The sequence below is a fragment of the Lissotriton vulgaris genome, chromosome 9 (assembly GCF_964263255.1).
Source record: "Lissotriton vulgaris chromosome 9, aLisVul1.2, whole genome shotgun sequence".
Taxonomy (NCBI): Eukaryota; Metazoa; Chordata; class Amphibia; order Caudata; family Salamandridae; genus Lissotriton; species Lissotriton vulgaris.
Window position 1 is genome coordinate 984515498 of NC_141697.1, and position 144179 is coordinate 984659676.

Sequence of the window (144179 nt, forward strand, 5' to 3'; positions counted from 1 at the left end):
AAGTGGGCAAAGACTGAAGGCTTGGTGCCACAAAAGAAGTATGTGGAATTTTAAGAACTGAAAAAGTTTTTTAAATGAAATGTGTTTTATGTGCTTTATGGTTTGTGAAAACCAAATAAAGTTATTTTTGACTGACTGACTGACTGACTGACTGACTGACTGACTGAATCCCCTTTGAGGTCCTTTTTTTTTAACACTCTGTGACCTTAATCCTCTCCTGTAATCTTTCGAATCACCTCTGACTTCGCTTTCCAACTGTATATCTTTGAACACGTTGGGTCCTCGTCCTACTCCAGTATCGCTTTGAAAAACGTCTGGCCCTACTTCACTTCAATGTCCATTTGAACGCACTCTAGCCTCGCTTCACTCCTGTAGCCCTTTGAACAACATGAGGCATCTCTTCCCATCAGTATGTATATGATGTCCTTTGGCCTCACTTCACTCCTACAACACTGTATATCGCCCTCTGGCCTTACTTCACTCCTATATCCCTTTAAGCATTCCATGAGCTCATTTCCCTTCTTGACTCCTTGGAACACCTGCAGAACTCACCTTCCTCAGTATCACTTTGAGCTCCCTTTATCTCTCTGCCGTCTGTATTTATACACCTCTTGGGATTGTTCCAAGCCCATATCTCATGTCTGTTCTCCATTCGTACAGTAGAGATAACAAGAACACCATCTGCATCGTCTAGGTTGACTCCTGTCCAGGAAAGTAGTCTTTAATCATCCAGTCACTTCTAACTACAGGGAGTGCCCCTTCACCCTCTCTAACCGAGAGGAGTATATATAAGGGGCAGCCTCTCCCATCAGTCCTCAGCACGCCAAATCAAGGATGAAGCCTGCTCAGCTCACTGTGCTCCTGCTGCCCTTTTTCCTGGCCTTGGCCTCTGCCCAGTGCCCCAACCCAGCTGATATTAAGGATGCTGAAGGGGAGAAGGTCTGCGCCCGCATGTTCGATATCAGCAGCCCTTACTATGACAAGTGCTGCGGAGGCCACTCCCTGGACGCCCGTCCTGGTGATGACATGCCCTACATGCCAGAGCTCTGGAACAAACGCCCTTCTTCCCTGGTGGTAGCACCGCGCTGCGAGCTCACCGTCTGGGACAGGAAGGCCAAGGAGGGCAACATGCGCCGCTTCAACAGCGGCATTCAATACCGTCTGCAGGATGTTAAGAATGGTCTCATCGGGACCTGGGACAACGCAATCTCATCCTACTACTGCAAGTGCAACTAGAGGCAGAACATGGGGGATGTACCACGTGCAGAAACTGTTGAGGACCACAGTGAAAAAAGACAACACAAGCAGCTGCAACACCTGCAATCACCACAAAGAACATCAGGTACACACAAATTCTAAATCTACAAAAAAGATTACATTTACCCGCAGCTGCACTGCAGGGAACAGTGACTGCACTGAACTAAGCTCCAGGACTATTGAATAAGTACATACCAGAACCCAACAGAACAGCGGGTGACCCAAAATGCAAGAACAGCAGAGGGCAGAAGGTCATTGAGAGGAATTGCAGAAAAATGGAAGAACTGCTTAACTAAGGCATGCAGGAATATGAGCCTAGAGAAATCTCAGCTCTTATAGTAATCACAATAAACAGATGGCGCATCAAGAAAAACCTTCTAAGGACAAAGACTAGCTTAAATTCAGGAGAGGTGATGTAGTAACAGAGATGAAACCAAGGAAAAGAAAGTTCCAATAAGCAAGAACCTCAAACAAATCTCCACAAGGAAGTCCTTCCTGCTAAGCCTCCATACTACCTCTGGCACAATATTGTCCAGAGGATCCAGAGAACATCTTCCATATAAGTCAATGCCAACACCATCCAGGCCGGAAGAGGGGTGTCCATGCTGCTGTGCCTTCATAACATCATGAGTCATCCATCTTGCCCAGAGGATGCAGAGCCCCTCTTTGCATGCCTTTAGTAAATGTCTAGAGTCTTGGGAGAGAAAAGACAGGCATGTCACAAATCTTATTTATGAAATCAGTAGCTACCCAAGTGTGAGCACTGTGTGTCATTCTCTGTGTCTCTGTGTCCTTTAGGTCTGGCTTGATGTCTATCTCTTTGTCCTGGATCTACATTCATCTGCCGTGGATCTCTGTTTGTCCATTCTGGCTCTCTACGAATATATCCTTGTTCTGTATCAGTCTTTCCTGGCTCTGTGTTGCCCGTCTAGCCTCAGGTGGCAGTCAGAAAGGAAGCAAATCACTTATGTCCCCTGTAATGTTCTGCAATAAATCGCAAGTTGTCATGGCCTACTGCTCAGTGTCATGTATTTTAACTTTGAATGGAATTGGTGACAGAGGAAGATAACTTAGAAGGCAATTGAAAGGTTTGTGCCCGTGGACAGTGCTGTGGGGTGTGGGGGGCAATCCCTGGATAAGAAGACCAGCAGTGGATCAAATCGGAGACAGGGACAAGGCAAGGGCACGTCTATAGCTGGAAACAGGAGTGCAATTATTAAAGGTAAGACTTAGGGCCAGATGTATCAAGATACCGTTTTGCGAATCCTAAATAGCGATTTTTTGCGAATCGCTATTTAGAATTCGCAAAAATGGTATGTATGTACAAAATCGCAATTTTTTTGCGATTCCTTATTATTTTTTATTTGCGAATTCGCATTTTGCGAATTCGCAAATAAAGAATAATTTCCAATGCATTCCTATGGGCCAGGAGGCCCATAGGAATGATAGGGGCACATGCATCAACCTATTTAGGAAGTGCAAACGGTGCGAATCGGTAAATTCGGCCGTTTGCACTTCCTAAATACGTTTTTGGGATGCATTATGCATTTTTGTGAAAATCGCTATTTTTAGCGATTTCCAAAAATGCAATTGCTTTTAAGGAATCGCAATTTTGCGATTCCTTAAAAGCAATGCATCATTGTTTTGAAATTTGCGAATTTCAAAATAGGGAGTGCAAATTACCACGAGGTTGAACCTCGTGGTAATTTGCGAAAATGTTTAAATATGCACAAAAATGCATTTTTTAAAGTGTAATGTTACAGACACACATGTCCTTAGGACATGTGTGTGTGAAACATGCACTTAAAAATACATTACAGGGGTGCAGTGGGGGGTCCTTTGGACCCCCCCCTGCACTCATGTAATGCATGAACAAATTGCGATTCTAAAAAAGAAAATTGCAATTTGTTAAAGCCTTCCCATTGATCCCTATGGGCCTTTTGGCCCATAGGAATCAATGGGAATAGCGATTTTGCACTTTGGAAATCGCATAATATTTGCGATTCGGTAAAAATTGCGATTTTTACCGAATCACAAATATTTTGGGAAAATATACATGCATCCCATTTTGCGAATTCCAAATTGCGATTCCCTATTTTTCGCAATTTGGAATACGCAAAAGGGCGGGATGATGCATGTGCCCCATAGTGCAATAATTCTCAAATTGCGAATTCGCAATTTGCTAATCGCAATTTGAGAATTATTTGAAGGGTGCAGGGGTGTCTCAAAGAGGGTTGAGAGGACGCCGACCGCTACTCTTTCACCGTAACTTTCTCGAACGGGGAGTAAGGACCATGCTCACCTAAGGGGGCTGGATTCCGTTTTTAGCATTCTTTCATCACTGGTATGAGAGGCAAAACTGCATGCAGGCACCCAAGCTTCAGTGTCTCTTGCAGTGGCATTTAAAGTATATTGCCCTGAAGAAATTGCCTGATAGAAACCAAGGCAATGAAACATGTCGGCTGTAAGTAGAGAGTGAATCGATAGGTAGTATTTACTCTCTTCTTTTTTAGTATATATGTGTTCACTGTTTTGCAACAGAGAAGGGAATGAAAGTAAAGTTTATGGTCCCAGTTGCACAGTGATTTATATGTTAAATGTTGTCAGTTTTGTCACATATAAGTTGTGTCCACTGCACCATTCACTGTCTTTTTATTTTTGAGGTTCGAGACACGTTTTTTGGTTTTAGCTTGATGGCACCAATGATGAGAACAGGGCCATCCTGGTGAGTACCAACCAGGGGTCCCATTGGTGGTGCGCCCGTGAGGTGCCATCTCGCTTTTTCACACATTTTTTGTCTGTGCTGTCCTGTTTGTTTCAATCAGAGAGGTTGTCGTTTTAAAGAGGCAATAGTTTGAATCATCTCAGGATTTCCTTAAGACTAAAGAAACCCCTTGGATCAGGCACGTTGGCCAGAGATGTTTTACAATGTTGCAATGGAATATTGCCATGAGAACTAGGACTGTTGTTGTTGATTAGCTTTCAGAGTGGAGGGCGTCCTAGTTCGGTTTGTCTTTCCCTCTAGACTCCCATTTTTTGTAGTGTCTCAAAGACACCCTGCTGCACCTCTCAAATCTACATGTGTGTGTGCATGTGGCACACATACATGCCCCATGGGCATGTATGAGTGTCACATGCCACCCTTACAAATGCCAATTAGGGCATTTTTAAAAGAAATCGCAAATTACCACCAACTACAAGTTGGTGGTAAATTGCGATTTCTTAATACAAATTCGCAAACCAAAAGTGTCATACATATCATTTAAGGAATCGCAAAATTTGCGATTCCTTAAATGCTATGGCAAAATAAAGAATCACAAATAATTGCGATTCCTTAAATTGCGATTTTTTGATACATATCAAAAATCGCAAATCAGCCGTTTGCGAGTCGCAAAGGCCGAAATTCTGCGAATTTCGGCCTTTGCGAGTCGCAAAAGCCTTGATACATCTGGCCCTAAGACTTTGGCTGGCAGTGAAGGGAAGGCAGAGTCAAAGAGTGGAATGGAAAAGGCCCTGGGGTCTTATGGAGAAGAGCTATTGGTTAGAGCAGCTGTACCTTCAAAAGGCCTCCTGGACTTAATATGCACAGGTAGTGCAAGCTACTGCATGCTACAATATTTAGTGGCACTTCTGGCAGAACTCTCTGGTCACTGACACCACAAGGAGACTTTTGTTGTGCTGAATATAGCGAGAGGCAGTCTGAATTCTTTTCTCATTTTGAAATTGTAGGGCAAGTATGAAGGCCTAGTTACTACCATTAAATCTGTAAACATCCTGGTGACACACACAAACACATAACATAATTTATTATTGTGATTATTATTATTACTATCATTACCATTGAATACATATATATATATATATATATATATATATATATATATATATATATATATATATATATATATATATATATATATATATATATATATTGTATTATGCATATTATAATAATTTGTTATCATTATTATTATTAACAATAATATTATTATTACCACTACTGCTGCTGTTGCTACTTCTACTACTACTATTGCTACTACTTCTACTAATACTAAAATTAGCAATAATAATAATGTATAGCATAAAGTACTTCGTGTCACACACTATGAGGCTAAAGAAAATCACTGAGGAGTTTTGTGACCATACAGAAGAATGAGGATGAAATTCTTTTATAAGGTCACAGAACTCCAATGTGATTTGTAATATCTTTTTAATGTACTGCAGAGGGTATTTTATTTCTTAAAATTAAGGTCACACTATCACCCGTCCCACACACCATTCAAAAACAGGGGCCGATTAAGTTTAGGTTCGGAAAGCCTCCGACATGCTGTCAGAGGCTTTCCGAGGCTCATTGCGGTTTCACATTCGACGGCCGCATTACAATGCAAGTGGGCAAAACTGAAACCAGCAGAGTCATTCCGGCTGGATTCCGACGGGCTCAAAGACACCCGTGGCCAGTCGGAGACTGGCGCGTAATTCCAATTTATGCCATTTCCGCCGTTGGGATTACAGTGTCGGTTTCCAACAGGCTTCAGTATTAGGCTTTCCGACAAGGATAGCCTTTTGAAAAGGGACATTGGGGGCCCTAGCAGGGCCCCCTTCACCCTGCGGTGGGTAGAGGGGGAATCTATGGTGCCCCCTTTTGAATCCCTGCACCATGTGGCAACACTATGAGTTGCCTGCCGCACGGTGCAGGGATTCACACAAACTCCAATTTCTCTGTGGGAGCTTGTGCTACGGATGGTTTACGGCTGCAGCACATGCTCCCATAGGGAAATGGGAGTTTATGACCACTCCTCGTATGGTCACATTGTAATTAAGTATGCAGAACTGCCGACCATTGGTTGGGTGGTTCCAAAACTGTTACAGTCTGCCCGACATAGTAATAAGGCCCTTAGCTTCTTCCTCTTTCAGATTAAAGAGATAGGATGCTTCAAACATATAAACAAAAATGTAATCTGTGTTACAAAATGAAACACAACAAAAAGCACCTAGAAATCTGTTTTAAAACGATATTACAACTGGTTTAATGTCAGTTTGAAACATGCTGTAGCTGAGAATGTGTAGATGATATCTAATTTCTTGTGATCACTGTTTATTTTAGAAAAACAGATCAGAATAAGGAAATTACAGAAGTTATTCTCATTGTTTAAACTGCAGCTGTAATTATGCTATAATAGATGGGACCCTGCTATGCTTGGATAAAAGCCTGTCCCTTATATCCTTATTAGAGGCAACTTGCGATGTGTCTAGTTGCCTGTAGAAATAACCTAGCTGTTCAACTGTAGTTGCTCATTTTAGACAAGTTCACAATTCTAGCTGCCAGGTCGAGTAGCCAGTATGAGAGGCAGGTCATGGAGCACAATTAAAGCTGCAGATTTTGTTTTTTTAAATGAATTGCATTAAGCTGATTCAAGTGCCTTTTTTGCAACAAATATCAAACTGCTTTACCTTAACCTTTTTTTCCTTTTAATTTCTGAGGTTTTTTCGACCTTGAAGTAACATCTTATTACCCTACTTAACTATAATGTCACGTTTACCTTTGATTTGGCATTAGGCAGACACGTCCTGTGCCCAATCCCACATGGGGCAGCCAACTCCATCCATGTACAGCCAGCCAGTGAGAGCACTCATCACAACACATAGTGGTATAAATAATGCAGGTCTGCTGACTTTCTCAAGGGGATATCACATCAGTATATAGAAATTTGCTTTGTTAAAAGGTGATCACATGAATATACAAGGCAAACCTGTTGGCTTTGTCAAGGGGTCACCACATCATTATAGAATGGAAAACCTATTGGCTTTGTTCAGGGGTGACCACATCAATATAGAAGGAGAGTGTATTGGCTTTTATCAAGGGGTGACCACATCTATATATACAGGCAAACCTATTGGCTTTGTCAATGGGTGACCACGTCAAAACACACAAAACAAGCCAATTGGCTTTGTCAAAGGATGATCATATAAACATACAATGAAACCCCACTGACTTTGACAAGGGGGCGTCACATATGAAGGCAAGCCTATTGGCTTTGTCAGTGGGTGAGCACATACATATACGAAACAAACCTATTGGCTTTGTCAACCAGATAAACCGCCCTAATAGAGAAGTTTTTTTTACATTCTTGGGGCCACCTAACACAGCCATAGCACACGGGCAGGGCGGGTTGTTATTGAGGTTTTGTGGGGGCTACATTGCACATGTGCCCTGGGTCCTGGGGCCACATAAAACAGCCATAGCACACGGGCAGGACGGGGTTCTTATTAAGGTTGTGGGGGCTACGTTGCACATGTGCCCTGTTACAGGTTTTTCAGGTCTCGTCTGATTTCAGCCCTAGCTTCTGTGGCCTGCCTGAGCATAGGACCACTCCTCCCCCGTGGTGTGTCACACCCTCACTGACTGACTACATTTGGGCGCTGCAGGCTGAAGCCTGTGCTTCCCTAGTGTGTCAATCAGCAAAAATGTGCCTTTCCCAACTCGTCAAAGATCCAATTCATACCCTGAACTTGCATTTCTGGTGTGACTGTTTCCTCTGTAACTGACTCGGATTTCGAAGTTCGAAGGTATTTTTATCCATGGTTTTAATTCCTAATCATGAATGTATCTCTCGATCAGTTTTTAAATATTACTGCATTTTATTTTTTGTATTGGTTTTTATTAACTATACAATAAAAGAATTTACTTACTTTACTTACTTAAAACTCGTCACAGCGTGGGGTGGAGCAGCAAGACTCACCGGCCCAGTAAACTCTGACTAACCTGCAATAAACAGAGCTCTTTTGACAGACTGATATATGTAGCACTACAGAAATGAGTGGTCTACAAAACATCTTCATGCAATGAATCATGCCAGACGCATGTGGCGGCCTGTATCCACCTATACATCTCATAAATAGAGAGAAGCCAATGATTGCAATATTTCCTACTGTAGACAAAATGCTATTTTTCATGCTTTTCTGTGTTAATTTCTTTTTGCTGTTAACTTCGGTATCAGTATATACTGATTTGTAAAAAAAATAAAAAATAAAAAATGGTGTTCAATAAATGATCACGGGTCAATGTTTTCAGAATCTTTCAGAGAAGTTTGCTGTTATTACTGTTTGCTTTCTGCGGTGACGTTTTATAAGGATTAGAAACTTACTACTCGCATAAGGTAATTTCAAAATCTTAAGCGGAAAACCATGAGTGGGAAGGAAAGTGAGAATGTTAGATAGAAGGTGGAGCAAATTGAGAGAAGAGGCAGCAAGAGGAAGGCTGGGACAATGGTGGGGATAAAACAGGACAAGGAGAATAAGGGAGGAATACGGTGAGATGTAGAAAAAATGACACATATAGGGAAGGGAGACTCAGAAAAACAAGCTGGGAGTGGAGAGAGTATATGGACTGCTGAATAAGTTACAGCTGGCACGGGATAACTTGAAATCTCTGAGGAAAGAGGATGGGATGGACGAGAAAGGACACAGATATTGAAAACATGAGGGATGGATGGGAAAGGCAACAGATTGGGCAAACAAATCTAAGGGAAGAGAAAGGAAAGATAGTAGGAGGGCAAAGAAGATGGAGGGACAGAAAATGAAATAGAATTACCTGTTTGTGGTAGGGGATGAGGAGGAATGGAGTAATGGCGGAAAGAAGAGAAGGCATTAAAAGGAAGGGCATAGAGGGTGCAAAGAGGGGATCGTGTTTCCAAATGTCGTCCACAGAAATATTGTCAAACAGAAACATTATAACCAGTATATCAACTGGGAAAATATACTTTAAGCAAGTATATATAGCTAAATATAAATTTACCACTCTTGATTTACATACCTTGAAACACCCACCCATGAAGCCTCATCGTGGCAGTTGCACTAATTGCACTCACTTGCATGGTTCACTCAAGATTTGGTCATACACCCCACTACTTTCAAACTTCACCAGCTGTCACTGCACAATGACACCCTGCGAACCTTAGCTGTGGAGCTGAAGCTCCAGCTCAGGAAATGCTTAGAAAGACAATCAATTATGGATTATGTTGTACACACCCCAGAAATCAAATGATGACTTTTAATAAATGGTTCATAGGGAGCTCCTGCCCATTCTGAAGCACCCACCATACGTTTGTAACACGTCGGTGGTGCCACTTCCTAGATTGGGACACCACAATGCAGGAATATGCAAATTAGCCCCCAAACGGCATTGCTGGGTGCTCCTGGCTGGGAGCAGTGAATAATAAATTAGCCCTCCCAGCCTATCAGAAGTCTTGACCTTGAGGACCCATCCCCAGGAGTTGTGTCATAAAGAAAGGGGCAGGGAACACATGGCCTTCTTCCCCAAGCCTTTTAGAGGCCCCAGGGACCCCGTCACTTGAGGCCAATAATATGATATAGAGAAGGGGGTGGTCCCCCATCCCCAAAAGTAAAAATATCCTGTGGACCCCATCCTCACATTTTCATAAAGGGGAGGGGGGCTTCTCCCTTCCAGAGCCATACCATGGCCCCGGGGACCGCATTCTCCGGTGCCAGATCAGGGACAGTGTCAAGGGGTCCCAACCCCCGGGACACCATCTTTTCCCCGCCCTAGAGTGCTGCAGGGAAAGTGTATTGTTCTCCCAACAGGCAGGAGCACAAAGCTGTTCCCGCCCGGTGTTTTCCCTTCCCGTACTCTCAAGAAGGGAAATTGCACAGAATTGCTCTCACCTTGTGGGAGCAAAAGAAAACTGCTCCTGTGGGGCGGGAGCAAGGTCAGCTCCTGCTGCACCCATGATAGGTGCAAGCAGGAGAGCTGCTGGGGCTGCTGGAGCCCTGGTTCTTGCCTGCAACCCCCAATGAGGGAAGTGCTGGGAGGTGCCCTTGGTGGGCATCCCACTTTTTAAAAAACAAGCCAACTCCAGCAGGAGCACTGCGCCCCCGAACAAAAATAAAACTGTGGGGTGCCCCAGGTGGGCACAAAGGAACATCCATACTAATAATAAAAAGAGACAGCCTAAACGTTTGAGGCGAGTAAACTCAAAAAGTACAGCACCAATCACAACACCCAATACAGCGTTGGAAAGGACAGTTGCAGCAGAAGGACATAGGCTATGCAGACGCCCACCATATACATTTAAAAGGTAAAAGAACCGTGCCAGCAAAGTAGCCCCTTGTGGGCGTGTATGCGTTGAGCTGTGGGCGTGTGCTTTGGGCGTGTGGTACGTTCCGCCCTTCATGCCATGTCTTTTATCGTGTGCTAATCCCACCCTGCTCCCTTTAAATACCCCTGCACCCCATAATCATAACCCACACTTACTCCTTAAAATACCACAACACCCTTAAACACTAACCCATCTTAACCCTATAAATATACCCTGTACCCCAAAACCCAAACCCATCCCTAAACCCTAAAAATACCCCTGTACCCCAAAACCCAAACCTAGTCCTGAACCCTAAAAATACCCCTGTACCCCAAAACCCAAACCTAGCCCTGAACCCTAAAATACCCTGTACCCCAAATCCCAAACCTAGCCCTGAACCCTAAAAATAACCCTGTACCCCAAAACCCAAACCTACCCCTGAACCCTAAAATACCCTGTACCCCAAATCCCAAACCTAGCCCTGAACCCTAAAAATACCCCTGTACCCCAAAACCCAAACCTAGCCCTGAACCCTTAAAATACCCCTGTACCCGAAAACCCAAACCTACAGCTGAATCCTAAAAATACTCCTATACCCCAAAACCCAAACCTAGCCCTGAACCCTAAAAATACCCTGTTACCCCCAAACACATACCTATCCCTAAACCCTAAAACTACCCCTGTACCCCATAACCCAAAACTATATCTGAACCCTTAAAATAACCAAACACCCCAAAACATATACCTCAGCACTCAAAAACATATACCCCTATACCCATACTTACCTTATCCAAACATTTAAAAAAACATGCTTTTACCATTCATGCATTTACAACAAATTTCGTTGTAAATGTATGCGTGGTAAAAGCATATAAAATGTAATGCCATGCGTTATAATGGCATTGCGGAGTCATGGTACTTTCGTAATGAAAGTATGCGGAGTGATGGCATGCGGAAAGAAAGTTGCAGAATAATGGGTGTTTACCCTCCCCCGGTAAGTACATTGGTGGCACGGCGGCCCACATCTCCAGCAACATACTCGTATTTTTTCACCACCGATTAGAAAAATGCACAGGTCTCTCTCATTGATGGCCAGCACCGACATACACATTTAGACACACCTCCCGCCACAAGTTCTAGAATTGCGAACTTTAGAGCTGGGGAGCTACGTTCGAATCTCGGCATAAGCTCAACATCCTGTGACTCCAGGCAATCGCTTTGTCTCCCCGTGCCTACCACAAATTAATGTGTTCTTCTGTAATGTAAATTGTGCTCATGCCATGTTGTCGAGTTCGCGCTATATAATATTGCAAGGAAAAATTAAGTAGGGAAACTCGAGTTCACACACTACTGAACGCGCACTCAAGTGCATCAGCAGTGCACTGTGAATCGGAGCGTTTCACAAGCCTGTCACAGATAAGAAATGCGATCAAAACGAAATCCTACAAAACAATATACTATTGGCCGGCAGCAATTCATACCCGGACAACGTCGGGACGGGCTGCTAGTCTGGATGTATGACATGACAACGCATACTGTTACCACGCATACCTTTACAACGCGGTATTTACAACGAATACCGTTACAACGCATAGCGCTTAGAGGTGCTGGATAGTGGTAAGTATAATTTTATATTCCAACTCCAGTCCCCGTGGACACTAGGGAAGGTGTTGGATATAAAATTATACTTATTCCCTATCCTAGAGCGCCCCCCCAGCGCAATGCGTTGTAATGGTATGCGTGGTAATGCCTGCGTTCTAATGGTAGTGCGTTGTAAAAATTCCGTTGTAAACGTTGCATACCGCTAGTCTTCCTATATATTTCTAAAAGGTGCCTGCTCCTGTGCACCCTCGCCATACACTACTAATTACCCCTCATATTAGATAACTCACAACATCTTCTATGATGTCATTGATAATATCACTGCAACATTTGCAATTAAATTATTAGTGAGAAAATGTGTTGCAGGGATTCTGCTCTGGAACAGAACAATGCTTGGTGCCATAGAACATCAGTATGTAGGGGACTGAGTCACCATACCATCCAGGCTCGGACTGGCCATAGGGGGCACCGGGCAATCCCCCGGTGCGCAGCACGGGTGGGTGCCGGTTTTGGGCCCCTGGGGGCTGATTTTGTGACAGGGTCGTTTTTGCAGCATAACAAAATCGGCCGAAAACCGGCCCTGGCAAAGAGCTCTGAGCACTCTACCAGGGCTGGTTTTGGTTCCCAGTACGGCCCGATACCACCTCAGTATCCATGAGCCCAAGTCCGACAACTTATAGTGCCTCATTTGAACTCCTAATCTTACCAGAGAAGCAAATGAATTGGCACCTCAGAACACAACACTCTTGACCCTCTCAGGAATCGCTTTAACAGGACACAGCATTTCGCTCTCCTGCTTGTACTCGTCCACAATATGATAACCAGGAGACAGGAAGGAAGTTTAGAATAGTTATTTAAACTAACAATTTTTCCATGGCCGTATAATTGTTCTTTTCTTAACCTCTCTCAGACGTCTCGGCCTGACTCAGAAGTTCTTGTTTCTGATTCTACAATCACTCTTTTCAGGCCTTCTTTTGACTTCTTTCTCAAATAGTTGCTGCTTTTGTTTTTTAATAAGGTACACACATCCGTGATGGTCTCATGTGGGCTATTGGAATTATGAAAGAGTGTTTGCAGAATAAGGGCACAAACTAGTTGTACCCTCATTATAACCGAGGCTTTAAACCCACTGTGTTTGCTGACCACATCAGGCCTCTTCAGCCCAAGGCTTCACAATGACAAAATGTACATCACAGGATAGGATTGCCCTGTGACTCCCTCTATACAGCTGTAGGGAATACATGTTGGCTAATATTGTTTACTAATATCTTAGCTGGTCAATGAACAAATCAATCTTGCAAAAATTATTGAAAGCCTCCAACCCTTTTGTGAGTTAATGCATGATAATGAATTTGCAGTTGCCCGCGTCCAGGCCTACGGCAAACACGCGGCTGCAGCTCTTATCTAGCCCTACAGCAATCATGCAGGGCAGCTTCCATCCGGGCTTACTGCAATCACACACTTGCAGTCATTGTCCGGGCCTTCAACAATCATGCGGTTGCAGCCCCAACTGGTTGGGTGATGAGCACAGTGTCTCGGTTCCTGCCAGGAACGAGGATGGGAGACTGGGTGAGTAGGGGGAACAAAGGAAACACAAACCTTCCCAAGTTTGCTGTTTTACAGTAAGCGCTCACTGGACATCTCATAGTCTCTTCTCCAGGACAGTCTCTCTTCTTGTAGTGCCAGGCAGACTCCTCCCCTCCCTCGGCAGGCAGGCTTCAAGGTGCTGCAGGGCAGATTCAAAGCTCTTCCACTAGAAAATACAGACTTCGGGTGATGTCCCTTCACTTCTGGGAGCCTGGCGGTCAGGCAGAGACCAGCCATGCTTGCTGCACAGAAGACCTTTCTGTACTATGTGGAGCGCTCTCTTCCTTGGTTACAAAGGACTTGGATATAGAACAAATAGGGTGGTTAGAGTCCAAATTTTACATATAGCCTCTACCTAACGGATGAGATTCGACTGTCTCAAACTTTTATATGTAACATAACCTCTTCCCGAGGGGTTTGAATACTGTCTCAAACTATAAAACCAGCTTGGGGAGGTTCTTCTCTCAGGTTCCCAAGGCTGCTCGCCCGAAACAGCCTTTGTATAGAGTGATGCTTCTTACAGCAAGTAGCACCAAGACAGTCACCATCTTGGAGTATAAACAACAAAGGTGCAAAGGGGAGTGAGGCTGTCATTAGTGCACTTGAAGGAGTAATCAAGGCAAGGCAAAAGGACAGGTCTCACCAAGAAACACCATTAACTCTCCAAACAGAGTCTGCAGTCTCACACCTTATGCCAACCAGCCACAAAAATGCAGTGCTCAAGAAGACTAATCAGCAACACCTTGCCGACAAAATGTCTCATGGGATTTCTAAAGGCAGCCCTGTGCTCATCGCCTTACTTCAGGGTATGGCTCTCTTCCCTCCAGCTGCAGGAATACAGGCAATTCACCACCACAGTCTGAGAGCGCCGTCCTCGGCTTCCATCTTGGGATCTAATCCAGGCCTGAGATCCAACCTGGTTCCCAATGCCCTTCATAACTAGGACTCACTCATACAGCAAACTTACCACAGCACGTTACATACACTCCGCATATACATGCACATGACACCCGTAATAGTGTCAACACAAGGGTATGGGAATATACATATTAGCAGAACCATTGGATAACATGGCTAAGAACTGCTCAGGGCAGGTGTTAGCTTTTGGAGATATTCGCGCTTGAATATCTCCAAAAGTTGGTAATAGGAGATAGCGATGTTAGCGACTGTTTTCAGTTGCTAACATCTTGGCACACCCACTTTGCATGTCATTAGTGATAAATATCACTGACATGCAAAGTGGGGCCCAAGATGGTCGCTATCTCCTACTAGCTGTCGCTAACTGGTGTTAGTGACAGCTAGGTAATAGGGAGATAATTTTATCTCCGCTTTCTTGGCTTTTAAAGCCAAAAAAGCGGAGATAAACCCCCTTGATAATATGCCCCAATGTTTTTAATTTATGTGATAAGGTAACTGGTGGTGAGTTTGGCACCAACCCTCCCCTCCTAGGTGCCTGTGGCTCTACTGGAAAGAAATGCTACTGTTTCCCGTCAATAATGAAAAACGCCCTGAAGTATCCCGCAGAGAGATGTGATATTAACACACAACCGTCTTGTTTTTGTGTGATCTTGTGCAATGAGTCTGGGAGTACCTGACACTGTATGTTAGGTGTGGCATCGAATGTACAATGATGTGGCAATTGCCAAGCGCTGTGTGAGGTGTATTTCATGTCTCTGTGTGTCTGTCAAGTGAGAAGAATAAAGTTTCAGTCTTTGCTCTTTCCTTTTAAATTATACATTGAATGACTATTTATTCTTGGAAACTATAAGCATGACTTGGCTCGTAGTTCCTGGAAACTAACTGGAGGGGAGACACATCCCTGTATCAAAAATCATCTAGAACAGTGGTCCTTAACATTTTGACTTCTGTGGACCGCCATTTAATCATCACTGGAACCCAAGGATCCCCACTAATCGTTTGTGGAAACCAGTAACCTCTAATGAGTTATTACTGGGAGCCGGGGACCCCAACCAAATTATTTTTGATCATTTCAACCAGAAGTCTATACAAATAGATACAAAAAACAGAAACCAGCATTCATCAAATACACAAATTATGAATTTTGTTTCTTAATTCATAAACTATTCTTTTAAAAATTACTAAATTTTAAAGGGAAGGTTGGAGCTTTTCTAAACTCAATCGAGGCCCCTGTCGTCCATACTATATTCTATTTGATGCACTTGCACAGCTCCCACAAATCAATCTGAGAATACTAACTTAATTTTTAGCCTCCAAATTCCATCACATTTACAGAATGCTTAAAATGTTTCAATTTAATATTTTGCTTATTTATTTATATAAATTTAAATATTATTGACCAATGTATAAATATACTGAGCAGTCGCTGACCCCCTGAGTAGGTTAAGATCCACTGATCTACAATATTTAAGCTAGTCCTGGTGGAGCATGATAAACAAGCATTGACAAAGCCAATAAAGCTGCCTAATCACAGAGTTATTGGCGCTGTCAATGTCTTTTAGCTATGTTGAATAGCAGCATGGCTGCTGTTCAGCATGGATGGAAGTCAAGCAAAAAAGTGCTATGACCCAGCCTGTGCTGACTTATAAACTCACATATTTGAAAGAGCTTTCATGCGCAAAAATGACTAAAAAGATTTTGGTGAACTAAAATATTTGGGGAAAAGCACGTGTTTTGATTGGGGAATCCATGATTTATTCAGATTTTCTGGTTGCACTTCATACAACACAGCTAGGAAATAAGTATGTATTTGTCTTTCCTTATGTTAAAGCTTTGTTTTTACCTGTTTCTTCATTTTGCTGTATTTTTTTTTTAATACAGCAAACTTGACCGAAGGCCAAGCACTTTACATGAGCACTAGTTGTATTACTCAAGCTCTGTTTATAGGCATGGGGAGATGAACCTCACACAGCTGATCCTTGGCCTGCCAATTCCCTGGCTTGTGTCCAGCCCCCAACAGCACACCTGTTTTTGCCTGCTTGAGCTGTAGTGTGCTCTGTTGCGATTTATCTACCAGAAGCTGGGAATTATGTTTAAATGAGTGGGGGGTGGTGGGTGAAGTGGGACAGAGAAAATTAAACAAATGGCAAAAAAGAGAATATGTGGGTGGCATCTCGCTTGATAAACAACATGCCTTGTAAAGCGCCATTTAAAAGCCTTGGGCCTCAGCGAAACATTTGCATTTGTTAATTTCAGAATGTCATTTTCTATTTCAGTTTATTTTTTTAAATAATGAAACACTATAAGCAAATTACAAAATGGGGCAGGAGGTGAATAAATAAAGCTGATCTGCTTTTAATAATGAAACTCCATAAAGCCGATCTGCAAAGGAAAAGAAGCAGCAGGGTTTGGGGTGGGTGGGAGGAGACAGAGCGAGTGAAAACACAAGCACTCATGGGGATCCCTAAAAGACAAGGAAACAAGTCGCTCCTAAAACAGGAACAGTGAATGGACACGTACCTGGTCCACGCACTGGGGGAGGGCCAAACAGAGATAGAGGCATGAGGCATGCATGCCATGGACAAATGGGAATACTAGAGCAACATTGGTGCGAACAAATGGTAATCATATGGGTGGGCTGAAGCCCACTGAATTGTAAACAACATGTCTCTGCGAGACAGCACATGCGCTGTCTCGCCAAGACCTAAAAACTGAGTACCTGGCAGTGTGTGTCCCATTGTTGTTGGTTCTGGGGCACATAGCCAGGTGGGTGCCTGATGTGCCCATCACACAACCAGGGTGTAATGAAGGAACACCAAGTGACATGGAAATTTACACATACAAACAGCGTCAGGAAGAAAACTGTCTGCGGTAAATTGTAGCTGGCGAGCCAGTATGCCATCTGAGCATAATCCAGCAATACCCAAATGCATTTCAGGCCAGGCTTCACAGGGTCTGTATCATGAGAAACGCCAATCAACTCTACACCACTTCGGTCAACCCCACTCCACTGTAAGCCACACCACCATTCGCTATTTCACTCATGTAACTCTACTGTACACCACTCCACTATGCCACTCCATTTCACTCTACTCCACTGCACAACAACTTACTCCACTCCACTTTTAAACACTGTACCACACAACCCTCTACCATGCACTGTGTCCTAGGAAATAATGGGATTTGCGAGGTCATATGTGCTGCTATCAAAACTATGATTTCACATGGTATAAGGAATGTAATACACAAGGGTATAACCAGTGCATAGAAAAGGTGTGAGTTGCAGTTAATGTAGTGTGGCGAGTGAGGTGACAAAACTGTGTATGGAGGTGCATGACATAGTAATTTGATAGTGTTGAGTAATGTATAAATATAAGGTATACGTATAAGTTTAGACTTTATTAACTGTGTAGTTTAATTTTGATTTGTATATAAAGAATACATAAAGTTATAGTTAAGTAAAGGTGGTGGTAAATAATAAATCTACGGTATAACTATAACTTTAGAATTTCTAATGTTTGTGTTGTTTAAGTTTTGTTTATATAGAAAAATTATGTTTTCCTAACTATAACAAAGGTTTAACCTTTGGTCTTATCATTGAATATATACATTGTACAGTCATGTACAGGCAACAATTACTACGATTAACCATGCGGTAAACACTCTAGCTAAGTGTGACTTTGCATAGTAAAGGTATTGTGCATGCTTTACCTACCAATAAACATTTGGGAGCAAGCCATACTGCCTCTAATACAAGGAAAAGGATGAGCAAACTTGGGCCTGTATGACTTATGGGGGGGCGGTCCTGGTTTGCGCAATGGTGCACCTTTTTAACAGGTGGGAAAGGTGAAAACTTTACCTACCAGTAAACCTTTGGGCGCAAGCCATACTGGCTCTAATACAAGGTAAAGGATGAGTAAACTTGGGCCTGTATTACTTATGGGGTGCGGTCCTTGTTTGTGCAATGGTGCACCTTTTTAACAGATGAATAAGGTGCAAACAGGGATAGTGCACCTTAATATGATGATTAGTTTTCCCTCAGGGCAGCCGCAAACTAACGCTGCTTTGGGTGCAGTGCAGCCAGTAAAATACAGAGCAATTACTTCATCTTTCTTCGTGCAGGAGGCAACCCGCCAGCAATTTAAAGAGGGGTTATAGCTCACCATACATGCAAGAGCACAGAGTGACTGCTTCCGTGTACTAGGGGACTTCTGGGGTATCGATCGAACCTCCTTTCCCCTTCCAAAAGGCTGCCCTTAGGGGGATGCTCTGAGAGTGCAACACGTTTGTGGCACTGTAATAAGGTTCTTCATAAGAATGAATCCAAGAAGGCAAGAATAAATATGAATAAGCTAAAATTTAATTCAAGAGTAAATAACCCACGACTAGTAACTTGAGAGTACAGGCTCAGAATGAGAATAACATCACATCATACAATTCTTAGAACATCAGATAGAACATAACCAAGACATTCCTTAAAGCATCCTAGTAATTAATTAAACAGTACAATACATGCATACTACACATCCTTCCCCTTATAAAAGAAAAGAAAAGAACAAAGAAGAAAGAAATAAAAGAACAGGTAAAAAATAGAATTATTCTGAAACACAGAAAAGACTAGTTCAAGATGTAGTCATGAAATCTAACAGGAACAGTTATAACCCTACGACCAACACCCACACCATCCCCCTTGCCATCAGCATTTAAAACAGGAGTGACACATTTCTTGTTGAATCACCACCAGTCAACAAAGAAGTAGAATCAGAAGAAATACTCACTGGAGTATTAATAGGAACACGTGAAGCCATAGAAGTTTCACCAACACCAAACCAAACAGAATCCAAATTATCTGAGAAACCTGGATCCTGTTTGTTGGAACTTGTTCATCAGTAACCTTAATGAGGGCATTCTTGCTCCACCAACCTCTTTCATGCAAAAGAGCTGCTGCACAAGAAACCTTTACAACTTTAACGGGAGCAGAAAATTTGGACTGACCTTTAGTAATTTTAACAGGTTTTTTGATAATAACCCAATCACCTGCATATAAAGATTTTTCTGCAACATGCATACGTTTGTCATAGTTATTTTTGTAACACTCCTGCTTCATTTTAACACGAACACGTACTTTAGATAAATCAACATTGACTTGAGAATTTTTCATCAGCCAAGAGGGATTCAGTTTAGAAATTGGATTACGGCCACGAAGTAAAACAAAAGGAGAAACCCAAGTAGTACTGTGTGGCGTACAATTATAGTTCCAAATTTTCTTACAAAGAAATTCAGAAATATCCAATCTGTTTGCACAAGCAGTTTGCACCGCCTCCTTCAACAAACGGTTTGCTCTTTCAACCAAACCATTTGATGATGGACTATACAGGGGAACCAAAGTATGCTTGACATCTGAGTTGTTTAAAAACACATTCAATTCCTTTGAAACAAAATGTGAACCGTTGTCAGTTACAATTTCATGAGGTGTACCGTCAATGAACCATTCTACAGGTATTAACGGCGAATTGGACAACTTCCAATGTTTGTCTGAGCACAAACATTGTGGACAGTGATTGACAAACAATTTGACCTGATTGTCAATGCCAGGCCACCAATAAGTTGATTTGATTTTATAAACAGTGCCAGTGATGCCCGGGTACCCTTCATGTGCTAAGGAGATAATAGATTGTCTAATTCCGCAAGGTGGAACAAATTTGTCCTGTCTAAATAAAATGTCACCAGAAACAGACAACTCAGATGCAACCAGTGCATAATGTTTTTCCTCCATGGACATACTCCTGTCCATAGGCCAACCCTTAACTAAAAATCTCTTAACATTCTGCAAACAATGCTTGCTCCATGTCCTGTAACCAATCCTGTTTAGTGATTTTAAAATCTTGAAGAGCATCATCTATGGAAAAAACACAATCAAGATCAGAACTGACCGACCCATGTATTGGTAGAGGAATGCGTGATAAACAATCTGCAAGGATGTTCTTACCACCCGGCAGATACTTAATTTCAAAATTGAACTCTTGGAGCCTAGCCAGTAACCTAACTAAACGAGAGGAAATAATGTCCTGTGCAATCAAAGACTCAAGGTGTTTCCTCAAATCTTGTTTAACTGACAGAGGAACTGGGCGAACTTTCTGAATGACAGGGCAAACTTTCTCCTTTAATTTTATAGTATGTTCAAAGTCTTTTACCAAACCAATCCTCTCATCAAAAACTGCTTTGTATTTTTCCAAAATATTGCACAAAATAGGATCATTGCAATTATCTAGAAAAGCAAAAATAGGTAACTCGCCTAAAACAACAGGTTCCGGATGACCTGGTTTTAACATAATCCCAAGACTAGCCTGATCCTGCCAACCCAAAATATCTCTACCATTAAGCGCCACATAGATCTTGGTGTGAATTATTCTCCCTTTAAAATGAATATCATCTGGAAAATAACCACGCATAGTTATATCAAACCCACCAAAGGCTTTAGGGTTCACATCAGTTGGAAATAATTTTGTATTTTCCCAAGAATTATGAAAAGTATGTTCATCTAAGATGGTAATTGGTGAACCCGAATCTGCAATAACCTGTACACTTTGCACACCTATTAATATTTTACAAATTGGACCTTTGATATTCAAACCACTCAAAGCATTAATTTGAATATAAGATAAAGAAGAAACATTCAAAGCATCACAAATTTCTTCTTCAGAATACACCATATTAACTTTTGTTTTATCCTTAGGTAAACGGCACAATGCGAAGAAATGACCAATGCGTTTACAATTAGAGCACCTTTTACCTTGTGCTGGACAGTTAGGGTTGTTCCCCACATGAAATTTTGAACCGCACCTGTAACAAAATACATTAGATTTCTGTTCAGACACTTTTTTTTCACTTGAACGGTTGGAAACAACATTAACTGTACAATTATCATTGGCTGCCTGCGAAACATTACAAACAGCTGACAAAGAAGCATTCTGTTCAGCTAAAATTTTTGATGAAACAACCGAACATTCGATGCTTTTGGCAATCACCATAACTTCATCCAAAGTCGGATTTTTGCAAGTTAAAATTCGCTCTTGAATTTTTTTGTTAAAACAGTTGAAAACCAATTGATCTCGCAGAGCAGTTTCAAGATAAGTACCAAAATCGCACTTTGAGGCAAGAACACGCAACGTTGCTAAATAATCCTCTATGGACTCTTCTTGTGATCGTTTCCTCTTAAAGAAAACATGACGTTCAACCATGACTGAAGGTTCATCTTTATATTGTTTACCTAGTCGAGCTAATGCCTCTGTATATACATTCCATGTGTCATCATCCACTGGACTCTGAACAACAGCAAGATTATCAAACAACTGTTGTCCTGCATCTCCTAAATGATTAAAAAGAATAGCCCTTTTCCTTGAAGGAGAGTAATCTAAAGCATCTATTGCCTCCAAATAATTCGTAAAAACACGTAACCACTTTTGCCTGGGTGTTGGAGGCTTGCCAGGAGCAGTTAAAAATGATGGAGGTGCAACAATTCCACTGTTACTGTTACTTGAAGAAGCCATGTGGAACAAACTATAAAAAAAAAAAAATTTTTTTTAGGTCTTACTTGTAAAATGTTGCCAAATATCAACAAATGAACAGGCACCAAAATCCGCTCCAAACGATCGTTTTCGTTGCCGTTTAAAGTGGTAATCGCCTAGTACGTTTAATTGATTGCAATGTAACTCAATGAGCGATTTCTCACTTGCACAAAATGGCCGCTGGCGTGATTAGCGTGATGACGCTACACGCATTCCAACACTCCGATGTGTTTCCGTCAATAAAGGAAATGACAATATACGCTCCTGCGTGTTGCTGTCGGAGATATGACGTTCTTTGTTCTCTGTGCCTCAGATCGCCAAGAGAACACGAGCCGCAGAATGTCGCGAGTCAAGAACACAGCACCGTGTTTAAACGAAAGCAAATAAGTAAGTAAGGAATAGTCAGTTGAAGATGATCCGATCTCCAAATCGGAAAAGAAATTAAAAATAAAACTCACAGTTCCGATTTCTTTCAAGCTCCATAGCGATGAGAAAGTGCTGAATGCAGATTTCTTGATTTCTCTTTTCAAACACAGTTCTTCGAGAAATCCTTAAATTCCTACTGTCGGTGGGTTTCAGAATGAAGAATTCTCCAAAAAAAACGTCGCCAATAAATGTAATAAGGTTCTTCATAAGAATGAATCCAAGAAGGCAAGAATAAATATGAATAAGTTAAAATTTAATCCAAGAGTAAATAAACCACGACTAGTAACTTGAGAGTACAGGCTCAGAATGAGAATAACATCACATCATACAATTCTTAGAACATCAGATAGAACATAACCAAGACATTCCTTAAAGCAACCTAGTAATTACTTAAACAGTACAATACATGCATACTACAGGCACACTCTCAGAGCACCTCCTGGGGTCATGTTTACGTCCCAATGGAAATAAGGGAACACCCTCTAAAGATAACGCTGGCTATACATGTGCGCCAGTGCTATCATTTTTGCAGAGGGACTGCACAAGCACCTGGGGGGTCATAGCACCCTGGGGTGCAAAAAGTGGGCACAAACATCTGTTTCACCCGCAGGATATTATTTGTAATTCATCCCTCTTGTGGGTTGCAAAGGTATGTTTAAAAGCATGTTCTGCCTTAATAGCAAAGCTTTTCATCAAAAACCTGAGAGTCAAAGACTGTTTTTACAAAAGATTATCCATTTGTGCATAGCTGGCCACAGTCCCTTGTGGAAAAGTTGTTATACATAGCTATAGACAAATTGCATGTTAAATGAAGGTTTATAATGAGTTTATGTTTGGATGCAGTACCTCTGTCAAGTTTGTGAGGAATTGCTTATTCTTCAAATAAATACAATGTGGGATGTATCACTTACACATTTTGACACACAGCATTTGAAGCATGAGTCTTAAGTTGCATGCCATTGTTCTCATCTCAACAAGGTGTGTAGTGTGAAAAACAGCGGATGGTTGTCCAATGCACCTTTCAGAAGATAGCTTATCATCGATTAATGCATGCATATCAACCTTTCTACTGTAAATTCTAAGTCTTGTGACTTGTTTGGTGGGTATCACAATTAAGGTGAATTACTAATAGTTTTGGCATTGATGGACAAACTTTATAAAGTGTGTAAACCCATAAAAATCATTCAAAGCTGTTTTTCTGAGACAAGTGAATATAAGTAAAAATAGTTCAATCTACTGAATGTGGGTGAGTTGACACAAATGAAATCTCTATTGCACAATAATAACAATAATGTAAATAATCTGCTAGTTAATTTTAATGGACTGTTCTGATTTTTAACTTGTTCAATTACTCTAGCCCGCAAAGCATGTAGCACACAGACACAATCGCTGGATGATGTCTTCAATATCATTTGAGATTTCATCAGTACATTTCTTCACCAACCCACCCTGCTCACAGGTCCTGTGCCCAACATTGCCACAGGCACCTAATCACAATCTACGCACAGCCTTCTGCCATGCATAGTGGGGGGCTGGCTGAAGGATGACTGCTCACAGCTATCATCAATAATGTCTTTTCAGATGTTATCAGTGATACTCGCACAAACTATAGTTAGTTCAGTAATATTTAACTGATGAATTTTGGTGTTTTCTTTTTTTTTGTAAAGTTTATTTTTTTCACCTTTCAAGACCTAACTGTAACGTCACTTTAACCTGTGTCTTTTTCAGTAACTTTCTGGGGTGGTTTTAATGCAGGGTAAGATCTAATTGCCAAACCTCACTATAACGTCACTTTGGCTTTTATTTTTTTCCAGTATATACATGCATAAAAACATGGCTCATGTAGTCAGTAAAAGGTGATACACTGACTTTTGTTATTATACAATTCCCAAACTGCTTTCCCGCTAGCAGAAGTCCAAGATTTCCTGAAATTTACACTGATGCAATGATATAGGTTCACAAAGTTTCAACAGGTCATCACTACAAGCATGCAGCATAAATCTTTGTTTTTCTGAAATGGTAGCAATTTAACATATATACATTTTTAATTTAAACATTTTAGGTTTTGTTGCCTAAAATACTTATGATCAATTTACCTAGTGTATTTATATGTTTTATATAGTGCTAGTTAGACCTGAAGGTATCAAAACGCTTTACATAAAAAGAAGAAATAGCATAGCATAGCTTAACATAGGATACATAAAATAGCAAGCATAACTCAATAGAGAGCATAAATTAAAGGAGTGAATGATATATTAAATAGTTCAAACAATCAAATAACCAACTATTCCAAATGGTGGAGTCATGAGGAGAGTGAGCTATTGGAGCCTAGTTCAGTTGGCTTGTGTGGTAAAGTATTTGTTGAGGAGAAGGAGTTTCAGGTTCCTTTTGAATCAGGAGAAGGAGGGGTTGCATTAGAGGTCTCTGGGGAGTGTGTTCTATATCCTGGGTGCAATTCAAGAAAAAGAGCGAGTTTGGGTGGTTTTCAATTTTCAGTTTCGGAGGAATGAGAAGAAGTGAGTTGGAGCTCCTCAGAGTTCTGGACCTTCCTGCTTTCATGAGTTTGTTGTTTAGATAGTTGGGTGTATATGTGTGAAGGGCTTTGTGTGGGATGCAGGCAGTCTTGAAAATGCATCTTCCTTCAATGGGAAGCCAGTTGAGGAACTTGACTGCTGGCATGATGAATTCAAACCATTTAACACCGGTTATTCTAAGCAATGTAAAGAAGCAAAGCAAAATGCTTCTGCAACAGCAGTGATCAACATAAAAATAGTAAAATACTCTCTACTCCTTTTTTCTTGGGTTTACACTTTCCTGGAGTTGGTAAACATTTAGCCATATGTGTGGATCCTAGTCTTAAGCATGGGTTTGAAGACCTTAAGGATAATGATGCACTAGTTCGGGGTTTTCCAATTTTGGTCCTAGAGGGCCGGATGCATGTCTTATTTTTAAGATAACTACATTTATCGAAATGTGTATATGCTAAAAATTTACCATGGATCCGACCCTCCAGGACCGAAATTAGAGAACCCTAGTTGATGGTGGGGTCGATGGCATATTGTTGTTTCTTTTTGCAAAGTGAGTCATCTGAGACCAGGTCATGTCTTGCCTTTCTACTAACATAGCTTGTCCGTCAAATGCAGAGGGGTGTGTCCTTGGGTCATTTGATGGCTCTGGGTCTAAACTGACGGACTGAAGATCTTATAAGATGATGGTCCACTTCATAGGTGCTGGCATGTGTCTGCTCCTGTGTTGTTAGATGTGGTGCACTGAAATATTTTGGAACATCGGATTATGCTATTGCCTCCACAGTTTCTACTGTCTCCTGCATCCATTCACATGGGATAGGAATTACATCTCAAGGCATGATTTGTGCCTCTGCTTCAAACACATTTCAAACTGGAGTATACCTGTAGAGAGGACAGTGCACATAACTAATTTAGGGCCATATGAATCAAAAAAGAGTTTTGAGATTCTTAAATTGCAATTTTTAGCGAATTGCAATTAGAGAATTGCGAAAAATGCAATGTATGTTGGATTTGCTAAAAATGTTGCGAATCCTATATATTCCTTATTTGCGAATCGCAAATTGAGATTCACAAATAAGGAATAAATTCCCATTCATTCCTATGGGCTAGCATAGGAATTCTCTATTTTGCGATGGCCTTTTGGGATCCGTCTCAAAAGGCTTTTTCCAATTCGCAAACGGGCCGATTCTGTGAATCGGCCCGTTTGCAAATGGGAAAAAGGCTCGATACATATGCCCCATAGTTCTAGATGTGGTTTTACTAAGTTATTGAAACATTTGAGAGAGGCATGGATACTTTTGAAAGTACAGATTTTGGTATCTTGCGGTTTGTGGTATTTTTAGGGGGAGGGTGTCACTTGTTGTAGCTTGATGCCTGTTGTTGCCAAGGTTCCTTGTATGGTGGTAGTAAACATTCAGCGCCCTCAAGCTGTGAATCACATGCAAAAAAAGTTCATCATGTCGTTAAGACATCTTTGAATGGCCAGAGTCAATGTTAGGAAAAATCTTTATTAATAAAAATCATTGTTTACAAATTATTGCGCATTGTATGGCTATAATGTTGTATTTCATTTATATACGCAAAATAAAAGATGACCCTTCTTCAATCATACCCTGTGTGAATGCCTTCACAGATGGCATTTCTTATGCATCCAATTACAACACAAATACGTTTGGAATTCATAAATCTTATTACTGCGCATGCCGGAATAATACATTTGTTGCCTATCAACGTACTCCCGCAGTTTTCCCTAAGCAAATGTCAGCAGATTGTATGAGTCAATGTTTGCTAACAGAAAAGACCTATTCATACTGAGAGATGTAAATATATGTGCAGCTAGAACTACATTCTGCGTCTTACCAGTATTTTCAAGGAATTTTTCCACAGGTATATATTGACAGGTCTGACCGGCCGATGTTTACTTAGGGAAAACTGCGGGGATGTAGTTTTACTGTAAAATCATAATTCCAAGATTTGGGGGAACAGGAATTACCACATATATTTCAGTTTACTAAACCACACTAATTCAGGCCCTTACTATGCAGATCTTCCTTGCTACATTTTACAAAATTACATTTGTATACATACATATATTTTAGGTATTATGAGCACATACCACCAGTGTATGTAAGGCCCCAATATCAGCTCCAACAGCAATGTCATCTATCAAGAAAACATCTAGTATAGAAAAGGAACTTTCCTTCCCTGGAATTCATAAATACTTGGGTGGGTGTGCATCCTTCTGTGGTCAAGGGTTCATGTCTATCAAATAGAATGCCCTTTACATATCTTTTGAGGTCATCATGGCATCTTTCTCACATCTGCTTCTTCCCGTGGAGTAGATGATACAGCATTAATATATTCCTTTTTTTCTTCACAAATTTGTGTGCTCGTTTTTGGAGACATCTGTAACTTCAAATCGCTTGCGAGTCTGTCATGCTGTTTAATGACCTCACTAGAAAATACATTTAGCATCACTGAACCTATGCGTGCGTACCTTGCTGGGGTCCATGATATACCTTTTTTCCACTCTGTCAGATGTGGAGAAGAATATGTAACACAGATTGCTAGTGGATTCTGCAGGATCCTGTAGGCAGTGAAGCCTGTAACTAGGAGTTCTGAAAATGAAGTTCTCTTCTCAATAGACATTCAAAGGTTGTAAGAATGATTTTGAAGTATAGTTTAGTTTTTTTGCAATCTCTCATTCATCCTGGGGGTTACTCCTGCCTTTCTTGTGCTGAACAGACAAAATGGCGATTTGTGATTGAAACTTGCATGAGCAATCTATTGGATCTGGTAAACATTGAATGTTGATACTGAAGCACCCAATTAAAAAAAAATACTTGCTGTTTAACATATGCAATAGTAATCAGCTGTAGAAATGTACAGCACTCTATAAAATGCTATTCCACAGGGTGAGTAAAACACTCACAATAGCTCGGCTTTCACTGCGAGGAATTGCTATTTTTTGAGTTCTGTAAATGTCGATGTTTAAATGAAAAACTTGTAAACAGGGAAACGCGTTTTCAAGCGAGGTCTGTCGTCTACATTGTACAATAATTACTCAGTAGTAAGATGTTCTGCCTCTATTTCACAATGATGCAAGCTGGCCACATAGTTTGTTAATCACTGAGGAATCTAAGGCAATGTCATTTACAGACACTTTGACGATGATAGACTGAGGGTAACAAAATAAAATAAAAATACTTTTCCATAAATCAATGTAGCTCTTGTTCTTTCAGTATAGGAGATGCTTCTTGGCGTGCTCGCATGTTTTTTGGAAGGACCACAATTGTATCCAGAGCAAAGGATGGCAAAGGCATAACCAGAAAGATCATCTACTAGCTCTCAGGTTGGTAGAACCATACATGCTGAAAGTGCCTCAAAAATGACCGATGCACATGAACAAACATGGCCAGTAGCCATATTGGGACCTTTTGTCACAGAATCTACAATGAAACAGTTAAATAAGTGTATTGTTGGTCTTTGGAAATATTTTTATTGCATAGTACACAAAGCACATACAAGGTTCAAGGCAGGTTCTTTATAAATAGAGAGGCACAAACAGTCTTTAAGGTTCCATATTCTCTTCTACAAAGGCTTGGTCACTCTCTCAATTTCACAAAAACAGCTGTGTTTGTCAAGCGGGTGCGATGGAACCCCACCACAAAGAGGTCCTTACTCTTGTGCAGGAAATGGATGTGGCGCACCCCAGGGCCATATGCTTTGAAGACGTGGGAAACCTTGAAAGATAAAAGAAAACACAAAATGCGCAATAAGACATTGGATCAAAGAGGATGAGAAAAAAACAGATTTCTTTCAGGGCGCAAGGACTCAGATGAACATAGAGGTGTGGAGATTTGGAGAAGGACATTTTGCATCACAAGTTGAAGGGCAGTCAGTCAGCTATTGTTAAACAAAGGGAAAGTATGTAATACAAATGGCAAACAGAGTTAGTGAGACTGTGTTACAGGTTTGTGGAGTGTCAAGCACACCGACACAAGAAGTCTCTTCCTTAAGACTGTAAAAACTCAACTACTCCTTCCCGGTACTTCATTTTAGAAGACTGAGGAATGTACCATCTTATAATATGCGACGGGTACAGACGAACCGGAAGTTAAATCATTTCTGTCTTCATCAAACAAAAGTGATGGTGCACACTTAATGAATGAGCACCTTTTGCCCCGTGAGATACCATGTTGTGGATTACTCTTCATGTATTCAAACACACGTGGAAAGACACAATGGAACACTTGACAATCTTTGGTGAAGAGGCACGATTTAATTCTACACATTTTAAAGTTCTGTCTTCCATAGCTTGGCTTTCTATAGCTTTTAATACTAGTTGATAAACACAAATAGTAAAATAAACACATTTTTGTGCACACTAAAATACATAATCATAAGTGACTGTATACAGTGAGTCCATATGAAACTATCCTTATTTTAATTCTTCAAAACTTCGTTTTGATTGGAAATGCCTACAGTGAGTTACAAAGTTTAAATGCTTACTGACTGGCTTTATTTACAAATTATAAATATGCTCTTTTCAGCTAGGGATATGTTTTGGAAAGGATGCAAAACAGGTTGTTTACAATCATTCAAAGGCTGGACATGAGTGAAATCGCACAACTACTCGCCTTGCAGGATGACGTACAATGTGAACATCGACATCACGTATGCACACCAATAACAACTTGAACGATAGAATATAGCAAGATATGAAGCGGTTATGGTCTATTTTGTTAATATGAACCTGACTGGGGGCTTGGTTGGTTGAAACGTGGTGTGGTCTCAACTACATCACCGGACAGTATTAAGCTTTAGGTCTACCTTAACTGATTTTTGCTATAGAATAATTAAGTTATTTTAAAGCCTTTTGAAGACTGCTGCGATTCCAGGGAGTTTAACTCCCTATAATGCCCACCCTCTAGGCAGACATTAAGGCTTCGGTACCTGAACATGCTACAAAGAATTACCAAAAAGAGATGGGGTATGTTTTAAAATTATTCTGTAATCGGGATTTGAACAATGAATCCTATTCCAGCCCTGTTTTACACAATGAGCAGTGGAAGACACCATCAAGCAGAGACTGCCTTCTGTCTATATGCCTTTCCTTAAAAACAGGCACAGAGTGACAACCTTCCTATCTCGGTAATGCCATGTGATGGGCATAAACATTCACATCCTGCAGTCTGCTTTCAGTGATGAGGAAACCACTTGAGGAACCACTTGATGCTTACATTATTAAATGGTGGCATACTGATGGACACATTCCTTCCATACAGGTTACACAGTGCATTCAGGAAAAACTCTGTGGACCATAATTCCCTTCTGTCTCTTTTACACCATACTGTGGGGATCTCTTTGATGGTGTAAATGACCTCTCTGTATCTATTTTTCACTATTGAATGTGTAAGGGCTCAACCGCTGGCCCCTAAGTATCCCAGGATGCCTCCTTACATTCTTCCATCCTGTAGAGTCTCCGCTCATGCTGTCTTCTGGTGTTAGCGAGAACTCTTGAATCACTGTGCTCTTATCGGCTCCAAGGAGTTTCACGTGCAGCTCGTAGACAAACTGATGCAGTTTGCTGTCCTCGTACCTGGAGTTAAAAGGCAATTAAGAATGTGTTAGTGGGTCCCAAAATGCAGGAAATATGTGAACTTCTTATAATGTCTTCACTCAGTACCCTTCTCAAGCTCATCCCTCACCCTAAAAAGCAACCTTAGCCCTTTGGATTTATATGTGCATAATGAAACACTGAGCAAATCCCGGTGACAAATAGTAAATATTGTAAAGAAGTCACTGACAAGGTCAAAAATATTTATCATTAATGATGAAAAACAGTTCGTTCCCTTACTATTTCAGGCATAGGTCAGAATAAGGAATTTGTTGTCTACTTCTCTGATTGGAAGAAACATGCCATCACTAAACAGGGCAGTGCATGTCAAACCTCGTTTTGGAGGCCACAAGGGAGGTAGGGGATACTGGGCACCAACCGTGATGGCTACAGGCATTTGCCACTGGTGTGCACCTTACAATAGCTCTGTAAACCTGGCCAAGTACAGAACTTTCTGCACCGACTCTCTGGGTAGCAAGGGTGAGCAGTCACAGCCTTCTCAGGGAGGTAGTGTGGAGGGCAAGTGCTCAGAACTCCCCAAACAAATACAATAATGTAAGGTCCAGCCCAGTGTTCAAGGAAAAATACTTTGGACCACACTACAAGCCCAAATACTACACAAAGCTAAGACTAAGAGTTGTGGTCAGTTGCATCTAACAGGGAAGTGTTACTATCCCCCAGCTCCCTAGTGGCCATCCACTTCCAAGGATGGTCAAGAGCATGTTTCTACAGGTCCATGTGCAGTAGGCAGGGATTGGGAACAGGTGCAGATAACTCAAAGCAGTCTCACTCGTTATTGCAGCAACTGGGTTCAATGTGTTTTTTTTCAACCCTTGCTTAAAAAATCTTAAGCGGAGTCAAGCTCATGCTAATGCACATCATTCTCTGGCACGTGCCCTTGGTTGTGTTGCACTTCAGACTGCACAGAGGGCATGGCATGTGCACCCACGCTTGTGGAGCTAGTCCTTTCTTTGTTGAGGTCTGGGCGGCAGTACTGTTCAAGTCACCGTTCTCTGAGTGGATTCACTGGGCAGGACTGCACATTCACACCTCTCTTTAGCAGTGGTGGCCGTCCTCAGTGACTGCTGACCAGGGGTTCACCATAGCAGTTGCGGCCTCCCGGCAGAGTTCCTTTGTGATGATGTCTCTGTGGCAGTTGCGGTCTCCATGCTGATCCTGGCTTTCTTCTTCAGCAGTTGACCGACTTTCACTTTCATTTCTTCACCAACTGCGGTAGTAACAATATCTCAAGTCCACAGCAGACTGTCAGGCGAGACAGAAATCTCTGTTCTAGTACAATCATGTCAGTTCCCCCAGAAATGAGCAGAGACTGGTAGACCTCTTCACTAAGGGGACACTTCTGGCTTAAGACCTTCAGCGCGGCGCGAATTTTCGCGCTGTGCTGAAGGTTCTATTGAGCGGGCGAGGCCATGACGGAATGGTTCCGTCATAAGCACAGCGCAACCGGCGCTCATGGCGGAACCGCTCCATCATGAGCACCAAAGGGGTTAAACTCTTCACACTTCTCCTTCTTCCGGGTGCTCCACATGATGTGATCATGATGGGCTTCTCCTCCTGGACAGCCTTTTATCCTCCAAGCCCAGCCTTCATACCTTTCTTAGCAAGGCAGGTTTCTATGCTTTTTTACAGATCCCCAGATTTTACAGCAGACAGAGAAGGCTTCGGGTGAGTTCCCTCACCTCTGGGAGGCCAGCTGCCACCAGAAACAGAAGTTCTTTGAGTATTCTACAGAGAACTCCCTTCCTTGATCAAAATATTTGGACTGGAACAAAGTGGGATGGTTTGCATCCCACTTTTATACACATTTACCAGACGGGATATGGCTCAACTCTCTAAGGTCCCAAAGCCGTTTTAGGCGGGCTCTCTTTCAAATGTCAATTCAAGATGCTCTGCAGACACAGCCCTTATGCACTATGCAAAGGGATATTTTTCAAATCAGGTAGCAATGGGGCAGGCTCCAGGCAGGAGTACCCAAAACAGGGGCACAACCATGTGTGAGATCTCTCGCTAGCTGTCATCAGCCTTCCTGAAGCAGTAATCAGAGACAGACAAAAGTCCAAGTGCTACCTAGAATCCTTATCACCTTGATCCCACCCTTCAGCACTACCGTCGACCAAATGGCAGCACTCAGGATCGACTAACCAGCAATGCTTTGCTAACAACAACTTCATGGAGCTTCTAAAAGACACCCTGTTTCCATCCTTCTCATTTCAGTGTCTGTCACCACCATACGGCCACAGGAATGAAGGCAATCCACTTCCCCGGTCTAAGAAGCTATTTGCATCCCTCCACCTTGTGCCATGCTAAACCAGACCTTCCAACATGGCTCGCACTGGTCCCCAGTACTTAGATTCAGGCAGTTATCAAATATGTGTTACACTTGCATAGCACACACACACTTGATATGCACACAAACACACACACACATGTACACAGGATGTCAGTGCCAAGGTCTGGCCTTCACATGAGAGGGGTCAATAGACTGCACTCTCACTGAGACAGAAAACGGTCTAGCCAAAATATCAATTAAAAAATATGTTACTCTTCCACCAGCACTATTATGAGGGGTGGTTTTTGTGCCCCTCCAGGTCACTAAACGTCCTGGACCTCAAATTGATGAAAAATATAACAGACAGGATTCTCAGGCAGGAGTACATGTGTCATTAACATGTAGGGGAGATTCCCATCCCAACAGTGCACAATGAGTCCCTTTTCTATTTTCAAAACAGAAAAAGAAAGTGTTCAGCTGGAATGCAACCACCTGCCTGCTGAGAAGATGGAATGCCCATAGGTCTTCATATCAGACAACACTTCTAATTTACGTAGAAAAACAGAGTAAAGATATGATATTTGGATGGCACAGGATTAAGGGATGCAGGGCGCATGTGAGGGCATCACCCCAGTTAACAATACCAGTCATAAAGGGCATTCATCATTAAAAATTCGTCATGACATTCATCACTTAAGATGTGCATGCCACTCTCACATGGGACATGTCTTCCTAATCGTATATCTCATATCCAACCTCCTCAATATGACCATGATCACTCCTACCTCTAAACCGATCTTGGTTGACAACTTTTTACTCTTCCCCTTGACCATGTGATATTGATCTGACCTTGCCATGATCTAAGTCAAAGCCTGGCATTTACCATCAGTTAATTCTAACAGTGTGCACCCAGCATATTTCTATTCTGCAGTCTGAGCCATTCTGGAATCAGCAGTCCTTAAAAATATGCATGCACTGCCTTTGAAGAAGACATTACCAATCCAAGACGCAGATCTCCGGCTGAAGGGAATCCAGTAGGTCTTCCCAAAGGCCCTCAGATACCAGGTCGATCATTTGCTCCTTGATACACCAGCTGCAAGGAAGAAGGATAGAAGGACAGTTAACAGAGGTGCTGCTCAGAGACATGGACATGGGTGAGAGGCAAGCAGAGACAATCCTTGAAAGAGACCAAGGGACTTATTACATAAAGTGCCCTGGGGGTGCAAAGGGTGTTTGTGCCCACCTTGCGAGACGTGGGGCACTTTGGTAATACAGAAGGGGCTGCAGGCGCTTTTGCGGCTCCTTCTGTAATACCAATAGCACTGGTGCACATAAAGAATGTCCCATGCAAATGAGGGCATCCCTTTGCTTCTGCACCCGCGCCATATTACCGACGCTGGCGCAGAATTAAAGAAGCTCTCAGGAGGCGCCCAGACAGTTTTCCACTTTAAATGAGGCCTCCTGAGAGCAGCACTCTACAGGGGGTAAAGGGGATCCTATGGACCCCCTAGACATCCCCTTGCAGGCGGTTGACTGCACCTTCCTGCAAGGCGATCTCTATTCCCCTTTAAAAGTGCAGGCGGGTTTCCGCCTTTACAGTGAAACATGGAGCAGCTGTAAAGCAGCCGTTTGCATTTCATGAGAATGCGCTGCCCCCGGGGCAGCAGGAGTTTGCGGCCGTCCTGAGGGCAGCGCATTCCGTATAATGCAGTGCAGATCCCTTCATTACGCCCAGCGCACCCTTTTAAAGGTGCGCCTGGCGCAATGAAGGGAAATGCGCTGCATGTGTAATGCGGCCCCTGGAAGAGAACTAGGTTGTGGAACAGTTTCATAAATGTCAGGTGTGAGAGGGGTTGAACTGGAGAAAGTGCAGAGATGAGTGGAGTATGGTAAATGGAAGGAGGCCTTCCAAGACAGTGAAATCAGATGAGCTGAGCTGAGAGATGTATGCAGAGATGTACAGTGTGGGTAGGTTTGGATAAGTGCAGAGGAAGTTCACAAGAGGAGACTATAGGCAATCAGTTGAAGGTGCAAGAGGAGCTGACAAAGTCATAAAGATGGTAAATGGTATGGGTGAGAGGGTCAAATGCTAAAAGGGGTCAGCCAATGGGAGAGTTACTACTTACTCTTTTCGACAAACGTTCCAGCCTTGCATTTTGTGTAACCACTTAATGCATTCTGAAAGTGATACCTTTGTTCACTTCAATTTAATAATTTGACAACACACCTGAAAGCAGTGATTTTTAAAGGAAAAGACCAGGGGCGTAATACAGATGGTGCCCCGGGGGCACAAAGGGCATTTGCGCCCAATTTTTTACGCCCCGGGCACTTTGGTATTATAGAAGCGGATGCAAACACCTGTGCATCGCCTTCTATAATACCGATAGCGCTGGCGCACTTAAAGCACCAGCACTATTAACAGAGGGTGTTGACTCATTTGCATAGGGGCGGACCATATGCAAATGAGAGAATTCCTTTGACTCTGCGCCCGCGCCATATTACAGACGTGGGTGCAGAGTCAAAGAAGCCCTCAGGAGGCGCATTGACAGTGCACCATTTAAAAGGTGGTGCACTTTCAGTGCGCCTCCTGACAGCAGCCCTCAGCAGGGGAAAAGGGGGGTCCCATAACCCCCCCCCCCCCCCCCCCCACACATCCCCTTGCAGGCGGATGCTGTCACTGCTGCACCCGCCTGCGAGGGGATCTCAAATCCCCTTTAAAAGTGCAGGCGGGTGCCACCTGCACTGTGAAAACACGGAGTGGGTGCTCCGTGTTTTCACATGAATGCGCTGCCCTGCCCTCAGGGCAGCGCGAGGTCACGGCTGCCCTTGGGGGAGCACCTACACCATAATGGGGCGCATTATTACTGTTTGCGCCCGGCGCGCCTTTTGAAAGTGCAAATAATGATAATGTTAGATATGGCCCATTGGCACATGAGGTCCCCAATGATCTAAAAGGTGCAAGTTGGAAGAACGAGAACCTGAAAGGTCAACCATAGAAGGAGAGATGGGTCAGCTGGAGACAGAAGAGGTCATCTCTGCGAAATAGAGACATACGGCCGCCCGGTTAATTAAGGGAGGTGCCGAGAGACGCTGACTGAGGAAAGGGGATGTGTCTGTCTATGCAAATACGAAATGAATGAATGGATGCAGACTTTGTGGAGTACCATAATATATGCCAGGTGTTGTCCTGGCATGATTACTAATCAGCACTAGAGGAATCAACTGCGAATGAAACTATAAACATCCGCATTTAACAGTTTACAGAAAAAAAGATAGTTCTCCTGGAAAGGAAAAGAAGCGGCGTTAAAGTATAAAATGAGCCTTTGGGGTCTTTGGCAACACAAGCAATATAACAGAACATAAGAGATGGAGATTTGAAGCAACGTAGGGGGAAAAGTGGCGCTGCAGCATATTAGGCTTTTGTAAAGAGACATAGAAAATGTGCCACCTGGTGGTAAGCAATGGAACAAGCAAAGAGTGCTAATGGGGAAGGGGTGGGGGAGAGGAAGGAAAAAGAGAGGATTCTGGGGGTTTAAAAAAAATACAACCACTAAAGTTAATGACAAATGAAATGATCAAAGCAGCTGCAAACAATTTCTCGTTGAACTGCCCGTTGAATAAGTTGTTGTTTCATGCACCAAGGTACTTAAAATACTCAAAAACTCGAAAAGCTAAAATGTGATTATAAATTATTCATTGAGGGGAAGGGCACATTGAAAAACTGGCTAGGATGTAGGAACTGGAGTTGAAGATTTGAGTAGCACATGAGAAAAATCATGGAAAGAAGGCAGATTGTAATGGTGGTGAGACTTAAGTTGGTTTTGGACACATGCAGCATGGTCAAACCACTGTTTCAGGTAGAGTGGTTAATGATGCTGTATGCTATACAGAAATTGCCATATCTCCAGAGGAAGGACCTAGTAGGGTTTGAAATGAATTGCAGAAACTGTTATATATAAGCAATCTCAAGACTGAAAATAATAAAGATTGAATTTAAAAAAACATTCTACGAGTCAAATATTGAAATGAAGAAAAAGGAAAAGCTTTGAAAAGGAAAGAAAGATAGTCTAGGTATAGCAACATACAAACATTTAAAAAACGAATATTTCCGGAAAAAAATATTTTTCCTTTTGCTTTGCAAGATGGCACCCAAGCAATAAGACAAGTGCGAACAAACATGTTGTTTCAACAGTCCCTTTGACTCTAGGGACTGGAGGTTGGTTCGCCAAGAGGTATTTGACTTAACATCAAATGATTTTAAAATGTAGAATACAGACAGGTGTGAATTAAAAAGAAACAGTTAATTTTTGCATCTTTAGAGAATCAACTTCTGTCAGCAGGAGGTGGAGAGAAGAAAACAATGGAAGCGAGAGATGCACAGGGAGAGAATACCTGCGGCAAAAGGTAGATAGAGCAGTCTTGGCAGCAGGAGGGTCTGTGGGGAGGCACTGCCAGTTTGGGCTGCAGATGGGAAGACTGTACAGCAGAGGGCAAAGGTAGACCCCACCAGTCAGGGGTGAAGAGAGGGAGACCTTTGTAGAAGATCAAACAGCAGTTCAATGCTAGCTGGAGCAGCAGGGAGTAGACACTGCCATTGAAAGGAGTGCAGGTGTAGCCTATGGCAAGGACAGCAGATAGGGAGAAGCACTTGTAGGAGGCACAGAGGGGGAGACAATGCCAGTGAGAGAAGCAGGTGAGGCACTGATGCAGAACATACAGTTCAAGAACAATACCAATAGGAGGAGAAAAGAGGGAGGAAGTGCAAACGATAACCCGCACAGACCACAGGAGAGCAAAGAGGAAGGCACTGAGGCATGAGGCACAGGGAGGGAATACTGCTAGAGAGTGGTGCAGGGTGGGAACTGATACAAGAAATGCAGGCAGGGAACACTGCCAGCAGGAAGCTTAGAGAGGTGAGTCAGGATACCAGTTTCCCATGCAATCTGAAAGTTAGGGCAGGGGTATACACTAATTTGCATGCAGGCCAGCTTATGTTCCAGTCCTGGCAAAATGTACACATATTGTTGATGCAAATGTATGGTGAGCTGTCCAATCTTCATGTTCCAAACCTCTTCTCTGACTCTACCCTCCTCACATCATCCTACTTTCTGTAATCTTATCGCAACAAGTTGTACACACCACAGTGTCCCACCTCCACCACTTCACCCTGCAGATAAGCTTGCTACAGTGAAAATGCTCTCTGTAAAGCACTCGACTGCTCCTTCGAGCTAGGGCTGCGAGATGTCATATACATTGACCTGATGTGGTGAAAGCAGACAAAGTGATCGGTAGTACAGACAAAAAAGGTGAAAGGATGTTAGTGCTCCAAGTAAAATGATATTTCACTCTTGGGCCAGACACCATAAACACAAATAGGGCCCATTACCGAGCTTTTGGTGCTATTCTGCCTCTCCACTGATGGCTACTGACTCTCTCTTATGGAAATACTGAACATATTCGTTGACACTCTTAGCCACAGCAGTAGCTCAGTCTTCAGCTCATATTGGTGCAGCAGTGTGATTAGTTATGAAGTCATATTTTATATCCCTGAATGCATTAACCCCGTGTGCTCAGCAGTGGTAGCGGTGATCTTTGAAAGTGGTGGGTCTGATACTTGCCCCGGATTTGTAGCGAGCGCGCACAACTCCCTTTAGGGAAGTTCAGGGTTAGGGGTCCTCCATCCATGCTCCCCCAAAAAATTATCTGGTCAAATAGTATATTTAAAAGCACAATTTTCACATAAATTTGCTAAAACATAGGTTCTAGTCTGAAAAGGCACTCATTAAATATTCATGTGCTTTCATGGTGTGCCAATCCAACGAAACATAAGGTTATACGGGAGTAACCCAAATGTGCTATTTATGTCCTGATATGTCAAAAATGGCCTCAATTGTGCCCTGGCCAGCAAGATATCATAGATGCCCTCCACGTGCTATGTGTGGCCCCTTATGCCATAATCTACATTCAAATTTCCCCCATTGTGCCGTGGACGCCATCCAAATACCCTGATTGACCCTTATGTCAAAAATTACTTCTAGTGTATCAGGTCCAGCATTTTCTCACGTGTGATACTCATGCAAACATCTGAATTGTTTCCCATATGCGCCTCTATATCTCAAAAACTATTTCTGATGTGCAAGTTCCAGTATTTTGTCATGGTTGCCCATATAGGCCAAAAAATTACATACAATGTACCAGCGCTAGAACTTTTAAACTGATGTCATTGTTATACCTCAGGTGATCCTTATGTCTAAAACTAAACTGCAAATCTGCTCAGTCATGGGTTCTAGATTTCAGCCTCTAGCTTTTCACCCTATGTTTTCCTAAATTTGTGACAATTTGGGAAAGGATAGGACGACTGGCTGACTGGCAGGTAGCCCAGAGCACTGCATGGTTTAAGCTTAAAGTGCCAGGATCCACCTTTCCAAGTGATCCCACAGTCAGTAATGGGCAGATCTCTGAGGCCAGGTCTGGACCTTCACCAGCCTTAACCAATTTGTCTGATGGGAGGTGCAAGCACCTCTGTGTGCCTTTGCCAGCCATTAGACAGATGTCTCTGCCTGCCTTAGACTGACTGAACCTTCTTCTCAGAGAGATCAACAGTTTCTGTCACTTTAACAGTGAATAATAATCTATTATAGTTTATATTATAGCTCCACACCATCCAGAACACCGAGCCAGACTCGTCCTCGGAAACACACGACACAAACACATGACCCCGCACCTATGAGACCTCCACTGGCTCCACATCGAGAAGAGGGTAACATTCAAGCTATTCACCCACGCCTACAAAGCCCTCCACAACATTGGACCCAAATACCTCAACGAAAGAGTCTCCTTCCACGTACTCAAAAGGAACCTTTGCTTCGCTGACCTCACCCTGGCAGAGACCCAACGCATCCACAGAACCAAAGCAGGTGGAAAAGCCTTCTCCTACGTCACAGCAAAGACCTGGAATGAGCTCCCAGTCAACCTCCGACGCTCCCCCACTCTGCACACCTTCAGGAGGAGCCTCAAGACCTGGCTTTTCGACTAATCCGGAGCTGGGCCCCCCTCCCCCCAGCACCTTGAGACCCTCAAGGGTGAGTAGCGCACTTTATAAACCCCTGATTGATTGATTGATTGATATTCACTATTACGTTTCTGAAACATGGCCGAACAAAAGGAGGGCAGAGCCTGGACAGGTGTGTGGCTAGAGAGGCTAAATGGGGCATGTGCTCCATCTCTACTTGTTTCTAGCCCCACTTGGAGCACACCACCAAAGTAGTTAAATGTGCCACGAAGCATCACAGAAAAAAAACAACGCTGCACCTTGCAGAACACAAGTAATTTGTCTATCAACCTTTCACTGTAAAAGCAGTGTTTGAGGAAATACACAACCCTATAGTTGGCTTAATATGCTTAACCCCTTCACTGCGGGGCTGTTTCCCCCCCCCCGCTGTGCTGGGGGGTGTGGGCACGCACAGCTCGTCATGAGGTCATGAGGTCAGCTCGTCATGAGCCATGGCGCTCATGACGAGCTGAGCTCGTCATGACCACGCCCGTTCCAATGGAACGCTCAGCACAGCAGGGGAATTCGCGCCCGTTAAATGGAATGCTCGCATGCTGGGCTGTCATGAAGAGCTGAGCTCGTCATGAGCACCGGAGCGCCGTGGTTCATGACAAGCTGCCCTCGTCATGAGCACAGGAGGGGTTAAATAGGACTTTCTGCCATAGCAATGGTTATAGCACACATAAGAGGTCGAGATAAAAGTAAAATCAATATGAAAAATCTCACCACATATTTGTGAGAAAATGCCGGCCATAGATAGATCTGGTTAACATATGTTCAAATCATTTTTGTGGGCGAGCTGCTCCTAATCTTCTAAGCATCAGGGACTCCAGTTTTTGTAATGGAAATTAATTTACCAAATGCCAATAGTAGTGGAAGTGACATTGTGCACCCTGGGAGTTGATGCAACAGAATATAAACGGGGCTCTTAGAGTTTTTTCTCCTAGCCTTCCGAGACCTACAATGCCAATGTGCACCAAAGGTCAAGCAAATGGAAGCTGCTCCTACCCATGGCTAGCCCTATATCAGATGCATGTACTTCTCCACATCATGGTCTCCTTGTTCTTTCCAAATCTAGAGGGTTCTTTATGGCCTTCCAAAAACTATCTCCTGAAGTCTATTCCTTGCTGTTTAGTATTCCGTGGTAGAACTTTAATTCACTCTTCGACTTACCTGTAGTTTGGAAGATAACATACCACTACTCCAGGAGGGATTCGGCTCGTATCCACAGGGATGTGATCTGTGCTCACTTTCCAGCCGCTAAAGTCACCTAGGACCACAAGAAACTTTAGTGCACAGCAAAAATTAGGAAAATAGAATAGATAATACTGTATTAGATTTAGTTCAAGCTATCTTGGTCTTTTAAAGTTAAGTGGTGTGTGACAAATAGTTATTGGGTGTCCTCAGCTATACATATAATAATAAAAATAAGCATTTAGGGACTGCGCTGTGGGATTGGTTGGGGGTCTGCATCATGTGCACTGTCCCAAGGGGTTCCATGGCTGTCTGGACTGTGACCCAAAGAAAATAAGTGGGGCCTCCCATTGGCTAGTGTACTACATGGAATTGTTCAGTCTCTTTTTTGTCGTTAGTGCCCTATGTAGATTGTTCGGATCTCTGGGGCATGGTTTGTGCCCATCTTGCCTTTGTGCTGTGTCATCAGGAGAGTTACTGGCCCTGTAAGCAGTGGCTAACTTTTTGACAACATTGCTAGGTCTCTGTTCTGTGGCTTGTATAATGAGTTAGTGGGTAAGAATGGGGTCATGCCAATAAATAATTTACACATTTTTACACTGAATTCCTGTCCTTTGCTGTAGTTCAAAATCTTACCATATGATTCCAATGGCAACCTGGGGGTTGGAACATCGACTGGGCCTGGTGGGGGAGGCTGATTGGTTGATAACCCTAAAAATGGGAAAAGGAGTGAGAGAGAAAGTTAACGCTGTTGCCAATAAGAATCTGTGTAATCAAAAGGGTATGCAGTTCCTAATAGGAGAAGAAGCGGCCGGGGAAGCCTACAGCGTCAGATCGGGGAATCTGGTTCCTTAGGAGCAAGGGCCCTCACACACTCAAATGGGTGTAATGTTTCTTCATCGTGCAGATCGTCCTTGGGCCAGCGCTGCAATGCCCAATGGGCCCCGCAGGGGGTGAGCTATTTGCGCAAACTGGTTAGAAACAAATAAAGGTCTGGTGTACAAAGGAACATACAGTTAATAACACACTTACAAACATGCTCCCTTTTCCTAGACAACTCCTCCAACCAATCAACAATTCCTGTGATTAGTCTCAGCAGGCTCACCAGTTCAAAGTCCATTGCAGAGGGACAGTGGTATGCATTTTAAGTCCAGCCCTGTGGCACAAGCTGCGGCTACACGCCTTCCTCTGCCTCCATTCCCTCCACTCACTTTACTGGCTCTGGCGGTTTTCAGGTAGCATTGGGATCTTAAAGCAGTTCTGGCAAACGTGTCGGTTCCAGTTAGATATTCTATTAAATGAGTCAATCCCACTCCTGGACGATTTTTTACAGGTTAATTGTTGAAGTCAGTTCTGAGAATAAATTCCTGAAGCGTTCAAATATTTCACACTCACGCATGGGCCTGTCAGAAAAGTGTGCACTTCTGCCAAACTATCGATTAAAATAAGGGCAATCTGTTAGACCAGCGGATCCGGGGGACCCCTTGGGGTCTGCGATACCTACTCAGGGGCTCCATCAATGCTTAGAAAATTGAATAATATTAACAGATTAATAAAGTATACATAAATAAAGAAGCAAAATGTAAAATTTAAATGTTTAACACATTCTGTAAATGTGAAGGAATTTGAATTGGAGGCTAAAAATGAAGTTTGTGACCTTGGATAGATTTGCAGGAGCAGTGCACGTGCATCAAACAGAATATAGTATGCATGATTGGTGTCCGCAACTAAATTAAAAAAAGGTGCTAATCTTCCCATTAAAATTAAAACTTTTTTTTTAATTTGTTTGTGAATTTAATCAAATATTGCATTGGTTTAATATTTGTTAGATGAATGGTCGTTTTTGTATTGCTTTGCAATTCAAATCATCAAAATGGATTAGGCTGGGGGTCCTGGGATTCCAATAATGATTCAGTGGAGTCTCCAGATACCAGTAATAATTAAGTGGGGTTTCACAGAAGTCAAAAAGGTTAAGAACCACTGTTTAAGACCATCTGATGCGGAGCATAACCCTCTGTACCCCAGCCTATGGAGGAATTTTCCAGTGTCCTGCTTGGCCAAACGGGCCCTAGATTCTCAAATTAATTTCAAAAATCCCTCCTAGGCACATCCGGTTACCCCTCAGACTTGACAATCCAATGACGTCATAGCATAACTGACATAAAGATGTAAGCATTCATTATCATTTGCATATGCTGTGATCTGCCCATATATTGGCGAACATAGCCAATGAATTACAAGCCTCCCAAAGATTGTCAGATATGACAGGCTTTATACTATATATTCATATTTAAGCAAGTTAAGACATATAGCATGGTAAGCTGGAGTTCCCTACAAATATATTTTCTTAAACAAAAAATTTGCATTAACTAGGGTGCAAAGCTCTGTAACTTTATGTGCACTATCAAGCACGGCCAACTCCTCCTATGTTACCGGTGTGTCCACTATCACTTTTTGGGAAAACGATTACCGTTATCTGCAAAATCCTAGAGAGGTGGACAACTTCATGTGTTGGGTGCCCACCTATTGAATCTCCACAGCCATTTCATCAGAATAAAGCCATGCCCCCTATATTTTGGTTTTTGGAGAGGCTGAACTACCATCTCATTATTTACTAAAGCTTGACGACAGTCACTGCAGTTATTCTGACTGGTCAGCGCCAAGATGTACTTTAGTCTGCAATATGCACGTTAAATGTAAGCGTCCGCAATCCACAAGGGACCCAGGCCCCTTACCTGGTTCACGCTACACAAAATCCTAGATATTACTTAATGCATTGTAAGCTAATGCAGTATGGTATTTCCTTTATGGATGCCGTTCTCAGTAGCGATTCAATGGGACCTTCACAGAGGGAATATGATAACTCATCTGTTCATTACTCCACTGTCATACACAAGCAGATGCTGGCTTACAAATCTAAAGAAACACACATACTACATTTCTCACGCATGAAGAAAACTTTCACACATGTATGTCTCTTGAAGACACCCATGTATGCCCACACCCAAGCCATTGCTTAAACAACAAGAAACCACAACTATATTCGAACATCTGTCACGCATTACCTTCAACAAAGTCAGCTACTCAGCCAATAAAGCGAAAGCCTCATCTGGAACTGGAAATGGATTTTGCTTGCATGCGATCGATAAGGCCAAATGGGTTTCAGGGTTCTGGGAGTCAGTGGGGTGAAGGCCTGGCTGGGCCTTTGCCCTTTGGATTTGGTTTTCTCACCCTGGAGATATAGGGAGCAACCAATGGCTGAATACAGCTATACTGGCAATACAATAGTAAGGCTTACAAACTAAAGTGCCTCTTGTGCCACTGATGGGTTTAGGCACTCAATAAGTCATCATATATGTACTCTTTCACTCATTTTTGCACTCATGCATTTATTCACCCATCTATTGAGTCATTCTTGTATTCAACCTCTGGAACAGCCATAAAAGAATACACACAAACTCAACAACATATGCAAGATAAATTAGAAGATTACAAGTAGAAAAAACATGTTCCCGCCTAAACCCATCAGGCATATATGTGCAAAACTGAAGTTAAACATAGCAGTGGGTGTCTGTCTTGCAGTGGTACTGTACCTGGTGTATCATTGTTTTAAAGTTCCTGTATGCCAGCCACATTTAGAACCAGTGGGTTGGCCATCTTAGAATGGAAAAACAATTATATAATATGGAAGGAAGCCTCCCATTATGGTTGACTGGCTTAGACTGAGCAGCCATGCAAGATGCTGCGCACTGCAGTTGAAATGAGCAGCAAACTAGCAGCATGTTAGCTCTGTATGGGGCTCTATAGTATGCTCTTAAGATAAATATTAATTTATAAAAACAAAAATCAAAGTGATAAGACAAATATAAAAGGAAAAAAACTAAAAACTAAAGGAGTGGCCAAACAGCCAAGACACTGAAGCACACTCACTTCCAGGTGATAAGAAAATGTTGCCATTTACTGGACAAGAGTGAGTATGACTGATGTGGACTGAACCACTACACATTTAGTATGCCATCATGGATGGAAGTAGAGTATAAATTATGCTCCTCAGACAGACCAATGGAGGTAGAGGGCTCACCCAAAGGCTTTCTACGTTTCTATACAAATTCACTGGAGAAAAAAAAAATCAAAGGTCTAAGGGGTGTTATAGTTCGGAAATAGAATTTAAAAAAACGTTAGCAATTCATTGAAAAAACCAAAAGGTTACATAGAGGTTTTAGTTACACATTTCACTTGTACAAAACCAGTAAAATTCAGCAGTTCTAGTTACCTGAGCTAACTATAACTTACAACCCCACAATCCACTGCTTATGACAGACATATTACAACACTCATAACATGATCAGTAACATCTCAAATGACATCACTGAAGATATCATCCAGTGAGTGTGCATGATTTATAAAACGTTTATGAGTGCTAAACATATATACCAATGTCCTACCCATTTAAAATAGTATACTTTCCATAGTACTGAGTGAAACTATTTCTAACATATATTATGTGAATAGCTGTGTGACTGGGTGTATCAATGTGTAGGGGGTGTCTGATTGGGTGTGCGAGTGGCTGTTTGGGTGTTTAAGTAGGTATGTGAGTAGCTGTTTGGCTGAGTGTGTGACTATGTTGGTGAGTGAATGGGTGTGTCAGTGGCTATATGGGTGAGTGGCTAAATTCATGGGTGAGGGTATAAGTGACTGTGTGGGTGAACGGGTGGGTGTCTAAATGGCTATATCAATGAGTAACTGGGTGTAAGTAGCTTTATGGGTGAGTGAGTGGCTGTTTGAGTGGCTGTTTGGTAAGGGAGTTGGTGTATGAGTGGCTGTATTGTAAAGTAAGTGTCTGTTTGAATGGATGTATGGGTGAGTGAGCAGATGTGTCAGGGCTTTTAAGGATGTGTGAACGAGTATGTAAGTGGTTGGGTCGGTGTATGAGGGAGTGTGTGATTGCTATTATGGGTGAGTGAGTGGCTGTGTTGAGAGGCTGTATGTGGGTGTGTGAGTGGATGTATAGGTGAATAAGTGTGTCTGTGAATGGCTGTACAAGTAAGTGACTGGTTGTATAAGTAGCTTTATGGGTGATTTTGTGAGTGCCTGTAGGAGTGAGTGAGTGGGTGTCTGGTTCTATTGATGTAAGAGTGGTTGTGTGAGTACTTGTATCGGTTTGTGAATGGGTATGTGAGTGATTGTTTGGGTGTGTGAGTGGGTATAGGAAGTTGTATATGGGTGTGAATGTGTGAGTGCTTCTGTGGATGTTATCAGTGATGTCAGTAATGTCACTGACCATGTCATGAGTGATTTAAGAGGTGAGGTCATAAGCAGTGCATTGCCGGGCCACACGTTATAGTTAGCTCAGGTAACTATAACTGCTGTAGTTCACTGGTTTTGTACGAGTGAAATGTGAGCCTAACTATAACGTCTCCGTAACATTTGATTATTATAGTGAATTTCTAAGGTTTTTTAAATTCTATTTCCTATCTATAACCTGTAATCTTTGCAAATGAGTGTTTGAGTGCAACAGTGTCTCAGTGGACGTGTGACTGAGTGCGTGAGTGTCTGACTGAGTGTGTGATTGGCTGCATGAGTGTCTGACTGGGTGTGTGAGTAAGTGGGTGGGTGCATGAGTGGGTGTGTGAGTCAGAGTGGGTCTGTGAGTCAGTGTACAAGTCTCTGAGTAGGTCTGAGTGGGGACAAAGAGTACGAGTAAGTGTGCACATAAGTGTCTGATTGGGTCTGTGAGTAGGTGCATATATCTCAGTTTGTCTGTGAGTGGATTCATGAGTCTCTGAATAGGTCCGTGAGTGGCTGTGAGAGTGTCTGAGTTGTTCTGTGAGTGGGTGCATGAGTACCTGGGTGGGTTCTGTGTGTGGGTGGATGAGTACCTGGGTGGGTTCTGCTCGTTTCTGGCCTCTGTTTTGCCTCTTTCTGCTCACTTGCAACCTTTATTTTGTCTATTTCTAATCTCTATTTAACCTCATTCTGCTCATTGCTGGGCTTTAATTTACTTCTTTCTGCTCTTCTCTGACCTTTTTTCTCATTTCTCACCTTTATTTTGCCTATTTCTTGTGACCTCTACTTTGCCTCTTTCTTCTTATTTCTCACCTTTATGTAGTCTCTTTTTGCTTGTTTCTCACCTTTATCTTGACTCTTTCTGCTCATTGCTGACCTTTATTCTGCCTCTTTCTGACTTTTATTGTGCGACTTTCTGCTCTCTTCTGATCTTTATTTTCTAATATTTTATATGGGAAGGGTGGCCATGAGGCCCCCCTCACCGGGCTAATTTCGGCCCCATAGACCCCATTTCTAGGGGCCCGGCCATGTCACCTGGGGGCCCCTAGGGCACCAAGTGTACAATGGGACCGCGGGGTGTGGGGGTGGGTGGGGGATGGGGAGTCTCAAGGCCCCTGCGACCGCAGCCAGCTCCTCGCCTCATACAGGAGCCGGCACTGCTGTTGCAGACAGGGGGCTGCTGAAAGGCAAGTCCTTGTCTGTCAGAGCAATTTTTCATCTGTTTCCCTGCATGCATATTTGCGTGCAGGGAAACAGATGAAAATTCCACTTTCTGCAAGCCGGAGGAGTTCGACAGCTCTGGCTTGCAAAAAGCGGAGTTATGTTTGCTTTTGCTTGGTGAGAACTGTCAGCTCACACCAATTAAAAGCAAACAGCTACCTCCCGAGGGTGGTCACCTTGGAAGGTAGCAAGAGCTGCCCCTGGGGGATAGTGGTCTTCTAGGCCATTAATAGCTCCACGAGGAGCCCTTTGCCAGGAAAGGTGGCTGTCCCCAGGGTTCGCGGCAGACCCCCACATTAAATTTTTTCAGACCCAGGAAGGTGGCGGTCTCTGGGACTGCTGGGGGATCCATGCAGACCCCCGGCATTGATTTAAAGTTTTGCTCCGGGGAGGTGGTGGTCCCCGGGGCTGCAGGGGGGCCACGAGAGCCCCAGCATTCATTTAACTTTGTTTGCCCAAGGAAGTGGCAATCCCTGGGGCTTTCATAAGCAGTATGACCTCCTTTATGTATTTTCTCAAGTCGTCAGGACTTGGCCCACTTGCGGGTCCAACATTACAGGAGCGCAGGAGCGTGTGCTTTTTTTTCCCCAGCAAGAGCCGCGGATTCAGTGAGACTCCTGCTGAAAGATTTTTTTTTTCTCAACTGTGCCCCAGGCGGGGTCCCTGCTGAATATCCCCCCTCCACCTAGAGGCCTAAGGGGGAGGGTATTCCTACCCTGCCCCCTTCTCTTTGTTTATCTTTTTGGGGGGTGCAAACACTTCCTGGTTTGAAGTGTTGGTAGCCAAATAGACTTCAGCTCAGGGACTGTCGGATCCTTGGAGGATCCACGTCCCTATACATATAAATTTGGTTTTACCTTAACATTTCCAAAACTACTGCATGGATTTACGTTGGTTTACAAAATGGTCGCTTTCTGGATCAAAAGCTATTTTTCTGCCAAATTTGGTGTCATTCCGTTCAGCAGTTGGGGCTGTAGTCGTGTCTAAAATCTCTATTGGAACTAAGGTGGAGAAAACGTGTTTTGGGACAGCTCTCCCCTTTTTCTCAGCCTCTGCTTGACAGATCACCACAAAACTTTCAAGACAGCAGCTGGAGTGAGTTTCATACTAGTTTTGAAAGTTTCGCAAGATTTGTCAAACGATGCCAAAGTTATTGGCAAAACAAACAAGCATTGGAAATGCAATAGGGATTGCATTAGGAAAGTTTGAGCTATTGGTCTTATAAATGATTTTTTTTTATTTAGGTGTTATTTTTGTAAATTGCTAAATTAATAGCTTTGCCATTTACAATGCCAATAGTTATAACTTTCGCGACACCGATCGCATTTCTAATGCAATATGTGTTGCATTTACGTGACTTAGATGTATTGATATTACAAATAACAATGGCTTTTAATTTTTTAAAATAATTAATACTTAACTCCATGCGCGCTACCCGTTTTCCCGCTGTGCGCTGACTTTTTTAAAATCCTGCGGTTCATGACGAGCTCAGCTCGTCATGAGCGTACGACAGGCGTAACTCGTGACGAGTTGAGCTCGTCATGAGCGTCGAAGGGGTTAAATAAAAGTTATTGTAATTTATAATGGCAATAGCTTAAACTTTTGTAAATAACTTTTGTGAAGATTATGTTCAGTGCATAATATTGTGACGAAAATCCAAGAACAGAAGTGAAATAGTAACATCTTTTTGTGACATGCGTAATAAAGCTTGAAACATTGAGAGAACATATTTGAACCAGTCGTTGTTGAATGGTTGCACAGATTGATGGTGTGGTGGCGCGGAGTGATGTTGTGGTGGCGACGAGTGATGCTGTGGCGTTCAGTGCTGCTGTGGTAGCCCATAGTGATGTTGAGGTGCCCCTGAGTGATGCTGCTGAGTGATGCTGTTGTAATGCGATAGATAGAGTAAGGGCGATAGATAGAGGGAGAGCGATAAATAGATAGATAGATAGAGGGAGGGCGATAGATAGATCGATAGATAGATGGAGATAGATGGAGGTAGATAGATAGATAGATAGATAGAGAGAGTGAGGGCGATAGATAGAGTGAGTGCGATAGATAGATAGAGTGAGGGCAAGAGATAGATAGAGGGAGGGCAATAGATAGATAGAGGGAGGGCGATATAGACAGATAAGGTGAGGGCGATAGATAGACAGATAGAGTGAGGGCGATAGATAGATAGAGTGAGGGCGATCGATAGAGTGGGTGCAACTTTTCTGAACTTCGCTTGAACCCCACTAGTGTGTGACTGGAACGCAGGAAAGACCCTGTATTTAACTGGTGGAATAGAAACATGCGTCAGTATGCCTTACAGTGTGGTGACACCACTTCTATCCCACCTGCCCACCCCCTTATCTACTCTTTAAACCCATTGACTCAAGAGAAAGAAAGAAAGAGAGAAAGGGAAAGAAAGAAAGAAAGAAAGGGAAAGGGAAAGAAAGAGAAAGGAAAAAAGAGAGAAGGAAAGGAAAAAAGAGAGAAGGAAAGGGAAATAAAGAAAGAGAAAGAAAGAGAAAGAAATAAAAAGAAAGACATAGGGAAAGAGAAACTAAGAAAGAGAGAAAGAAAGAGAAAGAAGAGAGAAAGAAAGAGAGAAAGAAAGAAAGAAAGAGAGAAAGAGAGAAAGAAAGAGAGAAAGAAAGAAAGAAAGAAAGAAAGAAAGAAAGAAAGAGAAAGTAAGAAAGAGAGAAAGAAAGAAAGAAAGAGAGAAAGAAAGAGAAAGAAAGAAAGAGAGAAAGAAAGAAAGAAAGAAAGAAAAACAGAGAAAGGGAAAGACAGAAAGAAAGAAACAAATAGAAAGAAAGAAAAAGAAAGAAAGAGAGAAAAAGAAAGGAAGGAAGGAAGGAAATGGAAGGAAGAAAGAAAAAGGAAGGAAGAAAGGAAGAAAGAAAGAAAGACATTGGTGTGGTAACTAGTATGTGCTGAGTGACCGAGAACTTAGATGTCTGGTAAAACAGACACCCACGTGGGCAGCTGGGCCGACCTGGTTTCTGTACACAGAGCTCAGGGGAACAGCCTCAGCAGACTCCAGGTTTCACTGAGGGCATTTCAAAGTGCCAGACTGCATTTTAACTTGGGCTGACGTCATTTCAATTGAAAGGCAGACATTCGGGGAGGAGCTTGTCTCCTCGCTCTACAAATTACTAAGTGACTCTACCAACAAGTCGAAATAAGCAAAAGAAGACCTCAAACACACTTACATCCTAAACAAAAACACGAACACACACACCAATGGAGGTCACCACAGATACCTGAAAACAAACACTTTCTTTCGAAGAGAGACAAGTATACATATACGCATACACAAAAAGTTAGACCGGGATACATACTTATGAGCACAAGCTTGACCTAAAAAACCTGTAAATATGTTGTGTGTCTGCAGCATTGATGACGCTGTAAGTTCACAGTGCCTCTGCGCCACAAAATAAAATGTCTCCTGTACTTCTAAGACTGTTTTCATTTTGCGCCTGGTGCACATGAAAGAGCACACAAAAACACATCAATAAACTTTTGTACACAGCAGAGTTGAACAGTTTCTAATTGTGTACTTTGATCCAACTGAATACTGTTTTCTGAAAAGAGGCCTTGACGTTATGCAAAAGGGCTCCTGAAAAAGCATCTTTCACTAAAGTGCCCAAATTCTAAATCGGTCCCTCCGCTGCTCTAACCATGATCACCAGCCGGCACCGAGGCTTTAACTGCGTGCGTGAAGCACACTGTGTGATTCGTTTAACCTGTCATTCTTTCATGCACTTATTTATTTGTAGGTGTTTGTTAGTTGATTCACTAATGCATTCAAAACGCTTTCCTGTCAACAGCTTTGCGTGCACTGAAGCGCTTGAGTTGAGAGTCGTGCGCAATACAAGACCAGTGTTTTACAATCCTGGCTACCCCACTCGATCAAAGTGTGTGATCCCTGGTAAATCACCTCATGTCCTTGATTCTGTCAACAGCTTTGCGTGCACTGAAGCGCTTGAGTTGAGAGTCGTGCGGCTGTTGAACAGAGCATTTACCATCCCCCTCAGCATGAAAATAATTTAAAAATACATTAAAGCTGTTGCTGTTCTTAAAGTTAAAGCGGCGGCCATCAGTATGAAAATAATTAGAAACGAAGGGAAGAATAGGGAGAGTAAGGGGAGACGCACAAAATAATTTAAAAATACAATAAAGCTGTTGCTGTGCTTAAAGTTAAAGCAGCGGCCATCAGTATGAAAATAATTAGAAACGAAGGGAAGAATAGGGAGAGTAAGGGGAGACCCACAAAATAATTTAAAAATACATTAAAGCTGTTGCTGTGCTTAAAGTTAAAGCAGCGGCCATCAGTATGAAAATAATTAGATAGTAGGGGAGAGTAAGGGGAGACGCACGGGGAGCAGCAGCCCCTTTGATGTGCCGGCCGGCCGTGGGCAGTGAATAATTAGGGGAGGAGATATGCCAGAGCTCACGCTGGGGACAGCTTGTGGGAGGGAGGCTGGTGGCTTTGATGCTGTGCACAAGCTTTTTCGCGGGCACAGCATCAAATCGCCCCTTTGGGTAAGCTCTGGATAGGCCATAATATGTCTCGACATCTGCAATGCTTGCGCATTGGCAGAGGTCGAGCCCTAAAAACGCTCTTCCTATGGAAACTAGGTCCTAACTATAACTACCTACTGCAGACTTTGAGTAGGATATATATATATATATCTTTAATTGCAACAGCCTGGCAGACAGCTAAGCCTGTCAGGCCTTCCAAAGAGATTCTAGCAAGAAGTATTACAGTTCAAATCCTCTAACCTTAGGGTTTATCAACGTGCGTAACCAACACTAAAATTCTTCACTACAAAGTTTATCTGAGATTTCATGTATCAAAATACCTGACTGTCGGCTTAAACACAGTACAAAAACAATCCAATCATAAAGGCCTATTGGCTTTAGCATAGATGGTATAAAAAAACAAGGAGGGGAGAGAGAGATAAGAGTGGATTCCTTCTCCCAGGTAGTATAAATAAACAACAAGAATCCACCAAATGGGGTGAAGTGTTCCCTACAATGGTGGGGAGCACAAAGTGTTTTTAAAATACCCCTCACACACCAAAAGGACCCTTGGTGTCATGCTTCATCATTGGGGTCTTCGCACCCCTCTACGGGATGCGGCGTGCTACGACCTATGGCTACTCGGGAGCACTGATGATTTTACTATGCGTGGTGCATGTGGGGATTGGGTGTGAGTATGTAGTGAGGTAATGTGAGTATGTGAATGTTTTTAAAAATACCTGGCTCGTGGGGTAGGTCAGAATTAATTTAATGAGCCCCCAGGCTGGTACTAATAAAATGGGTGCAGGATGAGGTAATAGTGTGATACTAAGCACAGTACCTCTTTGGGTGCGTCAACATGTTTCGGAGATCAACTCCTTCTTCAGGACGGGGTGCACCACACCCCACCTTACTCACGTTTCTTTAAAAAAATAGTGTATAATACAGAAAAGTGAAAAGTAGTACTATAATGTTCCTACTGATTGAATAAAGTTACGCTAATATGCAAGTAACTTTTTGTTTTAGGCACAGTGCCCCATGAGCCTTCAAGAACGTTGGGGGACAGGCTAGCCCAATGGCTCGGATTACTGCAGTTGCAAAATCCTTGTGCCCCCGAACGCGGCTCCGCGGTGAATGATTCTACTTCTTACTGACCTTGTTATAACTTTTCATAATAAGCAGACCAGACCTATGGCATCTGGTATACCCTTTCTACGCACACCATTGAGATGTTATTTGTGCTGTGCCACCACAACCAAGCTAGTCCTACGTATTAGCTTTTCCATATGGCTACCATCAGGCACAGAGTCATAACATTAAAATGTATACAAATGACAGTTGACAAAGCAAAAAACAATCTCTTCTAAAATAGCCTAACAAAGATTCTCACAGTGCAAATATTCTACACCCACAGTTTTTCGGGGGGCGGGGGCCTTAACCAAAACCCTTGCCTACTACAGTAATGTGTGAGATTTCACATAACAAACCCTTCTCTGCAGACTATCATAAAGAGTAATACCAATCCACCATTAAATGGATTGATAGTAACATAAGCTTTTCACAAGAAGTACACTAGGACTATTGTATTTGTCGTAACGTTTCAAAATAAACACAAACCTACAGCCATGATCCTTGCCTTGCCACCATAACCAACTCTGTATGCTGTATACAGTATAAACTTTACAACAAGCCAACAATGCAATACAAGCACTTTTTTCAGGGGATGCGCACAACGAACGCCCAAGCACATTCTATACGCATAAGAACCAGCATGTGATTGGAGCCTAACCCCCCTCTCACAGGAGTACTCTGCTCACGTGCGTCTTTCGTTTTTAACAGATCATTTACATTTGTAAGAACCCTTTTAAGGGATAAAAAAGTGTGTTTCAATATCAAACAACTTTTTATGTTCACTCGCTTCTCTCCTACCAGTACTTTACAATCAGACTTCGCTCTCCCTGTCCTTGTTTGCACCACCCCTGCTGCCCTCCTTGGGCTTGCTGCCTCTTCGCGGGTCCCACTCCCGCCATTTACAAACATGCTCTGTAACAGCACTGTCCATTAAAGCATACAAAACGTGGCCAGGTAAGCGTGAGCCCAGCGCACTGTGTTGTTGGCCATTTACTGAATTCCAACTCATTTCCAGCTTTTCAAATTCCTTCCTTGTCTTGGTTAATTGTTGATTAGGCCTTCCCGCCTCTATAACCCCTGCCTGCGGGCAGGGCCGGACTGGGAACCAAAACCGGCCCTGGCAAAGTGCTCAGCCAGCCCCCCGCCCGAGGGGTTGGGGGTGCGGCCGAGCAGTTTACCAGGGCAGGTTTCGGCTGATTTTGTTACAGGGGCTGATTTTGCAGCTATGACACCCTGGCGGCCTACCGGGAAAATGCCCGGTGCTCGCTATGGCCAGTACAGCCCTGCCTGCGGGAAGGCAGTCCAGCCCCAAGGCTGCTCATCTACGGAGTAATCGCTCTCTGCTTGTAACTTTCCTCTTTTTTTTCTGAAACATAGTAAAGTGTAATTACAACACAGGCGAGACGTGCCTGCGCTCGCATGGGATCAGTATTGTCAAACAGAGGAGCAGATTAGAAATAGTGCTACCAGTATGTTATGAGCAGTGGCGGGTCCTCGAGGGAGTGCTTCGGAGGGGTGGGGTGGGGCCGGGCCGGCCAGCGTGGGTGGTAGTAAACTCCGGCATACGGCCGAACAGAGGTAAGTAGGTAAATAAATAAATAAATAAATAAAACAAATTACATTTCACGCGCTGCATTGCATCAATTCAGCGCACAAAATGTAATTTGTTTTATTTATTTATTTACTTACTTATCTCCGTTTGGCCTTATGCTGGAGTCTACTACCACCCACCCTGTCCCTCCCCTGCCCCGCCGCCCCGCAGCACTCCCTCGAGGAGCCGCCTCTGGATGAGTATAGTAGCCTGGCAGAGACATATGGGTATTTACAACCTATTCTTGACTTGTCAATGCTTGTACATGAAGAGTGTAAAAGCTTCGATATTGTGAATATTGCATCTCCACTCATACATCCCATTGAAAGACACACCAAATTGTTCCAACGGTCATCTAAAACTATGACAATTCTTAAGCAGCGCAGGTATTTTCAGATACATTTATTGCAATCAGGCTGTACTTGTATACTATCATTTTAGTGTTGCAACAGCACCGCAAAATTAGTTTAGAAACTAAAGGGGGAAGGGAGCACACTGTTTCACCTCCCAGCACAGTTCGCCCCTTTGCATCCTGGTAAATGCAGTTCAATTTAAATGCTTACTTGATATTTTGCAGAGTGTTTCACCAAAGTTGGTGCAGGTTAGTGCTGTCAATCTCTAGACACATGTGGTTCTGGATTTTATCCTTCATTAGTAGAGATCAAAAACGATTTTCTTCTGAAGTTTGCTGAGCAGGCTGCCACAATTCTTACAGGTCTCAGTACCCCTCCCATACCCCCACACACACACACGCCTTTAGCCCTTGGTGCCTGCCCCTCCCTCCTGCTTGCCCTGTGCCCAGCGACTACTACAGAATTTCTTCTGCTCTGGAATCTTGGCAAAAGCTGGAAACACGCAATGAGCATTAAAGGTAATTTTTAAAATGATCTTTTAGTAGTTAATGTTTCCAACGCCTGGAGACCTACAAGGAAGAAGTTGAAAGTTGACTAATTTTGTTTCTGTTTTTTACTGCCATGCATAATCCACAGGCTTCGCTAGACACACAGCTAGCTTTATGATGGGGAACATTATCATGTGTCGGAAATGTATGTTACTATTCAATGGTTGTTCATTGTCTTTAATCAGTCAAGACATTGGTTAAAACTTTGTTTATGAGTAACCTTTATTGACGAGTGCAGAACAGGGGATAACTACAGCAATACCATGTTTTGCTTGCTTCCCATGCAGCCTTAATCACGGATCTTGAATAAGGGATTACACTGTGCATTTCACGTCAGCCTGAGACTTGCTACCTATCACCTTTTTACACGAGTGCACCATGTTTAATAACACTGAGGGGCAGATTTTCTGTCAAGGTCCATATTTTACAGTTCACCAGTGGATTTGAGTTTGGAGGAAAACATATTAAAATCAATCAGCATTTTTATAGTGCACTAATCATGGGGGGCATATAAAAGTAAATACCACATCATAATTTACAACACAAAATATTATTTCACATAATTACTCTCCCATACCACCTAATTCCAGTACACTCAATACCACAGAGTTACTGTCCACATAATTCCACTGCACACTATGCCACGTAATTCCACTCCACAAATCCACTACATGCCACACAATTCCACAACAAAAACTTCTAATCCAACCCCCATAATTCCACTAAAGACCACATACATACACTCCATAACAGATAGCTAAAAGAAATTGCCATTTACAATGCCAATAGCTCTAACTCAAACAAACGAGAGACCTATTGTATTTCCAATGCTTGTTTTTGTTGCTCACATAAGATCGAGCAACAGTTGTGCAGCTCCACCAGACCTAAAAATTGCCTAACTCTATACCCCAGCGTTGTACGCACCATTTATTTTTTACTTTCAGCATGCTGCATGGATAAAAAAAATACATTTAAAAAGTCAATCGTTCTTGCATAACTGAGACATATTGGCTTTGCCCCCGTTTGTTTTTACATGGTTTCACCTATTTTTTTTGTCAAAATTAGATTTCATTCGTGGGGGGAAAATATCCCCACCGAAGTCTATGGGCTTTCTGCCCTCTTCCAGACTATTGAAGACAAGTTATGTGACAGAGACAAGCTCAGAGCGCCTGTGGCCCCTGGGTAAGATCCGTGGCACACAGCCTTGTGACGTGCTTTTGATGCACCCAAAGGCGGTTTGAAGAAGAGAAGCAAAATGTGCCTGGTGCTTTTTTGTAAATACAATTGTGAACGAATTTTAATAGCTGCGTTAGGCCACTTTTATAGGGGCCCTATGGATCGTCACCTGGGTACTTGTCTGGTCTACAAATTGCTTTCTCCTTTTGCATCAAAGGGCAATAAAAGCCTAGAATGAATGGTGGAAGTATTGTTGCATATCAGATATATTGTAACATTGTTCGCGACACCTCTAGTGTAATTGAGCGTGGTCCTTAAAGCCAGAGAAGGAGACTGAGCCCCAAAGTTCCTCGAATATTGTCCCCAGATGGTAATATCGCCTATAGATGTCTGTTATTTGCTGAAGAATACAGTCAATTGGAATCATATGGTTTATACACTTGAAGTTGGCCATCCTAGGAGACAGTAGTTGTCCATCTTTCTGTTTATTGATGTACATTCCAGCTGGAAAACCATTTGATTTCTTGGTGTGTTCACTTTTGCGTTCTCAGCTCTATGCACTGCTTTGCATTACTTTCAAGTGAATTTCGAGAGCAAATTATGTTTTGCACTCAAAACTAGTAAACTGGGGTAAAAGATTTTGCATCATACGAAAAGCAAGGGACACAAAAACGACTTTATGGGCCATGGATAGAGAGAGATTAATGCGGATTGGTAGGGGTATTAACTAAGAACACACCTTATTTTGTGAAATAACCAACATTTCTTTCATTCTCTTTTCAGAGAAGAACATTGTGTGTGCAAGTTTTTAGTCTGTGTCTGTAAAAATTCCTAGGGAAATCCGACAGGCACCCCACCATACCCGACTGAAAGCACCTGTACCGCACTATATATCACAACCTTCATTTATTAGTGGGTGCACTCCTCATCAGTGTATCTAAGGTATGGAGGCAGTTGCGAAGTTCTGACTTGTAAAGGACTTTGGAACCATCTATTTTTAGAATGATTTGTCTATGATATGCCTAGTTGTAACACATAAGGCTAAACTAGGTAGTTATCTATGTAGGGGATTAGGATGATGTTGAATAAGAAACAAGTTATAATGGAACCTTGAGGATTCCCACAATATTGAGTGTTGAGGGGCTGAGATGAAAGATAGTTGGAATAGCAAGTTCTTTCTGTCTTTGAGGTATGCGGCAATTCATTTTAGACTGCTTCCATGTATTCCGTTATCATTTTAGGTCACTCAGTGCCAGTTCCCTGAGTTGTGTGTGTGTGTGTGAGTGTGGGGGTGGGGGGGGGGGGGGGGGGTGGGGGGGTGCCGGGAGTGTTTGAATGCCACAGTGTCTGGAGCTACATTGGACCATTGGTTAGAGGTGGTCTACACGTGTATGATGGCGGCCTCTGATTTGGGGCTTCTAGAGAGTCCTAGTACAAGTGTATGGATCAGTCAACAGACACCGGACACCTTAATAAGTATAGGCTGTCGTATGTCGAGATGCCGACTCGACATACAGATACTTATCAAGGTGTCTGGTGTATTTCGACTGATCCATACACTTGCACTAGGACTCTCTAGCATCCCCAAATCGGAGGGCGCAATCATACATAGCAACGTACTAACAATGGTTAAACTACGCAGCCTAAGATGGCTCCCTGATGGTATACTAGACTGGTCACACAACAAACTATCATGCCATGATGAAGTCCACAGACAGGGGACAAAACGTGTTGGCTGTTTTTATACTACCTTTGTGAAAGAACACATGATGAACATTATCAATGGGATGGACTAATTTACTGAGAGGTTTGCAATTGATCAAATCACGGTTCATAAACCACCACTACGTGTCTTTTGCAGTCCCCTCCAGTATCTGAACCAGATCAGAGAGATTTCCCAGATGCTGAGTCAACCAGGGGCTTCTCCTCCATTGGAGCGGAGGAGGGTCGCCCCACTTAAATGCCCCCCAAAGCTCTAGAGATGAAAAATTAAATGTTAATTTATTAACATTTTTTTTTCATCCACCCATCCTGAACAGAGCATCAGGACAGGATGGGCCTGATGAGCGGCACGGTGTTTACTTGTTACAACGCATTTTTTACAACGCACTACTGTTACAACGCATCCATTACAACGCGGATACTGTTACAACTCATGTTTTTACAACGCATTTTTTTACAACGCAGGTACCTTTACAACGCATACCATTACAACGTAAGTATTGGTAAGTATATAGTTATATTTTAAATGTTATATGTTTGGGATTAAGGGGTATTTTTAGGGGTTAGGGTCAGTTTTGGGTTTTAGGGTAAAGGGGTATTTTTAGGGGTTAGGGTCAGTTTTGGGTTTTAGGGTAAAGGGGTATTTTTAGGGTTCAGGGTCAGTTTTGGGTTTTAGTGTAAAGGGGTATTTTTAGGGTTCAGGGTCAGTTTTGGGTTTTAGGGTAAAGGGGTATTTTTAGGGTTCAGGGTCAGTTTTGGGTTTTAGGGTAAAGGGGTATTTTTAGGGTTCAGGGTCAGTTTTGGGTTTTAGGGTAAAGGGGTATTTTTAGGGTTCAGGGTCAGTTTTGGGTTTTAGGGTAAAGGGGTATTTTTAGGGTTCAGGGTCAGTTTTGGGTTTTAGGGTAAAGGGGTATTTTTAGGGTTCAGGGTCAGTTTTGGGTTTTAGGGTAAAGGGGTATTTTTAGGGTTCAGGGTCAGTTTTGGGTTTTAGGGTAAAGGGGTATTTTTAGGGTTCAGGGTCAGTTTTGGGTTTTAGGGTAAAGGGGTATTTTTAGGGTTCAGGGTCAGTTTTGGGTTTTTGGGTAAAGGGGTATTTTTAGGGTTCAGGGTCAGTTTTGGGTTTTAGGGTAAAGGGGTATTTTTAGGGTTCAGGGTCAGTTTTGGGTTTTAGGGTAAAGGGGTATTTTTAGGGTTCAGGGTCAGTTTTGGGTTTTAGGGTAAAGGGGTATTTTTAGGGTTCAGGGTCAGTTTTGGGTTTTAGGGTAAAGGGGTATTTTTAGGGTTCAGGGTCAGTTTTGGGTTTTTGGGTAAAGGGGTATTTTTAGGGTTCAGGGTCAGTTTTGGGTTTTAGGGTAAAGGGGTATTTTTAGGGTTCAGGGTCAGTTTTGGGTTTTAGGGTAAAGGGGTATTTTTAGGGTTCAGGGTCAGTTTTAAGTTTTTGGGGTACAGGGTAAAAATAAATTAAATTTAATTTTAATTTAAATTATTTAATAGCAAATACATTAAATTAAATTACTTTGCATTATTTTTGGGGTTGAGGGTCAGTTTTGAGTTTTTGGGGTACAGGGGTACAGGGTAAAAATAAAGTAACATTAATTTAAATTTAAATTAATTTACGGAAATTAAATTATTTAAAATTACATTAAATTATACTTTTAAAATTAAGTTACTATTATATTATTCTTATTAATATATACTTACCAATACTTACGTTGTAATGGTCTGCGTTGTAAAGGTACCTGCGTTGTAAAAAAATGCGTTGTAAATACATGCGTTGTTACATGACCCGCGTTGTAAAAACCGCGTTGTAACAGTATGCGGAGTAAAAGTCCGCGTTGTAACATCATATATCCGAGCGGCACAGCAGCAGGGAGGAAGGTGGACTGTCTGGGCACTGTTTAAAGTACGCATGTCCCTTTGGCGGGCCATACATGCGCACTTTAAACCTCTCAACCCAGCGGTCTTAAGACAGCTGGGTTGAGAGTAAGTGCAGCCCTCCAGTTTGCTATGTAGCATCAAGCCGGCCACTACCTTCAATTTAGGGTGCTGCTCTCATGCTGTGAGCAGTGCCAGGATTGGTTAAAGGAGTTGCAGCATCCAGTTCCAAAGGTGAAAGAAGAGGTCCAGAGCAGTGGACATAGTGTTGGTAAGTGTTTTATTTTTTAACATTATTATTTACATGCGCACACCCCGACCATAGATGCCAGCCGCCTGCATATGCCAACAGGCATGTTTTACCAACAAAATCCAAGTGACGATGAGACCCAGCAGCCTCAGTCTCAAAAAAATCCAGGATAGAGGCTGAAATATCGCAATCCTAGCCCGAATATTCTGGCCCCGTTGTTCCTGAGGATAAGCCCGAAACTGCAATGTTTTCAGGACAGCTCCTATCTAATACATTATTTCTTCTCCATGCGAATATAACAAGATATGTTCGGAACACATGAGCACCTGGAGGGGCAGGACCCCCGACACATGAATTAGTACACATGGAATATTTGATGGGTAATGGCAGGCTTTTGACTAAATGGTTATATCGCGGGATTCGAACATGCGGTGCAGTATCACTACAGACACTCCCTGATAAATGGAATACTGACATAGGCCGGGAATTGACAAAGAATGGAGAAATTTACTGGAATACCCGAGGAAGGTATCGCGAAATCCGAAGTTTAAATTCATTCAGCTTAGGATTGTACATCGTGCTTTCTTGACCCCCCCACTGATTAAGTATGATGTTTCCAGACATAACAGACGTATGCCCCTGATGCCAGGACTCTAATGCAAACTTATTACATATGCTATGGGCTTGTCCACGGCTGACACATTACTGGGGAACAGTACACACAATATTAAATGGGGTTGCCCCAGGGAGGGGAGGGCAGTTGGTTGAGTACTACATATTAGGAATAACAGCTAGAGCCAAACAGGGGAGCCCCACACATAGATTCACCAATTTGGCATTGATCCTCGCCAAACGTACAATAACCATTAGGTGGAAAGAGGCAAAAGCACCGTCGGTGCTAGACTGGTACAATGAAGTGGTCAGATGGGGTAAAGCTGAAGGTGCAGAGTCACAGAGGGAAGAACGTAGAGGGCTGCGGAAAAAACTATCTCATTGGAATGGAATATGATGTTGGAGGAATTTATAGCCACAGAAGTACAGTCACTGCAGAAGGGGCAATATTAGATTGTTAAGGAGGTCAACAAATAAATAGGCATTGCAGAAGACCTGGACCTTGCAATGCTTTATTATATAGTAGATACCAATTGCTGGACTTATGTCATGAATTACAACTGTTAAGTATCGCTATGCTGACTGCCAACATGAATATAAATGCAGAACTGAGTCTGTGGGGCGGGAGGGGGTGAGAAACATAGTTAGATTAGGTTAAGTTGGGAGGGACGAAAGGAGTGGTGTAATCCGTTACAGCGCCTATACTGTGTTATATGTATTGAAGAAACGACATCACGATGGACATTACAATCCAAAAAGGTATACATTTTAAATCTGTACAATAGTATTACTGGTAATTCATTGAAAACAGCACCACTGTTTATTTTACTTCGAGATGTAATGCATGGCATATTAGTGGCAATTTAAATAATGTATACAATTGTCAGAAGAAGTTGCGATAATAGGAAAATCAATAAAATAGGTTTTAAAAACAAAGAATTCAGGACAGCTCCAATTAAAAGCAGGGTCTGAGAGGAAGTCGGGTGTGATGACTTCAGCATGTTGATAGAGAACCTCAGCGAGTGCAGGTGATGGGAGCCGACTGCCTGGGGCGAACTCCGCCTTCAACAGTTAATCGTTGAGGTAGGGGAAGACTGGCACCCCTGACCTCCGCAGATGTGCTGCAGCCACCGCCATGATCTTGATGAACACTCAAGGGGCACTGGTACGGCCAAAGGGAAGCACAGTGAACTGATAATGCTTCTAGCACACTGTGAACCACAGGTAGCATATGTGGGCACCCCTCAGTTGGAAGGGAGCGGCAATCCATTACCTGGGGATATGGCTATACAATACCCTGATAACTTGTACAAAAGCAACCTTGGAGCTGCCTTGCCTGGTATCAGGGCACAAATTAATTTCTGGCAGTCTCTCCCTTTAGGTCCTATTGGCAGAATAGCCCTCCCTAAAATGGTACTTTTACCTTAGCTACTTTATTATTTTGCTATCTGCCAGTTGTCCCACTGTGTCAATTCTTCAGGGAATTGAACACCCTATTAGGCAACCTTATTTGGGGCACCTCAAGACACTGAGTTGCTCTTTGGAAACTGCAGTTACCGGTAGACCATGGGGGTCTGGGTGCTCCCTGATTTGAAGCGTACTATTTAGCAGCTCAACTGCAATGGCTATTACGATGGACGATATATGGGAGAGACTAGCTGTAAGGAAGGAGTCCTTCACTCATTCACAATTTGCTGCTTCTTACTCCCCAAATCCATGTTTCCCCCTGTGCAACCCCTGCAAGTGGCAATACCACACTCCGGCTTACGCCCCAGCATTTCCCCTCATAGGCCTCACATGCTTCCCCAGTACTTACATGCACTAAGACATGGCACCTTGGACAGTTCAGTCACTTCATACCAAAGGCGACCTGTTTGCAGACGGACATATCCTTTTGATCTACCAGCTGATGTCAGACTATAACCCTCCCCTGGCTAATGCCTTCTTCACAGACAGATAGCTCCCACCTGCCGTGTCCTTTGGGGCAATGCGGGCACAGAACCTACCACCCACCCAGTTGTGCAGGCCACCCTTACAATGGGAAATGGCCAGTATCTCATTACATGGCTCTGCAAAGCCATTCAGGATTTATCGGTGGTCCCCCTAGATTCGCTTCGGCAGAAATGGAAGCATGACAATTGGAGAGTGCTGCATGACAAGGAATGGACACAATTCCCCGACAAGTTTCTCTGAACTCCTGTTTCAAGAACATACAATTCCTTCTTCTCTACGGAGCATATCTCACCCCAGCTCAATTATACTGTCATTTCTCCAGCATGCAAGCAGTGTGCCCACACTCACGGGCGCTAGAAGCAGACCTAATGCGCATGTTGAGATCTTTCCCAGCTCTTCAACAATACTGCCAAACTGTCCATGACACTCTACGAAGAGTCACAGAACTGCCTGATATACACACCTGGGAAGCATGCTCAGACGTCGTCAGCAACTTAAAGTGCATTCATTCTGCCACCCTAGCACTCCTTCTTGCCAAACGTGCACTCACCTTACAGTGGTGCTCTCCAACAGCCCTGCCACTGGCTGGAAGCCTGTTATTGCGCAGTGCGTCAATGGGCAACAATGGAGGTGAGGTTCCGTGACAATTGTAAGTGGTGTTTTCGACTCGCACGAATATGGTCGAGTCTGGTATCTATGAACCGCAAATGACGAGTTTAGTAAGTGTGCGCAGTTTCGCTGTGCTAACTTAAACCGTTCGTTTGTTATGTGGGCTTTTCATCTGTACCCACGGGTTCCATCTTAGATACGGCATCCATTTTGTCTCTTGCCCTCAAGTAGCCAGCGAACGGACGCTGTCCGCTTCGCGACCCTGGGACTCCCAAGATATTTGCGGAAGACACATGTTCTTTGTAAGTGTCTTTATGACGAGGGGGTTGCTGCTGTAAGGCAGATGGCGCCGCTCGAGGCTCATCTTGCCGCACGGACTTATTGTCTCAAGCCGTGCATCTCATTAGGCACGTCCCTTTGATGCCTGTATCTCGTGTTTCTCGATACCTCCCCTTTTACACCCTTTCCGATCTCCCCACTGTCTCCGTCTTCCTCTGCACCTGTCTTCGTTCCTATTTCGATCTACTTTACTGCTGATTGGAATTTGCTAATGGTGGGAAGATGGGTTTTTACAGTTGGGAACCGCCAAATGTTTCCGCACTTATGTTCCGGACCTTGTGTGTTTCAAAGTGACCAAAGCGACCCCTCTGGGAGCTAAATGTGGGAACCGGGTTGTAAACTTTTGTGTTCAATGTTATCCTATGGGTAAAAACTGTATAAAAGGAGCGATCCACAGAACCAATTTGAAGCAGTCTCCCCGAACTACACTCGATGTACTTCCTGTGACTTCTGTGTTCCCTGCAGTAAATAAACCTTGACTCTTTGACGCCGAAGGAAGTGTCCCGTGTCTCTGTGACTTGTACGCCGGAGCAGGTTACCCACGAAGGTTTCAGGTGTTGTGCCCTGGCACCGCTGGGTCCAAAAGAACCCAGTCCTTCAGTTGGCGCCCAACGTGGGGCTGCATCAGTGGTACCGGTCCAAGCCCGACGATCGTGAGGAACTTCGTGTGAAATCTCCGAGGGAAGGTGCACCCCGCTTCATCGATCCTGTTGTCGAAATAAGTGGCCCGAAGACTTTTCCCGCGAAGATTCCCGCCTCCTGACGGCTGCGACGGACTGCTGCCCTGACTGTAGACCTGTTTTGGCGCCTGGCGTAGACCTTGGTATAGCGAGACGATTGACGGGCCTTCCTGAGGACGCCATTGATCTTTGAGTTAAGTATTTGTGGGTCGCTCCCAGAGTTCTTGGTTGTTGACACTTTAGCGAGTGTTTTTGTTGTAAACACTTTAGCGAGTGTTTTTGTTGTAAACACTTTAGCGAGTGTTTTTGTTGTAAACGCTGTGTGAGTGTTTTTGTCGGTGACACTTTGCTAGCGTACTTTGTTGTTGTATTTGTTTGACGACTGCAGCCGCCAAAGACCGAGGGTTTTGTTCTTGCTGGGACTTGGTAAATCCCGTAACCCTTGAAGTTTGTGAAACTCGGCTAGTGTGCAAGATGCCTGGTCGCAGTACTTTGTTCAGTTGTTTTAGACCTTGTGGTGCGGATTCCCTGCTGGAGGACTCGTGTCCGATACCTCCGGTTGGAACTCCTACTTATGACTTATATAGCAAACATGGGCTAGGCCCGATTGCTTTTAACGATTATTGGATAAAATATACAAAGAAAGACGGCGATCTTCGTTGGCCACCTCACGGTAGCTTCGAAGCGTCGATCTTAGATAATTTGGAAATAAAGTTGTTCGAACGTAAATCTAGGCCGGCCATGTTTGATGCCTTTCGGTTGTGGCGCAAAGAAGCCCGACAGAAAGAAATCAGACAGAATAAACGTAGTCAGCGAGATACTGTTGCTACCATAGTGAAGAAAGCTGAGCAGTTTCAGCGTGATAAGGAGGATAAGGATAAGGAAGTGTTTGAGAGGCTACAGCGTATGTCCATAGATAAATGCTATCCTGCTTTGCCTACGGAGTCGGATAAGAAGGAAGAGGCAGTTGAGGATTCTTTAATGTCCTATCTTATGAAGTCGCCACCTCCGTACGTACAGGGTACCGCAGCTCCTGTGGTCCCTGCCGTACCTGTTCTTCCACCTGTTATTCCTCCACCAGTTCCTCAACCTGCACCCGCTCTTCCAACTATTCCTGCTCCTTTGTCTATTTCTATTCCTACTGCTCCTCCGCTTCCACATACTCCTGCTCCCGCTACTGCTCCTGTGTTGTTAACCCCTGTTGTTGCTACTGTTTCTACTCCTTCTCTTGTTAGTCCTGTGTCTTACTCTTCTCCCTCTACTCGTAACCGTAATTCTCCCATTGCGACAAACTTCTTTCAGTCGCTCGGACCTGTTTTTGGGTCTGCTGGTTCTGATGGTCCTCAGAGACGTAGCCAGCTTCCTGGTAATAGAGAACGTGTTGCGCTATACAACATGGCGATGGGTTGGATGGTAAACCCTGTTAGAAATCCACCTCGTGTTGTCCTCGACACGTTTAATCAATTCAACATACCAACTCAGAGATATGTGTTTGACGAAATGTGCAAGTTCTTACATGATCAGATAGTGGCCAATGCGCCTGACGAGGTGTTGACCGCCCTGTCTGAACTTCGGCTTCAGTTCGCAACTGGACTGATAGTCGACACTAATGTCCGACGTGCTATTGAGCGGTTACTATCTCTTCGTCCCGCTCCTATTCCTCATGCATTGTTCGTTGAGGATATTGAGCAACAAGACGAGTCTGGCCAATATCCTATGCGTGAAGTTCCGCCGGTTTGGATACCAGCTGATAATACTGCTGCCCAGCCAGTTCCGGCACATTTCCAGAGAGTGTGGATACACCTCCCATGGAAAAGATCGGAAGTGCTTCAGGTGAAACAATCTTTGCCCGATCCTCGCAAAAATCCTGCAGGGTATTATAAGGAATTATCGCAGCTCGTAGACGCTACGGTAATGAATCTTGCCGATATCGACATGTTGTTTGGCAATGTCGTACCGCAACCGGTATGGGCTAAGATTCGTCACCAAGATCACGCAAATGAATTAGGTGGTGATTGGAATGCCATTACAGCGGCAGACGCTGGACAAGTGGCTGCTACTAAACCCGATCAGTTGATTGCTGATCTCCCCCAGCGAATCATTACATTAATGAAAACGCTTATGCCAGCTATGAGGGTAAATTGGGACAAGTTGTCAGCCTGTAAGCAGAAGAAAGATGAGAGTGTATCAGACTTCTTCACGAGGTTTGAGGAAGCATTCGTTGATCATAGTGGACAGGATATGGGTACTGAGGGTGGACAGAGGTTGTTTGTGGATAAATTCGTATCGAACTTATTGCCCGACTTGAGCAATAAATTGAAGAATTCAGAAAGTGCGTGGGCCGTTTCTACCTCAGCTCAGATATTGGCTACGGCACAATATTACGAAAATAGAGAGAAAGAGGAGAATGACCGTGCTGATAAAAAGACGAAAGAGCTCAAAACTAAAGTGTTGTTACAACAAGCGTATCCGCCGCGTTCTAATCAGAATGCGCCTCAACAGAATAGATCGCAGACGCAATCGAATCGATCGCAGCCGCGTAATGATTCCTCTTTCCAAAGATCTTCGTTAGGGTACAATCAATGTGCTTATTGTAGACAGGAGGGACACATTAAATTTGATTGTCCTGCTTTAAATGGACGTAATAGCGGTAATTCATCTAAAGGGGGCCGTGGTGGTTCACAGCACGCATCACGTGGTAGAGGTCGTGGTGCTCAGAACGACCGTTCTGACCATTCATCAAATTCTAATAACTGTTTCGATCAACGTGGATCGTCGCAAGGACGATCTGCGCAGTATAATGTAGACGATTATTACGTCGATCAGGGAACTGACGACAGTACTTACTAGGACAGCCAAAGACAAGGAGAGGGAGTGGTATCAGTTCCGGTTGATCAGAGAGGGCCTTACGTCGCAGTTGCTACATCGGGCGTCGTTGAGCCTTTTCTGTTGGACACTGGTGCAGCGAAAAGTTCTATCATGCATTCGAAACTCCCTGGCGCACCTTTGTCTGGCTTAACAAATGTTTCCGTTGGATTCTCTGGCGCCCCCGTTAGCAATCCAGTTTCGCGCCCTTTGCCCCTTAAAATTGGGCCTCGTGAGCTCGAAGCTCCATTGATTTTGACTACTGGTTGTGGCGAAAATCTTTTGGGTCTGGATTTGCTTAAACGTTTGTATGCAACTTTGTATTGTTCTCCTGCGGGTGTAAAGCTTACGTTAGGAGAGAGAGTAGTCTCTCCCATGTATTTGTCTCTCGATAAGCTTCCACTGGAATTGAATTCTCTTCCTGCGTCTTTGTGGGCGACGGGTCCAAATGACGTGGGCCTACTTGATATCTCCCCTTATGTTGTTCAGTTGAAATCGAATGTGCGATTGCCACGTATTCCCCAATACCGTATCTCCCTTGATGGTGAACGAGCTTTGTTAGCGATCATCTATGATTTGATCGAGAAAGATGTTATTGAGGAGACTCGGGGAAACGTGTGCAACAGCCCTGTACTGCCCATTCTTAAACGTACTGATCCTACCAAACCGCCTGTTTATCGTTTTGTTATCGATTTACGGGAGGTAAATAAAATTGTGGTTCCTCAATTCCCTGTTGTGCCTGACATCACGGCGCTACTGACTCTGATTCCAGCTACTGCTTCATGGTTCTCGGTGATTGATTTGAAAAATGCGTTTTTCAGCATCCCGATTGCCGAAGAGAGCAGGGACCTTTTCGGTTTCTCTCTTGGTGGACGTAGCTTCCGGTTTAAACGCGCTCCTCAGGGCTACTGTGAAAGTCCATCGATTTACAGTCAAGCCTTGAAGGGTCAACTGGATGCGTTTAGGTTGCCGGTTGGTGCGGCTTTAATCCAATACGTCGACGACTTATTGGTGGCTGCTGATACTCAGGACATTTGCAAAATTGCTACGGTGTCGTTGCTGCAACATCTCTGTGAGTTAAATCATAAGGTGTCACCTTCTAAACTCCAATATTGTTGTCAAGAAGTAACCTATCTAGGTCACTTATTGTCAAAGGAGGGAAGGAGATTGACCCCAGAGAGAATTGCAGCGATTGCGCGAATGGCTGTGCCACAAACCCAGAGAGATGTGCGTGCCTTTCTAGGTATCACGTCGTACTGCAGGCAGTGGATTCCTAATTTTTCATTGCTAGCGAAACCATTGGTGGCTCTTACGTGCAAGGATGTTTCAACTCCTTTACCATGGACGGAAGAATGTCAGAAAAGTTTTTCTGAATTACGTGATTCATTGTGTTCGGCTCCTGTGTTAGGTACCCCTGATTACAGTAAGCCGTTCACGTTATATGTTCACGAGAGGGAAGGTTGTGCTTTGAGTTTCTTAACGCAACCTTTTGGTGGTAAGCAACGTCCATGTGCATATTTTTCCTCGACCTTAGACCCAGTAGCTAGAGCATTGCCGAGTTGTTTGAGAGCAACTGCGGCAGCTGCGGTCTCCATCCGACAATCAGCAGGATTGGTCATGGATAATATGCTTACGGTGATGGTTCCGCATGCAGTCGATACTCTTTTGAATCGAACGAAAACTCAGCACTTGACGAGTGCAAGGTTATCTGGGTACGAATTGACGCTCTTGGCAAGCCACATTCAGATAAAGCGTTGTAATGTCCTAAATCCGGCAACTTTGTTACCAATTAGTGCAGAGTCAGATGAAGTAGCAGAACATGACTGTTACTTGCGGACAGAAGAGGAAACAAAAGGTCGAGTGGACCTTAAAAACACCCCATTGGAAGACCCGGATGGCACTCTGTATGTGGATGGGTCATGTTTTAAGTTGCCGAATGGCAATGTGACTACTGCTTATGCTGTTGTAACGTTGAATACTGTTGTTGAGACTGCGAGATTGAATCAGAATTCTGCCCAAGCTGCAGAGCTGATTGCTCTCACTAGAGCATGTGTGTTATCAAAAGGGAAACGTGTGAATGTGTACACCGATAGCCAGTACGCTTTCGGTGTAGCGCATAGTTTTGGACGATTGTGGCGAGAGCGTGGTTTCTTGACGTCGCATGGCACGAAAATCCAGCATGGCCAGCTTGTGAACGATCTTTTGGATGCATTGACTTTACCTGCACAAGTTGCGATTGTTAAGTGTAGTGCGCATCGTAAAGTGACGGATGATGCGGGTCGTGGTAATGCGTTTGCAGATGAGATTGCTAAGGAGACTGCCCGGAACCTTAGCACTCGAATGTATGTGACGAGTTCGGTTAGGTGGCCTACAGAATCGAGTATGTGTGAGGATACTATAGAGAGTGTGAAAGCAATACAGAATGAGGCCACTGATACTGAAAAGACGAAGTGGAAAGAAAGTACGGGAAAGTTGGATGTGAATGGTTGCTGGATTGATTTGTCAGATCAGAAAAGATGGATGTTGCCTGATGCGTATGTGCTGGCCGTTGTGACAATGGCACATGGGTTAGCACATATTAGCGCGAAAGGTATTTGCAAGTTATTGGCTGCTGTGTGGAAGAATGATGGCATTACGAAATGTGCTGAACGTCTGGTGAAGAATTGTATGGTGTGTATAATGTACAATCCTGGCAAAGGAACCCCAACTCCCCCTGGCAGTTTTGCTCCTCCTTCGTATCCCTTTGAGGTGATCCAATTGGACTTCATCCATATGGAGCGATGCAATAACCTGAAATACGTTCTGGTTGTGGTTTGCGCATTCTCCCGATGGATTGAGGCCTATCCCCTCAAAGATAATACTGCTTTGTCTACTGCGAAAATCCTACTGAAGGAATACTTTCCTCGGTATGGAATGCCTAGAGTCGTGTGGTCAGATAACGGAAGTGAGTTTGTTGGAAGTGTGATGAAGAGTGTGTGTAAGGGCCTTGGAATTAATCAGAAATTCCACAGCGCCAATCATCCTCAGTCAGCTGGATTAGTTGAGGGGTACAATGGCACCCTTAAACTAAAGCTAGCGAAGATTCAGGCTACGACTGGACTTTCGTGGCCTGACGCTTTGCCTCTAGCATTACTGTCAACTAGGGCGACTGTACACTCCCGAATAGGGCTTAGTCCCTATGAAATAGTGTTCGGCCGTCCTGCGAATGTGTGGGGGGTTCCTAGGCCAGGAATATTCTCTGATCTTGAGTATCCGATGTTGATTGACTACTTACATGACTTGACTGCTAAACTGAGGTTAATTCATCAACAGGTTTACGACGCCTTGCCGACGCAGACGGAGGGTCCAGGCCACCAGCTCCAGCCCGGGGACTGGGTGGTTACTCGTAACTTCTCACGCAAAAACAATCTGGACCCCCGATTTGTTGGACCTTACCAGGTGCTCCTGGCCACGAGGACTGCCGTTCGTCTTGAGGGGCGGAAAAATTGGGTACATGCTACCCATTGTAAGCGAGTCCCTATTCCTTTGCCGGCAGACCCGTGGGTGAGGAAAGGCATTGCGTCAACAGAAACAGAAACATTGCCGGCGTTTGTACCTTTTAGCGACGCACAGCTTTTTGGAGAACCCTCAGCGCAGCAGAAAGCCACTGTTGAACACTTGTCAGCAAAAGACTCAAGACCAGATCAACCAACTGATCAGCAGGACGCTGTCTCTTCAACGGATCCTTTGTTCGACGAGCAGACACGTCCCGGGAAACATCGATATTCTTTGCGATCTCACACTAAGGACAAATAAAATATTTTTGTTTTGCTGAAATTGATAACTGCAATATCCTCGTTTCCCATGATCAACTTTGAATATTCGTATCATTGAAATTTTTTGTACATATATCAAGCTTCCTTCCTTGTATCTTTTTACTTCCACAGCTGAGAAAAATTGTGCATATATATATACATATTGTGTATTGAAGGCCGTAGGGCCGCGCGCGTACTTCCTTCTGGACAGTAGGTCTTGACGCTAGGTTAAAGGCCGTCGGTTCCTAGGAACTCCTGGGGATTGACTATTGCTGCACAGAACGGAGTGCGTCAAGAAACGTTGCGGACGGTCGTAGGGAATGGCATTTTCGAAGCTGAATGATTTGGAAGGAGCTCAGGCGTACAGAGTCAAGCTGCAGAAACTCAGTCGTACCAAATGTTTTATATTCCAATTGTTTGTGTTGTTTTTGACTGCTTCTGCATTTTTGGCGGGTGGGGTGTATTACACTATGTCTTACTTCTTACTTGCTACCCCTACTCCTACTCCTTACCCTAACCTTACTTCTACTACTTCTACTGCTTCTCCCCATTCCTTTCATATGTTACCGGAACACGAGCAGGCTAGACGTGTAGAATTCCGCAACAATTCCTTTATTCAGCTCCTCCATCAGCATCAGTTAGTGGTTAACGCTACTAATTGTTGGGTGTGTGGGTTGATGCCACATACTACGGGTAAGGGAATTCCATATCTGGTGTTACCGTATAGTTCCCAAGGGTCAGCTCGAGCATTCCAAACAATGTTTCGAAGCGCACTGGGTTTCCACCCCACTCAAGAACAACGTTCCCCCAACTCTGGTCCTACCTCGTATCAGAGGCTGCTATCGATGGCAATAGAGGATATGGAAGATGAGATCCATGATCCTTTTCTTATCCCTAAAGAAGAGGTACAAGCCTATAGGGTCCTAAGTAGAGGGGAATATAGTATGTTCACTAATGAAAAGCAGCTTAAAAGCTCGCCTCCAATATGGGTCGTACCCCACACTGGTAATCTTTGTCTTGTGGGTCGTGGTTCGCACGCCCCACTTGGAGCAAGTGCTTGCACTGAAAGTTACGTTCTGCCAATGTTCCCGTCCCCTGTGTTTCTGGCTGCCAAGGGTACATACTTTATCTGTCATGATCGTGCATACACATGGTTGCCCGCAGACTTCATGGGCTCATGTTTTATTGCAAATTTGTTGCCTCCGACGTTCACTGTAGATGCCGATTATCATAAGACTAGAGTTGTACGAGGCGTAATTAGCGAAGAGGATACTGCCGGTCAAGAGGCAGGAGACTTTTTCAAGGGTTTCCTCCCGTTTTGGGGACCTATGGTTAATAGTAGGAACCTGAGACAGTTGACTCGAGTGGTAGAATCGACAGCTAATATTACTGCCAGTGCCCTTGGTAATATCACCACAGAACTTCAGGCGGAGAGACTTATGACGTTACAAAACCGTATGGTTTTAGATGTCGTCTTGGCAGATCGCGGTGGGGTATGTAAAGTGATCCATTCGAGCTGTTGCATTTTCATTCCAGATAATGCTCCTACTGTCTATCAAGCCATCTCGAAGTTGCATAAGATCTCCGAATCCATACACGTGGATGTAGGGGATTGGACACTACTTGGATGGTTTTGGGGCCTGATATCGACTTGGGGTTGGAAGATTCTGATGATCATCGGGGTTGTGATAGTGTTCCTGTTCACGTGTTGCCTTTGTGTGCAGTGTGGTCCTGCCTTATGTGGCCTCTGTGCTACAACGTGTGTGAGACAACCATCTGTTACCAAGGGGACTCGATTGGACAGAGCTATGCTACAACGACATCTTGATGGTCTGATGAATATCGAATATGATTCCGACTAGTGCTTGCCTACATGAGGGCAAAAGGAGCGTCTGAGGTTCCGTGACAATTGTAAGTGGTGTTTTCGACTCGCACGAATATGGTCGAGTCTGGTATCTATGAACCGCAAATGACGAGTTTAGTAAGTGTGCGCAGTTTCGCTGTGCTAACTTAAACCGTTCGTTTGTTATGTGGGCTTTTCATCTGTACCCACGGGTTCCATCTTAGATACGGCATCCATTTTGTCTCTTGCCCTCAAGTAGCCAGCGAACGGACGCTGTCCGCTTCGCGACCCTGGGACTCCCAAGATATTTGCGGAAGACACATGTTCTTTGTAAGTGTCTTTATGACGAGGGGGTTGCTGCTGTAAGGCAGATGGCGCCGCTCGAGGCTCATCTTGCCGCACGGACTTATTGTCTCAAGCCGTGCATCTCATTAGGCACGTCCCTTTGATGCCTGTATCTCGTGTTTCTCGATACCTCCCCTTTTACACCCTTTCCGATCTCCCCACTGTCTCCGTCTTCCTCTGCACCTGTCTTCGTTCCTATTTCGATCTACTTTACTGCTGATTGGAATTTGCTAATGGTGGGAAGATGGGTTTTTACAGTTGGGAACCGCCAAATGTTTCCGCACTTATGTTCCGGACCTTGTGTGTTTCAAAGTGACCAAAGCGACCCCTCTGGGAGCTAAATGTGGGAACCGGGTTGTAAACTTTTGTGTTCAATGTTATCCTATGGGTAAAAACTGTATAAAAGGAGCGATCCACAGAACCAATTTGAAGCAGTCTCCCCGAACTACACTCGATGTACTTCCTGTGACTTCTGTGTTCCCTGCAGTAAATAAACCTTGACTCTTTGACGCCGAAGGAAGTGTCCCGTGTCTCTGTGACTTGTACGCCGGAGCAGGTTACCCACGAAGGTTTCAGGTGTTGTGCCCTGGCACCGCTGGGTCCAAAAGAACCCAGTCCTTCAGAGGAGGATGGCCTCTGTTACAAATAAGTGTGACATTTTCGAAAACAGCCTATTTCTCCACACTGGACGACCTTATTAACACAATTCCTGTAGCATATTAAGAACGACGACCTCCCCCACTGACCTAATGGCACCCCTACTCCAGCTACTACTGGTATTCCCCAACCTTACTTCCACGCCATTGGAGCCACGTCACTGGACACCAAAGGACTAAGCCAGCTGGCCATGGAGGCGAGGAGAGAGGCTGAAAGCTCTACAGTAACAACAGAAGGTACCTAAGGTGGAATGTGGCTTTGGGGGGGGGGATAGAGTGCCCAACGACCTAGCAGTGGCACTATCCTGGAGTCTCTCCAAGGCTGAATTCACCTTGTTTTCAAAGAGATGGGATCCATCTAAGTTAAGGGTATGTTCATGAGTGAAGCTTGGACAGCCTCTGAAAAGCCAGTATTCCTTAACCAGGGCTAACTTTAAAGCGCCAGCGAAGAAGCAGTAGCTCTGCCCACTGAATCGGTCATATCCAACCCTCATCTAATTGTGAACTTTGCTGCATCTTGCACATCAGCAATCCTATACCACACAGTAGGGGAATAACAGCCCAATAAGCACACGGTGTTCGCGGATCACAGTGCCAGGCAGAAAAATGTCTCTTTCCGAAGGTATCCAGCCTTTTGGGTTCCCTATTTGGTGGTGTGGTAGGGACTGGGCTACAGTTGATTCTCGAAGATGGGGCCTGGTCTACCAGACTCTCATAGGTAGGTTGGTTGGAGAGGAAGGCTGGATTGCCGGGGGCGGGCAATGATGACGAGCAGTAGTCCTGTGCACAGGAGTGCCTGTGCAGGGATTTGCCCAGGCCCCAATCAGGAAAACTGTGAGGGCTTTGATCAGCTGAAGCACCTCTGTCAAACATTTGTTTTGACTTGAAAATGGGGCAGCTGTAGATCCAGAAACTCAGCCGCCCTACGGACCACCATCACAAAGAAAGCCTCTTCCTCCGTGGCCACTGTGGGAGGAGAGAATCGGTGTCTGGTGAGGTATCCAGACCACTGGCTGATGCCAGGTCCTCATACCAGTTGTCATCGGCCATGGACTCAGCTAGGGCATCAGTGTACGAATAGGGATCCTCAGATCTCCATTCGTGTTCCTCTATGAGCACATCAGGGAAATAAGGTTCTGACTCCAATTACGGCCATGTGGCGCTGGTTGGCATCAGAACCAATGTTGCCCAGCACCAGTTCGGCACCATATTGGAGTTGGGAATCACAATGGTTTGGGGCCACATCTTTGCAGTGGCACTGGCAATGGCACCACTGGAACAGTCGCCAGAGAAGGTTGCAATGTTGTCCCAGATCTGGATCTACCAATGGATTCTAGGAGGTCAACAGGAGCGAAGCCACCGGCAGAGCTCCAACGACAGACCCTCCCAAACCCGTGGGACCCGAAGATGCTCCAGAGAGGTTAGACAACCAGGATTGCATTCCTTGACGTGGAGGTCTTCCCATCTGAAGGGAAATTAGCAACCACACTATATATCAAACCCACCGATCGGAATAAGTCCCTGATGTTCAACAGCAATCATCCAAGAAATCTCAAAGAAAATCTCCCGTATGGGCAGTTTTTGCGAGTACGCAGGAACTGCACATTTAAAGAAGATTTCCAATACCATTCAGAAAATTTAACATCCAAGTTGTGTGACAGGGGTTACCCTAAAAAACTTGTCAAGACCTGTATGAAGAGAGCCCAATGGACCCCACGTGAGACACTTCTGGAACGTAAAAACAAACCTGAGTTGAAACAACAGGTATGCGTCACTACCTATTGCCCCAATGCCAACCGATTGAAAAAGGTCATAAAACAGAATTGGCATCTAGTGAAGGATCTAGATGAAAGTCTTGTAGATGTGCCCCTATTTGCCTTTAAAAAAGAAAACAACATCGCTAATCATATAGTCCGAGCGGCCATGCCAATCTCTAAACCTGCCACGCTACGTCAAATGATGGGGATGCCCCCCATCCTTGGACATCACAAATGCGGCACCTGCCTATGCTGTGTATCCACTGTGGAGGGTTCCCTTTTCCAACACAATGGAATCTCCTGGAAGCATGATATCTTCAGCAATTGTAAGAGCAAGTTTGTTGTATATGGCATTACATGCCCATGCCATCTGTTATACATAGGCAAAACTAACCAAGAGGTCCGTCAACGGATCTCGCAACACAAATCCAGACTAAAAAGGAAGGTTGAAAATGCTCCTTTGGTGCAACATTGGACGCGGTTGCAACACTCAGTCAGTGATCTAAAATGGACAGTGATTTCAAGAATAGAAAAAAATCCTCGAGGAGGTGATCAGAATTTGGCATTATCTAAACGAGAAGCATTTCTCATAGTTAAGTTTGACACAGCAGTATCTGGGCTCAATGAATTGAGCAAAATCTTTAAACTCTAATCCAGTGTTGCTTGCTAAAACTTGAGACCATTTAACTTGAGTACCCGTTTCTCTTGCTACTTGGTTCGTATGCATGATAATTTACACTCCGGTCCGTGTTTTTCGTTGCTACTTTGGCCTTAGTGGAGGCGTGTCTGCCCACCTGGCTAACATATATAGTGAGATCAGCCCAGCCCTGGCCAGCCACTGCGCATGAACAAGTGACCAGTGCTATCACAAACGCCGCCGAACCAAAGGTCCCGACAGACTAATAGGTTGTAAGTATTATAATCAAGATTCTCTTCCCGCCGCCGCCAGCCGCTCCTTCTTTATGTTAGACTAATGCCCGTACCGTCTCTCTCCTCTCTCCTTTTTCGTTTTAGTTAATCCCTCCAAACTAATTTTTGCCGGCCGTGCGTTGCAAAGATGTCGGTAAGCCCCTTGTAACTCCTGGTTAGATTTGCCACATTCGAAAATATAACAATCACCTAAATGCTTACTTTAACTGTTGTTCTAGGTCCCCTGAATTGTACAGCACTCGCGACCCGCTTTATGCGGTTCAAAGCGTTTTTCCTGCAACTGCGGTAAGCCGTCTTTTCGATTAGTACCAAACTTGTAAAAAACTGGTGTTTGGTCGTTTCTAACCCTGTTCATTGCTGGCCTCCTTCCAGATTAACAAAGTACTCACCGAAAAAGATCGCCAAATTTTGGTATTAAATACCCCACCCGACCCTACTTTTTCTTGGTAAGACCTTCTCCATTAGTCTGACTCGGCTAAACGCGCATCCTGCGGTTCTCGTATACTGATTGTTCTCTTTATTCCTCCAGACCCTTGTGCCAGTATTTACCATTTTGCGGCTGCGTATACCGAAACCTCAAGCCTACATTAACTAGGTGAGAGTTGCTACGAATCCATAGAGCGCAAACCCCCGAGTTTTATCAGAATTCCCCTTCTGATATTTCCAATGTTTTCACCTCTACAGGTTAACGCCTGCTAAATTCTGCCCCCTGGCTTGCTACTAAGAAAAGCCTCCTTTGTGATATATAAGGTAAGTAAAAATCTAGCTTCCCATTCTTGACCTCTCGTTAATCCATACTAATTCCCACCTTTTCCTGACTCCGATGCGTTAATCATTTTTTCTAGACCCAGATACAGTCCATCTTGTTAGAACGTTGAGGCCTTCCATGCCCCTTGCACCTCTGCTTTTTGGTAAGCTTGTGGAGAAGAGGGTGGGACCTGAGTTAGGAACCTGATGTTGATCCGCTACTTCGGTTTAAAATCCATTTTGTTTTGAGATTCTCACATTTTCTCCCCCTCTTTTTGTATTTTTGTTTAGAGACGACCAAAAAGGCCCTGAAGAGAATCCCCAAAAACCAGCGGGATTCGAAACGCGTAGGCCCCAGCCATTCTACTGTCTGCAAGAGTGATAGGCTCTATAAAGGATCCTTTTTGCTTATCACTGATTTGTGTACATTACCTTTCTTTAATGATTGAACTAAGTTTCCTGGATACTTTGACTTGATATAGGAATGTACTTTGTTTAGAATAATTTCTTGTGACACGACCTTTAAATTGTTTCGCAGATTTTGGCTTTTCTCCAGTATTTTTTTTTTTTTTTTGTATTTCCCCTCGTCTTATGCTTGTTATTGCATTGTAAATATTGCACTTTTTTGCACTTTTTGTAATTGTCGTCGTTATAGTACCCCCTCCCTTAGAGATTGGTTGCAAGTTGTTGGATGCCTGTGATATGTCTGATATGATGAATGATTTTTTGATTTGAGCTCCTATCTACTATGTATTATATGTCCGTCTTTGAAGATGTATTTTGTATGAAGTTTTTATAAAATATGTTTTTTTCTTGAACAAAGTTACAAATAACAATAAAAGCTATTGACTAGCTCCCGGTCTTGAATATTGTTTCAAGTGCTGTGTTATAACATATATATTACTCATTGATATCAGTACTGGCAATCTCTGTTTGTTATTTATGATTACGGCTCAGCCATACTGATTAGAGCCAACCCTTAGTTGTTCTTAGGCCAGAGAGGTTAGGCCACCCAAAAATGAGGCCCATGGCCTTATAAAACTCTCTGAGCTGGGTATGGGTCGCTTCAGCTCCAGGAAATTTGGGGAAGCACGGAGCTGACCCAATTTCCAATGCCAGCTGTAGAGGGACCACCTGAGAGTAAGGGTTGGGATTTGTGGCATGATTGTCCCACTTCATTCAAAGAATGGCAACAACACAGAGAAGTCGAAGAGTGCTTCAACTTCTTCTTCTGGGACTTAGTAGAAGAAGTCCTGAAGTGATAGAAGGACCAACATGAGTGACTCCGTTATTGGTCCCGAGACCTCTCATGCGAACGAGGCCTGTAGCTGTGTAGAGTTGCGTGACGAGCAGCCAAAAGCTTCATGGCTCACTTGCAATTGGCCTAAAGTTTCATTGTCTTGTATTCTGTACATGACACGAGTTATGATACCTCTCAAGGCACCAAGGACATACCAAGTGAGGTTCTGTTGATGACAGGTGCCACAAGGCTTGAACCCAGCTGTTTTTTTCAGGAACATCTTGAAAATAATTTTAAAATGCACATTAGTCGTCAACAAAAAGATCAAAGTCGGACAAATATTGACTATGGGGAGATTGAGCCAGACCTGCGCTGATGGCATGGAAAAGAAGGACCTGAGGTCAGCGCACTAGGGTGGCACCTATATGAGCACCATGCATGTCACTTCCAGAGCGAACAACACCAATAACAACAATCGGAGCCGAATGTTGCCCCCTACTAGTGCGCAAGAGGGAATTGCCATAATATTTAGGGATACAGTATGAAGCCTGGGAATATTCCAAGGTAAGGAATCAGATACAAACAATATTAGAGCTGCATGGCCCAAGTGCACTGCCGGAAAGCTAAAAACAAAATAGCAGCCTAAAAATTACCGGGCTGGCATGTAGTCAAATAAAGATGGCAACTCTATATATGCTCATCACTGTGACCCACTTTTCACCCACAACCTCTTTTGATCCATGTACACCAGTCTGATTCACATGCCTCTTCCACTGTGGAGATGCCAGTCTGCATTTTTAGGTCTGGATTGACAAAGTGATGGTCTGCAAGGTCAATTGTTACTAATTCAATGAAATATAAAGGGCCCGATTCACAAAGGGCCTCCGCACTCATGGCGGAGGCCCCACAGTCGTGGCGTGGGGCTTGCACTCAGGACGGTCCTCTGCAATGGAAACTGCAATGTGGAGGTCTTACTGCAAGTGGGGGCCTCTCGCCACAACTGCGGGGCCTCTGCCGTGAGTGCGGAGGCCCTTTGTGAATCAGGCCCACAAAGTGGCCTTTGGCTCGGGCCAGAAGTGTAGGTCTCACCCATCTCATGCAATTGGCAGTGTGGCGTATCATTCTGCTTTCCAATGAGCACCACCATTACAAATGAATGAGGGACTATTTTACAACCCCAAAGTACAATGAATCATCACATATTACGTTATTATTCTCAGAGAAGCATTGCACAAGAAAGCATTTTTCCAACAGCAGCAGGCTTTTTATATTTTTTGTGAGAACACAAAATCCAAGCCAAACCTATTGGCTTTACCAATGATTGTTTATTATCAACAGTTAAGGATCTGGGATAACTGGTTGTGAAATCCTGTTTGGTGAGTTCTTTCACACCTCCTTTATTGCACTCCCACTTGTTTGCACTGGTATATCGTGTATAACTGGAGCTGCCTGGCATTCCGTTGTTTTATTTGCCTCATCGGTCCCTCCCCCCCTTTCACCCATGTCAGTTTGAGAATTTTTTTTTACTTCAATTTTACGAGTATACCGGAAATGCTTAGCAAATGTTTAAATGAATGTCATGTGTCACACTGCCTTTTAACCACTTCGTCCCTATTCTGATGAATTAGCCTTTGTGTTTGTCATTAACTCCTTGGACGAGCACGCGGTTTCCTTTTATGAGATATTATATTATTTTATGGGATTCTGTTGCCGACCCTGCGTGAAGTACCTCTCACCCGAGTGAGGAAGCCAGTGACCTTGCTGCAGCCGCTACCCCTCGCCGGACCCGCTGCGCGGGTCCCGCTTCGCGGCGTGCAGCACTTTCTTCAGTCTGTGAAGGGGCATTGTTCCTGAGCAACCGGCAGGGCTGCGAGCACAGGGGTGGACTCCGAGGACCAGGAGTCCCCGCGAGCCCCTACTGCAGCTGGGCTGCTCTCCATGCCGGCCCGCCCTCACTTTCTAACTCCTTAATTAGCCGCTCCACCTGGATCTCGGCGGATTCTGTTGCCGACCCTGCGTGAAGTACCTCTCACCCGAGTGAGGAAGCCAGTGACCTTGCTGCAGCCGCTACCCCTCGCCGGACCCGCTGCGCGGGTCCCGCTTCGCGGGTCCCGCTTCGCGGCGTGCAGCACTTTCTTCAGTCTGTGAAGGGGCATTGTTCCTGAGCAACCGGCAGGGCTGCGAGCACAGCGGTGGACTCCGAGGACCAGGAGTCCCCGCGAGCCCCTACTCCAGCTGGGCTGCTCTCCCTGTCGGCCACGCCCCCTGGTAGCTAGTTGGATAACTACATAAAGGAACCATCACTCCCGCTGCGCGGGAGCGCGCAGGAGAAGCCCGGGACAAGGGCGGGACCGTCTGTGGCCGTCCGGGGAGGCCCGAGGACGGGACGGGCCACCCCTCTATCATCTTCAGTCCCAGACCGTAAGGTAGGCCCTCTTCCATGGCGGCTAACTTTGAGAACTCTAGCACAGCAGGAACTAGTAAAAGGACACTTGACAATTACTTTACTAGGGGTGTTGTGGATTCGGATAAGGATGACTCACTATCCGAACGCAGGATTGAACGACGCCGCTCCATTGAGTCATTGAAAAATAGACCTTTAATTGACTTGGCCTCCCCACCTATTTTGCCTACCACTATTACTGATACACCACTGGATGATCCACTGTCACTGGACGGATTTCCACTATTGCTTAGAAGCACTCCACTATCAACGGTTCATCCCTCAATTGCTCCTCCACTTACACCCATAGCTTTGCTTCCATCTGCCTCTAGTCCGTCCCCAAATGTGGTCAATGTATCTTGTAAACTACCCAAGGAGCAGCCGAAAAGGCAATGTAGACCATCCATTACCCCTAAAACATTCGGCCCTCCGCCCACAAAAAAAAGGAGGGGGTTAGGAGTACCCCAAAGGGGTAAGCTTAGTCATACAGAGTTTGGCAAGACATCTAAACTTAAGACCTCTGGTGTACTTGCACCCAAAATTTCGGCACTGACTGATACAGTACCTATAGTGGTACCAACCTCAGACTCTGCCAGTTTACATCTTGGTAATACCCGAGGGAAGCAAGTAGAGGCCGTTACTACTCCAAGCCTAGTGACTATTCCCCCCATTATCACGGAGCAGAATACAGTCGAGCAGTTGCTTAGGTCCTTTATGCTCCCCATTTTGGATATTCTAAAAAGGGTCGAGCACCGACTAGGCAACTTGGAGGCTCTGTTTAATGCCAAATTAAGTGCTCCTATCACCTCTTTAATATCTACCCCTGTGCCGACTATTCTACCACAGCCTATAGCAGCTTCTGTATCTAATACTTTGGCCCCAAACGTTTCCAATAGTGGCAACAACAGAGCTGTTAAACATCTTGCTAGTAAAAAACAGGTTATTGTAGATACGCCAACGATTTCTGCTCAGACAACTACTGTAATCAGTAAGTCCTTGAACAATAACCAGCAGAAAAACTTGGCTTCTCAACAGGCCCAGGTTCCTGGTCAAATAGTAACAAAATCCGTTGACCAGGTTCCAATAGAAGCGCAGATGGGAAAAGCTACTCCTAGTACTAAGACCAAGTACCCGAACAGGGGGAGGTTTTCAAGGCCCACTAACGGTACTCCCTATGGACCCAATGTAGAATTGCCCCCAGAGTCGCTACCTTTTGTAGTTGTACTTACAGGTGTCCCCCCACTAGAAGCAGGCAGGAAGGAGGGCCATCCCCAACTTAAGAATAAGATCCTACATTGGTTGGGGCAAAATAGACCACTCCCATACTATATCGACGGGGAGATTGTCCACGTTAGACGCCTGCCTTGGCTGGGCTCAAGGGAAAAGAACATTGAGGGTGATATAGTTGTTGTTAATTTTAGGAACCCAGTAGCTGTTGGGGCTATATTAACAGGCCCCCCTATGAATTCGAACACCACTATCGTCCCATGCGACCTAACTTACTTCTATCCAAGGTCGCATGTGACTCCTGCTCTTTTCTCAGGGGGGGTCCCAGATCCTAATGGCATTAGGAACATCCATTTGCCTCCAAACAACAACTACACGTGCCACCCGCAGATGCCTCTCCCTCCTAGGAATAATTTAGCGTGGAATTTAGTCCCTTCCAACGGACGCAACCAGCATCCTGTGGGGCATGAGTTTTTCCAGCGGAATAGAAATATGGACCATTTGATTCCTTTTACTCCTCTGGAAACCTCGAATAGATATGGAGCCATCTCTGGCCTCGATGGCTGCGATTGACTTCCAGCAAAGGTACCTGTCAAAGATTCCAGTGTTGGGGGTGGGGGTCTATTAGAGGAGAACGCACAGAGTAGGATGAGCTGCACATTTACAGTTCCCCAATGTGGTGGTTCTCCCTCTAGTACAGATGATGATAATTGCGCTGTAACCAACTATGTGATCCCGAAGAAACAGATGAGTTTAGAAGTGGGTGATTCCAATGTGGAAACTGTTATACCTTCAGGCAAGCCAGCTGATCAACTGTGTTCCAATAATGAAAATGTGTCACTGTTATCTTGGAATGTGGCGGGGTTGGTGGTGAAACTAGAGAACCTGGAGTGGTGCGAGTATGTGGACAATCATGGTATTTGTTTATTTCAAGAGACATGGGCCAGGACTATTCAGCACAGGCCGGGCTTTGTAACTTATGCCGAGCCCGCAACTAAAGGCCCTAGGGGCAGACCATCCGGTGGATTGACCATATGGGTGGCTGTTCATCTTGGGTTCTTGGTCAAAAGAATTAACACCAATTCTTGTGATATTCTGTGTATTCTTTTGACCCGTAGAAACACACCCAAAATAGCGATTATTAACATCTATCTACGTCCGGTTTTGGGTGGTACAGTTTCTCATGTTCTAGAGTCCTTAATTGCCCTATTAAATAGCTTCTCAACTGATACCAAGGTGATAATAGGCGGGGATTTTAATTGCCATTTCGAACCACTCATGGGTGTCCCACAGCTAACAGCAGACGAGGACGACGCCTGCCGGATTCAACCCCCAAATATCTATCCAGTTAAAAACTGGACTTCAATGGCCATGCAGCTCACCTCACTGACATATACTTTCTCACTTAGAGCTTGCAATGGCCGCTTTCCGGGGGATAGCCCTGGCAAAAGTACCTATAATGGAATGGGTCACTCGTCAACAATAGATTATTTGTTGGTTAGTATGTCTGTATGGTATCTGATTCGATGTTTCCACGTTTCGGATCGCGCCGAAAGCGATCACTACCCTTTGGTTGCGGAATTGGATGTCCCAAATTATGATGGGGAGCACCAAGCGGCTGATTTGGTCTCTGGTGCGATTAGGATCACACAGGGCGGTAAAAAAATCCGATGGTCTTCTATTAAGTCGTCCCCAGATAACCTGGCATCACTGTATAAAAGCGTAATTCCCCAGTTTGAGCATCTAAATTTATTGTATGAAAATGCTTCCAATCCTGACAATGATGTTAAATGTTTAGCTATACATAAAGAACTGATGCTGACCCTAGCAGCTAGTTTTTCTAAACCTGTAAAATGTATTAATGGACAGGCACGTACCACAAATTCCTGGTACAATCAGTCTTGCAGGAAGGCGAAGACCACCCTAGTTTCTGCCATCAAATCAGGCCATAGGGCTAATATTTTGGCCGCAAGGAATTTTTATAAGAACCTCCTTTCTCATGCAAAATCTGAATGGGAAACAGAGAAATGGAAGGCCATTAAACAAGCGTTAATAGCGAAAGACGCCCGAACCTTTTGGAACTTGGTCCATACAGGGAAAGCAGAAGGGAAGGTAAAACTTGATCCCAATATAGCCGAGGAAGCTTGGTGTGCATATTTTGGTGATCTCTATTCTAACACCGCTTCCGCCCACAATCTGTCCCCTATAACGTTCTCGAGACCGAGTCTAGAATGCCCCACCCCTCCCTTTACTATGTCGGAAGTGACCCTTGCAGTCCAAGGGTTAAAAAGTAATAAGGCCCCTGGGCTGGACAAGATCCCCGGTGATCTTTTTAGAGATGAGCCGAAGATCTGGGTCCCCTACTTGACCGTCATATTTAATGCCATTCTTGACGGCCAAGAGCCTCCTAGCACATGGCTGGGGGCCGAAATAATTCCGATTTACAAAAAGGGTTCTCCGCTGGCCCCGTCAAATTATAGACCAATTAGTCTAATTGACGTTACTCAAAAAATCTATGCCAAACTGCTTTTGCAACGCTTGCAAGATTGGATTAGTGAGAACAACATCCTCTCCCACTTGCAAGCAGGGTTCCGTGCCAAAACCTCGACCATTGACCAACTACTACGGCTCCAGGTCCTTTACTGGAAGCATGTGGTGATGGAAGGGGGGAGCCTCTACCTGACATTTGTGGACCTAAAATCCGCATTTGATATGGTGGACAGAAACCAACTTTGGAGCATATTAACAACAATGGGGGTACCACCCTATCTATGTCTCCAATTCAAAAGACTCCATGACGGCACCTATGCAAAGGTTCGCTATGGCAAAAATGGCCAGCTAACAAGAGATTTTCCTATTGAGAAGGGAGTTAGGCAGGGATGTGTACTGGCCCCTACGCTATTTTCCCTCTTTTTAAATGGCCTTGTTGATGACTTAACTAGTGTCCAAAACAGTGATGCTCCTAACTTAGCTGGTGGTAAATTTCCTGCACTCATGTTTGCAGATGACACCCTGCTACTCTCAAAAACACCTATGGGGATGCAGCGGGTGTTTGATCAATTTACCAAATTCTGTAGGGACAGGAATCTGGTAATAAACATAGACAAAACTAAGTACATGGTGTTTAATGGCATTACAACTAATTGCCCTTGCCCAACTATGGATGGACGAGCCCTGGAAAGGGTAAACCATTTTACCTATCTAGGTCTGACCTTAAATGATAGAATGAGTTGGGAAACCCAAATGACTAAGGCTAATCTGACCCTCTCTCAGTCTATGGGGGGTATCCTTAAAGTGCAGAAATCTTGTGTTCACAAGCTGGTCAGTGTACCGCTGGAAATATACAAGGTACAAACCAGATCTTCTACCCTTTATGGGGCAGAACTCTGGGGCCATTGTCCAGCAAACGAGATTAGTATAACAGAGAACAAATTCCTTAGACAACTGCTCTCCTTACCCACTAACACCCCCCTAGTTCCACTAAGGCTGGATACAAATCTGAGGCCAATTGCAGAAGTAATTGCCTCACGCCCGCTTCTTTACTGGCGTAGATTGTGGAGTGTCCCGGAGCTTGAGTGTTATAGAGAAGAATTAAAAATTGTTATGGCTCGCCCGGGTGTGGGGAGGATAAAGTGGTTATCTTTTATAAGGGGGCATGCGTCCAAGATAGGCATGGAGAATCTCTGGTCTAATCCGGAGGACACATGCAAATCTATCTCAAAGAGAACCCTGGCTGAGTCTATAAAACATCATAACCTTGAAGAGGTCTTTCGAACAGCCAGGCCATCTAGTCTCACCGACAGTTTCTTGCACTTTAAGAATGTTTACAGTTTTGAGAAAGAATTAGATGCTATAGAACCTGTCTTAGCAAAAAAATTGTTTCTACAATTCAGATATGGTACATTACCCCTCTACTCCTATTCTGATAAATGGAAATTGGGTTTAGCTCGTCCTTGTCCAGGTTGTAATGATCCGAATGAATCTCTAATCCATGTAATCTTGTTTTGTCCTGCTTATTCTGTCAGCAGGAAAAAATGGATTATACAGTTATGTGTTAACCTAGGACTGAGGAACTATATAGACTATTTTAGAATTTTAAAAACTGATACTAATGCATTGATAGTTACTGCTATTTCTAAATTCTTGTTCTCGATGTGGTTAACTAGACGAAGACTGATCCATGTGTAGTAACCCGCTTATTGTGGGTGGATGGCTCTGTCTTAGTAATAATTAGTTTTTTTATCTGTTTTAAAGGAAATTTCTTAGCTTCTGTATCCTATTGTTATGTCCTTATTGTTATATTATAACCGCACGTCAACCGATTACTGCAAATATGCTAATTGAGATCTACAATGCATTGGATGAGTTGTAAATGTATTCTTTTTTTTTAACTGTTATGTACTTTTATGGTTCATTAACAAACCGAAATAAAGTTGACTTGATGATGATGATAAAACCTTTGCAATAAATGCATGATTGAAAACAGTTTAACAGTATACCAGACCATACCAGTGTGTGTGTCAGAATACTTAGTGCAAAAATATCGGCCACGAAAATATTGGTAACTACAGATTTACTGTCCCACACATCTAGGTACCTTGATATTGTATATATATGAAGGTACACGTGTGGTGTTGAGAATAAGATCTACTAAATCCATACTTACCTACATATACTTAACTGCACATTTTTGTAGACAATAGTCTGATCATTATATTGTTGTAGTTTGAGGTTTAGAACTTGAATCTCATAGAAAACCCTCAAAACAGGTATATACATGCCTTTCTGTCACACGCCAATCCATCACACGCCTCGTCTATTTGTAGTATGTAACCATATCTGTGTGAGCACATGTGCTACTCACTTACCTATACTAAACCAGCTATTGCATACCCCTATATCTCTGGTTTTTGCCCCCGTCCATCAGTGTCATACAATAATTATTTGCACATCGTTCATATTTGTTGTGCGCCTACTTAATTGTGTCACAGGCATATCCCCGACACACGAATTACCAATTTGAGGGGCCACATTACAGGTAAATAAATGAATAAACCCAGAGAACTACAAAAATCATGTGATGGTCTGCTCTTGAAACAGATCCAATTGTATTGCTGAAGAAATCAAAGGTCCAGCAGTGGTTGAAGTATTTGTCCATAAGAAGACAGCCGGCACGTGTTTCGCCTTAGACTAATTTTTCAAGGCTGTAAATTCAATAACTACATACCTAAATATGTTGTTTTTCAATAAAAAGATTAACATAGTGCCAGCCCCATGCTGTGAAAGTTATACCACGTCATTTAACCAGATCAATATTACCAAGAAAGAAATCAAAGCTGCAATGGACAAATCATAGCAAGGTCCAACATAGGTTCAATAATCCACTTAAACATGGACAGATCATAGCAAGGTCCAACATAGGTCCAATAATCCACTTAAACATGGACAGATTTTAGCAAGGTCCAACATAGGTGCAATAATACCAAAAACATGGACAGATTTTAGCAAGGTCCAACATAGGTGCAATAATCCACCCAATCATGGACAAGTCATAGCAATGTCCAACATAGGTGCACTAATCCCCCAAACATGGACAGATCATAGCAAGGTCCAACATAGGGGCAATAATCCCCCCAATCATGGACAAGTCATAGCAAGGTCCAACATAGGTGCACTAATCCCCCAAACATGGACAGATCATAGCAAGGTCCAACATAGGGGCAATAATCCCCCAAACATGGACAGATCATAGCAAGGTCCAACATAGGTGCAATAATCCCCCCAATCATGGACAAGTCATAGCAAGGTCCAACATAGGTGCACTAATCCCCCAAACATGGACAGATCATAGCAAGGTCCAACATAGGGGCAATAATCCCCCAAACATGGACAGATCATAGCAAGGTCCAACATAGGTGCAATATTCCCCTAAACATGGACAGATCATAGTCAGGTCTAACATAGGGGCAATAATCCCCCAAACATGGACAGATCATAGCAATGTCCGACATAGGGGCAATAATCCCCCAAACATGGACAGATCATAGCAAGGTCCAACATAGGGGCAATAGTCCCCAAAACATGGACAGATCATAGCAATGTCCAACATAGGGGCAATAATCCCCCAAACATGGATAGATCATAGCAAGGTCCAACATAGGGGCAATAATCCCTCAAACATGGACAGATCATAGCAAGGTCCAACATAGGGGCAATAATCCCCCAACATGGACAGATCATAGCCAGGTCCAACATAGGTGCAATAATCCCCCAAACATGGACAGATCATAGCAAGGTCCAACATAGGGGTAATAATCCCCCAACATGGACAGATCATAGCCAGGTCCAACATAGGTGCAATATTCCCCTAAACATGGACAGATCATAGTCAGGTCTAACATAGGGGCAATAGTCCCCAAAACCATGTGCAGGAAGACAGATGAATCTTTTAGAATAAGACAGTCATGATAAGCTAGTGAGAGAGCGCAAACTGACCAAAATGTAGAAATACATCACACTTACACGTAGTAAGCACAAATCATGAAGAGAAATGCCATGAGTGCTGATAGTATCCAAAGTTATATTCTGAAATGTGTAGTTAATATAGAAGTTTAAATAGAAGTGGAACTAATACAGAGTTGTGTGAAGTAATGCGATTTTATTAAACGTGATTATTCCTGAATCCATGTTATGTAGCTGCTAGAATGTAAGATGGCATACGAAAACGTTGAAATGTGGTAGGCCTCAGGGCCAGAGCAAGGCGGGAGGGGGAAGGTGATTAAAATTCACAATATGGATTGCACTAATGTTTAGTATTAATGAGTAGGCTTTTTGATTTATAGATGTGTTTACCGAAATCAGTAGAATATGAGTACTAACATGCTAATAATTAAAGAAGAAGTTGAATGCTATAAAATGTAGTAGAGCTGGAAAGCTTTAAAATGTTGATTTATACGTATTAGTCTGGGTCGAAGAATGTTGCAATGCGGTTGGAAAACCATGAGAATTGGGATTAGGCTGCAGATGTCTGTCTGGAAGAGAAAAGGGGGTATTCAATTATTAATATAATGAATAGAAGCTTGTTCAAGAAATGGACCAGACATGGAGGAGGGTTCCGGAATGTTTAAGGGGTATCAGCGGGCCGGAGACGAGTCTGAGAAGCAAGGTCGACTCTAACCACAAGGCCTCATCATGGAAACAGCCAGAAGCTACACCACGTGAGGGGCGTCTCACGAGGGGCGTCCTAAATGTTGTTGGATTTTTGTATTAGGGATAGCACCCCTGGGTGGAGTTAGAGCAGACGCCTGAGGACCCTTTAGAGAGCGGATGGGTAGGCAGAGAGGGGTCATGATTGGAGATCTATAGGTTTTCACCAAGAGTTCGAGAGTGGGTGGCTTCCCTTGGGAGTCATTCACTGCTGACACCTTTGATAGGTTGAGACCTGGTTAAGTAGGGATACCATCTAGAACAGGGTAGGGAAAGCCTAACCTGTATTTTCCTTCCGCCTGTAAATGAGTGATAGATTTCAATATGTGTCTATGCTAACGGCACTATTGTTTTTAGAACTGGTATTGATAGTTTCTGTTGTTCGTCTGAGGGCTTTCAGAGAACACATGTACGTAATTGGGCCCGTGTATTTAGTGAATCTCATCTTGAGATGCTTGTACCTGCAACTTATAATAAATCTTTGAAAGCTAGAAGTTGTTTGTGATCCTTTGAAGCAGAGTCCTTTATTGGGGAAACTAACTTGGTAAGAGATGCACTTTCTTTCCTCAAAGACAGGCAATAAAGATTCAGTCGGCCAGACCGGGGTTTTAGATCGATAGTGATAAGGTATTGATCAAAATCTCAACCCTTCCAGTTGGTAGCTATAGAGAATGGTTGCCTTCTTGAGGAAGGTGATCTAGGCCAGGTTAGATAACCCCAAGCCCCCTAGAGACCGAGGATCGGAAGAACAGCCGCGGAAGAAGGACCGGATGACGTGAGGCAGAAAAGCAGCAGGATCGGTCGAGAGTGAGTATAAAGGGTCATGCGTGTTAAGATTGCGGTGTTTTGTATTGTATCTATGTGTAATGTTTGGCGGAGTTGAATGACTGTAGAGAGACTGTGGAACAGGTTGTGAGCGCGCGCAACCGGTGGAAATCTTAGGCTCAAGGAGAGCTTAAGTGGTTCGGGTGTATCGGACACCCAGAAGTAATTGTTAACCAGGGTGAAGGGGGTCATGAGGTACCAGTGACCACCCGAAGGACCAGATAGGGGGAGTGAGTGCGCGAGTAACAGACGCTGGTCGGAAGTTACTGTGTGCGTAAAGAACCTATCAGAGTGACGACAGACATCTCGTCAGTTGTGTTGATAATTACAGATAGACTGTGGACGTACAGTCGAGGGAAGTGACCGCTTGGTCGGAAGTAGTCATTTTTCGGAGTATGAATGGTACGCATGCATGACCGCGAGGAGAGCTGAGAAAGGAGGGGTGCTGCTGCGAAGCGGAGACTAGTGACGTCAGAAGGTGCCGCGCTGGGATTGGCCGGCCGGTGAAAGACCGCGCTGCGATAGGCCAGCTAGTAAAGCCGCGCTAGGATTGGTGGATTGTCATCAGGAAGTAAACAGAGTATTCAAGCTGGAAATCTTGCGCATAATTATGAAGTGTTTTAAATGGTTAAAAGCGCTGTTTAAAAGAGAACGTAGGGGATCGTATGAAGGGGAAGAAGCCCCGCCGGAGGGTACGCCAGCTCATTACATGGGGATAAACGTTGGGCTGCACACGATTCTGTGGATCTCAGAGTGGAGTAAGATGACAGATGGAAATGAGGAACTCACGTTCCCGAAGTACGGGACGTATAGATTAGAGGTGCTACACAGATTAAAAGCAATTATGACCTCTACGAGACCCTTGCCTAGACCAACACAGTTTGAAGCCCTTAATGCATGGATTAGGGCAGCGCATGAAAAGAACATGAACAGACGGCAGGAAAGAGTGAAACGCTCGGTAAGAGCAGTACAGGATGCCAAGTGGGATGAGGATGCTAAAAGATGGAGGGCGCATAACATGGAAGTAAACAAATTGTATCCAGTGTTAGAGATGCCCGGAAATAAAAGCCCCCTAGAAGAGGATGACGAGAGCGAGACAGAGGATAGCCTGATAAACAGATTATTGACAGACAGGCCGCCTCCGTATAACAGAGCAGAAGGAGATGACGAGAAAGGGGGGGGCAATGCAGGAGAGCATGGGCCACTTCCCAGTTCCGAATGGGATCCTGCTGCAAAGAAAGAACTGTCCCAGCCTAGCCAGGTGCAACAGGTGGTCGGGAGGTTTGTGGTGCAAAGAGCGCCAGAAATGGAGTGTGCCACATTCTACGCGTTACCTGATGCACTACAGGTACCTGTTACCATAGGTCCTATAGTATCAATATATGACCCAGAGAGAGCTAGAGGGGAGGAACGGGTACGGAGGGACAGAGAAAGAGCAGAGATGGCAAGGAGGAATGATACGATCAACTCCCCAAGCCAGTTGCCGATACCAAGAGAGTGGAGTACCCCAGTACCCACGGCAGGGGACCTGGGGAACATTAGATACCCAGAGGATATGAGGGGACTAGGACGGAAATCCTTTCAAGAGTTAAACGAGTACATGAAGCCATGGGATGAGGCAGTTGAGGCTCACAAGAGCATCATAGTGGCGGAAGCTGAAAGGGAAAGGCAGGACAGCAGAGCCCGAACTCACTGCGGGGCTGAAGAGAGCAGTCCGGAGTGGGACGGGAGGGAGAAAGACAGTAGGAGAGGCACCCATTGGGCCCGGAGTGGAGGTAGATCAGACCTGGAAAACGGAGGGGTGTCTCGCCCACTATGTAGTGATGAAGACAGAAGGGCTCGGGAGTACAGAGACAGCTTTAAGTGTATCCACTGCGTGCCAGACAATAGAGAGCAGAGTGGGAGTTGCGAAAGGCCGCACCACAGTCCCTGTGATGACGGACATGAGAACACCCCAGGGAATATGGGAAACAAGGAAGGATCGTATCAGATACTGAGTGATACGAGGCCAAGAGAGAATGGTGATCGAAGGGAGAATAACAGAGAGGCCTACGGTGAGAAAAGAGGAGAGAATGGACAGAGTAAGATAGGGGGTAACAGGCCTGTGTTCCATCACCTTCCAAGATCGGATGGCCGAGCATGGGATCTGGAGAGATGGGAACAAGAGAGAGCACTCCCCAACTCCTCCGAACCCAAAAGAAGGGCCCGGAGTTGGGATGGGAGAGACACCTGTGAACCTCCCTCGAAGGAGATATTACGAGCAGAATTAAAAGCCAAAAGACTCGATGTCTCCAGCTTAAAGTCAGATCTGGATGACATGGTAGATGGTACCCTGCCCTTAGAAAGAATAGACATGTATGAGCAGGGTGAAATTCTGTTCATGGCAAAAGACGTAACTCGAAAGGCGAGAGCAACCCATGAGAAATTAGTGGAACTAGCAGGCAAGTACATGGTAGACCTGTCAAGAACCAAAGCCTTACAGGGCAACCACAGGCTACATTACACAGACCGAGACCTAGATGAGAGGCGAACCATCGGATTGAAAACACACATAAGGGAACTGATCACTGGAATAAGGACATGGAGGGCCCTAGATAAGTGGGAAGAGAGGTGGTCCAAGAGAGGGACCGTCAGGAGAAGCACACTTATGATGACACCAGGAGGACAGCAGGGAGTAGAGACATACCCTTTGAGGGAAGTCGCAAATGGGACCTATGTCCATGTCCCTTGGAGTAGGGGGGATTTAGCTGCTTTTACCACCTCTTTCCCCAAATTGCGGGAAAACCCAGTGGAGTGGTATAAGCAAGTTGAGAGATTCGTAAAAATCTCAAAGGTCTTATGGATAGATTTGAACACGCTGTTTGACATAGTAGTGCCAGGAGATTTGTGGACCGCATGCAAGGTTAGTGCTGAGTGGCCCACCATAGAGCCCGAGAGAGATGCTAAGACTAATGGGCCGTCTGAGAGTGTGATGGCAAAGTTCGAGAGAGTAATGACTTGGCTGAAAGATAAAGTGCCAATGCAAGACATAGATTGGGTAAAAATTGACCGAACAAGACAGGAACCCAAAGAGACAGTTCACGAATATTATGAGAGATTGCTGAAGGCGTTCAAACAGTATAGCGGTCTGGATGTAATGGATCCAAAGGACATAGGGCAATTTGTGTCCAAGTTCGTCTTGGGTCTGAGACCGGATATTGGTTTAATGATACAGCAACACTTGATCTGTTGGCAAAATAAACCCCTAGACGAAATACTGAGGTATGCCAGGTACTGCTGTGATGAAATAGACTCCAAGGCTAAGAAGTTAAAGGAGAAACTGATGGTGGTACAGATGCAGGCAGCAGGGAAGGGGGGACAGCAGCAACAGCAACCAGGAACAGGTACTGGAGGAAAGAAACAGTACAGTCAGAACAAAGGCAATGAGGAGAACTCCACCTTTAGACCAAGGATAGATATAACTACCTTAAAGAAAACAACTAGGTGCCACCAGTGTAACGAGGTGGGACATTGGAAACGCGAGTGTCCCTATAATGTTGAGATAGGAGACCAAGAGGTAGAGGAGGACGAGACCCAGAGTGTGCCTGCAAGAGGGGTAACGCAGTACCAAGGAAAGGTGCTCAAAGGGGGTGGGCCACCTCCCCGAGCTCAGTTCCCGCAGCCACCCAGAGTAGGGTCTATGGGTAAGACCTATAGACAGATGCCCCTGTTTGTCGGGGGAGAGGAATGCTATTATGTGGACCCACTAACGGGACAGAGGGTGGAAAGGGATGACTGCACCCTCGGGGCAGCTCTGGAGGTAGATCAGAGGGGACCCTATGTTGAGGCCAAAGTGGCAGGGTTCCCCACGACATTTCTAGTGGACACAGGAGCCACCAGATCCACGATCAGGTCAGCCGCCGTGCCAGGCCTGCCTATGTCTGGAGAGACCATACAAGTGGTGGGGGTCGCTAACAGGAGAATGACCAGTCCTCTGACGGAACCCGTGCAGGTGAAAATAGGGAAGTACAGTGATGAGCACCAGTTTGTGGTTTGCGATTCTAGTCCTGTATGTCTGCTAGGAAGAGACCTTTTGTGCAAGTTAAATTGCACCATATATTGCACACCACAGGGCGTGGAGGTATTGACTAATGATGATGATGCTGACTTTAAAGTCGCCAATTCCAGAATATGTGTGGAACTGTATCCCACTTTGACAGTAGACGAGCTACCCTGGGATCTGAGAGAGACCGTTGCTCCGGAAGTATGGGATTTCACTGGGGAAGAGATTGGGTTGGTGAAAGGAGTAGACCCAGTGAAAATCGTAGTGAAACCTCATGCTGAGTTCCCAAGAACACCTCAGTATAAATTGACACCAGAAACGATTGCAGGTATACAACCCGTGATTGAGTCCATGATTAGGCAGGGAATACTGAAGGAAATCGTGGGTAGTCCATGTAACTCCCCGATTATGGGTCTGCAGAAACCAAATGGGAAATTTCGGATAGTGCAGGACCTCAGAAAGATTAATAACATAGTCGTTTCGTGTTGTCCAGTGGTACCGAATCCATCAGTGATACTGTTTCAGATACCGTTCCAAGCAGAATGGTTCACGGTAATTGATCTTTGCCAGGCTTTCTTTTCGATCCCTTTGGACGAAGAAAGCCATTTCCTTTTCGCATTTAAGCTGGAAGGTCGCGTCCTAACATGGTGTCGTATTCCTCAGGGGTATACAGAGAGCCCATCGATCTTCAACCAGCTCCTGAAGAGAAATCTTGAAAGTCTAGTACTGCCCCAGAGGTCAGTTCTGGTCCAGTACATAGACGACCTCCTTGTGGCGTCAGAGACAGAGGAAGCTTGCAGGGAAGACTCTATTGCTTTGTTAAACCATCTAGCCGAAAATGGGCATAAGGTGTCCCCGGGAAAATTGCAGTACTGCCTGACAGAGGTACAGTACTTGGGACACAGAATTGAGAAGGGGAAACGGAAGGTGTCACCAGACAGGATAGAGGCCATCATGAAGATGAATGCGCCTAAAACGCAGAGAGAAGTCAGGATGTTTCTAGGGATGGTGGGATATTGCCGACAGTGGATCGCAAACTTTTCACTGAAAGCAAAGCCCTTACAAAAACTGACGCACAAGGAGGTGAGTGATCCGGTACCATGGGACAAAGACTGTTTGATGGCGTTCCTGCAGCTGAGAGAGGACTTGTGTCGTGCTCCGGCTCTGGGAATGCCAGATTACGATAAACCATTCTTGCTCTACTGTTGTGAGAGAGAGGGATGCGCGCTGTCTGTGTTAGTCCAAATCCATGGGAATGCCCGTAGACCAGTCGCGTATTTCTCGGCTACTTTAGACCCAGTAGCCGCAGCGTTGCCCGGATGTCTCAAATCCGTTGCTGCAACAGGTGTCAGCATTGAGAGATGTGAGAACATTGTAATGGGGCACCCGTTAGAGGTGCATGTGCCCCACTCTGTTGAATTGTTGATGACCAGGACTAAAACTCAGCATCTGACGAATAGCAGGCTCACGCGCTATGAGCAAGTCATTCTTGCTGCAGAGAACGTGACCCTCAGGAGATGCTCTGTTTTAAATCCTGCTACCTTAATGCCACTTCCAAATGATATTGAGGATGATGAAGAATGTGCAGACCATGACTGCCTCGATGTGACTGAACTATGCACCAAACCAAGACCCGACATCGTAGATGAGCCACTGACTAACCCAGATGAAATTTTCTTTGTCGATGGCTCATGTGTAAGAGACGAAGTTGGGCAGTTAAGAGCAGCTTACGCTGTTTGTACAATTACTGGAGTAGTGGAAGCTGGATGCCTGGAAGGAGTACACTCCGCTCAGGTAGCCGAGATTATTGCCCTGACGCGTGCCTGCCTGGCAAGCAATCAAATCCGAGTCACCATATACACTGACAGTCAATATGGTTACGGGGTAGTTCATGATTACGGGCAGTTATGGTCTCAAAGAGGTTTCATGACCTCTTCAGGCTCTCCCATTCGCAATGGAGAGTTTGTGCGCCTGTTGTTAGAGGCATTGCAATGTCCAGCAGGTATCGCAGTTGTGAAATGCACCGCACATACCAGAAATATGGACTTCGTGTCACAAGGCAATAGATATGCCGACGAAGTCGCACGGTATTGCGCGGAAACAGGGTATTCTTTCACCGAGGTGGAAGTGGGTGGAATAAATGTAAGGACTGAATTAGCTATGATATTGGAAACTGTTGATACTTGGGACGAACTGAAGGAGATGCAAGAAAATGCTCCTGACTGTGAAAAAGAGACATGGCAAAAGGCAGGATGTGTGGTGGGGGAGGCCCATTTCTGGGTTTCAGCAGATGGCAGAGCAGTGTTGCCCAATGAGATGGTGAGCCCAATGGCCCGACACATACATGGTCCTGTCCACTTAGGAAGAGATGCAATGCTGAGAGTGTTTAGACAGACCTGGTACAACCCCAAGTTCAGAGTAGCAGCCGAAGCAGTGTGCCAGCGTTGTGTGACGTGCCAGCAGTTGAATGTAGGGAAGAAGACACCAGTTGCACTGAGCCACATAGGGAGGTCAGGAGGTCCATTCAATCGAATGCAGATAGATTTCATTGAAATGCCAAGGTGCAGCCGCCTCCGTTATATTCTGGTGGTTGTTTGCGTTTTCTCTAGATGGGTTGAGGCATATCCTACACGCAGGTGCGACACCCTCACAGTAGCAAAGATATTGCTCAGGGAGCTTATCCCGCGCTTCGGGGTGCCGGCCTCTTTGGAATCAGATAGGGGAACGCATTTCAACAGCTCGCTTGTAAAAATGATTTGTGCAGCTTTGAATATAGACCAAAAACTGCATTGCAGTTATCGACCAGAGGCTTCAGGAATTGTGGAGCAAATAAATGGCACCATCAAGGCCAGAATTGCGAAAGTGTGTTCATCAACATCCTTGAGTTGGCCTGATGCGCTGCCATTGGTCCTTATGAGCCTCCGTAGTACCCCGGATAGGAGAACTGGTTTGTCTCCTCATGAGGTATTGATGGGAAGAGCAATGAGGTTACCTTCTGTCCCAACTGCTGCATTGATTAGCATCACAGATGATATGATCCTGGACTATTGTAAGGGGCTGTCTGACGCCATTCATTCTGTGTCCCTTCAGGTGCAGGCTGCCGAGGTACCATCGAGCCAGGACCCTTGTCATGACTTGCTTCCTGGGGACTGGGTCCTGGTGAAGAAGCACGTGAGAAGCAGCTGCTTGGATGTTCGTTGGCGTGGGCCCTTCCAGATCATCCTGACCACAAACACAGCCGTGAAAGTGGGAGGCCTGCCCAATTGGATCCACGCGTCGCACACGCGGAGAGTTCCAGCACCTCTGATAGAAACAGCTCCTCTCTCGGATAGACGTCCAGCAGCGGACCGAGAAGCCATAGAGGGGGCTAGCCAAGCTGTAGAGGTGCCAGCGGAAGCAGGGAATGAGTCTGACCAAGCTGAGGACGGTCAGTACAACAGCGAAACAGACAACGCTACTGAAGGAGAAAGTAGCTGGGAGTACGAGTCAGACACTGACAGGTCTGACAGAGAGCGTGAACCAACGAGAAGAAGACGGAGTAGAAGGGTACGCGGAGAAGCTGATTGGCCGCAGAGAAGGAGCTCTAGCCTAAGGTCAACTCTGGAGAGAACCCTTCCTCCAATATCAGAAGACTCAGACCCAGAAGACGGTGCTCAGGGCGCTGAGGCACCAGAGTTGAGGAGGTCAAGAAGAGTGCGTGTGCCTAACAGAAGATACTCCACCCCTGAGTGGACATATCTGGCGACAGATGGCTTCGAAACCAGTGACAGGGAGGATCCGAGCGGTGGTGGTGTCCAGTTCTGAGCCCATCGTGACAGTGGAGATAAGATTGTTAGTGCCCGGTGTCGAACAAGAAGGGTCACTGACATTCATGCTCCCCCGTCCTCCCCGCCTCAGCAAGATAAAGGACATGTTTCTCACAGAAAAGCAATTCCCTGATTTTGGTTCAAAGATATCAGCCGCAGAAGAGCACAATCTTCGTCTGGAAATATTGAATTTTGCTGTCGAAGCTGCAGGCGAGCGCCTGATAGTGGATGCTTAAAAGACTTTGTAAATAAGCGTGAAGAAAAGAAGATTACCTAGCGCCTAGGAAGCAGAGAATCTTAGGGACTTTCCCTGAGTTGATGGAGAAGGGCTAGGGTTGTCTATATTGAATTAAAAGGAACTTTTGCGGAAAAGGTTGCCAACTTCCAGTTGCGTGGTTCTCAAGATAAAAGGAGTAAAGAGACTGTAAAGGAACGAAAAGAAAGGAACTTTGTGCAGAGTTACGAGAGAGCCACACTATCTGACGAAATGAAGTCCGGTACCCAGAACCGCAGAGCAAAATGTATAATAGGTACACTAATAGTAGGAGTGATAATACTAATAGCTCTAGTAGTGACAGTCTCCTATGTAAAGGGACGTGAGGAAGAGGCAAAGGTAACTGATGTGAAATCTGTAGAGGCGCTTACACCCACCGTTGCTGGTGGGAAAGGGGAAAACACACAAGAGAAAGCGTTATTAGCTGCAGAAGCCCGCAGGTTACATGTAGATGAGTCCCAAGGTGACTTTAGGTCAAATGCTTATGCAAAATTATTGTATGAATATGTGGATGCCATGGAGGTCAAGGACTGCTATGTCTGCATGCAGTTGCCGGCGTCGGTAGATGAAGGCATTCGTTATCATCACCTCCCGCTGACATATGGCATTACATGTAGCTTATTGCTTAGTATATTTTATGGGAGAGATAGTTTTGAATACTATTTCTCCAATTTCGATTCAGTGTTGCCGGAAGTCCCAAATTATAAGCAGATGAACAAGTGGGACTACTGGAAAAGTGAAGACAGATTGGCAAAGTTTTTCATTCCTTGGATTACCTTAGATACTTCACATGCCCGCAGAAATAATCTGACATGCAAGGTGTCGGAAGTTGAGAAAAAGTTCATAGGGCAGGTGGATGATCGAAACAGGAGGCAAAGGATTTTGAAAAAATCAGGACAAGGGAAAACAGATTGGACCGATGAAGAAAGGGTACACAAAAGAAAGGGTAGTAGTGGTCCAATAGCTTTAGATAGAACGCAGAGAGGAAAGTTATGTCTTCACAGAGCCAAAACGTATTATGAAAATGTATACGTGGGAGAAGTTAGCTGTGAACATGCTTTCAATTTAGAGTATTACACCAAGGACTTCCTGAAGGGAATGCAAGTGATTCCAAATGTATATTTCGTATGTGGAAGAAATGCTTACGTGAAGCTACCTGATAATTGGTATGGCTCATGTTACTTGGCAATTATCTTCCCTAAAATATACCATGCCCAAGACTTAGAGATCATCGAGGGCAAGACATCATCGAGGGGAAGGAGAGATGTAGGAGGTGTAGAAATGGTTGGAGATGTCTTTGGAGCTGTGTTCCCTCTTCTGGGATTAATTCTAAATGACGTTAAAATTAGACGACTAGCAACAGTCGTAGACAGGTTGTCTGCCAGCACTGCTCAGTCCTTAATGCTGGTAGAAGGAGAGATGCAATCGATAAGGGCTATGGTTCTTCAGAACCGTCTTGCCTTAGATGTCCTATTAGCAAAAGAGGGCGGAGTCTGTAAGGCTTTGAAGGTCCAAGAATGTTGTACTTACATTCCAGACAATTCGAAGCCCCTTGAAAAGGTTATTAGGAACATAACTGATATTCACAAGGAGATCGAAGACCTAAGCAGAGAAAATGTCTGGGAGAAGGTGGGCCAAGGGATAAGTGACGCTGGAGGTTGGCTCACCACCTTAGGCAAAAGCTTTGTGTGGAAGGTACTAAAACCCATCATCATAATCTTGATCTGTGGGATCGTGTTGTGGGGATTGGTGAGGGTATTCAAATGGTACAGATCAAGAAGGTCAGAGAGAGCTCAGAGAAAACAGCTGCAGAGATTGGCTGCCATACAAGATAGTCAGTACCGGAGTCTGAGGGCTCTAGAAACGCAGAAACGAGTTATGCTAGCAATCACTGCAGTTTAAATGTTAATGATGCCCCCGAGAGGTCATCAAAGGGGGGAACTGAGAGAGCGCAAACTGACCAAAATGTAGAAATACATCACACTTACACGTAGTAAGCACAAATCATGAAGAGAAATGCCATGAGTGCTGATAGTATCCAAAGTTATATTCTGAAATGTGTAGTTAATATAGAAGTTTAAATAGAAGTGGAACTAATACAGAGTTGTGTGAAGTAATGCGATTTTATTAAACGTGATTATTCCTGAATCCATGTTATGTAGCTGCTAGAATGTAAGATGGCATACGAAAACGTTGAAATGTGGTAGGCCTCAGGGCCAGAGCAAGGCGGGAGGGGGAAGGTGATTAAAATTCACAATATGGATTGCACTAATGTTTAGTATTAATGAGTAGGCTTTTTGATTTATAGATGTGTTTACCGAAATCAGTAGAATATGAGTACTAACATGCTAATAATTAAAGAAGAAGTTGAATGCTATAAAATGTAGTAGAGCTGGAAAGCTTTAAAATGTTGATTTATACGTATTAGTCTGGGTCGAAGAATGTTGCAATGCGGTTGGAAAACCATGAGAATTGGGATTAGGCTGCAGATGTCTGTCTGGAAGAGAAAAGGGGGTATTCAATTATTAATATAATGAATAGAAGCTTGTTCAAGAAATGGACCAGACATGGAGGAGGGTTCCGGAATGTTTAAGGGGTATCAGCGGGCCGGAGACGAGTCTGAGAAGCAAGGTCGACTCTAACCACAAGGCCTCATCATGGAAACAGCCAGAAGCTACACCACGTGAGGGGCGTCTCACGAGGGGCGTCCTAAATGTTGTTGGATTTTTGTATTAGGGATAGCACCCCTGGGTGGAGTTAGAGCAGACGCCTGAGGACCCTTTAGAGAGCGGATGGGTAGGCAGAGAGGGGTCATGATTGGAGATCTATAGGTTTTCACCAAGAGTTCGAGAGTGGGTGGCTTCCCTTGGGAGTCATTCACTGCTGACACCTTTGATAGGTTGAGACCTGGTTAAGTAGGGATACCATCTAGAACAGGGTAGGGAAAGCCTAACCTGTATTTTCCTTCCGCCTGTAAATGAGTGATAGATTTCAATATGTGTCTATGCTAACGGCACTATTGTTTTTAGAACTGGTATTGATAGTTTCTGTTGTTCGTCTGAGGGCTTTCAGAGAACACATGTACGTAATTGGGCCCGTGTATTTAGTGAATCTCATCTTGAGATGCTTGTACCTGCAACTTATAATAAATCTTTGAAAGCTAGAAGTTGTTTGTGATCCTTTGAAGCAGAGTCCTTTATTGGGGAAACTAACTTGGTAAGAGATGCACTTTCTTTCCTCAAAGACAGGCAATAAAGATTCAGTCGGCCAGACCGGGGTTTTAGATCGATAGTGATAAGGTATTGATCAAAATCTCAACCCTTCCACTAGTAGTAAATTAATAATAAGAAAAGCCGAAAGAATGGAATAGAAAGGGAAAAGGTAAGCATCATGGTGTTTATACTTCAAGTCAAAATCACTCAAATCATCACTCATGATACATCTCCCAAGGAAGTGCGTCTCCCAGTCTATACCTATCTAGAGCAGGACTGACTGACATTATAAAATACCTGATTAATGTACCTATCTGGAAAGGTCCAGTCAAACAACAAGGGCCCTAGCGGTTGATTTGAACCCCAGAAAAAACGAGGAGCAGTGATCCATGTCGCCATGGGCGGGCCAGTTGTCTGAAGTCACCGGTCGACCTGCACTTGAAATGGCGACCCAGCCTCTATTTCACACGGAGATGCCTGGACAGACTTTGAGACCCCCTTCAACCCTTAGAAAGGGCACCCAGTGTTGAGGGAACGGGGACAGAGGAGGTGGTGCACAGTCAATGGGCCTCATGGTGGCCTGTTTGCCACAACAGTCATATGGTGCAAACAGTCAAAGGCTCCTCTCATGTGTGTGGGGCCACATCTCCATGCAAATGAGGAAACCCCCATGGGGATCACTCTGGTGCAAATTTTAACCTGGAAAGATCCAGATAATAGAAGGGGCTATGCAGGCATCTGCGACCCCTTGTGTATTAACTTAGTGGAGCACAAAAAGCAAACACCTGTAGCGCCCCCAAAGCACTATATATGAAGCAATCTGTCCAACACACACATTATGTGATGCCCCTTAATTAGGTCCCACACTTGCCCCACCCATGTCTCTAGGATGCTCAAAGATTGCACTTAAAATCTATCAGCACCAACACCACTGAATTCTGGACTCACAAATCCCAGGCCTGCCCTTAACTGAGGGCCCTACAAGCCTTCTTCAGAGCTCTGCCATCTTATTCGTAGACTGTGACATGTAGGTTGTTTGTGTTAAGGTGTGAAGTCTCACCCACAAGGTGCTAGTGCCTGGCAAAATATGTGATGCTGAAAATGGTAATACTTGCACATGAAATGTCTCCCATGATGAATTTCGGAGCTTGCCTGCTTTGTGTAGGCCCATTGCAGATAAGGAATCTATACCAGTATTTAGAATCACCAAGTTGCTTAGAATAGCAAACTACCCCATAGCAGGCGTGCACACAGTGTGGACTTTATTTCTACTACATTGTGAAACAGTCCTCGCACAAGACAGCTGAAATCTGCCCGGGTCTCATGCCTCGAAAGGCAATGAGCTAAACTTTCATATTTAAGTTCTGAATTTTATGTAGAGGTGGGCGAGCCACTGAAAACTCGAGATTGGCTCGAGCCTGAACTTTCGGATCCGCGAGCCCATAACGAGCCGATCTTTCACGTGGAATCTGGCAGCCACACTCGCTCTGCCCTCATATCTGCAAAGAGGTGAGGGCAAAGCATTAACCCTTTAGAGGAAAAGGAGAAACAGATAGCCTTTTGGAGGCTAAAACCAGAAAACCTGCATTAATCGCAGCTTCCCTTAAGCAAATTGTGTGATCTTGGACAAATATTTAATTTTATTGATTCTTCTTTTTCTTCACTAACGCATATAAAGCACCTATTGTGTTAGTTTAATAGATTACAATGTTGTTCTTCCTATAAGAATCTGGGTCACATACAGGTTTCCTGTGACACCTGACTTGCCTGGTAATTCTCCAATGACACTGCCTATTGCGAGGATAAGGCGGGGACAAAATGGTTTTAGGTTCATGTTTAAAATCTAACTTTCAATAAGTACATCTCACTTCAGTGCTATAATGTAAAATGTCAAAACTTCCACAGGTTAAAGAAATACACTTATTTGATTTTTAAATAGACTTCATCATATTGTACGTAATGTTTGTTGCATGATTTACATTGCAAACGTGTTTAGGGCTGGGCTCGTGCACATGCTCTAAGACCCAAGAGCCCTTGGGCGGCTCTGGCTCGGCTCGCCCTGTCAATTTTCCGCCACGCCCACCTCTATTTTTATGTGTGCTCAAACCTTTATGTATCGACGTACTGAGAGTGAGAAGGGAGGAAGTGTCTATAGGTGAGGTATGCCACCTATCCAAGAGCATTTAAACTCCAGACCAGGGGTGGCCTTAGGCATGTGCAAGCTGTGCAATTGCACAGGGCCACCAAATCCCAGGGCCGCCACGCCAATATATATCCTTCACCCATTCGACGCTATTGACGGAACCGTTCCGTCACGGCTCGCGGGTGAGCTGTGCTCATGACGGAACAGTTCCGTCATGGCCCGCTCGCCGCACCTGCGCGGCGCTGATTTCGCGCCTGCGCGGCACGTTTCATTAAGCGGGCGGGGCCGTGACGGAACTGTTCTGTCACAAGCACAGCTCACCCGCGAGCCGTGACGGAACGGTTCTGTCACCCGCGCAGATGAGCCGCGCCCCCCCCCCCCCCCGCGGCCGTTAGCGCTGCGGCGGAATAGCCGCCGCAGCGAAGGTGTTAATATAATAATCCTCTGAGGATGGATACATATTTGCGTGGCTGTCCCTGGCAGGGATTTGGCGGCCTCCGGCTCTGTTCCACTTCCAAACACCCTGACCACCCCCCCTCTTCACTGGCCTCCGCGCCTGCGTTCCTCCCGGGGCCCCCTACCTGTTCCTCCCGGGGCCCCCTACCTACGCTCCCTGCCCAGGGCCGCCATGAGCCTAGAGCCGCCCCTGTCCAGACTAACAAAGAAAGGGCTTCAGTCTGGTACAGTATCAGAATATAACCAGAATATTGTTGCCTTAATGTCCCCTTGCAATAGTATAGTCCATTAAATCTCGTTTACTAAAATATGGAGCAAACTATTGAGTCCAACAGATCGATATTTTTGCAATAAAAAAAAGGTTTAGGGCACGATATTTTTGCTGGTCGATATTCGGACGTACAACCAATCAGTTGTGTACCTGCCTGATAGGGGCTGGCCTTGAACACGTGGATATATTGCTTCATACATTCCTGCGCGGGGCGGTTTGCTCCTGTTGCATGCCGCCTCCCTCTCCTGCCAAGTCGTTTCCTTTCTTTGTCTCACATGTGAGCGCCTCTGCTGTTGCTGTGTCGAAAGTTCGCTTAGCTTCAGCCTCTGCAGCGGTCCTGTGTGTGCTTAGTGGTCGACCTCAATGGGAGGTTGGAAGTGCTGCGTCACTTTCAACACCCCAAGCTCGCACCTCTTTAAGTTGCACTGCCAACTAATCGTTCTAATTGTGTAATGCGCTTCTAACTTCTTGTTTTTTGCCTTGCTTCAGCGTTTGCAAGAGCATCTGTGCTTCCCCCTTGAAATGACTTCCTTTAGGCTGAAACCCTTCGATGTCGACATGTGCAATCGACTCCGTTGCACCAGGGCACAAGTCCTATAAAAAGAAGTGGGGGGGACTGACCAAGTTAAGCAATATGCAAGTGATATGATATCATGACGCGTGTCAACATAGCACATGAGGTCAGGATGCGTGACATCCCACATGGCATCACAGGAAGTGAGCTCACTGGAAGACTGCAATAGGGTGAGAAGCGCTATTTAAAAAAATTGTGCGATTTATATTGTTATTTGTGAAAATATTAAGACAAACCATCACATCTGACGTTCTTACGGTGCGTGCACTTATATAGAGGGAACAAAAAAGTCAAAAGTATGAGCCATTCCTCTCTCACTACCCCTCCTTCCCACGAGCTGCCCAATCTCCAAACCTCCCGCTTGATACAATATAAACAGCGCCAGTGTGTCCATAAGGCGAGTTAAGACAGGAAGCACAAAGCAACAATTATTGCCAGATGTATGGATCATAAACCGTCCAAGCAACAGGCATTGGCAAAGCCAATTTGTCTGACGTTGGCTTTGTCAAAGCTTGTTTTTTAAATGTTTTTCCAAACCATTATGGTTGGGAGAGCTGCAGGGCCTCCGTCAACATAAAAATACATTGACTAAATACAAAAATATTTTTAGGTCTTAAAAAGCATCAAATGCCCTTGTAGTTTCTGTGGTTGTAGGAAACTGCTTGGAATACTCCCTTTGAAAAGAGAAAAATGTGTGACTCACAATGAAGTTGGCAAACACAAGGAGATGATGGGCGGAGTGCTGAAACTTTTCAGACACTCACCCCAGTTACAGTTCTGGGTTTAATCCCATCATTGTTCTTTAGCTCACTCTGCCACCCCAGTTTGGACCCAGCCATATGCAAATCAGTCTTGACCCTGTGCCTCGCAGTAACAGACCAGCCCGAATTACCAAGCCAGGTCTTTGATGGACTGGAAACAAGTATCCGTGGACCAGTTTCAGGGTAACACCCCTCATCAGCCAGGATAGCCTGAATCCAGTGGCACAGCTAGCAAGGGCACCCACGTCTGGGCATACCCTGCCAACTTAGGTCGAACAATGTTCCAATGGCGGAAGTGGACTGACCGATTACCGCATGCGGTAAGATTCAGTAGGTGTGGCAGTGGTGGCTCGCAGAGGTAACGCTGTGGGGCGGTGAGGCGGGCTGGGTGGGGGGTAGTGGAGTCCGACATATGATGGCAAAGGTGAACGTAAATAAATAAATAATCTGCTGTGGTATATCGGACTCCCCCCCCCCCCCCCCCCCCCCCCCCCAGCACCTAACCGCCCCCACAGCGTTACCTCGCGAGCCGCCACTGGAAAATAGGAACGACATGGTAATGGATCACTGGGCGGAATAGAACTGTCCTGAAGCCCTATTAGTAAGTATATTATTAATTTACCTTTAGTAAAATCAAAAGGTCTGGACTAACCCCAGATCTAGACAAGACTCCTTTGCCCCTAATTAGGTAATAAAAGACAGCCATAATTGGGGTGAAGTGAGCCCTCTTACTACTGTATTTACTGCGCTAATAGTCGTTATGCCTCTGTGGGGCGCCAAATTACCACAAATGGTTTTTAAAAACTACTACTACTAAAAATGTATGTTCAATCAGCGTATGAGGAGCGCACCAGCAGGAAAAAAAGGCTATTCCCCATGAAGCATTGAAACATCCTAGTATGATTCTTAAACCTAAGCCAGGGAGATAATGTAGGTGGCTTCTGTCCTTGCCGGAAACCATGACTGAATGTTGGAATGAATGAACGAAAAGCGGAGACAGCAAGAGAACGCAGACGATTGAAACAACCGAGGAGGCAGCCAGGGAAGGAGTTAAATGGAGTAAGGAGAAAGTCTGAAGGAGCTATGTGAGAAAGCAAAGAAGCGAGTGGATGCCAGGAAAGCAGTAGGCGGTGAGTGAAGGAATAAACATAAATGCAGTAGAAAGAAAGAACGGAAGTGGATGGGAGAGGGAAGGGTCCAGGTGAGGAAAAAGAAGTGGAGAAATATGTGGGAGAGACTGGAATGAAAGGCTAAAAGAGAAGGGAGCCGAGCTCTCGGTTTTCCAAAATCCATGTGTGGGTAGAATAGCTAGTTCAGTTTTTTCTTCTCTTTACATTCTGGTAGGAACTTGTAGTCCTGATTTTATAACGGAAAAAACACAACTGCCTGCCCCAGAATACAAACAAAAATAACCCGGAATGGCTGAGCTACTCACTCTTGGCGTGGGGTACCTCAGAGATCTAAGGTAGGAAGGACAGAAGGAGTGAAGGAAGTGGGGTAAGAAAGACAAAAGAAGAAATCCTTATGGGAAGGGTAGGGTACTTGAAGACAAAGTGCAGATGTGTTTTATTTTTAAAGATGCTTTCGTAAGTACACGCAACCTCTGCTAGACATGGATTTGCTTTGGGATTCTATTACTTGTCGTTTTTAAGGTCAATCTAATGAATTTTCAACTACCAGAGAGCAAAGAATGAAAACTAGATGAGATGCTCACGCCAATGTTGGACAACCTGCAGATTTGAGGGGGGGGGGGGGGGGGTGGAGTAAGCAGTAGCGTAGCCAGCCTGTCATGGGCCCTAGTGCAAGGAAGGAAATGAACCCTGACTGATATTGAATTATAAAAAACACCAATATTCAGAGTTCAGTGAGCGTACTGAACCAAAGGAAGCTATAGGAAAACAGCCAGGAGAGAATCAAAAGTAGTCAGAGAAGCAACAGGAGGCATGCAGAATGGAAGAAGCAGGCAGCAACGGACCCCAGGGCGCCCAGCAGCTTTACCTTCGGGGTTGGAGCTTTTCAGGAAGTTCCTGCCGAAGGGCCGCTTGTGGTAGATGTCTTTCCAGTCCAGGTGCTCGGGTGTGGCGATCCCGTCTTCGCTCAGCTTCCAGGCCTTGTCGCACTTCAGCCTCCAATCAATGATTAGGGCCTCCTCCGAGGGCTTCTCCTGCTCACTCCCTGGGGCTTTCTTCTGCTCAGACACGGACTCCTCTGCTTTGTCACGCACAGACTTATCTGCGTCACGCACAGATTTCTGCTCCCCCTTTTCACACGCAGTCTGCGCTCCTTTCTCACTCGCAGACTTCTCTTCGTCACGCGCAGGTTTCTGCTCCCCCTTTTCACACGCAGTCTGCGCTCCTTTCCCACTCGCAGACTTCTTTTCGTCACGAGCGGGCTTCTGCTCCCCCTTTTCACACGCAGTGTGCTCTCCTTTCTCACTCGCAGACCTCTTTTCGTCACGAGCGGGCTTCTGCTCCCCCTTTTCACACGCAGTGTGCTCTCCTTTCTCACTCGCAGACCTCTCTTCGTCACGCGTAGATTTCTGTTCCCCCTTTTCACACACAGGCTGCTCCCCCTTTTTACTCGCAGACTTCACTTCGTCACGCGCAGATTTCTGCTCCCCCTTTTCGCACACACTGTGCTCTCCTTTCTCACAAGCGTGCTTCTCTTCGCCACGCGCAGTTTGCTGTCCCCCCTTTTCACTAGCAGACTGCTCCCCGTTACCGCACGGAGCTTTATCTGCCTCACGCACGGAATGCGCCTTTCCCTTTTTACATGGGGGTTTCTCTCCCTTCTCACACGCAGGCTGCTGCCCACTCGCTTGCTTCTCTCCATGGTCCCCCTGCCTCTGCCCCTCCACGGGCTCCGGGCTGGCCTCTTCGGCCGAGTGTTGCATGCTGCCCAACTCGCTCATTCCGCAGACCTACAGACCTACCGCGTCTTTTCGAGCCTTGATTTCCTAGATAAGTGCAAGTCAGGGCTGTGGGCTCCTTATCCTGCAGAGTGCCACTCCCTGCCCAGGTGGGCGTGGCCCAGTAAAGGTGGAACCAACACTCCCTTTCCCTCTTAAGGAGGAAGCGCTCACGGGCTCAGAAGTGCCGTCATCCTTAGCTTCGAAATTGTCCAAACACATCCCTGTAGTCAAGCAAGTATACAAATATGTATTAATTCTCATGTATACCCCTCCAGCCAAATACAGAGTGCCTGTGAGCTTCATATAATATTTTTTTCAAATGTCACTTTTTGTGTAGCGCTTGCCTTGCTGTCAGCGTCTTGCTGCTTCATGGCGCTTCACATGACATGATGACAGGAGCCGTATTAGGATGCGTTCGGTGCAGACGCAGGTGGGGTCTCTGCATATGTTTTTACAGAGCATACATTACTTTGGAAAATGTTTCCATAATACACAGTCTGGAGTGAACAGCTTGGAGAGCAAAGGAGAAATTGCTTCACTGCGTTCGCGAGGTGTGCCCTGTACATCCTGATCCAGCTCGAGATTTTCTGAATTAATGTGGGTACCGTAAACTGTATTCATTAGTACTTTTAGTAGTACTTCTCAAGTACTAAAAAATGCTATTCATAAATCTACACGGGGAGGTCTCCATCCCCGCCTCTCCTATCATTTATGTGAGTCGATCCTTGTCCCGACTGCTGAGCTCCTCGTACATACACGCCCACATTTTAGTAGTCAATGTGAGAGGTACAGGCATTGAGTAACTGGAAAATGGGCAAAATGGGAGGAGTTTAGGGAGGAGTAAGCAGGGCTCGAGTCGGGGTACCACGCAGGTGGACGGCGTCCCCGCACTTATTTTACTGGGAGCTCGATAACTGGAGCAAATGGAGCCACACATTCACTCTTTGGCCTCTCTGGGGCGAGAACGGAGCTCATTCAGAACCCTGCTCACGCACTGGCTTCTCTGATGCAATCGCATCTAAGGGGTGAGTGAGGGGAGTCAAAGTCTGATGATGCAGGCCACCTTTCATGACTTCACTTCCTGTCTTGACGTCAGCGCCTGGGAGTAAGTATGGCTTGGGAGGTGTTTATGGAGAGACATGCATCGACCCACAAAAGAGTAAGCCCATTCCGAGTCACAAGCCCCACTTTTAAAGATATTTCAGCCAACAAGCATTGGCAAAGACAAAATATCTTTCCTATGTGAGAGCTATTGGCTTTGCCAATGTCTTTTAGACATGTTGCGCATTAACATGGCTGCTGTTCAGAAAGGCCAAAAGATAGTGGGGTGGCATACATAGGCATAGAAGAGAGTGGCGTAGAGGAGATTGGTGTAGAGAAGAGTGGAGAGGAGTAGAATGGCTTAGAGTGGAGAGGCTTAGAGTATCTTAGATTGGAGTGTAGTGGCGAACAGGAGAGTGGAGTAGAGTAGAGTGGCATAGAGAAGAGCAGAGCGATGAAGAGTGGAGTGGCATGGTGTAGAGTGGAGTGGCATAGAGGGGAGGGGAGTGGAGTGGCACAGACTGGCGTAGTGGCACTGTGTGAAATGGATTGGAGTGGCATAGAGTGCTGTAAAGTGGCATTGTGTAGCGTAGTGTAGAGTAGAGCGAAGTGGCGTAGGGTGAAGAGGCATGGAGTAGAATGGAGTGGTATAAAGTGGAGTGGTGTAGAGTAGAGTCGCAAAGAGTAGCGTGAAGTGGCGTGGAGGAGACTGGCTTACAGTGGAGTGGTGTGGAGTTGCCAGGAGTAAAATGGTGTACAGTGGGCTGGAATAGAGTAGAGTGACAAAGAATGGCATAGAGTAGAGTGGCAAAGAGTGGAGTGGTGTATACTGAAATGGAGTAGTGTAGAGTCGCATGGAGTGAAGTGACATTGAATGATGTAGAGTTGTGTAGAGTGGTGTGAAGTGGCATAGAGTGGTGTGGATTGGCACAAAGTAGAGCGGCATGGAGTAGAGTGATGTAGAATAGAGTGGTATAGAATGACGTGGAACTGACATATAATGGGGTAAGGCGGCATGGATTTGTGTAGAGGAGAGTGGAGTAGAGTGGCACAAAGTAAAGCAGTGTAGAGTGGCAGGGAGTGGTTTGGGTAGAGTGGAGCAGCACACAGTAGAGTTTAATGGAGTGGAGTAACGTGGCATAGAGTAGAGTGGGGTTACATAGAGTGACTTGGATTAGAGGTGGCGTATAGTGGAGTGGAGTAGAGTGGCATAAAATGCCTTAGAGTGGAATGTAGTGACATAGAGTAGAGCTGCGTAAAGTGAAGTAGTGTAGAGTGGAGTTGCGTAGAGTGGAGTGGAATAAAGTAGAGTGGTGTGGTGTTGCTGGTGTAGAGTGGCTTAGATTTGAGTGGAGTGGTGAAGAGTAGAGTAGAATGGAGTGGTATAGAGTAGAGTGGTGAAGAGTGGATCAACAAAGAGTGGAGTGGAATAGAGTGGAAAAGATTGGTGTAGAGTGGAGTGGCATAGAGAGGCATTGTGTGGAGTGGCATTCACTGCCATTGAGTGGCATTGTGTGGAGTGCCTTGGAGTAGCACAGAGTGGCATAGCATGTAGTGGTATGGAGTCGCATAGTTGAGTGGCATAAGCTAGAGTGGCTTAAACTGCAGTGGAGTGGCACAGAGTGGCATGGAGTCGAGTGGCATATACTGGCGTAGAGTGGAGTGGCAGAATAGAGAGGCATAGAAAGGAGTGACATAGAGTGGCTTAGTGGAATTGTATTGAGTGGAGTGGTGCACAGTGTCATAGAGTAGCATTGTGTGGAGTGGTGTAAAGTAGGGTACAGTGGCAAAGAGTGGATCAGAGAAAAGCGGAGTGGCGTAGAGTGGCATGGAGTGGTGTAGAGTGTCACAGAGTAGAGTGTAGTGGCGTAGAGAGGAGTGGTGTACAGTGGAGTGGTCTACAGTAGAGTGGAGTGGCTTAGAGTAGAGTGGTGTAGAGTGGCATTGTGGGGAGTGGAGTGGGGTAGAGTGCATTAGAGTCCATTATGTGGAGTCATGTGGAATGGAATGGTTAGAGTGGAGTGCATAGAGTGGAGTAGCGTGCAGTGGAGTGGAGTAGCAAAGAACAGAGTGGAGTGGCATAGAGCAGAGTGGCATAGAGTGGAGTGGCATAGATCAGCGTGGCGTGAAGTGGCATAGAATAGCATAGAGTGCGGTGGAGTGGAGTGGCATGGCATACAGGGGTGTGGCATAGAGTACAGTGGCATAGAGCAGAGTGGCACAGAGTGCAGTGGGGTACAATGGAGTGACGTGGAGTGGCGTAGAATGGAGTAGCATAGGTAAACTGATGTACATTAGTACAGTTGTGGTGGGTGTAAGTAACAAACAAGTAACTGAATTTAAAATGGACTTTTATTTTAGAGGTACAAGTAAGCCAAAAGATGCAGGCATCGATAAACAATGACCAAAAATGCATTTGAAGACAGAAAGAATAGGTAGCACTAGACCTGTAAACAGAGGAAGTTGTTCTGAAGCACGTAATTCAATCTGAGCAAGATCAGCGGACAGACACTAATTAAGTTGAATCAATCTGTTCTTGTTCCATGCTCCACAGAAAGAAAAGGAAGTGACACCCGTCATGCGCTGGCCAATGATGAGACAGCAAGAAGAGTGACAAGGAAACCAACAAATGGTAAGGAATGGGCGGGTTCCAAGCTCTTTTTTGTAAACAATACCCCTTGCAAGCGAGAGCGCATGCAGCACATGCCCTGTCACAAGCGAGACCTAAAAAGGACCCCAAGCGGTAGTGAATACACTTCAGCTCAGACATGGAGTAAAACCAGCACCACACATGCCAACCACTGATGTGGCAATGCCCTCTCATAGAAAATAATTGAGGCAAGGATTTAAAGTAACAACCAATAGGAAAGAATGTTAACGTTAAAAGAAATACATTTCTTTTACTTCTTAAAAATAGAGATGCATTTAATTTAAATGTAAACATATATAAATCAGAAAATGACTAGTATTTTATTATAACATTTTGAAAATCTTTTTAAATGTAAAAATAAATTAACCTAAGTAGAACCTGCATTATTTTAAATGAATTCTAAACATTAATGGTTACTACATAGTTATAAAAGTGAATCCCTAAGGACCGGATTATGATTACGGCGGTCCCTAGTCTGACCGCCTGATTACAAGGTTGGCGGTTGGACCGCCATAAGCCCAAAGCAAGACTGCTGCCACCTCCAGGATCCTGGATCCCAACGGGATGGGGAAAGCAGTGATCAATGGCAGCAGTGCCATTGGTGGCACCACCGTGCTGATCACGGCTTGCCTTTCCACCAACTTGTTCATGGCAGGGACCCCACCATGAAAAGATCAGAAAGGGAGGGAATGGGGCTCAAACAGGGCTCTAGGGCAAATTTGCCAATGAGGGGGTTGTGCTTCAGGGCACATGTTGTGCCCCCCTTCTGCTTCAACTGTCGTGAGTGCACTGTGTCGATTTTGGAAAAGGGGGTGGTGATGGACAGAGTTTCTGAATGATGCAGAATACTCTTACCCAGTCAAGAGATCAGGGCTTGATCATCACCGTTTTTTAGCTCACTGCACCATCCCAGCTCAGAACCTGGCTACATGCAAATTAGCCTGTTCCTGTCCCAGTGCATGATGGGAACAGGGCAAACCAAACTACCAAGCCAATTCTTATACTGGGACAGGAACAGACTAATTTGCATATAGCTAGGTTCTGAGCTGGGATGGTGCAGTGAGCTACAAAACGGTGATGGATCAAGCCCTGATCTCTTGACTGGGTAGGAGTATTCTGCATCATTCAGAAACTCTGTCCATCACCTTTTCCAAAAGTGAGTGCACTGTGTGCCATGCACAACTTCTTTGACACCTGTTTTTTGCTCTATTTCCAAATACTACTGGATGGATTTTCACAAAGCCAAAAACTGATCACGAGTGGACTCAAGATGTTTAACTTCATCATTGCTAATAAACAAGTTACTTACCTTTTGTAACACTATTTCTAGTGGATACATAATATTCTTCAGGTTGCGTTCCAGAGGAATTAGGCTTTTAGGCTTTAGACCGCTCCAGAAAATCTTTCCACAGGACAAAATATTTTCTGCACTATCCGGTGAAGCTATGCAGACTCATACATGACTACACCTCCTTACATGAAGATACCAGAGTAGATTCTGTGCCAACTGGTGTGTTAATGTCAGTTGCTAATACATTTTCCACACATCACCAAGGCATGCAGAGAAGAATCGAGGTAGCAAGAACAGCATAAAATACAGCAAATATGATTGCACACCTCAGTAAATTATTAATCACTGCACTATGTGATTGGAGGAGAGGGAGGGTGGTGAGGAACCTGGGGGAAGATTAGTGATCTGCCAGAAATATTGTTACTGAAATAAGTAATATTTTCTTCTGATGTATAAATCAGCTACAGATTGATCGCTTAATAAATGAATCCTAAAGCAATACTTCCCCATGGGATGTACAACGGAACAACACATGACTTTACCATGCATGCCTTCCCCATGCAGTCTTTAAATCACATATACTCTTACCACGCATGTCTTTACCACGCATACCTTTACCACGAACATACATAGGATTACATTAAAGTCACTGTTACCATGCATGCATTTACCAGGCATAACTTTACCACGCAAACTTTTACCACGCTTTATGTAAATGGTAAAAGTTACAGTTAAGGGTCAGATTATGACTTTGGCCGTTGAACTGCCAGGCCACCACAGCAGCAGTTCTGAAAACGCCACTGAGCGGGTGGCATCCTGCCCGCCATTTTAGGAGTGTCCTGTAGGACTGGGGGTTGAACCGTAGTGGAGTCAAGTAGGATTACACTGCTGACTGCTGAACACAAACAGAATTTCATCCCAGCCAGTCAGGCGTATGTGTACATTTTATTAATATTATACATTTTGTGATCGCGCTTAGCCGACCCAAAGGTATTGGAGCACTTTGTTTGTGCACCAGTGACATACCCTAAGTGCAAAATCACCCTTGGTTAATTTTTTCAGCAATTTACATGCCTTTCCGCCGACTTGTGCATGGGGGTATCTCTGCCAGGAAAAGGACGGCCTCCATTGACCGCCTCTGTCTCTTCTGCTGCTGCCTCTCCTGACACTGCGGTAGTGGCAAATGTCAGCGGTGGTGGTGGTCATGGGGTGGTCTTGCTGTATTCATAATCTGGCATTCGGGCTTCAAGGGAGGCTGGTAGTTGGACTGCCAAACAGCAACAGCAGCTTATTAACCGCCAATGTCGTAATCAGCCCCTAAATGTAGATTTCCTTTTTTATATATATATATACCCAAATGTATTAAAATATACAGGAACACATTTTTACAAACAGGGAAAGTACTGTTGCACAGAACATATGTGTACTACAGAAAAACAACATAACACAAAACAAAACATCACAACATTACGCAAATAAAAGTAATATATTTTCCATTTCTATACAATGTGTAACTCTGTCCTCCACCAAGATGGAAGACAAAGTCTCTGAGGTAGGTTAAATACACATAAAAAAACACATACAAAATAATTATTCTTTTACTCATGTATTTGTCCACCCACAAACACAGATTACAACAATTATTTTACTGAAAATAGCTAAACCTTACTAAACATATAAAGACAGGCATCCACCATTTTGCAATGTTGTACACTGCCTCCTATAATGACAACATGCATGAGAGAAAGCAGAACTACTACAGAGACACTATTCAAAACAGTGCCATCTAGCTGTCATAGGGCCGGACTACAATTATGACAGGCCGATGGATCGCCATAGCCGCAGCGGTGGTGCAGGCACCACTGCACCAGAGATCCAACCGCACTATTACATCTTGGGTGGTCAGATTGACATTGCACCGGCGCAATCACCAGGGATCAAAGACTGCTGTGGTCCTGCCAAGCATATTACGAGTTTCCTCTCGGCCACGGTTTTCATGGCGGTTTCTACTCCATAAAACTATGGCCGAGAGGGAACAAAGGGGGCCCTACATGGTCCCCTGTTGCCTCAGGGCCATGAGGTGAATGCAGGGGTGCACATGTTGTGCCCCCCTGTCTGCAAGCACCCCAGTTCCCGCATGGCATGGACTGTACTTGTCCATGTCGTGCAGGTACTGCCGTTGACGTCCCCATTACAGTGCCTATTTCATACGCACCGCCATGGGACCGCCAAAGAACCACCCTCCAGTGACTGTAAAAGTCGTAATCTGGCAGGCAGTGCTCACACAAGTATGTCGATGTGGTAGCTCGGCGGCGGCATGGCGGTCCCGCTCCAACACCACCAATATCATAATCGAGCCCCTAGTAAGTATAAATATAAATGTTAGTATGTGTTAAAGGAGAAAATATTACAGCGAATAAACTTTATTAACATTAAAAAAATATTTACTGAATTTATTTTCTACAGGGTCTACCAACTGCAGGAACATTTTGATGTGTCAATGAGTAGAAACTTGTTATAGTTGGAAGTGAAAATAAATGTAGAAATGACATTTCAAATATAAAAAGCTTGCAGTATAATATTTAAACAAAAAATTCTCTTATTTTTCACAAACAAAATGTATTCCAAGAAGAAACCATACAGAAATTGTGTGAACCAATTACTAATCCAAGTCCAATAGGTTTACCTAGTATTTACCTCAAGAAAGGTGCTGGACAATGACTGGGAGGGGCAGATTTACTATTCTAACTCCGTCAAGTACTTATCTCAGGGAAGGTGCTGGGCAATGGCTGGGTGGCAGATTTACTATTGAAACTCCACCAAGTACTTACTTCAGGGAAGGTGGTGGACAGTGGCTTGGGGTCAGATTTACTATTCAAACTCCACCAAGTACTTACCTCAGGGAAGTTGCTGTACAGTGGCTTGGGGATAGATTTACTATTTTAACTTTGCCAAGTACTTATTTCAGGGAGGGTGCTGGACAGTGGCTGGGGGCAGATTTACCATTCTAACACCGTCAAGTACTTGCCTCAGGTAAGGTTCTGGACAGTGGCTCAGGCAGATTTACTATTCTAACTCCGCTAAGTACTTACCTCAAGGAAGGTGCTGGACAGTGAATGGGGTGGGACAGATTTACTATTTGATCTTAGCCAAGTACTTACCTCAGGGAAGGTGCTGGTAAGTCACTGCGGGGAAAATGTACTATTCCTAATTTGTCAGGCATTACCTCACTGGTGATGCAGGACAGTGGTTGGGGGCCAGATTTACATGTTTTACAGAATGGATAAAACATGAAAACTTTAAGAAACAAAACTGAATTATACATCTATATCTCATAATAACATATTCTATATGTATATTTTGTCCTCATTTAGTTGAAAACTAACTCCACGATAAAGAGAAATCAGTGAAAAAAAAGCTTACACCATTTTAAGGAAAAACTCATACAGGCAAAAACAGTTCCAAAATTAAATAGCATTACTTTAACATAAATATTAAATCCAACAAGAACAAATTAACCCAAAACAATTCTTGTAGCACAACAAGAAAACACGTTTTAACCTTATACATTGTTAAAAAATAATCATTATTTTTCCATCTGTAACTCATACCAGAATCTCAAGAAACCATTTGTTTTTGAAGAACCGAAAAAATAAATAAAAGGGAAAAAATATCTACAACAGAACAGACCAAAACTTTATTTGAAAAAAGTAATTACTGTTCGTAAAACAACAACTTTAAAACACTTCTCTATAAAGTTCAGGAAACACATTTTTTCAAGTCAATAAACTAGGACATTTTAATTCAAACAGGTTATTGAAACTGATAAATAATTATTTTTGAAAACCATAGCTTGCAGCAAAAGTTCCAGACAACTAATCTAAAACCTTTTTTTTATTTCAGAAAATGGGAAATGGACAGCTGCATATGTGCTTTCATGTTGAGAAAATTGACTTCTGAAAGACAATGGTAATCTTCATTGTAGGGGAAGATTAACTGAACCCTGGAGTCATTGTAGGTGTGTTGAATATTTCTCATCCCATTGCAAATGCAAAGCAGTTACTCTTGGTAATATGGTTGAAAGAACCACTAAACATAACCACCATACCTCTGCAATGGAGACTGACGTTAGAGAAAATGTACTGCACATTAAAGGCCTGAGTACGAGTTTGGCAGTCTTAGAGCGGGCCGCCACTCCAGCATTCCACTGCAAAACCGCCAAACCCCTAGTCAGCCGGCCTGATGGATTCCGTCTGGAATCTAGGTTTGAAGGTCCTGCTGCTGAGGTCCTACAGCGGTGCATATATAAGGCACATAGGTGTGCCTTAGCCATGCACCACAGTGAGACTGTGGCAGCCTGTTCCTGCACGGAAAGAAATGCACAATGTTGGACATTTCCGCCGTGCAGGAACAGGGGGTGCAAAAATACAGGGGGCATGCACCCCATGCACTGAGCCGACAGGACCCACTGAGTTTCCTCACTGCCATCCTTTTCATGGCAGGCTCACCACCATGGAAAGGAGGACAGTGAGGTGCTGTTGGGGCACCCCAGCATACTTCAGCCTCAGACAGCTGCACTACTGCCACAGGATCAAGAATTCCAGCAGTTGCAGCTGTCCTGGGGTGGTCCAACCCCCATACTCATAATACAGCTGGTGGATCACCAGTCTGGCAGTCTACGGACCGCCACAGCGATACAGGAGTCCATCAGTCATAGTTAGGCCCTTAATCTCCAGCTGCCACCTCCAATGAACCCTGTGGCTCAGTTTTGAGGGAGGTACCCCAGAACATCCACAAGCATATTAACATTCCTCCTGAATTTACTAAAAGCTTCAACCAATAACCTTTTCTACTGTATGATAATGAAAACCTTCTCAAACAAATATGGTCAGTACCCTTATAACATAGTTATGCTTGAGAATAGTGCCATTTGTATGATGGACAGAACTTTTAAATCAACACCACATCCATTTGCCCACATTTATAACTATAAATAACACCACAGTTCATTTAATTTATATCTTACTGCTTGTCAACCATTCCTCAGTATATATTGAATTCGTTATCAGTTATAACAACCAAAACAATTAATAAAATTCGTAGGAAAATAACAATTTACTTTGAATTACAATTGCTAAGTATTATTAATAGAATATACCCAGAAACCCAAATTCAAGGATTTTTTTTCCCTTTTCATAGGAGTAGTGGAGAAAATATTAAAAAATATCCTTAGTTGAGGAATACATGACAAGCAGTAAACTACAATATGAATTTAAGAAATTTAGGGCCAGATGTAGGTAATCCCAGATTACCGATTCTTAAATACCGAATCATACCGATTCGGTATTTAAGAACTGGCAATCGGGATTTAGGTAATTTTACCGATTTCATTACCGAATCGGTGTGATTCGGTAATTACCTAATCGGTATTTACCGATTCGGTAATTGCCATTCATTCCTATGGGCCTGTAGGCCCATAGGAATGAATGTCAATTACCGAATCAGTAAATACCGATTCGGTAATTGGGGGAAACATTGAAGGGTGGCAGGGTGTCACTTTGACACCCTGTTGCACCCCTCAATTGTGCATGGGTGCACATGTTGCAGACATACATCCCCTAGGACATGTATGTCTGCAACATGGCACTGTTTAAAAAGCAAAAAAAATGCTTTTTAAAGGGTTTTCATTATTTACCACCAACTTCTAGTTGGTGGTAAATAAAGAATTCTGAAGCCCCTGTAGCACCGATTGCAATGCTACCTACATGTCAAAATACAGAATCTGTAATTTTACCGATTCGGTATTTTACAGAATCGGCAAAAATACCGATTCGGTAAAATTACCGAATCTGTATTTTAACATGCCCCTACATCTCCATCTTCAAATACCGTTCGGCAACGGCCGAAATCGGCCGTTACCGACCGGTATTTGCCTCCCTACATCTGGCCCTAACAGCGTTGTGTTTAATACCTCCTGAATGTGTCAATTAATTCTACACTTCAATCATCCCCAAATGACACAAATTGACACCACTTCTAAATGACTTTGAAGATACATGGTTTGGCGGTCTAAGCAGGTCGGGTCACAGAAGGGAAACACATTTTCCAATTGTGTGGTGGAACTGTTACTTGACCTGTTAAGAGAGAGGTTCAAAAAACAACAATTTAATAGAAGGATGGCATAAATAATTTAACAGCCATATTGGTAAAGCCTGCTCTAACCAATACCATTTCTTGGAAATTTTGAAAAAAGAGCAAAGTTTCAAAGAAATGAGAATGGCAAATCATTGTCAGGTACTCTGAATCCCCAAGTTTCTAAAAAGAAGTAAAGAATTGTCAGAGAGACTATTGGGCAGAATGTAACATTTTTTGTTGATGGGTGATTCAGAGTATTTAGGCAATCTTGCACAGATTCTATACTATTAAAATTAAAAACAACTATAGGGCTCGATTACGTTGTCGGGTGGATTGCTACCGAAAGGCCGTCAGTGGCTGTCCATCTAACATCTGAGGCTGCAGTTTGACCACTGCATAATGATGCGGATGGTCGGAGTGCAGCAAGCGGAGGGAGCCTGTTGGACCGTCTGTTGGAGCATAATCCCTACAATGGGGGTGGTGCCTGCAGATGACCCACTGTAGGGATAATGATGAGCCTTTTCCCACCACCCTCTGCATTTACATGGCGGTCTGACTGCCATGTAAAGACAGGCGGATTGTAACTTTGTGGGCCCCCTAGCAGGGCCCCCGTGTACCTCCGCTATGGGCCCAAAGGGGTACATGTGGTGCCCCCAAACATCCATGAACCCTGTGTCAGACACCACAAGGTACCTGGCACACGGTGAACATGCCTTTTTCAATTGCGGCTTGTGCTGTGGCCCTTTTCTGGGCAGCAGTATAAGCCACAATCGAAAAAGACATGATTACGACCGCCATAAAGCAGGTAGAGTCAGGTAGAGGGGGACTACATGTTGGGCTCTCCCCATCCTGATACAATGGTGGTCCAACGCCATCCTAATGAGCCCCTTTTGATTACTCTTCTGTTTTAACACTCTAAATGAATTACATTGGTATGTTAAAAAATTTTTTTTAATACATTAAGAAGTATAAAACCTACCAGCAGCAGTCACATTTTTTCAACTTTTGGAGATTTCCCTGAACTCCACTCATAAAAAAATTACAAGTAATCTGATGAAAAAATTAGTATAAATCAAGTCACAAAACAAAAAACTTTCTTTCCTGGGTAAAAAGATTTTTATTAATTCATCCCAGAATTCCTCCTAATCATGATCTGAACAGGACACCAAAATTCAGAAAAAAACATGGTTAGTTGAAAAATTCGATTGTAAAAAAATGGACATCCCTTTTAAAAATTCTAAAAATCAGAATCCAAATGCAATCCTTTCCTTCTTTTCTTTTTTTGCCCAGCATTGCTTCTTACATCCTGGAGTCGGGAGAATTTGCATAAAACATGATTCAAATTAAAAAAAATATATATTTTTTATAAAAAAAGAAACTTCACCTTAAATTTTCTTTTACAAACCTATAATATAAATATAAAACTACAATTCTGATGTGCGCATTTGAAAACAACCTGTATGGGGATCTAATCCTGGTTACGAAATCATAATAAAAACTTTTTAAACATCAATGCCATTAACTTCCTCCCTCTAGCTCTCCTTCCAATAAAGGTACTAGTCTATATGTTTAAAAAAGTAAATTAGATTCTTCTTACCTAAGCGCAGCTCCTCCGTATGGCTGAACTTGACCGTGACTCTACATCAACTGCAGAAACAGACACAACAGTGAGGACGTCAACCTGAAAACAGAGAAATAAAATAGGAAAAATTCTTTCAATGAAATAAAAGCAAAAGTATGATAAAAATGTATGAATTAAAAAAATGTGTAATACATTTTTTTTAAAGTCTGAATAATTCTAAAATAAATACTATATTTTATGAAATGTTTTTAAGTTTTTAATAAACTAAACCTATGGTTAAAAAAATGATACTTTTTGTGTTTTAAAACAATTTCTAACTTAATATTAACAGCTTTTTATGTAATAATTATTTTTACTTTCATGAATGTTATTTACAAATTTAAAAAGTACTCTAATTTTACAATTTACATTTTGAAATAACATTTTAATTTCCCAAAAAGAAATTTCAGGAAAGTACTAGCATTATTAGAGCATTAATATTAATATTTTATCTTGATATTTTTAAAATAATTTGCAATGATTATTTAAAAAACATTACACTATTTATTAAATGTTTTTTAATGAACACTCGAGTACCATAGTTTATAACTGTGGGTTAATACACTTCCCCACCTATTACCCCTATGTCCCTTACATCCCGCTCCTAAAACTTATGTTTAAAGTTTTTTAATTAATTTTCAATAATTATTTTAAAAATAGAATGATATTTATTAAACAGATTACGCAATTAATAATCAGGTACCCTAGTTGATACCTGAGTATTAATACACTTTCCAGCCCATTACCTCTATATCGCTTACATCTCCCTTCAAAAACGTTATTTTGTTATTTTCACATTAATTTGCAACCATTATTTTAAAAATATTACAATAATGATTACATGGGTTGCATAGTTAATACTAAAGTTTAACAGTTGATACCTGAGTATTAATACACTTCCTGACCCATTACCTCTATTCCCTTACTTTACGTTCCCAATTTTAAAAACATATTTTAATATAATTTACAATAATTAATTTAAAAATATTAAAATGTTTAATACATTGATTACATAGTTAATGCTCTGATATCACAGTTGATACATAAGCATTAAAACACTTTCCCACCCGCTACTCCTTTATAGCCTTATAGCCCGCCGTAGAGGGCTATGCCGGCTATTAAAGGCCCTCTCCAGCGTTAAAGGCCCCGAGCCGAAAGCGAGGGCCTTTAACAAGGGAGAGGGACTTTAATAGCGGTATAGCCCATCTACAAAGGGCTGTAAGGCTATTAGAACATTCTGTCACTAGAGGACAGAATGTTCTAACAAAAAAACAAAGCCTTTTGAGAGCGTGAGGGGATTGGAATCCCCTCAGGTTCCCTGAAGCCTTTGTTCACAGACAGAGCTGTGAACAAAGAAACATTGGAATGTTGGAGCTCCAGGTTTATACCAGCCATTATAAGCCCAGAGCACTCCATTGTTTTCAATGGAGCTCCCAACATTCCAATGTTCTAATATCCCTTACATCCCACAATATTCAAACTAATATTATATAGATTACAAAGTAATACACCGGTGTCACAGATGATACCTGAACATTAACTCCTTGACCGCGGCACAAATTTCGCCGCAGTGCTGGAGAATTAATGAGTGGCCGTGTTTAGGACGGCCCCCAGCCATCCTCCCCACACGCCCACTGTGACGTCGGACGGTCGGGGGCCGTCCAACGCACGCAACTGGTTCAGGGTCCCTATTTTCCATTTTAATGACTTTTACAGATAAATACAGACAGAAAACAATTTTTTTTCTTGTCTGTATTTATTGTTAAATGTGGATAAATACGGATAGTGGGTTGGTTTTTGAGTAAATACTGTCTGCCAAGACTGGGAGGCAGTAGATATGCACAAGATTGAGACTGAAATGTGCATATTTTCTTATAAGTGCATTGATTTATCTTCTGCGGATGTTTACAGCATTGAAACAACCTAGTAGGCATTCAAGCATGAGTGCATATTTACCAGTTAAATACATGTGGAAATATACTCATTTCAGCTTCATTTTTTCACAAAATCCCAAAATAAGTATGGCTAAATACAGATAAACTTAGCAAAAAATAAATATGGATAAATACAGACAGAAATGTCAAAAAAATAAAAACCTTAAAACCGGGAGCACTACTAACCATTAATATACTTCTGCACCCATTACCCCTATAACCCTCAGATCCCACGCCTAAAACTATAGTATAAGATCATTATGCTGATTTACATTATATATAAATATTTATATATAAATATATATGTATGCATGTATTTAAATATATATTTGTAAAAAAAAATACACATTTAATTACATTTAAATAAGGTAAATGTGCATATATTTATAAATATACTTAACAAAAGAGAGTGGTAAAGGTATGCATGGTAAGAGCATGCATGTTAAAGGAATTTGTGCTAAAGACATATGTGTGGTAATGGCGTGCATTGTAAAGGCATATGTCTGGTATAGAATGTATGGTAATTGCACTGCATGGTAAAGCCTGCGCGATAAAGGGTGCTTCCCCTCCCTGTGCAGTGGGATTGTGTAGTGCTACTAACAAAGTCATGCAACAAAGCTCTGGATAGTGCTGGGTAACTAACAAAGTCATGAAACAAAGCTCTGGAATGTACCATTCACATGTGCCTGAAACATGATGAGCAGTGATTGGCAAAAGGTTGCATGACCATGTAGCCGCCTCATAGATTTTTGCAATCAAGTTGTCCATTGTGATTCCAGTGAAGGCCACCATGGCTCACATGCTAGGGCAAAGAATGCCCTCTGCAGGATCTTTCTTAGTAAAGGCACTTGGAGCAAGTTGGAAAAAGGCCCCCTGGATGGCTACGAAGCACATGCACCCCTGATTCCAGTTTGTCTTATAAAGATGTAGATTTTAGACCCCCACATGACACGTGACACGTGACAATCATGCATGAGTGCTGAAGGCATTGTTTTAAAACAGTTAGAGGCCAAGAGCGGAGCTCTGTTCTCTCGACGAGCACACCATGTGCACCCTCTTTTTCAAATGAGACTGTCATCAATTCTCCAGACTCCAGAGGACTGACAGTGGTAGCAGCGATAAAGATTATAGTGGCAAGGCAGATATTTTATTTGTTCATGCCACGGAGAGTAGTGGTTAAGAAAACTTTTTTTAATTGTCCTGCCTGTTATTACGTACTGCTGTTTGTATAGGATCGATATGGAGAGAGTGGGGGACATATGACTACAGCCACAATGGAATCCATTTTGTATTGTTGTGCCCTTGAGTGGTGCTTAAAATGTAGGGTTGGAGAGAGCCCATACAGAACATGAGTTGCAGGGCTCCTCAGGATATTCCAGGGATCCTTTGTACTAGGTCAGGCTTTTGGATGTGGAGGAGAGATGTCAAAAAGCCCCTTTGAATCTTAGGGATTTCTTCCTCCCTTTTCCTGGCCCACTGTTCACTGGAAGATCTACCTCCCACCCGTTAACAGGTCGTTTATGGGACAGCATCCCTTCTGTAACCTTGGGGTCGATTATGATGGCGGTGAATCCGCATCCTCCGGGCCGGTGGAAGCCACCGCCGGCCCGGAGGATGCGGAATCACCGCTGCGGTCCTTGAAAACACCCACTGCCTGATTATGATGGCGGTGGGATCAGCGGCGGACGGCAGGTCCGTCCGCCGCTGATCCACGGGGTGTGGACCACAATATGGTGGCGGTGTCTGCAAGACACCGCCAGCCATATTATGATGGGTGCGGAGACATGCTTTTCCGCGGCGGATATTCCGCCGTGGAAAAGCATGTGGACCTTTGCTTCTGGGGGCCCCTTGCAGGCCCCCAGGATGTTGGGGGTCGGGGTGCACATGGGGGGTACCTATGGTACCCCCCTGCATGTGCATGCACAAAGCGGCATGCACCGAGCCATGCCTGACGCTTTGTGCATGCAAAAGCAAAGCATGCATTTTTTACTTTGCGGCGGGTGCTGCTTTAAGCAGCACCCGCCGCAATGTTAAATATACAGGATGTGACCACTAGGATGGCAGTCACATCCTAATTCCTATGAAGGGAACGCCGCTGCCCCTGCAGACGGTCCCTCTACCTCGGGGGTGGCGGATGGATGCAAGTCCGTCCGCCATCCTAATCGACGTCCTTGTTTTGTTTCTCTACAAACAAGAGATTCCCAACCCCACCGCACTTCCTGCTAACACTTTGTAACAAAGACCTTTGCTTGGCCAGTCTACATGAAGTAAGCAAAAGGGGACGAATTTCCCCCTACAGATCTCGGATCCAAGTGATAGAATACACAATTATTGTCTGTAACTTTAGTATTAAAATGGAACCAAAACTTTCAGTCACTGATCTAAGGTTTGTCGATGATCGAATAACTCTGTGCTCCAGGGTAAAGGTATTTACCACCAACTCCTCTTTGCAAAGTTTGGGACCAGCAACTTGGGAAACTTCGATCAAGACTGCCAGGTGCAGAAGCAGGACTCTGCTTGGAGGTAGAGAGCTGACCATCTACTCAGGGGTAACATAGAAGGTGTCCTTGCATGAGGGAGATGCTGCTCAGAAGAAGGAGTAGAGGTGGGTTTGGATGAAAATTTCTTCTGTGCATCCGGGATGGAGCAGCGCCACTCTATAAGGTTGAGGCCCTCAAGCCCCGGAAAGTACTGTGCAACATGAGTATGCTTCCATGGTCATGAGATAGTTAGGAACATAAGACTGTCCAAAGGTTCATGAGATCATCTGTGCACTGCAAAACGTTGTAGGAAAACTGAGCCACAACCCACAGTCTACCCTAAAGACGAAAGAAAATACTGAAGAAACACAGCATCAATAGAGGGAGCGACATCTGGTCCTAATTACTACCAAGGGTGGGGTACCCAGCTGTTTGAGTGATGGGTTTTGTGTCTGGGCCTAAGTAAAAAACCCAAACTGCAAGATTCACAGAAGTGCAAGCACAGCAATTCCATCAGCATCCCTTTAACTAGTGACAGTGCAGGTCTCCAGGGGGCGAATGTAGCACCACCACTGCTGCCTCCACTCACCTGAAGAACTACACTGGGGTGTTAGCCACCAAAAACACAGCAGCTGCTGGAGCCAGGGCGAGGCCCCTGCTCTTTGTGATAAGAAAGGAAGTTGGGTGAGGTAACCTTTGATCCTTCTGGCAAAGATGTTTTCCTATGTAATATAAGAAAGGTTAACATTTCAACCCATCACTTGTGCTCGAGTGTCTTGGTTGATGGCTTTCACCGAATCACACCACTAACAGCCGTTTTTAAAGACTCTTGTGTACTTTTTGTTTTCTCAAATAATCATTGTAATAAAAAAAAATCATAAAAAATATTTTGCCGTGAAGGAAGCAGAGAGTGATGCCTTATATTATATTAAATAAATGCCAGGTTTTTTTTAGTCTATGACTAATTTGCGTTTCCAATTTCTCGAGGCATTTTAATTGGTGCTGTGAGGGTGTCTTGTCTCTCTGATGATAACGCATCCTGCATGCCACACTCCATGCTGAAAGCACGCTGTGCAATTATATCCACAACCTGGACCAGGTCCAGCAAACTATGCCAGGGCTGAGGGATGCTTCTGAAGACATCACAGGGTAGGATCATCCTTCCGCGCATTCCGGGGCGGCAGTGGAGTTGAACAGCTGCCAACAGGACATCAAAATGAATTGTGACTGTTGCTGGGAAGCCTTCCATGCCAACTGGTACTTCCACACCTTCAAGTTCCATGACCAATGATTCAGATAGCGACAAACATTGTCATCTTCTTGGTTATGTTGCCTCCACTTGACCCAAAAAGGAAGCCATGTTTAACACCAGCGTCAATTACATAGTCCAGCCATATTGCTACAGAACAGGAAGACGTAGGTAAACAAAGGACAGAAACACAAACAGAACCACCCACGTCTATTTAACTTGTTAATATGCCAGCAGTGGTACCATGCTCAGGTGCCAGTGGTTGCCCGAAGCCACCAGTTTATGCTTACATCACCACCTTATGTCAAAATCCATTGTATGTCAGTATCAGCAGCAAGGCATGGAAAGAAGACTCCCCCAGCATCAGTGATGTCAATTTACCGAAATCCCATAGGTGGTGGAAGTGACATCACAATGCCACATACAGTGCTGTTTTTTGATAACAGCACTGTATGTGACATCACAATGCCTTTGGCCCACTGTGATAAGAAAGGAAGTTGAGTGAGGTAACCTTTGATCCTTTTGGCATCACCAGAAGTGATTTTAGAAGCCAAAGCAAAGCATTCTGGTCTGTCTTACTCTGCTTTGGTGAAGAATTGTTGGCGGGTAGAGAGTTTTATGCCCAAATGGAAAAACAAACTCTTGATAAAGTACATTATTTGAAAGCATTTACTTTATATCTTTTCTGCACTCATCCTCATATTTTAGTCGCTATTTATTGTGCCTTAAAACATAAAAGGACTTTGGCTGATTTTTTTTTTCTTTTTTAATAAGAGGAGTAATAAATCCGTTGACAGGTCACTTTTGGGACAGATTGATTTAATGACGGCCTGGCGTGTGTCTGCAATTTCAGTTTTCCATGTTAACGCAATTGCTTTCAAAGGGCGTTTCTTGTTTAATTGCAGTGAATTAAAAGTCACCTGGCTACTGTTCGTCATTTGGGTTGCAGTTTAGTTAAGGATGCTTTCACAGTTAAAAAAAATGTAAACAGCAATTGAATGTATGGATTGATAGCAATGGCCGCTACAGTGAGATCAGAGGTTCCAAATGGGAGAGACTGAGGGTCTGACGGCTGCTTCACAAGGAGAACTGTAACTGACATCCATGCGAGGATTCATCTCAGTTTTTAGGTCTCACTTTCCAGGCATTGAAGTCTGTCTGCTCATCACTGGTTGGCTTTATTGTCACTCTCATTTGCTTGCTTCTTATTCGATGGCTTGCCTTCCTCTTTTTGAGTTTGTTCCTTCTCTGGAGCACAGTCTCTTTACGATCATTTTGATTGGATGACTTGTATCTGGCCACTGCTCACAATTAGACAGCTACTTTTTTCTTTTTCATTCAGCACTCCATGAGAGTGCATGTGCTTTCTAGCTTCCTCCCTTGTGTCCTGCTTCCACCCGCAACACCCGTTCCTCTCCCACATGATGTGCCACACTCCTCCCAACTTGTCTCCAAAAGAACAGGAACAGTGATACCTTTCCTGGGATATGGTGTCAGATCAGACTTTAAGGGCTATCTTTGTTATTTTGGCTGTGTTCCAGATATTGCATTAAAGCTCGGGGTTTGGAACACAAAAGCTTTTATGGTCCAAGGGGGAGGTCTAGCTGCTGTCCTCACTCAATTGGAGGTTGAGGCAGAAGGTGTACTTAGCATGACACTTCCCCTTGAGTCACATAAATCAGCTCCTGGGGCTAATATAGAGGACCAAGTAACTGAATCCTGTGGAATGCAAATTTTGCCTTAACAAACATTTTCATTTACATCCTGATATTTCACTATTCTTTTAAAATTCTTTTCAGAGTTTCTTGAGTGTAAAGTATTTGAAAAATAAAGCATGCCATTCACAAAGATTGAAAACCTTGACGTCAATATTCTGTTCTGAGATAACATAAGATATGAATTTGCTTTTACTTCAGTATTTCGAAATATTTGTTTATTTTACTTTATTTTAAACAACACTTTACAAATATTGGCAAAGCCAACAGCTAGGCACTCACATTATAAAAGTGAGATTGATTGGCTTTGCCTATGCTTGCCTAAGGTAGAGAGGTGTGGCTCACTGGTTAGAGGCGGCAGACCCGGAGGCAGAGAACGGCCCGGGACCAGGGTTCAATTCCCGACGCGGCAGGGTCGTGGACCAGGGTCAGCGGACTGATAATTCTCGCCTCGGTGCCTACTCTGGGCAGGGATCACACTCGGTAACTCTGGGCATTAAGCTTGCCTCATCTCTACAACGGCCCCCCACAGATGCCGGGGATGCCTGGTTTCACCTTGGAGATACCCAGCAAGGGACCATCTCACAGGGAAAGCCAGGACGGGTTCCCCAGCGGTCTTCCGCGCCAGGATACTCCGGTAGTAATTGAGCGCGCTACAAAACAGCATATTACATTACATTACATTACATTACATTACATTCTTTCAGGATAGGAAGTGTGTGGTATGTTGTCATCTTCACTGTGTGCCAGATGTCCCTGACATGCCAGTGAAGCGCATTTAGGCATTTCCATGTAAGCAGTTAAGAAAACCTGCACAAACAATGTTTTTAGTGTGTTCCACAAGGCCCTGGCATATGACCAGTTTCCAAGATTCTACATACAGGACCCTCCAGGACACTTTGAATGGATAGTGCACCACCAAAGATGCTAATATCGCCACTGTAACTGCAAACTTGCAACTGCAAAGGGTTTTTGAATTTTATTTCCTAACTATAACATCCCTGTAACCTTTGTATTTTTCAGTGAATTTCTAAGGTTTTATAAATGCTAATTCCAAACTATAACTTACCTGTAACCTTTGTTTCTTTCAGTGAATTTCTAAGGTTTTATAAATGCTAATTCCAAACTATAACTTACCTGTAACCTTTGTTTCTTTTAGTGAATTTCTAAGGTTTTTTTAACTAGTAATCGCTTTTGCAGAGTGGTAAAAAAGGGGACGGGCCCTCGAACCAGCTCTATGGAATCCCCCAGTGTACAACTTACAGGAGGTATCAGAAGGGGGTCTTGGGCCCCAAGGTCCCTCAGGAGTAAAGTGGACTTCATCTCCCAATCAGTAGTGCACCACATAAATAATAATAATAATACAGACTTTTGTATAGCGCGAACAGCTACCTCAACTAGGAGGTGTCCCGGCATGCCACGTTTGTAGAGTAGAGAAGAAAGGGGGTTGTCCTCCGAACACTTCTTACCAATCCCGCTGTGTGGAACTTACTAGAGGTAACAGGAGCAGTAGTTGGCCCCCAAGGATGTCCTACCCCTCCTGTTGCCCCCAGTAAGTCCCACACAGCAGGATTGCTGAGATATTGTAGAAGGTTGTGCCACTTTTTCCACCACTCTGCAAATGCACCTCGTGGCACACTGCTAGCAGGTGGATGAAGTCCCCCTGGCAATTGAGGGTCCTTGGGGCTAACTGCCCCTACTGTAGCCTCCTGCAAATCCCACACAGTGGGATTACTGAGACGTTATTGGTGGCCAAACCCCCTTTCTCCACCACTCTGCAAACACGCCTCCTAGCAGACTACTATTTGGGGGATGGAGTCCCCTTTGTCTCTTCAGGGTCCTTGGGGGCCACCCCACTCCCCAGGTTTATTTCGGCCCGTGGACCCCATCCCCTGGGGCCAGGCCTTCATCATTTGTTTCTAATGGGGAGGGGGCAATACTTAATTTGAGCCAGTGGGAAGCACAGCACTTATTGTTGGGGACCAGCACCTATTTTTCAATATGAGATATTTATCGAGTGCAAGAGAGGGAGGAAGATAAAGACGGAAAAACCATCACAAATAGAAAGCAGAAAACTGCAAGAGAGAGAAAAAGGGTCAGGGAGTGTCTGGTAGTATATTAAACACTACCAGCCTTGATATTCGGCACACCAACATTTAATTGCTCTGCCACAGGCGTCTGAGCACAGCTACGGGATCAACACTCTTTCAGTCACAAATTAAGCACTGATTGAGTCAAGAAGACTGTGGCTGCAGCTCTGTATACATTAGCCCTCAACAGTTACAAATATAATAGTAGTGTGAAATTGATTTCATGAAAAGCATAATCTGTAACTGATAATTATGTCCCATTAGGCTCTGTGATGTTGGAATCACTTATCATATCATCACTTATAATAGCATTTTTTAAAGGAGTACCAATCCTTTATAGACAAGAGCTATACCTTATAGCTCCTATAAGGCATAGTTCTTGTCTATATATATGTAATTGTCCACAATTGTTACTCCTATAAAAAATGCTACTATAAGTGATGATATGATAAATTGGTTGCAGCACTACTAATATATCTGATTATCTTACACTGTGTTTAGGATTAGTGGGGGCACTAAGATGTTTTTAATATAACACGTACCTCCAAGCCCAACCTGGTTTGAGGAGGGGAGTGGGTTTCAGTCATTGAATTTTGCCCCGTACCTTCTTCCTTAGGATCGCTGATCCAATGAAGGGACTGGGAGGGTTTTATTTTTTTACCTACTGGCATGGTTTGACTGTATACCATTGCTTGCAATTATTTTACCCTGACCTGTTTTAGGCTTTTATATAGTGGGCAAAACATGTTGGTAATTATACAGTTTGTTACAACTAAAGGATTATTTATAGTGTAGGGATTTATTGTACTTCACTATATGACAGACTTTTTGGGGTGAGAGGAGCCCTCATGAAGCACTAATCTATTGCATCTTGTAGTGAAGCTTTTAACATTTTTTATTTAATGCCTGAAGCTTTTAACATTTGAAGGTTTTAACAATCTAATTCTTTGCACTTTTAGCATTCTGAACAGCAGCCCACTGTTTGTTTGTCCACCATCCCACTTACTGCCTGCTTGATCTCTGTCTCCGCTTCCTCGTTCCGACGCGGAGTTTGCCGATTGATCAGAGGGAAGCGGACACCCCCCCTGCCTAGCCTGCCTGACATCCGGCAGGGAAGTCTGCTCACAGGGGATTCCCGTGCCTGGCCAGCTACTTAATCTCATGCTGGGCCAAACGCGCGCCAAAGGCAAGCCTGTCTGTGCCCGTCCGTGCCAAGGCCATGACAAGTGCAGGAAATGCTGCCCAAAAGTGTCCAGGTATTGTTTATTCACCTGCTGCATTAAACAATTTGAACAGAAGGGGGCAGTGCAGATGCCTGTTAGCGCCTGACAATATAAAGGGGGGCCTTCTCATTTCACCATTGCAGATTGGAAATTCCTATCATAGTCACTGACCCTAGGCCATCCGCAACTACTAACTCTGCCCAATTGAAAGGGGGACTAATTAATGCCTGCTCATTGTGTAGACCTGCCCAAGATATCAGAGACTTAATCATGGAGCAACAGTTATACAAAGCAAAGCTCTCGCAACTACAGTAAGATGGCATAGATAAAGTACAGTGACGGCTGAGAATTAATGGACAGAAGCAGATTCTTTTGTGTGTTTCTTGTAACAGCAAGATGTTGGTTTATTCTCTCCAGACTTGAGGAATGTCACAATCGCCGACACGTGTTTTGTCGTGTGCGGTTGAGTCAACACGACTCTTCAGGGCTTAAATTTCAACTCCAAAAGTAAGGGTTGAAGATAGTCTGGACCTCGTGGTTAGATTCACTATGTCTATTGTAATCCGAATCCAAATGATAACTGGTATGCAAGGTCTATCCTGTAGGCACATATGGTGGACATTCAGATTCGGTAATTATCGCCTTACAGGTCGGTGTTAGGCATCGAGTGTTTGCACTCTGAGTACGGTTGCGTTTCAGGTGAAAGCCAGGAGGGGATCCATCAGTAGTACTGCTAGAAGGGAACGGGTGCGTCTCTTCTTTGGCGGTGTGCCGTGATCAGGTATCCCTCCTCTGGTGGTTCCCGGCGGTTTGTCTCTCGTGTACTAACTCTGCCTAATTGAAAGGGGGACTAATTAATGCCTGCTCATTGTGTAGACCTGCCCAAGATATCAGAGACTTAATCATGGAGCAACAGTTAGATTTTCTCTTTATCACTGAGACGTGGCTGAAAGACTGGTGTAATCCTGATATCGCAGAAGCACTGCCTCCGTACTATACGATCGGTAGGAGAGATAGAAGGGACACCAAAGGAGGGGGCCTGGCCATCATCCTTCATGATACATTACAGTGTACTAATTTTGAACTGGACACACTTAAGGGAGCAGAAAGCCTTGGCTTCTGCATCTCACTAAATGCCTCCATGTCCTTTTCAGGAGCCCTGATCTACCGCCCTCCTGTTCTCAGCACCACTTTCATCGACTCACTAAGAGACACCTTAAGTAAGTTCCTACTGAGATATGCTAACTTCACCTTATTAGATGATTTTAACCTGCACCTGGAAGACAGGAAAGAGCCAGGAGTGGACAGCTTCCTTCAAATAATTGAAATATTCGGTCTGGTCCAGGTGGTAGACGCCCCCACACACCGAGCTGGCCATACATTGGACGGGGTCTGCTCCAATTTCACCCTGCTCTGTAGATTCCCCTATCCCACAGATATGGTCAGACCACAACCTTGTCCCCCTCGCACTTAAGATCCCACTGACGAATCATCCAGACAAGCAACCTACCGCTCTCCAATCCAGGCGTAAAAGGACACAACTTGTCCGCAATCCTAAATTGGCTCCCTCTGCCCAGGCTCAGGTCCCTGCCCTAACAGGGATTACCGCAGTAGACTCACATCTTTTCCACTCCTGGTTAACTGCAATAAGCAATGAAATCATCCCACCAGAGAAACCCAATAAGACTGTGAAACAAAAAGCCCATTAAGCTCCCAGGTTTACGCCCACTCTTGCACAAATACATCGCCAATGTAAGCAACAAGAGCGTAAGTGGAGAAGATACTATGACGCGGGAGAGACAAAAGCATTAAAAAAAGTATGAAGCTCTACCACACCCAGATCAAATTAGCCAAAAAAGAGTACTACTCTAACAAAATACAGGAGGCAAAACTAGACCAAAAAGTCATTTTCTCAGTCTTAAAGCCCTTTACCGACCCCAAAGCATTACAGAAAGAATGACTTCATTCCCAGAGCTTATGTGATCAAGTATCAATCTCCTTTGAAGAAAAAATCAAAAGTATCCAAAAGGATTTTATAATGGATTCTCTCCCTAACCAGAACGCTGCCCTGGAGCACGATTGTGCTACTACTAGTCATTCCATCCGATCGTTTGAACCAGTGTCGCTGGAGCAAACTTGTGATGCAATTGTAGCTGTAATCAGGTTCTCCGTTAGATACCTTTCCTCCCACAATTCTCCACCAAATCGGAGACACGGTCAACCCAATAATAAATCCGATTGTCAATTCCTCATTAAGCTCAGGCATAGTGCCAGATGAATGGAAGCTAGCAATAGTTAAACCATTGAAAAAGAAGCAAAATATCGACCCATCTGTCCTCTCTAACCTCCGCCCCATAGCACTGCTTCCTTTACTGGGAAGCATTTCAGAAAAAATGTGTTCACAAAGAGCTAACCAAATTCGTTGAGGCCGCCAATATCCTCCACCCTCAGCAATCTGGTTTCTGCCCCAAGCACTCCACAGAGTCCGCACTCCTGGAAATCACGGACGCTTTAAAAATTATAGCTGACAGAGGCAGGAAGGATGTGCTGATCCTACTCGACCTGTCGGCCGCATATGATACTATTTCACACAGTATCCTCCTGGCAAGACTCAAAGCCAGCGGTATTTCCAACACCACACTGGAATGGCTAAAATCCTTCCTCTCTAATCGCAGACAAGCTGCGTCCCTTGGAACTTTCCTCTCGGTTCAATGCACCATCACAACAGGAGTGCCATAAGGTTCATCGCTAACCCAGCTGTTGTTTAACATTTACATGACCCCACTCATCTCCCTGATAGCATCATTTGAGATCGAAGTTACGTCCTACGCAGACGATACCCATATTATCTTATCTTTAGACAACGACTCCATGGACGCTGAACTTAACTTCAAAAGATGCCTAACCAAGGTCATTCAGTGGATGAAGGACAACCACCTCAGGTGCAACACCGATAAAACTGAGATCCTACTAATAGGAAAAGAGGTCTTGTTTTTGCCTGGTGAGTGGTGGCCGGAAGGTACAACACCTCCGCCTAATATGGTGAAGGTAGATAGAAACCTTGGAGTACAGTTTGATTCTGCCCTCACCTTCCAGCCACATGCAATGACTGTAGCAGGGACCTGCTTCAGCCTCATAAAGTCCTTGATTTTTTTTTGATTGAACTCCACTTGCCGCAAGGAAATCTGTAGCAGCCACCCTGATTCTCTCGCACCTGGACTACTGCAACAGCCTCCTGGCAGGAGCCAATAAAAAAACATTAAAAAGACTCCAAGTGGTCCACCATGCGGGGCCCGTTTGGTACTAAAACTAACATGAAGGTATTCCGCATCTGCAGCCTCAAAAACCCTTCACTGGCTCCCACTGCAAAAGAGAATACTCTTTAAGATTCTGTTAAGCACCTTTAGAGCCTCACTCAAACTAGGATCAAAGTACCTCTCATCGAGGTTCACCCACTACATTACAACCAGAACCCTCAGGTCCTCATCAGCTAACCTCCTCAAAACCCCAGTTTTAGATGCAAAACAAAGGGAGGAAAAACAATGGCCGTCCTGGGTACCAAAGCTTGGAACCTATTGCCAATGCATCTGAGAGCGTTAAAAACTGAAACACAACACAGGAAAGCACTGAAAACTTGGATTTTCGGATCCCTAGATTAATTATGTCTCTCTCTCATTTAAGATCACCTAAGCTTTTTCTCACCTCCAAACCAGCGCCAGGATGCTCCTTTCGTAGTGGCAGTTAGAGCTTTATAAATACCTCATTTCATTTCATAACAGGGGTATGGGTCAAATAAAGAATATCTCTGAGTATACCTCTAAGGATATTTTTTACTTTTTCTTGCCAAATAAAACAGGACCTAGAAAACTGTCATGAGAATGGAGTTATAAGAACTCCCAGGGTTTGATTAGCTTCCCTCTGTTGAGTCCACCGGGGTGGCATTGTTGCTAGACCGGTGTGATAGTTCATCAAATGATGAAGCATGCCTCGATAAGTTGAGGGTGGGATATCCTTAATGCCAGATGCTGAGATAATAATACTAGGTGTGCCTGATAGATGATGAACATCGGCTAGCTTTTGTCATACAAAACTTCTAGGGGGCTCAGGTCAAATACAGATGATGGTGCGTTGGCAAACACTCTCGTAGGCTGACTACTACAGTCCATTTTTGCGACACACGTGGAATCATTAGGCTGTTGGTTAAAACGCTTAAGTCAGTCCAGCTCACCTAAGGCTGAAGACAATCTCCCCCTGCTCTGAGTAGTGGAATGTGAATCCCTACTTGGACAGCAGTATTTAAACTGAATAGGAGAGTTGTTTGTGGGACCGGATCGAAAATCAAGAACCACCAGGTTGTCATCTAGTCCTGCATCCTTTAAAGTGAGCTCAATTGTGTCATATATAGGGTCATTTGAGGGAATGTCGTAACGAATAACCGAAAAGCAACCCCTTACATGTCTGATCAAATGGGTCACTTTGTTTATTATGGAGTCCTCTGCATCTTATCTTACATTGAAGGGATACTTTGGTACCTTGGTCATGATAATTTTATTCTTATCAAAGTTACACCCTTGTGCAGAGTTCAAAACTGGTTTTTGGTTCCAGATCCTAGCAGCCGTAGAGCTATTATTATCATCAACATATCTAGCAGTGCTAGGAAGCTGTACAGGACAATTATTGACCGATAGACAATCTGTTTAGAACTTTGAGCAAAGCTGGAACTGGGGCAGGAACCAAGAGGTCCCCCTGGCACCCATAGTTGGACATGTTGTTTTGGGATCAGAAGGAGGTTTGAATTATTGGTCAGATGATGTAAAAGCTTGGAGTTGGATATTCGCTTCTCTAATAGACATTTTAGTACCACTTCCACTCAACATTTGGAGTAATGCACCTGACAATTGACAAATGATCAATTCAAGATCCCCTACCTCGGCCTTCAATTCCATCAACATAGAGGTACAACATGTCTTATTGGAAAAAAAGGGGACACTTGGAGCTGCTAGAATGACAGTATCTACAGAAGTGAGGGGGAAAGAGTGCTCTTCATGCAACTCAAATAGTGGAGAAAAACAATTACTGCACGGGAGTGCTTCCTTGAGACTAAGTGGGCAAGATGTAGGGGTAGCAACCAAATCAATGGGACTAGCTAAAGCTCTGTTGAAGGTGCTGTCGCAGATTAGTTCTTCGTTAAACTAAGCATATTCGCAACACCTTTTTGATGGTTGTTTGGACAAGGGGAAACTGGGGTAGGAGGAACAGGGGATCGGAGTTAAATATACCTTTGCACTCAACCAACAGGTCATTGTTACGATTGATTACACAATTGCCTCTAGTCGATTTTTGCGTTTTTTGTTTTATTTGATTTAATAAAACCATTCACCCCCTCCACAGCCTTTTGTTTGCCCATAATTAAATCAGAATGCAATGAAACAAAATTACAAATGAAAACACAAGTGAAAACCAAACAATAGATAAAACTACTTTAATGGTAGCACCTGCTAGGATATCCCAACCCCCGATATACAATGGATAAAAAAAACAATAGGTAACAAACCACCCCTACTTACATGTGCTATATGCAGGCGCGGAAAGCCTGCAAGGCTAAAAGGGCTTCACCCCACATTCCCCCCGTCGTTTGTCTCAGCCTGGCTGCTGCAGCTCGAGCTGCTGTGGATTCGGCTGGGCAGTGTCTGGAGTCTTATCTCCGGCACGCCCAAAGTTTTCACAGGTTTAAAAGACCATTTGCATATTTACATACCTTTGTAAACTGGTTCCCGAGCCTTAGTTTTTTTTCTGGTTCCAGTATCCTCTGGGCCCCCACGCTGCCTATTCCTTACATTTGTATTTTAATTTTACTGCCCCAGTGTGAGAATGCATATCATAAAAAGGAATATAAAGTACGGTTGCCAAAAGAAAAAAGCCAGCCATGTGTTGTTTAAAGAGCCTGCAAATACCTCATTTTGTCACTAAATAGGGTTATACTTTAAAAAGTATGTATTCATTTGTAATGTGACTTTTCTGTCTGTTTTCCCTTTAATTATCAGTCATGGATCCTTCAGGCACCCCTAGAACACAATTAAAAGTGCTTTTTATGTATATTTGATGTTTGAAGTATGCAAAGATAAGTGCTGAAATACGGCTTTAAGTGACTGCTTATTTTTGTACCTTCTGGGACATCAAAATAATAAGCTGGCAACCCTAATCATAAGACTGGATGTTTGTTTCAGGATCAGTCTCAGAGAGGTGTAGGAAATTCCCACACTGTGTCCTGTAGGTGCTCCTGTAGAGGTAAAGCTAGCCTCTGATTTTTATGAAGTTACTCCAATTCAAAACTCCAATTGTTCATCATTGTTTTATTCAAACCAGTCTTATATTGTAATCATATCGACTTCAAATGATAATTTTCAGTTTTTTTCTTTCTTTAAAAATTTCAGATGCAGAAATCCCTATGCATTTCGGGACAGATGTCCCTTCGTCAGGGCACTCTAGTTGATCTATAATGGAAACAAACACTGTTTCAGGAAGGGGACTATATTCTCGAGGTAAAAATAAAGTAACCAAAAAATAGTGTCAAAAATCATAAATTATGTAAGAACAAACGTAAAGTAAAACCAGGCCACTCCGTGATCACTGACTCCAAGAATGTAAGTAAATCTTAGCAGAAAACCAACGTGAAAATGGTGAAAAGCTTATTCAAAGATCGTTCCTGTGAATCAAGAAAGTTGCAAAAATATCCGAATTACTGATAGAATATCACCCGTGAAAACACCCGACTATGTGGATACGTGTGTAACAAAATGTGATCTAAAAACCATAAGAATCCTTACCCGAAAGTTCTGTATTACCGCGTTTGGTGGCGTGTACCGGCAGAAATCGTTATCCATGCAAGGGAGAGTGTATTATGAACGCGAGTAATGCGACATAGAAAACAGACTATCGGAGGCATGCAACATGAAAAACGAACTGCGGTGTGAATCACAGATAGAAATTGTGAAAACCGCCAGAGGGCTTCATGGCGAATAGCCACTGTGATATATTAATGGGGAAGAAAATGAAGTTATATGCAAAACGAACAAATAAACATTAGTACACTAGCGCGATCAATTATGGGACACAGAGGGTGTCGGCCATCTTGGGTCGGGCAAAAAACAAGTCAGATGTCAATAATAGAAAGGTGATGACACAATTACCAAGGGGGGAAAAGAGGGAAAAGGCTGTTAGCATCTCATATAGTAACAAAGAATACAGTGAGAAAAAAATAGTGAACGGGTGGTGAAAAAAGAAGGTGAAGGAAGGAAACAGATAAAAAGGAAACAAAAAGGTGAAGAACGAGTCATAAGATCCAGACTATCAAAGATATTATAATGGAAGGTCCACTTTCCAAGGAAAGAAAATAAGCTTGGGTGGAAAGACTGATAAAGAAAAAAGGAGAAAAAGGGGAAAAAAGACATTGAAGAGTACATAACGTGTGAGACAGATAGGGTACAGAAGGCATGTTCAAAGGAAACAACTATATTCAATCCGTTCCTTGAGTCCTTTCGGTTGGCACGAGTCCAACAATTTTATCCAGAAGAGTTCACGTTGTAGGAGTTTTTTCCGATTGTCAACACCAGATCTCATTGGGACAACCTCCAGTACAAGGAACCTTAACTGGCTGATGTTATGTTGAGATGAAATGAAGTGAGCAGCTAAGGGAGATTTCAAGTTCTTGTTCCTTATTGTGCTTTTGTGCTCCGTTAGACGAACTTTGATTTTTCTTTCTGTCTTACCAACATAAGGTAAGCCACAAGGGCATTTTAGTAGATAGACCAAATTCATAGAGTCACAAGTGGCGTTGGTTCTCAGATTAATCTGTTTCCCAGATGAAGGGTGGTTCATATGGCTACCTCTGATGATATTATTGCAGTGACTACAATTATGGCATGGTATAGTACCAGAGAATACAGTATCAGGTGGTGTAGGCTTGCGTTCCAACAAATTTTTCAAATTATTCGCTCGTTGGTAAGCAAACAGTGGAGTACCATTAAATATTCCTTGAAAGTCAGGTTCAAATTGTATCATCTGCCAATTCCTTAAAATGATATTTTTTATGGCCAGGCTTCTAGAAGAGTATTTAGACACAAATACCGGTCTCTCACTTTTGCTGATGACGTTACGGGGGTTAAAAGGTCATTTCTGTCCTTGAGCATGATGCGGTCGCGAGCAGCCTGCAGGGTGGATTCAGGATATTTTCTCTCCCTGTATTTTTGCAAAATGTTCCTGGGACCTGAATAGGGGTGGGCCTGCCTTCCACAATGCTGGCTCCACCTCCTGTGGTGCCTCTGCTGTCCCTGACCTGATTCAGTTAAGATTATAAGATGTTATAATCAAATTGCCCGTTTTGGCCTATGGGGAACAGTCCTTACAATAGTGAAAAACGAAAATTGCTGAATTTTACTATTAGGACATGCCACACACATCAGGGCATGTCCTACCTTTTACGTACAATGCACCCTGCCCTAGGGCCTACCATAGGGGTGACTAATGTGCAGAAAAGAGAAGGTTTAGGGGCTGGTAAGTGGGTGCATTTACCAGTCAACATGGCCGTACCAGACTGCACACAGGTTCTGCAATGGCAGACCTTAGACACACTTTACAGGCTGCTTCTGTGGGTGGCACAATCAGTGCTGCAAGTCCACCAGCGGCATTTGATTTACAAGCCCTGGGCACACTCAGTGCACTGTACCAGGGTCTGACAAGTAAACCAAACCAGCCAATCATGGAGTCACTAATCCATACATCAAGTTACCATAGGGAGAACTTGCACTGTGGCACTGAATAGCAGTGGCACAGTGCCCAAAGCAGCTGTTGTAATGAAGCAACGCCCCTGTCACCAACAACTGAAATTGAAAGGGATCTTACTGTGATCAGCTTGCCACACTGAGGGCCTCATTTACAATAGAATGGTGCAGCGTGGTGCTGCAAGAAACTTTGCAACGCCACGCTGTGTCATTCGAAAAGTGCAGGAATGTGCCGTATTTACGAGAATGCAATGCATTCCTGTACTGACACCTGCTTGTGACATGTTGCAAGGGTGGCTGTGTTGCGGGAATGATTGATTTTGTGCAGAAAGGAACACCTTTCTGCACAAAATCAATCAATAGGGGCAATTTCCTCTTTCTATGTGCGCTGCAGAATGCAGCACATAGAAAGAAGGAAAAACAAGAAGAAATACAGTTATTTCTCCTCGTTGTACAACCCTAACGCCACCCATGGGGTGGCATTAGAATCTGACTCATTCCCAGGTTTACAATTCCTCATAAATCTGGGAATGCTTCAGATTCCATTGGTGTTGCGTAGGAACACCAACATCAACACCCATGAAACGCCCCTTTCACACAGTGTTCTGCGTGAAAGGAGCACATATTTACAAGGCTACGAAAAGCCACGTAAACTGGCTTTGCGTGGCTTTGTAAATATGCTGTGGTATAATGCGCTACCAAAGTGTCAAAAAAGTGGTCGCTCGGGTGGCACAAAAGTGGTGCTATGGCTTCAGAAATTAGGCCCTCTATGGGGCTTCTTTACAAGCCCCTAGCATCGCCGGTGCATCACTTTTAATATGAGATAAGGTGACATACCGGCGGCGCAAGGGGCTTGTAATGTAAGCCCCATCTTTTGCCTTTATACAGCTCAGAAAAATGGTGAGGAATAAGTGTCCATTTACCAATAACTGCCAAGTTATCCCATGTTGTCAGGTGTGACACCTTCAACATGCCCAGGTTATGTATCAAACCATATATCGTATTCTGTGAGGTTTAGTAATGCTTTCGACATTTTAAGTACAGAGTAAAAATACCAATATAAAAAAGTACTGTAGGTTAAAATGCCAGGACCAGCCAAAGTTGTCACCCTTTTCATAGAATCACTGGTCAGTTGTGAGGGTGGAGAGATCAGAAAGCACTGTATTTTCAGATCTCCTGGCACTGTAAGGGCAGTCCATGAGCAAAGTCCTCGGAGCCGCACACAAATGGCCTGTCTACCTTCCAGTGGCGTAATGAAAGTTGAAGGGGCCCGCTGCAAGGTACCCAGAGGGCCCCCGCTCCAGATTGAATCTGAAGTTATCAAGCCTCAGTACTGTGCTGAGGGGGCCCCCTGCAGCTCGGGCCCCCCCACTGTGGTGGCTGCAGGGATCTGTGTTACGCCCCTGCTACCTTCTTACTTATTAGGTCTCGGCCTAGCGTACACTGCGCAGCAGTGTCGCATAGCTGAGATTTTATGTTTACAAGTATGGGGGCTTGAACCCGCCCCTCTTCTCCATTGGCTGGCTTCCTAAACGGAGGCCAGCCATTGGAGGAGAGGGGCATCACTCCGTTCAACCCCCGTCTTTTTCGGATTCGGGGGCGTGTTTTTTGCAGTTTTTAACTCTGTGACGTCATCTGTCACTCAACAGCAAAAACCACTCCCCCGAATGCGAAAATGGCGGCGCTTTTCTGACGCCATTTCTGCCTGACCGCCGCCGGAAGAAGTCGAGAAGCTGCCGAGTCCTCAAGTGAGTGCTCGCTTTTCTTGCCTCTCTTCCCTGATTGTGTCCGTGTTATTGCTTCTGTCCCCTCCGTTGTGCATCTGCCCCCTCGTTGTGCTTGCTTTCCGGCCCCCTCTTGCTGTGCTTGCTCCCCTGCCCACTCGTTGCTTGTGCTTGCTCTCCTGCCCCTGCCCCCTCGTTGGTTGTGCTTGCTCTCCTGCCCCCGCATTGGTTCTGCCATTGCTTGTGCTTTCTCTCCTGCCCCCTCGTTGCTTGTGCTTGCTCTCCTGCCCCTGCTCTTGCTCTGCTGCACCTGCCCCCTCGTTGCTTGTGCTTGCTCTCCTGCCCCTGCACTCTCGTTGCTTGTTGTGCCTCTGTGCCCTGCTTGTGATCCGGTTTTTGTGCCTCTGTGCCCTGCTTGTGATCCGGTGTTTGTGCCCCAGTGCCCCCTGCCCCCTCGTTGCTTGTGCTTGCTGCCCCCTCGTTGCTTGTGCTTGCTCTCCTGCCCCAGCCCCCTCGTTGCTGGTTGTGCCTCTGTGCCCTGCTTGTGATCTGGTTTTTCTGCCTCTGTGCCCTGCTTGTGATCTGGTTTTTGTGCCTCTGTGCCCTGCTTGTGATCCGGTTTTTGTGCCTCTGTGCCCTGTTCGTGCCTCTGTGCCCTGCTTGTGGTCCGTTTTTTGGGCCTCTGTGCCCTGCTTGTGATCCGGTATTTTGTGCCTCTGTGCCCCCTGCCCCCTTGTTGCTTGTGCTTGCTGCCCCCTCGTTGCTTTTTGTGCCTCTGTGCCCTGCTTGTGATCCGGTTTTTGTGCCTCTGTGCCCTGCTTGTGATCCGGTTTTTGTGCCTCTGTGCCCCCCTGCCCCCTCGTTGCTTGTGCTTGCTGTGTGTGTGGCTCTGTCTGTGTGTGTGTCTCTGTGTATGTGTGTGTG

The 144179-nt window shown here is 44.2% G+C and overlaps 1 protein-coding gene and 1 pseudogene across 3 annotated transcripts; one reads left to right on the forward strand and one right to left on the reverse strand.

Moving 5' to 3' along the window:
• Positions 1–817: 817 nt before the first annotated feature.
• On the forward strand, positions 818–2271 carry LOC147692668 (syncollin pseudogene; annotated as a pseudogene). The gene has a single exon (XR_015300061.1). The product of XR_015300061.1 is annotated as a syncollin pseudogene (transcript).
• Positions 2272–26469: 24198 nt separating this feature from the next.
• On the reverse strand, positions 26470–109393 carry NCCRP1 (NCCRP1, F-box associated domain containing). Of its 2 annotated transcripts, XR_015300062.1 has the most exons (7): positions 108410–109393; positions 41773–41847; positions 41116–41212; positions 33889–33984; positions 30445–30583; positions 26934–28724; positions 26470–26731 (listed from the first exon to the last, which is right to left on the reverse strand). XR_015300062.1 is itself a non-coding variant. In XM_086938846.1 (6 exons), exons 1-6 carry the CDS (start codon positions 109320–109322, stop codon positions 28587–28589), a joined length of 1458 nt encoding a protein of 485 aa, XP_086794972.1. In that variant the 5' UTR covers positions 109323–109393; the 3' UTR covers positions 26470–28586. The 2 variants fall into 2 exon arrangements, 1 of the variants encoding a protein (XP_086794972.1); XM_086938846.1 differs by having other exon boundaries at positions 26470–28724.
• Positions 109394–144179: the final 34786 nt, after the last annotated feature.

Coding starts and splice junctions, on each gene's coding strand:
- NCCRP1 (XM_086938846.1), bottom strand. CDS start 109,322: ATGAGCGAGTTGGGCAGCATGCAACACTCGGCCGAAGAGGCCAGCCCG. Junction 41,213..41,772: donor GTTGCCATTGGAATCATATG/GTAAGATTTTGA, acceptor TTGTGGTCCTAG/GTGACTTTAGCGGCTGGAAA. Junction 28,725..30,444: donor ACTCTACAGGATGGAAGAAT/GTAAGGAGGCAT, acceptor TTATCTTTCAAG/GTTTCCCACGTCTTCAAAGC.